At 45.8% G+C, this 144,179-nt stretch overlaps 1 protein-coding gene and 1 long non-coding RNA gene across 2 annotated transcripts; both read right to left on the minus strand.

Annotated features, from left to right (window-relative positions):
• Nucleotides 1–54,922: 54,922 nt before the first annotated feature.
• On the minus strand, nucleotides 54,923–102,942 carry LOC119062276 (ATP-sensitive inward rectifier potassium channel 12). The gene is made up of 2 exons (XM_037163219.2): nucleotides 102,842–102,942; nucleotides 54,923–56,622 (listed from the first exon to the last, which is right to left on the minus strand). The coding sequence occupies exon 2, from the start codon at nucleotides 56,561–56,563 to the stop codon at nucleotides 55,277–55,279; it is 1,287 nt and encodes a 428-aa protein (XP_037019114.2). The 5' UTR covers nucleotides 56,564–56,622; nucleotides 102,842–102,942; the 3' UTR covers nucleotides 54,923–55,276.
• A 21,205-nt stretch (nucleotides 102,943–124,147) lies between these two features.
• On the minus strand, nucleotides 124,148–132,624 carry LOC119062273 (uncharacterized). The gene is made up of 3 exons (XR_005084949.2): nucleotides 132,476–132,624; nucleotides 131,416–131,515; nucleotides 124,148–126,682 (listed from the first exon to the last, which is right to left on the minus strand). It is a non-coding gene; the product is annotated as an uncharacterized LOC119062273 (long non-coding RNA).
• Between the last annotated feature and the right edge of the window lie 11,555 nt (nucleotides 132,625–144,179).

The raw sequence follows: 144,179 nt of genomic DNA on the forward strand, positions 1-144,179 counted from the left end.
TCATTTACTGACAGGCACCTTGGTTGCTTCCAACTATTGGCTATTGTAAATTGTGCTGCTATGAACATTGTGGTGCATAGGTTCTTTGAAATTGATGTTTTAGGATTCTTAGGATATAATCTTAGCAGTGGAATTGCTGGGTCAAAAGGCAGGTCGATTTTTATTTTTCTGAGAAAATTTCATACTGTTTTCCACAATGGTTATACCAGTCTGCAATCCCACCAACAGTGAACTAAGGACCCCTTTTCCCCACAACCTCTCCAACATTTGTTGTTTGTTGCTTTGTTTATGATAGCCATCCTGACCAGTGTAAAGTGGTATCTCATTGTGGTTTTAATTTGCATCTCTCTGATGGCTAGCAATATTGAGCATCTCTTCATGTGTCTCTGGATATTCTGTATGTCCTCCTTGGAGAAGTGTCTGTTCAAGTCCTTTTCCCATTTTTTAATTGGGTTAGATGTCTTCTTAGAGTGGAGTCCTGTAAGTTCTTTGTATATTTTGGAGATTAAACCTTTGTCTGATGTATCGTTGGCAAATATGTTTTCCCATACAGTTGGTTGTCTTGCTAATTTAATACTGTTTTCTTTAGCTATGCAGAAGCTTTTTATTTTGATGAGATCCCATTTGTTTATTCTTTCCTTTATATTCCTTGCTCTAGGGGACATATCAGTAAAGATGTTGCTGCGTGAAATATCTGAGATTTTCTTGCCAATGTTCTCCTCTATGACTTTAATGGTATCACAGCTTATATTTAAGTCTCTTATCAACCTTGAATTTATTCTGGTGTATAGTGTAAGTCAGTGCTCAAGTTTCATTTTTTTGCATGTAGCTGTCCAGTTCTCCCAACACCATTTGTTGAAGAGGCTATCTTTGCTCCATTTTATGTTACTTCCCCCTTTGTCGAATATTAATTGACTGTAGAGAGCTGGGTTTATTTGTGGGCTCTCTGTTCTGTTCCATTGGTCTATGTGCCTGTTTTTATGCCAGTACCAGGCTGTTTTGATTACAGTGGCCTTGTAATACAGTTTGTTATCAGGTATTGTGATCCCTCCTACTTTGTTCTTCTTTCTCAAAATTGCAGCTGCTATTCGGGCTCGTTTATGGTTCCATATAAATTTTTGAAGTGTTTGTTCTATGTCTGGAAATATGCCATGGGTATTTTAATAGGTATTTCATTGAATCTGTATATTGCTTTAGGTAGTATGGACATTTTGATGATGTTAATTCTTCTAATCCATGAACACGGTATATGTTTCCATTTGTTTATGTCTTCCCTGATTTCTTTCTTCAGTGCTGTGTGGTTTTCTGCATACAGGTCTTTTACCTCCTTGGTTAGGTTTATTCCCAGATATTTTATTTTTTCTTTTTGCTATGTCGAATGGGATTTTTTTTTCTTGATTTCTGCTTCTGCTGATTCATTGTTAGTATACAAAAATGCCTTTGATTTCTGGATATTGACTTTGTATCCTGCTGTTTTGCCAAATTCATTAATTAGTTCGAGAAGTTTTTTGGTAGAGTCTATAGGATTTTCCATGTACACTATCATGTCATCTGCAAACAGTGACAGTTTTGTTTCCTCATTTCCTATTTGGATGTCTTTTATTTCCTTTTCCTGCCTAATAACTGTGGCCAAAACTTTCAAAACTATATTGAATAGAAGTGGTGAAAGTGGACATCCTTGTCTTGTTCTTGATCTTAGTGGAAAAGCTTTTAATTTTTGCCCATTAAGTATGATATTGGCTGTAGGTCTCTCATATATGGCCTTTATTATATTGAAGAATGCTCCCTGTATTCCCACTTTGCTTAGTGTTTTTATCATAAATGGGTGTTTTACCTTATCAAAAGCTTTTTCTGCGCCTACGACCATATGATCATGCGGTTTTCGTCTTTGTTTTCATTTATGTGATGTATTACATTTACTGATTTGCGAATATTGAACCATCCTTTCATCCCCAGAATGAATCTCACTTTGTCATGGTGTATGATTTTTTTAATGTATTGTTGGATGCAGTTTACCAATGTTTTGTTGAGGATTTTAGCATCTATGTTCATCAGCAATATTGGCCTGACGTTTTCTTTCTTTTTTGTGTCCTTATTTGGTATTGAGATTAGGATGATGCTGGCTTCATAAAAAGAGTTTGGGAGTCTTCCATCACTTTGTATTGTTTGGAATAGTCTGTGAAGAATTGGGGTTAGCTCTTTCTTAAATGGTTTGTAGAAATCTCCTGTGAAACCATCTGGTCTAGGGCTTTGGTGTGTTGGAAGATTTTTGATTGCTGCTTCCCTTTCTTTTGATGTTATTGGTCTGTTCAGGCTTTCTGCTTCTTCATTGAGTTTTGGAAAATTATATTTTTCTAGAAATTAGTCCTTTTCACCTAAGTTTTCAAATTTCTTGGCATATAGTTCTTCATAGTACTTTTTTACAGTGCTTTGCATTTCTGTGGTATCAATTGTAATTTCTTCTCTTTCATTTCTGATTGTGTTTATCTACAATCAGAGAGAGAGAGAGGATCCTCTCTCTTTTTTTCTTGATGAGCCTACACAAAGGTTTTTCAATATTGTTTATCTTTTTAAAAAACGAGCTTCTGGATTCATTGATCCTTAGAATTGTGCTTTTAGTTTCTATATCATTTAATTCTGCTCTGATCTTGGTTATATTTTTCTTCTACTTCCTCTGGGCTGTCTTTGTTGTTGTTCTTCGAGCTCTTGTAAACGTAGGGTTAGGTTGTTTGAAATGTTTCTATCTTCTTTAAGTATGCCTGTATTGCTATGAACTTACCTCTCAGGAGTGCCTTTGCTGTGTCCCATAAGTTTTGGGTTTTCATGAGTTCATTTTAATTTGTTTTCAGAAACTTTTTGACTTCTTTCCTAATTTCATTCTTGACCCATTCATTGTTTAATTGCATGCTATTGAATTTCCATAATTTTGAGTGTTTTGGGTCTTTTCCCTTGGGATTGGTTTCCAGTCTCAGTCCCTTGTTGTCAGAGAAAATGCTTGGTATGATTTCAATTTTCTTGAATTTCTTGAGGCTCGTTTTGTGTCCTATCATGTGATCTATCTTTGAAAATGTTCCATGTACATTTGAAAAGAATGTGTATTTAGCCTCTCTGTCATATATATATATATATATATATATATATATATATATATATATATATATATATATCAGTTAAGTTTCATCTAGGACATTGTTCAATGCCACAATATCTTATTTGATATTTTGTTTGGAACAGCTGTTCATTTTTGACAGTGGGGATTTAAAATCCCCAGCTACAATTATGTTGCTGTCAATATCTTTCTTGAAGTCCTCTAAGATTTTCTTTATATATTTGGGTGCTCCTATGTTGGGTGCATATATATTTACTATGTGTATGTCTTCTTGAGGGGTTTTCCTCTTGGGTATTATGAAGTGATCTTCTGGGTTCTCTCTTTATGGCCCTTTTTTTGAAGTCTATTTTGTCTGATATGAGTATTGCTCCTCTGGCTTTGTTTTTCCTGGCTGTTTGCTTAGAAAATTTGTTTCCAGCCCTTCCCTTTTAGTCTGTATTCATCTTTTGTACTAAGGTGAGTCTTTTATAGGAAGCATATGTGTGGGTCATGCTTTCTTATTCTCTCAGCTATTCTGTGTCTTTTGATTGGTGTATTTAATCCATTTGCATTTACGGTTATTATTGATAGGTACTTATTCATTGCCATTTTCATACCTGTGTTCCTTTCTCTGTCTCTCTCTCTCTCTCTCTCCTTTTTCTTAAAGCAGTCTCTTTACCACTTCTTACAGAGCTGGTTTTGTGAAGATGTATTCTTTTAGACTTCTTTCATCTGGGAAGCTCCTTATTTGGCCTTCTATCTTTATTGAGAGCCTTGCTGGGTGAAGCAGCCTTGGTTGCAGGCCTTTGGTTCTAATTACTTGGAATATTTCTTGCCATTCTCTTCTTGCTTGGAGTGTTTCCATTGAGAGTCAGCAGCTAACCTTATTGGGGCTCCCTTGTATGTTACTTCCTTTTTTTCCCTTGCTGCCTTTAAGATTCTCCCTTTGTGTTGGAATTTTTGCCATTTTAATGATGATGTGTCTTGAAGAGGGCCTCTTTGGGTTCCTCTTGATTGGGACTCCCTGTGTTTCCTGGATTTGTGCGACTTTTTCTTTCATCAAATTAGGGAAGTTTTCTATCATTACTTTTTCAAATAGGTTTTCTATCCCTTGCTCTTCTTCTTCTCCTTCTGGTATCCCTATTATTTGGATATTATTACCTTTCATATTGTCTTGCCTTTCTCTGAATCCCTCTTCACTCTTTCTGAGCTCCTTTTCCTTTTCTTGCTCTTTCTGGGAGTTTGGTTTTTTTTTTAATCTGTCCTCCAGATCACTGATCCAGTCTCCTGCTTCATTGATCCTGCTTTTGATTCCGCCCGCTGTGTTCTTCAGTTCAGAAATTGTATTCTTCATTTCCTCTTGGCCCTTGCTGATAGTTTCTATTTCCTTTTTCATGTTGACATAGTTTGCAGTGAGTTCAATGTAGCTCCCCTGTAGTTTCCAGTAGCTCATTGTGAGCTCATTAAACTTCCTGATAACTAGTGCTTTGAATTCAATATCTGATAGCTGACTTGTCTCTATTTCATTTAGCATTTTTTTTCCTGAGGCTTTCTCCTTTCCTTCCATTTGGGGATTGGTTCTTTGTCTCCCCATTGTTTGTGAGACTCTTCTTGTTAGCTTCAGCTTCTTAAATTGATTTGTTCTGGCTTTCTGGGTTTATGGTGTGAACTTCTGTGGTATAATACCTGTGAGATTCAGTGGTGTAGTCTCCTTGATCTCCCCAGCTCACTGGTCTTGGGCTGTCCTTTACATTGGCTCTGTGTTTGTTTTGGGGTTTTGATTGTTTTGGGGTGTTTCTTTTGTGGGTCCTTGCCACCAGATGGTTAACTGTTGGTCCCTCTGTCCACCACCCATTTTAATTTGTTGTGCTGGTGAGGGCAGGTTTTGTTGAAGCTAGTTTTTCGGTGTGTACAAGGTTTTGAGGACTGTCTTTTGTTCTTGTTTAGTTGTTTGTTGAGGGTAGGTTCTCCACTATTTAGTTGTATTTCTAGATAGTTCTTGGATTGAGGTTGTGTGGTTTCCACTTCCTCCTTCACCTTCTTCTGTTGTTATTTGTTAGTGGTTCCTTTGTTGTTGGGTTTCCTCTTCCAGTGGGTATCCTGGTGTTCACCGCTTCCACCTACTCTTTTTTGTGATCAGTTGGAGGGGAAGGCAAAATGGTTTATGACAGCAGGAGAGTATTCTATGGTATTTACAGTAGTATCTGGGAGAGAAGAGATAGGAGATCCTTTAGCTATATATGGTGTTAACCGCAATCTTCAACCCAACTAGCCACTTTAAAGAAAGGATGGACAGAAGATAAGACTCTTGTTGGGGAGGGATGGGTTGTGAGTTGGATCTAGAAAGCAGTGAGGTTGGTGGGAGGTCATATTCTGAGGTAAGGTGAGAATAAAGGATAGTAAATAGGTGTAGTGTGTGAGAGAATAGAGTTAACCACTACAGTAATAGGGTTCAGGAAACTGTGAAGTGGGCTAAGATCCAGGAGGGATGTTGTGAAGTATTTACAATTGTATGGAACAGCTGTTATTTACAATAATATTAGAGAAACAATGGTATTACAGAATCTTTGTGATCTGGGTAACATGAATAGTCGGTATAGAACTTTGAGTAGTGTGCTAAAGGAAGACAAGTGACGTGAAGGATAGTAAATTAGCAATACACTGTGGAAGAGAGAACAGGGGAAACCTGTCAAATGATACAATAAAACCAGCCAAGCAAAGAAGACTATACAGAAAGAAGAGGAGTACAAAAATACCATTAAAATAAAATATGTAAGAATAATGAAAGACATAACAATACAAATATGCAGTAGCTTGTTGTTTCTCTGCAACAGCAAAGTGAAATTTGTCTCACTGTCTCAACTCTTGGAATGCCCCCTCTTTGGGTCCAACTCTGGTCCTTTCACAGTTCCAAGTTTTTGTCTCACTTGTGGGGGGAAAAAAGGCAGGAGAAGGGAGGAAGAAGAGATAAATTTGGAAAGAAAGGAAGAAGGAATAAAACAAGAAAGAAGGAAAGAGAGGAAAAAAGTTATTGAAAGATAAAACAATAATACAATTAAAAAATAAAAGAGTACTTAAAAAAAGAAAAGAAACAAAACAAACAAACAAACAAACAAACAAACAAACAAACACCTCTTGTTGGTTTGAAACTGGCCATACCGGTTTTTCTTGTCTGGCTGGTTGCAGCAGGCTGAGGGGCGATTGGTGTGGCCTCTCTCCCTTCCCCATGTGTACTCAGCCATCTCGCAAGCACTTTCCCAAGAGCTAGTCTGGTGCCTCTCCCCAGCACTCTATGCAGGGGATCAAGGTCTTCTTCAGAGCACTCTTTCCCCAGGGGTCATTGTTCTGGGCTAGGGTGCGGGTGGGCACACGTCCGGCCAGGCTGCCTCAGTCTGTGGGTTTGGGCGCAAACCCTACCCAGTGCTATGGGGGAATGCAGGGCCTTTTGCCTGGCTGACTGGGGAGTAGGCCAAGTGGCTGTCGCAGGAGAATCCCCCAGTTTTACTTTTTGAGAAATTCCTCCTACTCAACTGTGCTGCTCAGTACAGCCCAATTCTCCAGCCAGACCGGTGGTGACTGTAGGGGTCAGAGCCCAACGCTGTGACTCTCAACTCTCCCAAGCCAGTGACCACAGACTCCGTGGGTGATCATGGCCCTTGTGTGTTTGCCTCTTTGTCCTTATTCTCCTCTCTGCAACTTCAAGCAGCCAGGTCTCTCCCAGTGCTGCTCAAACACTGCTTGGCCAGGGAGGGAGGGAGCCGTTGACCCGACTCTCTCCCAAGGACTCTGTGGCAGGCCCGCAGTTCCCAAGGAGCCTGTGGTAGACCCAGCCGCCGGGCGGTGGATGTGGGGCCAAGGCTGCCACTGCCCCCTGTCCCTCCCTGCACTGGTACTTGGCACCTTACTGTCCTGCAGCTGTCTCCTTGCTGTCTGGTTTTTCAGTGTCTGCTACAATTCCTGGTCTCTTATTTTCATATATGCTGGAATACTGTTGGCCATTTGCTCTGTTCCTCCATAGATCAGCCAGGTTTTTCTCCCACGTGTAGGGGGGAAGTGGAATCTGTTCCATTCTACTCCGTTGCCATCTTCCCTGTTATTGTCACTTTCTTTCCTTTTGAGAGAGAAGCTATGCTGTCCCTTTTCCTCCATAGGACTCAGTAGTCCATGTGAATTTCTCATGCCTCATTCACAATGTGGCAGACCCCATGAGCCAGGATCCACATCACTCCATTCTGGTATCACCTGCAAAAACGGACAGTGTTATGTTTCCGCTTTAGAATAAATGCATTGATTTTTTCTGTTTGTTTTTTGTATGTTGTAGCTACAAGTTCTAGCAGTAGGTTGAAATAGAGTGGAGAATGTGAACATATCTTTTTCTTTTTTCTGATCTTAAGAAGAAAGCTTCATGTTTTCAACAATTGAGTATGGTAATAGTTGTGGGCTTATACTATATAGCCTTTATCAACTTGAGAGATTTTCATTGTATATTCATTTTTCAGTGTTGTTTAATCATAAATTGATATTGGGTTTGCCAAATGCTTCTGCAACTTTTTGATGATCACATGACTATAATTCTTGATTTTGTTGATTTGTTTAGTCACCTTAATGTTTTAAAATGTTGAAGCAGATCTGTGTTTTTGGTGTAATTCCTACTTGATTATAATGTATAGTTCTTTGAACATACTGATAAATTGTTATTTTTTAAATTTTATTGATTTAATTTTTAGAGAGGAAAGGGAGGGAGAAACAGAGGGAGAGAAACATCAGTGTGTGGATGCCTCCTGTTCATCCCCTACTGGGGATCTATCCCCCAACCCAGGCATGTGCCCTGACTGGTAATCGAACCAGCAGCCCTTTGGTTTATAGACTGCTACTCGCTCCACTGAGCCAACCGGCCTTGGCATACTGAAAAGTACTGTTTGCTATTTTCTGTTAAGAATTGTGGCATCTCTGTTTGTTGGGAATATGGACCTGTAACCTTTTCCTTTGTTTTGTCTTTCTTTGGTTTTATTGTCAGATTAGTGCTGGCCTCATAATATCAATTTGAAAGTGTTATTCTATATGTTTTACAACAGTTCGAAAGGAAAATGCACTAATTATTATTTAAATATTTGTTAGACTTCACCTGTAAGTCTTGTAATGCTGGGATTTTGTGTTTTGTTTAGAGTTTTTATTACTGCTTCCGTTTCATTCCGATTCATAGGAATCGGTCTATAGAGATTCTCTGTTTTTTTCTAGTTGAACCTTGGGAGGCTGCATGTTTTTCTGCGAAATCTATTTTGTCTAGATTGTCAAATATGTTGGTATGTAATGGTTCATAATATTTTTAAGTGATTTTTAAACCTGTGGCATCAGATGAGATTTTCACTTTCATTTTTTAATTTATTCGATTTTATTCCCTCCTTGATGAGTCTTACTATTGGGTTGTCCATCCAATTTTTTTTTCAGTGAATCAGGCTCCATTTTATTAGTCATTATCTTATATTTTTGTTTTACTTATTTGTACTCAGATCTTTGTCATAAATTTGCTTCTACTTACATGTTATTGTGTTTTTATGTCTCCGGTTTCTTCAGGGATAAATTTATCAGAGTTTTAAGATTATTTTCCTTCTCTTTGATAGTCCTATATAGCTATACTCTTTTCTATTTTAACTTCTTTAATATACTAAATTTTGTTAGGTTGTTTTTTTATTCGTGTGAGTCTCAAGGTAGATTTAGTTTTCTCTTTGTTTTCTTCATTGATCTATTAATTCTTTAAGACCATGTTGTTTTAACAGCATAAAATTGTCCATGCTACCCAAAGCAAATTGTACATTCAACACAATCTCTGGTAAAATACCAATGACATAATTCACAGATATAGAACAAACATTTCAAAAATTTACTTGGAACCATAAATGACCCTGAAAGCCTGCAGCAATTTTGGGAAAGAAGAACAAAGTAGGAGGAATCATAATACCTGACATCAAACTATACTGTATGGCCATAGTTATCAAAACAATCTGGTACTGGTCATAAGAACAGACACATAGATCAATTGGAACAGAATAGAGAGCCGAGAAATAAGCCCAGGACTCTATGGTCAATTAATATTCACCAAAGGGGGGAAGAAACATAAAATGGAGTGAAAATAACCTCTTCAGCAAATGGTGTTGTGAGATCTGCACTGCTACAAGCAAAAAAAATGGAAACTCGACCAATTTATACCATACACAAAAATAAACTTAGAGGAGAACATAAGCAGAAAAATCTCATATATTCCACCAAGCAATTTTTTCACCAATATGTCCCCTAGAGCAAGGGCCACAAAGGGACTTCATCAGAACAAAATCTTCTGCATGGATTAACAAAGCACCAGCCTAGTGAAAAGTGAACCAGCTGTATGGAAAAACATATTTGCCATGATAACTCTGACAAGAGTTTGATCTCCAAAATATATATTTTTTACTTCATTTTTTAAATCATTTTACTGCTGCTCAAGCACAGATGTCTGCATTTATCTCCCACTGCTTTGCCCCCCTCCCCAGCTATCCTTACCTTCCTCCTCTGATTCCATTTCCTTTTGGTTCTGTACATGTGTCCTTTTTCATTTTTCCTGAATTCCTTTCCCTCTTCCCTCCCCCATTATGCCCTCCCACCCCCTCTCTGGTTAGTGTCAGATTGTTCTTAATTTCAATGTCTCTGATTATATACTGGCTGCTTTTTTATTAGGTTCCACATAAGTATTTTCATCTTTGTAAAAAACATTTCATCTATTTTAGAGAGACAGAAAGGTAGGGGCAAAATGGAGAAATAACTATTTGAGCCTCCTGACATTCTCGAAACAGGGCCCTGGCCTGCAACACAAGCATGAGCCCTGACTGGAATTGAACAGTGACATGGAGGTTCACAAGATGATTTCCAGCTCTCTGAACTACATCACTCATGGCTCTGCTTGTTTTCATCTTCCTCTTATCTGCATATGATCTCAATTAATCTGTGTCTTTACCTTATCTATCCCATGTGGGGTTGAGATTCTGGAGGCAAATATTCTGTAGAGACCAAGGTGCTGACAAAGATCTGATGATGTGGAAGGAAGCTAAAAATAAATTATTTTTCTTAAAGTGTCAATAATTTATGCACATAAGAGCCTCAGTGTGAGTGCATGTATTGTGCATGTTGAGGACTAGCTTTCTAAACATTTATATGTGGTGTGGTTTTTGAGATGCTGTAAGCTGAGGATGTGGCCTTTGCAATGTATCAAAGGTGTGCCCTTTGATAGGGCACCTTATGAGGTAGTTAATGAAAAGCATTTGACTTGCTACATCTTGTCCTGCTCTATATAATAAATATTGTGTGGGATATGTTAGGCACCAAAGTTTGGAAGCATTCAGAAGGAAGTATTGAGACTTGTAATAAGAGATACCTCCTAGGTACAGAGGTACAAAGAGCTGAATTTTTAAAATAGACCCAGTTTTGTGCCTTACTTGGGCATCTTCTTGGGATGTCTTAGCTGAGGAAGCTCAGTCTTCACACATAATAAAGGGGACCCAATATTCGTGTTTATGTACACTGGTGTTTTCAGATTCTGGGCTTTTGATGAAAAAAGAGCTGAGTGAAAAAGTGTATAGAAACGGGGCTGGTAAGTATCGAATGAACATGTTGGACTCTTATTAGTTGGAAATAAAGAATACACAGCAGGGACTCTCACAAGTAGGAAGGAAGGGAGACATGGTGAAACCCAGTTCAGTGGGAAGACAGGGAGAAGTATTCAGGGCTAGGGTAGTTGAACCCCTGAGAAAGGTGTGCGGAGTTGGTGTCAGTTTGAAGGAAAGGAGAAGTGGGCAGAAACAGTATCAGTTGGAAGGCAGGGAGAGGTATGGTGATGCTGTCAGTTTGAAGAAATGGAAGTTGGACAGGGCTGGAATGAATCACAAATAAATGTAAGGTACATGGAATTTATATCTGTTGAAATTCTGGGAGAGGAGGCAGGCCTGACATTAGTTTAATATTTTTCTTGTCAATGCTGTTATACAGTTGCCAGATTTATTTTTAGCATGTATTATTTTCTGATTTTTGAAGGCCATTTATTGAATAGACTATCTAAAATTGTTGCCACTTTGTTTTATTTCCTTTAACCGATGGTGTTTTGTTTACGCATGTTCACCATAAACTGTACTACGTTCATCCTGTGCCTACAGAGAACATGGAACTTGACTTTTTGAAGTTCAGACCCACAGAGTCCATTGTACAGACACTAGTGGGAGTCCCTTGCTGAGAGTCCCTTCTCTTTTCCAGCTTTCTCCTTGATCTTTTTTTTTTTTTTTTTTAGATTTTATTTATTTATCTTTAGAGGGGAAGGGAAGGAGAGAGGGAGAGAAATATCAATGTATGGTTGCCTCTCATGCGTCCCCTGCTGGGAACTGGCCTGCAAACCAGGCATGTGCCCTGATGGGGAATTGAATGGCGATCCTTTGGTTCGCAGGCCCGCGCTCAATCCACTGAGCTACACCAGCCAGGGCTTATTTTTCCTTAATCTTTTACAACATCTTTCTGTACCTTGCCAGGGATGGCTGCAGAAATAAATTGTTTCTGTGATCTGGGTCAGTCCCACTGACATTTAAGCCTCTTGTTGGGTGCTACATTTCAGTGCTTGTGTGTTTCTTTCCTCCAGAGCCACAAAGAATGTGATTTGGTGGTGGTGGTGGAGAAGGATGTCTTCTAGTGTTTTAGTGCCAGTGGGGTGATTGTGCAGGCAGTGCGGGGCATCGGCGCTCAGAATGTGTTTCAGAGATTGGACATGCAGGACTATTGAGAGAGTGGATCCCCGTATCTCCAAAGACACCTGGAAAGGTTGACCTGCACTCACTCATGCTGCCTCTTCTCCCACTGGGACCCAAAGTCCAATGGTGATGCTGCCTGGCAACAGCAGATGTTGATGTATGGAGTCTGCTCCAGGGGTGCCTATTGACTGCGGGTATATGGGGTGGAAGGACAGAGTGGCACGCACGTGGCCACCTTTGCTCCTGGGGTCCTTCCCTTGCTTGGCAGTGCCTCTGCAATTTTTCTAAGTCCTCATCTGAAGATGTGAAGGGAAAGGCCAATGCTTAATGAGCTTTACCTGTATTCCTGTGCAAAATTAACCTATAAAAGCCCATTGAGGAAAAGGCTCTTGGCCCTTCTCCTTTGAGAGATTGGCCACCTTTCCTCCCCAAGCAGTTCATGTCTTAGTAGACTTATTCTCACCAGTGGTGGCTGGGGTGGGTGGGGGACTGTGGGTGGAGCCCCCCCACATCTGACTGCCAGAATGACAGTTTACCTGGCTGCTGAAGTTGACCAATGGACCAGTCCTGGACTTAGATTGGCGGGCACAGCAACTGGGGTGAGAAACTGACTGGTCAGTCCCATGATTTCCATCTTGCTCACTTAAAAATACTGCACATCGGATAGTTAAGTTTTCTCCAGGTGGAGAGGGATGGAAGGTAGATGCATAAATGCTATGTAATACTTTTTATTTTTTCAAATATGGCTGATATACAACAGCCTGTTACTTGCAGATGTACAATACAGTGATTAGACATTTACCTTGCCTTGCAATCAGTGCACAATATCTGTTCACTTTTCTCCATGCAAACTTATGATGAGGGTATTAAAATTATACCTCTCTTTTTGCAAAAAGAGTAAACACATGACCATGTTTCATATCATCATTGCAATGATTACCATTACTATTAGTGCCTATCATTTATTGATACTTCACAGTGGCATCTGCTACTACAACAAAAAGTGACTCCGATCAAGTTTCTCTGTCCCCAAAGAGTACCTAATTGACCTTTCCCTTTGAGAAAATTTCTACATGGCACAGAACCAGTTGCCCCAGGTGGCATCCCTATGTGACTTTTCCAAGTTCACCAATGGCCTTGTGTTGCCACTGTAGAACCATACGGGAGGAGTCATTACTTGACATGGTGAACACCCCAGTCCCAGTGGGTTGGAACAGAAAAAGAAGGAAGAAAGGACAGAGAGGAGACAGAGCAAGGAGGAGAGAGAATAAAGTTTCCAAAGTCCCCTTCTGTTGTCATGATGCTAGAAAAGGCCTAACTACTTAGTAGCTGGCCATGTTTCCAAACTGGGGTGCTCTGTATGGAGCTCCGTGGTCAGTCCTCTCCTGACTGGTGGTCACTTTTATAGCTTCCAGAGGAAAAAGGTCAACCAAATGGCTGGGCTGAGAGTAACAGGAGATGTGCAGGGTTGATGGAGGCAAGCAGGGGAAGGGTATAGGGAATGAGGGGAGATGGATGTGTACATTGTGCAGTGGAGAGAAGAAGGCAGTTTAGAGGTTCATGGTACATATGATAATAGCCATTACCATTGTTTTCATTTATTCATATCATTTAGAAATAACACATAGAAGTCTCTCAAATATAAATTTCTTTCAATGTACATGTGAAATGAGGTCACATCACTTTCAGAATACTGATGCCTGGTACCTGCAGAAATGTAAATATGTGAATACTTCCCACTCCTCCCCCTGCCTTCAGTTTTATTTTCTGCAAAATTCCAGTGGCAGTGTAGTGGCTGATCCTTGTTTAACTCTATAGGTTATTTTTTCTTGGGTTCCGGGCAGAGAAAATATTGAAAAAAAAATAAAAGAACAGCAAAGCACTCAAAGTAATATGCATTCCTCATGTCTTTAAGTACCTGGCTTCTGTGTTGTTATCTCCCTCTACTCTTGTCTCCCCCTCCTACCAGATCCCAACCCATCCTACCGCACCTGACACCACACCAACATCACCAACACCACCACTCTCCCAGTCCCTACTCCAGACCACCTAACCTGCTGTCTCACTCTAGGGTTCCATGCTTCTGGAAATGGCTCAGGAAAGGAATGACACTCTGTCATCTTTGATGATGGGCTCATATCATGAAGCACAAGGTTTACTACACGTAGTCACCGCACTAATGCATATATCAGTGTTTAGTTCCTTTGTATGGCTTCAAAATTTCCCATCAGAAGCCTTTCATCTCAAATAAATAGGGGATGGATTTTTGCACATGCTACCAAATCTGAGTTCTTCGCACTTTGAGAAACTTCAAGTCAAACAACCCGATTAGGGAAAAAGGAAGAGAGAAGCATACAGATATCAGCTGGCTGCCCATGGTCCTACTGACCAGCACTGAGAACCCTCTAAAGACTGGGTGAACCACATTCCCTTTATGCTATGAGGCTTGATCTGCCCCTGACATAGATAGAAATAATATGGCGAATGTCATTTCTCCCCAGGTTGGAGACAATGTGCAGGAACAACATACACAATGAGAATGTGAATTTTAAATAAAGATCCTGCTTGTTCTTTGTTTCACTTTAAACTAATTGTGATTCTCTCTGTTTGGAGATTTCAGACTTAGAAGAGTGACAAATACTTGAAGATTTCAGGAAGATGGCCCATTTCAGGGAAGGAATCTAAGATGACTCAGGAAAAAGCACATCGGTTTTGATGTTAAATACCTGACAGATGACTCAAAGTAGCATTCCAAAAAGTGCACATAACAACCACAGTGATAGAATTGAACCTGAACTTAAAAGTGGTTTGAATTGAAAAGAATCATAAATTCAACATCAGGCTGCGTGTAAGAAATTAGCCACCGTCAAAGAGTGGTAATGACATTGTCACAAATAAGTATGTTTTCCTCAGGTAACATAATGTTTTGAAGCAAATAATTGAAGAATACACCCAACTAACTAATCTCAAATCATAGTTTTCTATGTTACATTATTTTTTTTAGCTCAGGCCTTCATGTCCCTCAAAAACTGGACCTTTCAGGGTGAGCACCTGTCATTGGTTCTTTCTATGCCTTCTGGTGGTGTTTCTTAAGTTCTACTGCTCCTAGTGTGGAGAACACATCAACTTGCTTTGACTGAGGATTGCATTTGGAAGGGCCTTCGGAAAACCTAAAACCAGAGTTTTCTGTATTGTCCACAATACCGTCTTCTCTGGAAGAACCGTTGTTTCCATGACTACCTACCTGTTCACTTCTATGACATTCAACACCATCCAAAACATCTTGTAGAGACTGGTTACCAAGTGAGCACTGTTTTCCTCCTCAGCACAAGGCGACACAGTCCACCTCCATCTTCTGTCTTTGAAATATCCCCTCATGTCTCTGAGACTCATTTAGATTCTCTGAACATGTTGATGGTAGAAAATAAACCTTATATAGTTTGTGTAAATTTAATTGGATGAGACATGGCAGGTGCTTCTTTGGGCCTCGGACTGTAAAATATACTGCTTGACCCTCTATGTCTGTTCATCTTGTGAATTTTCCTTCCCCTATGGCAAGGCTTCTTTGTCAATGGCCTATGGTCATTGTGATTTTGGAGAGGCTTATGGAAATAAGCCTATCCAAATTTCATGGTGCCATGTAGCTGGTCCCAGTTTGGGTTTCTGGTGTGACAGATGAGAGATCCCTGGCAGCATCAGAGGAACACCAGGCCCACTCAGAGTACTTGGAGTGATTTTGGATGGGGTTGATTCATGTACCAGGTGTTTAAAACACCTGCTACCTGTTTTACTTTCTCTAACACATAGCATACCTCAATAAAAAATGCAGGCACAAGCCTAAATCTAAGTTTTAGTCAGAGGGTCAGATAGTCACCTTAGAAATTATTTGAAGTCACTTTTCTATTTAGTTGCAGATGTTATTTTTATAATCTTCTGTACATCTGGAAACATTGTATAAATCACGGCCAGAATGACAAATCATAGGACATTGAAATGTGTGTAACCTTTGTGTCCAGCAGGAAGGCCTCGTATTTCAGAAAACTTGTTTGGGGGAAAAAGAATTTGAGTTGTTGGTGAGGAGGGCCTGGTAGAAATTTACATATAACCCAATCCTGTCTGAAAGTGTGGACCTTCTATTGTTTTCCAATAAAACTGCCTGCCCTGTCCTGGTGCCCTTCACCTTCAAATTCACTGTCACTGACCTATGCTATGCAATACAGAGGGCATGAGGCCAGACTCTGTTGAAGTTCTACTGCACAAAGTCAGTTCTGAAGACCTGGTGAGAACACATGATAAAAGGTCCCCATTTTTTTCAGCTTTCTCCCACCTCTCATTGAATTTTCTTTCTAAACTTTATGATGATGTGGATTGATAAGGAACAATTTCAGGCCAAATGTGGAATTATTGCAAATAGGTGATGTGGCTTAAAAGTAGCAAACTTGCCTTTTAAATTCTTTATGAGCAATATTTAGTGCTACAAAGCAATGATCCTACAGTGTTATTTTTCCAGTTAAATATGGAGAATGTATTTTTATTTTAAAATATTGTGTTTTAAAAATTAATGAGAAAATACTGGCTATAACTGCCATGTTAGATCAATTTGCCATGACATATATTTTTAGAACACTTCATAGAAAAACTGCACTTTGATATTTTTCCTAGTGCATGTGGAATATTTTCAAAATAGATAACTTACAAAGTGACAAAACAAGATTCAAAAAAATTCAGAACATTTGAAATAATATCAACATTGTTTTCTGAACACAGTGGTAACTGAAATTGAAGTATAGGTAAAAAAGACAGCAAAAATTATGAGAGTATTATACATCATGCTTCTAAGCAACCAATACATCAGAGAAGAGGAAAAAATTTTTTAATGAAAACATTCCATGATACAAATGAAAACAAAAACAATGTTATAAAACCAGACATATGTCATAATTAGTTGTAAAAAAAAAAAAACAACCAAAACTTTACATCTGTACAGAACTATCAGAAGAGTAAAAAAAAAAAAAAAAAAAAAAAAAATCCCTGCGAAGTAATTTAAATTTGCCAGTAAGAAAAGCAAACAAAATAAGAAGAAAGAAGAAGAAAAGATACTAAAAATCAGTGCATAAATTAATGAAACTTAAAAGACAGGGAAACCCAGTACCTATAGAGGATGGTTGTTTCAAAATATAAATACACTGACAAACCATAAGACTCATCATGGCAAAAGAGGAAGAACACAAATGAATAAAATCAGGAATTAAAAAGGAAAAGCTACAACTAACACCAAAAATAAGAAACAAATTACTAATGAATACTATGATCAGGGACAGGAAAAGAAAGCTCACTCTTACCACTATTATTCAACACCATAGTGTATTTTTCTGGCCATAACAATCAAACAAGAAAAATGATTTAAAGACAACAAAAATATGGACAAACCTGTCATTGTTGGCAGATGACATTACATAGAAATAGATGACATTAAACAGAAAATCTTTGATAATCCAAAAAATTTAAAATAATTATTGAAAGAATTCAATAGCCCTGGCTAGTGTGGCTCAGCAAATTGAGTGCCAGATGGTGACCCAAAGTGTTCCTGGTTCAATTACCAGTCAAGGCACATGCCTGAGTTGCAAAACAGGTCCCCAGTAGGGGTGTGCAAGAGGCAACCACATATTGGTATTTCTCTCCCTCTCTTTCTCTCTCTCTTCTCCTCTAAAAGTAAAGAAATAAAATCTTTAAAAATAGAATTCAGTAAAATAATAAAAGAAAAATTCATACCTACCTATCTGTCATGTTTGTATGCAATAATAATCAGAAGAAGAAATAGTTGAAATAATTCCATTTACAACTGCATGAGAAAGAACTACTTTGGAATTAATGTATGCAAAGAGGTAAGAAAACATGTACAAACAAAATTATAACATAATGGAAAATATTATAAGACATTGGAAAAGTTTACAGAGAAGAAAAAATTGTGTGAAGTGATCAGTAAGTTCAAATTGTTAAAATGACTGTGCTTGCCAAGTCAATTTACAGGTTCAGGGAAATCCCTCTCAACAGGCAAATGTTATTTTTCTCAGGACTGGATTGAATAATTTTCCAACTTATATGGAACCAAAAAGTACCCCCGAATGTTTCAAGCAAGTTTGAGAAAAAGAATAAAGCTGAAGGTATTGCTTTCCATGGTCTCAAACTACGCCACAAAGTTCTAGTAACCAAAACAGTAAAGTATTTGCACAAAAACAGACTCGTAAAATGGTGGATCAGAATCGAGAGCTCATGTTTATATCCACTCGTATACTAATGGGCACTTGGGCTGCTTCCAAATATTGGCTATTGTAAATAACATTGCAAGAAACATAGGGTGGCATTTATATTTTCTAGTTAGTGTTTCAGCTTTCTTCAGATAGATTTTCAGAAGTGGAACTGATGGACCATCAGGTGGCTTAATTTTTAGTTTTTTGAGTAAACTACATAGTGTTTTGTCTGGTCGCTGCATTAATCTGTATGCTGAATAAGAGTGCATGAGGGTATGTACACAATTGAATATTCCTCAGCCATAAATATGAAGAAAAGGTAACTTTTGGAACAATGGGGATGGCCTTAGCGTATATTGTGCTAAGTAAAATAAGCAAGTCAGAGAAAGAAAACTACCACATGAATCCACTTATATTTATAACCTAATAAACTAAACCAACTAACAAAATAGAAATAGAGTCATAGATACTGAAGACTGTCTAATATATGTCAGAGGAGATGGGTTTGGAAAGCAGATTATAAACAGAGTAAAATTAAGCAGAACAGAATTCATGAACAAAGATAAAAATGTGGTCAAAGCAGGGAAGAAGGGTGGAGCAAAGTAGAAGCGGGTAAGAATAATTAATTGTTGATAAAAAGACTTCACTTTGGATAGTGAACAGAATTTGTATATTCAGATAGCGTATAATAACATTTGACATTTGTAATCTATATAAAATTATTAGTGAATGTCAACCATACACATTCAATATTTAATTAATTAACTAATTTATTTATACTCCTCCCTATGTTCCTTGGTTCCTTGTCTGGAATTCAAAACCAAAATCCTGAGGTACAATAACTATCCCTGAAAATAGAACATCTGGCAGAGGTGACACCTGCTTGAATGTTGTTGGTACCATAATAATATGGGTGTACTAATTTATAGTTTTAATTTGAACATTTCACCTAAAATGTCATATGGTGTGCTCGACTGTGATATTGTTCTGTTGCAGAATGACATGCTCATGATTTTGTGATAAAAGCTTTTGTAATAAAGAAAGGTGTGCATTTTTTGCCAGACCCTGTACTTTGTGTTTTCAAAGAAAAACCCTAAAACTTTTCAGACCCAGTTCTGTCATCAGTGGATTGGAATGAGAAATCTCCAAGGTCAAGTTCCACAATTCTGCTGCCTTTGAGGAGGTATGTTTTTTTTTTTCCAATCTTAAAGAGGGATCCTCAGGCTAATCATCTCTGATCAGCCACAGATGCCTCTAAGTGAGAGCAGGAGCACCAATCCCCTCAGAAACCCCTCTCTGTGAGGACTCATGGAGGTCTTCCAATGCCCTGGGTCTTTATTTCCCTTTTGTAAATTAGTGTCAAGAATATATATTGTTCAAGTGTCTGATAAGAATGTCTGCCTATCTGTCATTTGGACATTTCATGTGGAGTATCTTTAACTTTATGTGATCTAGAATAGATAGAGTGGAAGCCTTTTAGAACTCAATCACAAGGGAATAACTGGGCAAGAGAGGGAATGGGGAGTGTGTGGCTGGCTGTCATCCTAATTAAAGGATGATAAATCCATCTGTAGCTAGGTGATCAAGGTTGGTCTAATTTGTACCTAATTAAAAAGGACTACATAAAAGCTACATAGAGAAGAATCTTGAGATAAACCTTTTGTGTCTGGCAGTAGGGGGCGTGGAGAATGCATAAAGCCAGAGGTTTTATTCTTTTGAGGTTAATGTCTTTCTGTTTTCTTTCTAGATGTGGTTTAGGATTTTTGCCCATGGAAGAATGATTTCAGTAGCTCTCTCACTAACAAACTTATCACTGAAATAACCATGGAGCAGTAAGAAGTGATCGAAACAGAAGTTATGATCTCATAGAACACTAAAATTCAAAACATACTGAAATGAGCACCTATGCCTCACCTGACAAACCCTGCAGATAGAAATTTCAAAAGTGCTGTAAAAACTGTGGTTATGTTCTCATACATCAGTAATATTGTCGTCATACTTAAATGACTATATCCATGTGTTATTATAAACATTGCCGACGGATTTCTAAAAAAAAATGTGCCATTCGAAACATTCTCATTCCCTAGTGATTTGGAGGGATTCAAAACAATTCACGACTGTTTTATCAGATGAAAAGCAATTGGAGTACAGAGAGTAGTCTGTTATGTTCACATTCATTTTGAAATTCACAAACCTGTAGAGTCCAATTCAGGTAATATACTGTGCATGCATTTGTTAGCTACGCAATGCTTTTTTTTGTAAAAAGAATACATTGCAGTACCAGGCTGTTTTGAATACAATGTCCTTGTAATACAGTTTGGTGTCAGGTATTGTGATCCCTCCTGCTTTTTTCTTCTTTGTCAAAATTGCAGCTGCTATGCAGGGTCATTTGTGGTTCCATATAAGTTTTTGAAGTGTTTGTTCTATATCTGTGACGTATGTCATTGGTACTTTAGTAGGTATTGCATTGAATCTGTAAATTGCTTTAGGTAGTATGGACATTTTGTTGATGTTAATTCTTCCAGTTCATGAACATGGTATATGTTTCCATTTGTTTGTGTCTTCCTTGATTTCTTTCTTCAGTGTTATGTAGTTTTCTGCATACGGGTCTTTTACATCTTGGTTAGATTTATTTCTAGATATTTTATTTTTCTTTTTTGCTATATTGAATGGAATTTTTTTCTTGATATCTGCTTCTGCTGTTTCATTGTTGGTATACAAAAATGCCTTTGATTTCTGGATATTGACTTTGTAACCTGCTGTTCTGCCAAATTCATTTATCAGGTTGAGCAGTTTTGGGGTAGAGTTCATAGCTATTTCTATGTACACTATCATGTCATCTGCAAACAGTGACAGTTTTGTTTCCTCCTTTCCAATTTGGATGCCTTTTACTTCCTTTTCTTGTCTGATTGCTGTGGCTAAAACTTCCAATACTATATTGAATAGAAGTGGTGAAAGTGGACAACCTGTCTTGTTCCTGATCTTAGTGCAAAAGATTTCACCTCAATGTTCATGGCAGCACAATTTACAATAGCCAAGACCTGGAAGCAACCTAGGTGCCCATCAGTGAATGAATGGATCAAAAAATTATGGTACACATACACAATGTAATTCTATGCAGCAGAAAGAAAGAAGGAGCTCCTACCCTTTGCAACAGCATGGATGGAACTGGAAAGTATTATGCTGAGTTAAATAAGCCAGGTATTGAAAGACAAATACCATATGATCTCACCTTTAACAGGAAGCTAAACAACAAAACAAGCAAGCAAAATAAAAAAAAAGACACTGAAATAGAGAACAGGGTGACAGTGACCAGAGCGGAGAAGGGAGGGAATTTCAGGGGAATAGTGGGAAGGATTTACAGGAACTAGTATAAAGGACACATGGATGATAACTAAAAGGGTTGGAAATGGGAGGGAGGTGGGAGCACTGAAGGGGGGTGGGCTGACATGGGAATAAAAGACAAAAAACTGTACTTGAACAATAATTAAATAAATTTAGGAAAACAGAATACATTGGAAAAAACTGTGCTATAGAAGCTAACTCTGTTTTATACATGAACTAGTTCTAAGCAACCATTCACTCATTTACCCACAGAAAAGTAAAATTCAGTAGTTTTTTGGTATATTTTCCACTGAAATGATGATATTTCTGAAAGATACTTCACCAGAATGCTGAAAACAGTATATGTTTTCTGACACAGCACTCATTTCATCTTGTACTGAAATTAGTACACTGACATAACATTATAAGCACTATGGACAGTTTTGCTAAAAACACACTTTCTATGAAAAATTCTCATTCCTGAGTGATTTGGAGGGGTTCAAACAATTCATTACTGTTTTATTACAGAGAAATATACTTGGTTACTGAAAGTGGACTATTAGCTTCATATTCATTTTAACATTCACAAAAGGTTTTTTTTCCAAGTCAGGTAGTTCACTGTACATGCTTGCCTTAGCTTCCCAATGCTTTTATACAGGAAAGAACACTTTGGAGGAAACTATAATACAGAAGCTTATTCTGCCTCAAAGATGACATAGTCCTATGCATCCATTGACTCATTTGAGGAAAGAAAACTGATTTCACCTCTTTCAGTATCCAGCTTACAAGAAAAGTGATAGTTCAGAAAGATATTTCAACAGAAGGGCTAAAAACAGTAAATTATAAACAGATATGCCATTCATTTCATTTTATCTGAAATCAGTACATTCAGGGGTTACAAACACTGCAGCAGGTGTTTGCTGAAAATCCTCTGAGTAAGAAACAGTCTCATTCCCCAGTGATTTTGAAGAGTTCAGAAAATTCATTACTATTTTTCCAAGAGAAATGTACTCGGTGACAGAAAATGGACCATTAGTTTTCTATTCATTTAGAAATTCACAAAACTGTTCTGTCCAAACCACACACTATGCTGTGCATGCATATCTTAGTTGAGCCATGCTTTTCTGATGAAAAAATACACAGGAGATTACTTTATTGCAGAAGCTTATTCTCCTTCAATGACCACATAGTTTTAAGATAGTGTTCACTCATTTGGTGATGGAAAATAATTTCAGTAGCTCTTTCACTATCACATTCCATGGAATTGATGTTTCAGTAAGATTCTTCAACAGAATGATGAAAAACTATGTAGTATCTGACACACAACACATTTCATCTTCTACAAAAGGTACATTGATTGATAAAGCCTCCGACAGTGTAGATGGTTTTTGTTGAAAACCCACTTCATTCAAAATACTTTTATTCCTGAGTGATTTAGAACAGTGGAAACAATTCCCTACTTTACTATCAGAGTGGAGAGAATATGGAGCCCCAACAGTATACTTAAGGTTCACATTCACTTACACGTACATAAACCTGTAGAGTCCAAATTATGTTGTACAGTATATATGCATTTCTTAGGCTACTATTTTCACCTAGAATGAATGCATGAGAGAAAACTGTGGTGTAGAAGTTTAGTCTCTTTTATAGATGACATAGTCCTATTCATGCATTCACACATTAGCTGACAGAAAAGTGATTTGGTATCTCTTTATCTATCAAACATACCAAGGAAGTGACATTTCAGAAGTTGAACACAAGTTCTAAGAACAGTACATATTATTAGACACATCATTCATGTCAGCTTCTGCTGAAAAGAGTTCATTGACAGCACTACAAACACTGCAGACAGAGTTTGCCTAAAACACACTTCATATGAAACATGCTCATTCAAGAGTAATTTGGAAGATTTTAAACAGTCCATTCCTGTTCTAAGAGAAAAATGAACTTGGCTACTGAAAGTGGACTGTTAAGCCTCATATTCATCTTGAAAATCACAAAACTGTTTTGCCAAATTCAACTATTGTACAGTACATGCATGTCTTAGCTTCCCTATGCTTTTATACAGGAAAGAATACTTTGGAGGAAACTATACTGCAGAAGCCCATTGTGTAGTACATGACTTGGACAAAACATTTTTATAATGGCAAAACAAATGTGAATCACTGTCCACTTTCTTTAACCAAGTGCATTTCTCAGTGATAGAACAGTAACAAATTATTTGAACCATTCCAAATCACTCTGGAAAGAGTATGTTTGGTATGCAGTGGGTTTTGAACAGACACCTGCTGTACAGTTTATAACCTCAGGACAATGTACTCATTTCAGAAAAGATGAAATGAATGGAGTCTCTGATAGTACATACTGTTTTTAGCTCTTGTGTTGGAGAATCTTTCTGAAGTATCAGTTTCATGGTAAGTTTGATTGTGAAGGAGCTACAGATAATACTTTTCTGTCCTTGGGTGAGTCAACAGATGCATGAGACTACGTCAGCCTTAAAATAGAATGAGCTTCCAAGTACAGTTTCCACCAAAGTATTCTTTTCTGTATAAAAGCATAGGGAAGCTAAGACATGCATGTACTGTGTGGTAAATGACTGGGACAATATAGGTTTGTGAATCTCTAAGTGAATATGAAGCTAAAAACAGACTACTTTGGGTAACCAAGTGCATTTTTATCTGAAGAACACAACTGAAAAGTTTGAACACCTCCACATCACTCAGGAATGAGCACCTTTGGTACAAACTGGGTTTTGGGCAAACTCAGTCTGCAGTGCTTGTAAGACTAAGTCCATGAAGTCATTTCAGTAGTGGTTAGAATGAGTTATGCCCACCGTAGTACATACTGTTTTTAGCACTTCTGTTGAAGTATTTTACTGAAATGTCACTTTCTTGGTAAGTTTGATAGCCAAACAACTTCTGATCACTTTTCTCTCTGCCAATGTGTGAATGTAAGGATAGGACTATGTCATCTATGAAACAGAGCAAGCCTCTATGCCACAATTTTCTCCAATGTACTGTTTCTCAGAGAAAAGTGTAGCTTAACTAAGAAATGCATGTATACTGTTCTACGTAACTTGGACTTTACAGGTTTGTGAATGTCAAAGTGAATATGAACTTAAAAGTACACTTCTGGGAATCCAAGTGTACTGCACTCTGATACTACAGTAGTGAAAAGGTTGGACTCCTCTAAATCACTTGGGAATGAAAATATATCCTACGAAGTGGGCTTTTGACAAATGTCATCTACACCATTGAGAGCCTTATCAATGTACTCATTTCAGAAGCAGATGAAATGAGGGGTGTCTCAGATGGTATGCACTATTTTCAGGATTCTGTTGAAGAATATTTCTGAAATATCAACTTCATGACATGTGTGATAGCGAAAGACCTACTGATATTATTTTTCTCTCAGCAAATGAGAGAATGCTAGCATAGAACTATGTGACCCTGGAAGGAGAATAAACTTCAAGAGTCAAGTTTGTTCCTGCATATTTTTCCCACAGAAAAATGTAGCCCAACTGAGGCAAGCACGTAGCACCTACTTCCTGCTTTGGACAAAACAGTTTTGTGAATGTCGAAAAGAATGTGAAACTAACAGCCCACTTTCTGTCAGCAAGTGTGATTCTTACTGATAAAATAGTAATGAATTGCTTGAACCCCTCCAAATCACTTGGGAATGAGACTGTTTTGTACAAAGTGAATTTTGAGCAGACACCTTCTGCAGTGTTGAGAACCCTAGCTTATTGTACTCATTTCAGAAAAGATGAAATAAAATGTTTCTCCACATTTGGTCTTCCCAAATACATACTGTTTCTCTCTCTTCTGTTCAAGTACTTTTCTGAACTATCACTTCATTAAGGTTGTTAGTGAAGGAGCTATAGAAATCACTTTTATGGTCAGGTGAGTCTACAGATGCATAAGACTATGTCAGCTTTAAAGTAGAATGAGCTTCCACAGGACAGTTTCTGTCAAAGTACTCTTTCTGGTTCAAAGTATTCGGAAGGTAAGACACACATGTTCTGTGTAGTACCTGACTTGGACTACACAGGTTTGTGAGTGTCAAAATGAATATGAAGCTAACAGTCCACTTTCTGTAGCCAAGTAGATTTCTCTCTGATAGAACAATACTGAAATGTTTGAACCCCTCCAAGTGCTGGGGAATGTGCATGTTTCATAAGAAATGGGTTTTAGGCAGACTCCTTATGCAGTGTTTATAATGTAAAGTCAATGAACTGGTCTCAGTAGGGGTTGAAATGTGTTTGGTCTCCAGTAATACAAACTGTTCATAGCACTTTTCTGAAATATCACTTTCATGGTAAGTTTGATAGCAAAAGACTTGCTGAAATCACTTTTCTGTCCTCAAGTGTATCAATGCATGTATGAGACTATGTCATCTTTCAAGTAGAATAAGCTTCCACAGTACAGTTTCCTCCAAAGTATTCTTTCTGGTAGACAGCCTAGCAAAGCTGAGACATGCAGGTACTCTGTAGTAGATGACTTGGTCAAAACAATTTGTGAATGTCAAAACGAATGTGAGTCACAGTCCACTAGCATAGGACTATGTGACCCTGGAAGGAGAATATGCTTTTACAATCAAGTTTGGTCCTGCATATTTTTTCCGCAAAAAGGCATTTCCCAACTGAGGCAAGCATGTAGAGCCTACTTCCTGGTTTGGAAAAAAACAGTTTTGTGGATGTCAAAAACAATGTGAAACTAACAGTCCACTTTCTTTCACAGAGTGCATTTCTTATTGAAAAAAAATGTAATGAATTGCTTAAAGCTTTCCAAATTACTCAGGAATGAGACTGTTTCTTACCATGGTCATTCTGAGGAAACACCTTTTGCAGTGTTTATAAGCCCAGGATAATGGACTCATGCCAGAGAAGATAATAGGAATGGTACATCTGAAAAACCGTACTGTTTTTCAAATTTCTGTTGAAGTATCTGTCTCAAATATCACATTCTTGGTAAGATGGATAGTGAAAAAGCTACGAAAATCACTTTTTCTTCCCCAATGACTCAATGGATGCTTAAGACCATGTCACCTTTAAAGTAGTATAAGCTTCTGCAGTACAGTTTCCCCCGATGTTTTCTTTCCTGTGCAAAAGCATTGGGAAGCTAAGGCTTGCATATACAGTGTAGTATTGAACCTGAAAAAAACCCTTTTGTGAATGTTAAAATGAATATGAAGCTAACAGTCTACTTTCAGTAACCAAGTATATTTCTCTGTAATAAAACAGTAATGAATTGTTTGAACCCCTCCAAATCACTCAGGAATGAGAATTTTTCATAGAAAGTTTGTTTTTAGCAAAACTGTCCATAGTGCTTATAATGTTATGTCAGTGTACTAATTTCAGTACGAGATGAAATGAGTGCTGTGTCAGAAAACATATACTGTTTTCAGCATTCTGGTGAAGTATCTTTCAGAAATATCACCATTTCAGTGGAAAGTACGATACCAAAAAACTACTGAATTTTACTTTTCTGTGGGTAAATGAGTGAATGGTTGCTTAGAACTAGTTCATGTATAAAACAGAGTTAGCTTCTATAGCACAGTTTTCTCCAATGTATTCTTTTTACAAAAAAAAGCATTGCGTAGCTAACAAATGCATGCACAGTATATTACCTGAATTGGACTCTACAGGTTTGTGAATTTCAAAATGAATGTGAACATAACAGACTACTCTCTGTACTCCAATTGCTTTTCATCTGATAAAACAGTCGTGAATTGTTTTGAATCCCTCCAAATCACTAGGGAATGAGAATGTTTCGAATGGCACATTTTTTTTTAGAAATCCGTCGGCAATGTTTATAATAACACATGGATATAGTCATTTAAGTATGACGACAATATTACTGATGTATGAGAACATAACCACAGTTTTTACAGCACTTTTGAAATTTCTATCTTCAGGGTTTGTCAGGTGAGGCATAGGTGCTCATTTCAGTATGTTTTGAATTTTAGTGTTCTATGAGATCATAACTTCTGTTTCGATCACTTCTTACTGCTCCATGGTTATTTCAGTGATAAGTTTGTTAGTGAGAGAGCTACTGAAATCATTCTTCCATGGGCAAAAATCCTAAACCACATCTAGAAAGAAAACAGAAAGACATTAACCTCAAAAGAATAAAACCTCTGGCTTTATGCATTCTCCACGCCCCCTACTGCCAGACACAAAAGGTTTATCTCAAGATTCTTCTCTATGTAGCTTTTATGTAGTCCTTTTTAATTAGGTACAAATTAGACCAACCTTGATCACCTAGCTACAGATGGATTTATCATCCTTTAATTAGGATGACAGCCAGCCACACACTCCCCATTCCCTCTCTTGCCCAGTTATTCCCTTGTGATTGAGTTCTAAAAGGCTTCCACTCTATCTATTCTAGATCACATAAAGTTAAAGATACTCCACATGAAATGTCCAAATGACAGATAGGCAGACATTCTTATCAGACACTTGAACAATATATATTCTTGACACTAATTTACAAAAGGGAAATAAAGACCCAGGGCATTGGAAGACCTCCATGAGTCCTCACAGAGAGGGGTTTCTGAGGGGATTGGTGCTCCTGCTCTCACTTAGAGGCATCTGTGGCTGATCAGAGATGATTAGCCTGAGGATCCCTCTTTAAGATTGGAAAAAAAAAAAAACATACCTCCTCAAAGGCAGCAGAATTGTGGAACTTGACCTTGGAGATTTCTCATTCCAATCCACTGATGACAGAACTGGGTCTGAAAAGTTTTAGGGTTTTTCTTTGAAAACACAAAGTACAGGGTCTGGCAAAAAATGCACACCTTTCTTTATTACAAAAGCTTTTATCACAAAATCATGAGCATGTCATTCTGCAACAGAACAATATCACAGTCGAGCACACCATATGACATTTTAGGTGAAATGTTCAAATTAAAACTATAAATTAGTACACCCATATTATTATGGTACCAACAACATTCAAGCAGGTGTCACCTCTGCCAGATGTTCTATTTTCAGGGATAGTTATTGTACCTCAGGATTTTGGTTTTGAATTCCAGACAAGGAACCAAGGAACATAGGGAGGAGTATAAATAAATTAGTTAATTAATTAAATATTGAATGTGTATGGTTGACATTCACTAATAATTTTATATAGATTACAAATGTCAAATGTTATTATACGCTATCTGAATATACAAATTCTGTTCACTATCCAAAGTGAAGTCTTTTTATCAACAATTAATTATTCTTACCCGCTTCTACTTTGCTCCACCCTTCTTCCCTGCTTTGACCACATTTTTATCTTTGTTCATGAATTCTGTTCTGCTTAATTTTACTCTGTTTATAATCTGCTTTCCAAACCCATCTCCTCTGACATATATTAGACAGTCTTCAGTATCTATGACTCTATTTCTATTTTGTTAGTTGGTTTAGTTTATTAGGTTATAAATATAAGTGGATTCATGTGGTAGTTTTCTTTCTCTGACTTGCTTATTTTACTTAGCACAATATACGCTAAGGCCATCCCCATTGTTCCAAAAGTTACCTTTTCTTCATATTTATGGCTGAGGAATATTCAATTGTGTACATACCCTCATGCACTCTTATTCAGCATACAGATTAATGCAGCGACCAGACAAAACACTATGTAGTTTACTCAAAAAACTAAAAATTAAGCCACCTGATGGTCCATCAGTTCCACTTCTGAAAATCTATCTGAAGAAAGCTGAAACACTAACTAGAAAATATAAATGCCACCCTATGTTTCTTGCAATGTTATTTACAATAGCCAATATTTGGAAGCAGCCCAAGTGCCCATTAGTATACGAGTGGATATAAACATGAGCTCTCGATTCTGATCCACCATTTTACGAGTCTGTTTTTGTGCAAATACTTTACTGTTTTGGTTACTAGAACTTTGTGGCGTAGTTTGAGACCATGGAAAGCAATACCTTCAGCTTTATTCTTTTTCTCAAACTTGCTTGAAACATTCGGGGGTACTTTTTGGTTCCATATAAGTTGGAAAATTATTCAATCCAGTCCTGAGAAAAATAACATTTGCCTGTTGAGAGGGATTTCCCTGAACCTGTAAATTGACTTGGCAAGCACAGTCATTTTAACAATTTGAACTTACTGATCACTTCACACAATTTTTTCTTCTCTGTAAACTTTTCCAATGTCTTATAATATTTTCCATTATGTTATAATTTTGTTTGTACATGTTTTCTTACCTCTTTGCATACATTAATTCCAAAGTAGTTCTTTCTCATGCAGTTGTAAATGGAATTATTTCAACTATTTCTTCTTCTGATTATTATTGCATACAAACATGACAGATAGGTAGGTATGAATTTTTCTTTTATTATTTTACTGAATTCTATTTTTAAAGATTTTATTTCTTTACTTTTAGAGGAGAAGAGAGAGAGAAAGAGAGGGAGAGAAATACCAATATGTGGTTGCCTCTTGCACACCCCTACTGGGGACCTGTTTTGCAACTCAGGCATGTGCCTTGACTGGTAATTGAACCAGGAACACTTTGGGTCACCATCTGGCACTCAATTTGCTGAGCCACACTAGCCAGGGCTATTGAATTCTTTCAATAATTATTTTAAATTTTTTGGATTATCAAAGATTTTCTGTTTAATGTCATCTATTTCTATGTAATGTCATCTGCCAACAATGACAGGTTTGTCCATATTTTTGTTGTCTTTAAATCATTTTTCTTGTTTGATTGTTATGGCCAGAAAAATACACTATGGTGTTGAATAATAGTGGTAAGAGTGAGCTTTCTTTTCCTGTCCCTGATCATAGTATTCATTAGTAATTTGTTTCTTATTTTTGGTGTTAGTTGTAGCTTTTCCTTTTTAATTCCTGATTTTATTCATTTGTGTTCTTCCTCTTTTGCCATGATGAGTCTTATGGTTTGTCAGTGTATTTATATTTTGAAACAACCATCCTCTATAGGTACTGGGTTTCCCTGTCTTTTAAGTTTCATTAATTTATGCACTGATTTTTAGTATCTTTTCTTCTTCTTTCTTCTTATTTTGTTTGCTTTTCTTACTGGCAAATTTAAATTACTTCGCAGGGATTTTTTTTTTTTTTTTTTTTTTACTCTTCTGATAGTTCTGTACAGATGTAAAGTTTTGGTTGTTTTTTTTTTTACAACTAATTATGACATATGTCTGGTTTTATAACATTGTTTTTGTTTTCATTTGTATCATGGAATGTTTTCATTAAAAAATTTTTTCCTCTTCTCTGATGTATTGGTTGCTTAGAAGCATGATGTATAATACTCTCATAATTTTTGCTGTCTTTTTTACCTATACTTCAATTTCAGTTACCACTGTGTTCAGAAAACAATGTTGATATTATTTCAAATGTTCTGAATTTTTTTGAATCTTGTTTTGTCACTTTGTAAGTTATCTATTTTGAAAATATTCCACATGCACTAGGAAAAATATCAAAGTGCAGTTTTTCTATGAAGTGTTCTAAAAATATATGTCATGGCAAATTGATCTAACATGGCAGTTATAGCCAGTATTTTCTCATTAATTTTTAAAACACAATATTTTAAAATAAAAATACATTCTCCATATTTAACTGGAAAAATAACACTGTAGGATCATTGCTTTGTAGCACTAAATATTGCTCATAAAGAATTTAAAAGGCAAGTTTGCTACTTTTAAGCCACATCACCTATTTGCAATAATTCCACATTTGGCCTGAAATTGTTCCTTATCAATCCACATCATCATAAAGTTTAGAAAGAAAATTCAATGAGAGGTGGGAGAAAGCTGAAAAAAATGGGGACCTTTTATCATGTGTTCTCACCAGGTCTTCAGAACTGACTTTGTGCAGTAGAACTTCAACAGAGTCTGGCCTCATGCCCTCTGTATTGCATAGCATAGGTCAGTGACAGTGAATTTGAAGGTGAAGGGCACCAGGACAGGGCAGGCAGTTTTATTGGAAAACAATAGAAGGTCCACACTTTCAGACAGGATTGGGTTATATGTAAATTTCTACCAGGCCCTCCTCACCAACAACTCAAATTCTTTTTCCCCCAAACAAGTTTTCTGAAATACGAGGCCTTCCTGCTGGACACAAAGGTTACACACATTTCAATGTCCTATGATTTGTCATTCTGGCCGTGATTTATACAATGTTTCCAGATGTACAGAAGATTATAAAAATAACATCTGCAACTAAATAGAAAAGTGACTTCAAATAATTTCTAAGGTGACTATCTGACCCTCTGACTAAAACTTAGATTTAGGCTTGTGCCTGCATTTTTTATTGAGGTATGCTATGTGTTAGAGAAAGTAAAACAGGTAGCAGGTGTTTTAAACACCTGGTACATGAATCAACCCCATCCAAAATCACTCCAAGTACTCTGAGTGGGCCTGGTGTTCCTCTGATGCTGCCAGGGATCTCTCATCTGTCACACCAGAAACCCAAACTGGGACCAGCTACATGGCACCATGAAATTTGGATAGGCTTATTTCCATAAGCCTCTCCAAAATCACAATGACCATAGGCCATTGACAAAGAAGCCTTGCCATAGGGGAAGGAAAATTCACAAGATGAACAGACATAGAGGGTCAAGCAGTATATTTTACAGTCCGAGGCCCAAAGAAGCACCTGCCATGTCTCATCCAATTAAATTTACACAAACTATATAAGGTTTATTTTCTACCATCAACATGTTCAGAGAATCTAAATGAGTCTCAGAGACATGAGGGGATATTTCAAAGACAGAAGATGGAGGTGGACTGTGTCGCCTTGTGCTGAGGAGGAAAACAGTGCTCACTTGGTAACCAGTCTCTACAAGATGTTTTGGATGGTGTTGAATGTCATAGAAGTGAACAGGTAGGTAGTCATGGAAACAACGGTTCTTCCAGAGAAGACGGTATTGTGGACAATACAGAAAACTCTGGTTTTAGGTTTTCCGAAGGCCCTTCCAAATGCAATCCTCAGTCAAAGCAAGTTGATGTGTTCTCCACACTAGGAGCAGTAGAACTTAAGAAACACCACCAGAAGGCATAGAAAGAACCAATGACAGGTGCTCACCCTGAAAGGTCCAGTTTTTGAGGGACATGAAGGCCTGAGCTAAAAAAAATAATGTAACATAGAAAACTATGATTTGAGATTAGTTAGTTGGGTGTATTCTTCAATTATTTGCTTCAAAACATTATGTTACCTGAGGAAAACATACTTATTTGTGACAATGTCATTACCACTCTTTGACGGTGGCTAATTTCTTACACGCAGCCTGATGTTGAATTTATGATTCTTTTCAATTCAAACCACTTTTAAGTTCAGGTTCAATTCTATCACTGTGGTTGTTATGTGCACTTTTTGGAATGCTACTTTGAGTCATCTGTCAGGTATTTAACATCAAAACCGATGTGCTTTTTCCTGAGTCATCTTAGATTCCTTCCCTGAAATGGGCCATCTTCCTGAAATCTTCAAGTATTTGTCACTCTTCTAAGTCTGAAATCTCCAAACAGAGAGAATCACAATTAGTTTAAAGTGAAACAAAGAACAAGCAGGATCTTTATTTAAAATTCACATTCTCATTGTGTATGTTGTTCCTGCACATTGTCTCCAACCTGGGGAGAAATGACATTCGCCATATTATTTCTATCTATGTCAGGGGCAGATCAAGCCTCATAGCATAAAGGGAATGTGGTTCACCCAGTCTTTAGAGGGTTCTCAGTGCTGGTCAGTAGGACCATGGGCAGCCAGCTGATATCTGTATGCTTCTCTCTTCCTTTTTCCCTAATCGGGTTGTTTGACTTGAAGTTTCTCAAAGTGCGAAGAACTCAGATTTGGTAGCATGTGCAAAAATCCATCCCCTATTTATTTGAGATGAAAGGCTTCTGATGGGAAATTTTGAAGCCATACAAAGGAACTAAACACTGATATATGCATTAGTGCGGTGACTACGTGTAGTAAACCTTGTGCTTCATGATATGAGCCCATCATCAAAGATGACAGAGTGTCATTCCTTTCCTGAGCCATTTCCAGAAGCATGGAACCCTAGAGTGAGACAGCAGGTTAGGTGGTCTGGAGTAGGGACTGGGAGAGTGGTGGTGTTGGTGATGTTGGTGTGGTGTCAGGTGCGGTAGGATGGGTTGGGATCTGGTAGGAGGGGAGACAAGAGTAGAGGGAGATAACAACACAGAAGCCAGGTACTTAAAGACATGAGGAATGCATATTACTTTGAGTGCTTTGCTGTTCTTTTATTTTTTTTTCAATATTTTCTCTGCCCGGAACCCAAGAAAAAATAACCTATAGAGTTAAACAAGGATCAGCCACTACACTGCCACTGGAATTTTGCAGAAAATAAAACTGAAGGCAGGGGGAGGAGTGGGAAGTATTCACATATTTACATTTCTGCAGGTACCAGGCATCAGTATTCTGAAAGTGATGTGACCTCATTTCACATGTACATTGAAAGAAATTTATATTTGAGAGACTTCTATGTGTTATTTCTAAATGATATGAATAAATGAAAACAATGGTAATGGCTATTATCATATGTACCATGAACCTCTAAACTGCCTTCTTCTCTCCACTGCACAATGTACACATCCATCTCCCCTCATTCCCTATACCCTTCCCCTGCTTGCCTCCATCAACCCTGCACATCTCCTGTTACTCTCAGCCCAGCCATTTGGTTGACCTTTTTCCTCTGGAAGCTATAAAAGTGACCACCAGTCAGGAGAGGACTGACCACGGAGCTCCATACAGAGCACCCCAGTTTGGAAACATGGCCAGCTACTAAGTAGTTAGGCCTTTTCTAGCATCATGACAACAGAAGGGGACTTTGGAAACTTTATTCTCTCTCCTCCTTGCTCTGTCTCCTCTCTGTCCTTTCTTCCTTCTTTTTCTGTTCCAACCCACTGGGACTGGGGTGTTCACCATGTCAAGTAATGACTCCTCCCGTATGGTTCTACAGTGGCAACACAAGGCCATTGGTGAACTTGGAAAAGTCACATAGGGATGCCACCTGGGGCAACTGGTTCTGTGCCATGTAGAAATTTTCTCAAAGGGAAAGGTCAATTAGGTACTCTTTGGGGACAGAGAAACTTGATCGGAGTCACTTTTTGTTGTAGTAGCAGATGCCACTGTGAAGTATCAATAAATGATAGGCACTAATAGTAATGGTAATCATTGCAATGATGATATGAAACATGGTCATGTGTTTACTCTTTTTGCAAAAAGAGAGGTATAATTTTAATACCCTCATCATAAGTTTGCATGGAGAAAAGTGAACAGATATTGTGCACTGATTGCAAGGCAAGGTAAATGTCTAATCACTGTATTGTACATCTGCAAGTAACAGGCTGTTGTATATCAGCCATATTTGAAAAAATAAAAAGTATTACATAGCATTTATGCATCTACCTTCCATCCCTCTCCACCTGGAGAAAACTTAACTATCCGATGTGCAGTATTTTTAAGTGAGCAAGATGGAAATCATGGGACTGACCAGTCAGTTTCTCACCCCAGTTGCTGTGCCCGCCAATCTAAGTCCAGGACTGGTCCATTGGTCAACTTCAGCAGCCAGGTAAACTGTCATTCTGGCAGTCAGATGTGGGGGGCTCCACCCACAGTCCCCCACCCACCCCAGCCACCACTGGTGAGAATAAGTCTACTAAGACATGAACTGCTTGGGGAGGAAAGGTGGCCAATCTCTCAAAGGAGAAGGGCCAAGAGCCTTTTCCTCAATGGGCTTTTATAGGTTAATTTTGCACAGGAATACAGGTAAAGCTCATTAAGCATTGGCCTTTCCCTTCACATCTTCAGATGAGGACTTAGAAAAATTGCAGAGGCACTGCCAAGCAAGGGAAGGACCCCAGGAGCAAAGGTGGCCACGTGCGTGCCACTCTGTCCTTCCACCCCATATACCCGCAGTCAATAGGCACCCCTGGAGCAGACTCCATACATCAACATCTGCTGTTGCCAGGCAGCATCACCATTGGACTTTGGGTCCCAGTGGGAGAAGAGGCAGCATGAGTGAGTGCAGGTCAACCTTTCCAGGTGTCTTTGGAGATACGGGGATCCACTCTCTCAATAGTCCTGCATGTCCAATCTCTGAAACACATTCTGAGCGCCGATGCCCCGCACTGCCTGCACAATCACCCCACTGGCACTAAAACACTAGAAGACATCCTTCTCCACCACCACCACCAAATCACATTCTTTGTGGCTCTGGAGGAAAGAAACACACAAGCACTGAAATGTAGCACCCAACAAGAGGCTTAAATGTCAGTGGGACTGACCCAGATCACAGAAACAATTTATTTCTGCAGCCATCCCTGGCAAGGTACAGAAAGATGTTGTAAAAGATTAAGGAAAAATAAGCCCTGGCTGGTGTAGCTCAGTGGATTGAGCGCGGGCCTGCGAACCAAAGGATCGCCATTCAATTCCCCATCAGGGCACATGCCTGGTTTGCAGGCCAGTTCCCAGCAGGGGACGCATGAGAGGCAACCATACATTGATATTTCTCTCCCTCTCTCCTTCCCTTCCCCTCTAAAGATAAATAAATAAAATCTAAAAAAAAAAAAAAAAAAAGATCAAGGAGAAAGCTGGAAAAGAGAAGGGACTCTCAGCAAGGGACTCCCACTAGTGTCTGTACAATGGACTCTGTGGGTCTGAACTTCAAAAAGTCAAGTTCCATGTTCTCTGTAGGCACAGGATGAACGTAGTACAGTTTATGGTGAACATGCGTAAACAAAACACCATCGGTTAAAGGAAATAAAACAAAGTGGCAACAATTTTAGATAGTCTATTCAATAAATGGCCTTCAAAAATCAGAAAATAATACATGCTAAAAATAAATCTGGCAACTGTATAACAGCATTGACAAGAAAAATATTAAACTAATGTCAGGCCTGCCTCCTCTCCCAGAATTTCAACAGATATAAATTCCATGTACCTTACATTTATTTGTGATTCATTCCAGCCCTGTCCAACTTCCATTTCTTCAAACTGACAGCATCACCATACCTCTCCCTGCCTTCCAACTGATACTGTTTCTGCCCACTTCTCCTTTCCTTCAAACTGACACCAACTCCGCACACCTTTCTCAGGGGTTCAACTACCCTAGCCCTGAATACTTCTCCCTGTCTTCCCACTGAACTGGGTTTCACCATGTCTCCCTTCCTTCCTACTTGTGAGAGTCCCTGCTGTGTATTCTTTATTTCCAACTAATAAGAGTCCAACATGTTCATTCGATACTTACCAGCCCCGTTTCTATACACTTTTTCACTCAGCTCTTTTTTCATCAAAAGCCCAGAATCTGAAAACACCAGTGTACATAAACACGAATATTGGGTCCCCTTTATTATGTGTGAAGACTGAGCTTCCTCAGCTAAGACATCCCAAGAAGATGCCCAAGTAAGGCACAAAACTGGGTCTATTTTAAAAATTCAGCTCTTTGTACCTCTGTACCTAGGAGGTATCTCTTATTACAAGTCTCAATACTTCCTTCTGAATGCTTCCAAACTTTGGTGCCTAACATATCCCACACAATATTTATTATATAGAGCAGGACAAGATGTAGCAAGTCAAATGCTTTTCATTAACTACCTCATAAGGTGCCCTATCAAAGGGCACACCTTTGATACATTGCAAAGGCCACATCCTCAGCTTACAGCATCTCAAAAACCACACCACATATAAATGTTTAGAAAGCTAGTCCTCAACATGCACAATACATGCACTCACACTGAGGCTCTTATGTGCATAAATTATTGACACTTTAAGAAAAATAATTTATTTTTAGCTTCCTTCCACATCATCAGATCTTTGTCAGCACCTTGGTCTCTACAGAATATTTGCCTCCAGAATCTCAACCCCACATGGGATAGATAAGGTAAAGACACAGATTAATTGAGATCATATGCAGATAAGAGGAAGATGAAAACAAGCAGAGCCATGAGTGATGTAGTTCAGAGAGCTGGAAATCATCTTGTGAACCTCCATGTCACTGTTCAATTCCAGTCAGGGCTCATGCTTGTGTTGCAGGCCAGGGCCCTGTTTCGAGAATGTCAGGAGGCTCAAATAGTTATTTCTCCATTTTGCCCCTACCTTTCTGTCTCTCTAAAATAGATGAAATGTTTTTTACAAAGATGAAAATACTTATGTGGAACCTAATAAAAAAGCAGCCAGTATATAATCAGAGACATTGAAATTAAGAACAATCTGACACTAACCAGAGAGGGGGTGGGAGGGCATAATGGGGGGAGGGAAGAGGGAAAGGAATTCAGGAAAAATGAAAAAGGACACATGTACAGAACCAAAAGGAAATGGAATCAGAGGAGGAAGGTAAGGATAGCTGGGGAGGGGGGCAAAGCAGTGGGAGATAAATGCAGACATCTGTGCTTGAGCAGCAGTAAAATGATTTAAAAAATGAAGTAAAAAATATATATTTTGGAGATCAAACTCTTGTCAGAGTTATCATGGCAAATATGTTTTTCCATACAGCTGGTTCACTTTTCACTAGGCTGGTGCTTTGTTAATCCATGCAGAAGATTTTGTTCTGATGAAGTCCCTTTGTGGCCCTTGCTCTAGGGGACATATTGGTGAAAAAATTGCTTGGTGGAATATATGAGATTTTTCTGCTTATGTTCTCCTCTAAGTTTATTTTTGTGTATGGTATAAATTGGTCGAGTTTCCATTTTTTTGCTTGTAGCAGTGCAGATCTCACAACACCATTTGCTGAAGAGGTTATTTTCACTCCATTTTATGTTTCTTCCCCCTTTGGTGAATATTAATTGACCATAGAGTCCTGGGCTTATTTCTCGGCTCTCTATTCTGTTCCAATTGATCTATGTGTCTGTTCTTATGACCAGTACCAGATTGTTTTGATAACTATGGCCATACAGTATAGTTTGATGTCAGGTATTATGATTCCTCCTACTTTGTTCTTCTTTCCCAAAATTGCTGCAGGCTTTCAGGGTCATTTATGGTTCCAAGTAAATTTTTGAAATGTTTGTTCTATATCTGTGAATTATGTCATTGGTATTTTACCAGAGATTGTGTTGAATGTACAATTTGCTTTGGGTAGCATGGACAATTTTATGCTGTTAAAACAACATGGTCTTAAAGAATTAATAGATCAATGAAGAAAACAAAGAGAAAACTAAATCTACCTTGAGACTCACACGAATAAAAAAACAACCTAACAAAATTTAGTATATTAAAGAAGTTAAAATAGAAAAGAGTATAGCTATATAGGACTATCAAAGAGAAGGAAAATAATCTTAAAACTCTGATAAATTTATCCCTGAAGAAACCGGAGACATAAAAACACAATAACATGTAAGTAGAAGCAAATTTATGACAAAGATCTGAGTACAAATAAGTAAAACAAAAATATAAGATAATGACTAATAAAATGGAGCCTGATTCACTGAAAAAAAAAATTGGATGGACAACCCAATAGTAAGACTCATCAAGGAGGGAATAAAATCGAATAAATTAAAAAATGAAAGTGAAAATCTCATCTGATGCCACAGGTTTAAAAATCACTTAAAAATATTATGAACCATTACATACCAACATATTTGACAATCTAGACAAAATAGATTTCGCAGAAAAACATGCAGCCTCCCAAGGTTCAACTAGAAAAAAACAGAGAATCTCTATAGACCGATTCCTATGAATCGGAATGAAACGGAAGCAGTAATAAAAACTCTAAACAAAACACAAAATCCCAGCATTACAAGACTTACAGGTGAAGTCTAACAAATATTTAAATAATAATTAGTGCATTTTCCTTTCGAACTGTTGTAAAACATATAGAATAACACTTTCAAATTGATATTATGAGGCCAGCACTAATCTGACAATAAAACCAAAGAAAGACAAAACAAAGGAAAAGGTTACAGGTCCATATTCCCAACAAACAGAGATGCCACAATTCTTAACAGAAAATAGCAAACAGTACTTTTCAGTATGCCAAGGCCGGTTGGCTCAGTGGAGCGAGTAGCAGTCTATAAACCAAAGGGCTGCTGGTTCGATTACCAGTCAGGGCACATGCCTGGGTTGGGGGATAGATCCCCAGTAGGGGATGAACAGGAGGCATCCACACACTGATGTTTCTCTCCCTCTGTTTCTCCCTCCCTTTCCTCTCTAAAAATTAAATCAATAAAATTTAAAAAATAACAATTTATCAGTATGTTCAAAGAACTATACATTATAATCAAGTAGGAATTACACCAAAAACACAGATCTGCTTCAACATTTTAAAACATTAAGGTGACTAAACAAATCAACAAAATCAAGAATTATAGTCATGTGATCATCAAAAAGTTGCAGAAGCATTTGGCAAACCCAATATCAATTTATGATTAAACAACACTGAAAAATGAATATACAATGAAAATCTCTCAAGTTGATAAAGGCTATATAGTATAAGCCCACAACTATTACCATACTCAATTGTTGAAAACATGAAGCTTTCTTCTTAAGATCAGAAAAAAGAAAAAGATATGTTCACATTCTCCACTCTATTTCAACCTACTGCTAGAACTTGTAGCTACAACATACAAAAAACAAACAGAAAAAATCAATGCATTTATTCTAAAGCGGAAACATAACACTGTCCGTTTTTGCAGGTGATACCAGAATGGAGTGATGTGGATCCTGGCTCATGGGGTCTGCCACATTGTGAATGAGGCATGAGAAATTCACATGGACTACTGAGTCCTATGGAGGAAAAGGGACAGCATAGCTTCTCTCTCAAAAGGAAAGAAAGTGACAATAACAGGGAAGATGGCAACGGAGTAGAATGGAACAGATTCCACTTCCCCCTACACGTGGGAGAAAAACCTGGCTGATCTATGGAGGAACAGAGCAAATGGCCAACAGTATTCCAGCATATATGAAAATAAGAGACCAGGAATTGTAGCAGACACTGAAAAACCAGACAGCAAGGAGACAGCTGCAGGACAGTAAGGTGCCAAGTACCAGTGCAGGGAGGGACAGGGGGGCAGTGGCAGCCTTGGCCCCACATCCACCGCCCGGCGGCTGGGTCTACCACAGGCTCCTTGGGAACTGCGGGCCTGCCACAGAGTCCTTGGGAGAGAGTCGGGTCAACGGCTCCCTCCCTCCCTGGCCAAGCAGTGTTTGAGCAGCACTGGGAGAGACCTGGCTGCTTGAAGTTGCAGAGAGGAGAATAAGGACAAAGAGGCAAACACACAAGGGCCATGATCACCCACGGAGTCTGTGGTCACTGGCTTGGGAGAGTTGAGAGTCACAGCGTTGGGCTCTGACCCCTACAGTCACCACCGGTCTGGCTGGAGAATTGGGCTGTACTGAGCAGCACAGTTGAGTAGGAGGAATTTCTCAAAAAGTAAAACTGGGGGATTCTCCTGCGACAGCCACTTGGCCTACTCCCCAGTCAGCCAGGCAAAAGGCCCTGCATTCCCCCATAGCACTGGGTAGGGTTTGCGCCCAAACCCACAGACTGAGGCAGCCTGGCCGGACGTGTGCCCACCCGCACCCTAGCCCAGAACAATGACCCCTGGGGAAAGAGTGCTCTGAAGAAGACCTTGATCCCCTGCATAGAGTGCTGGGGAGAGGCACCAGACTAGCTCTTGGGAAAGTGCTTGCGAGATGGCTGAGTACACATGGGGAAGGGAGAGAGGCCACACCAATCGCCCCTCAGCCTGCTGCAACCAGCCAGACAAGAAAAACCGGTATGGCCAGTTTCAAACCAACAAGAGGTGTTTGTTTGTTTGTTTGTTTGTTTGTTTGTTTGTTTTGTTTCTTTTCTTTTTTTAAGTACTCTTTTATTTTTTAATTGTATTATTGTTTTATCTTTCAATAACTTTTTTCCTCTCTTTCCTTCTTTCTTGTTTTATTCCTTCTTCCTTTCTTTCCAAATTTATCTCTTCTTCCTCCCTTCTCCTGCCTTTTTTCCCCCCACAAGTGAGACAAAAACTTGGAACTGTGAAAGGACCAGAGTTGGACCCAAAGAGGGGGGCATTCCAAGAGTTGAGACAGTGAGACAAATTTCACTTTGCTGTTGCAGAGAAACAACAAGCTACTGCATATTTGTATTGTTATGTCTTTCATTATTCTTACATATTTTATTTTAATGGTATTTTTGTACTCCTCTTCTTTCTGTATAGTCTTCTTTGCTTGGCTGGTTTTATTGTATCATTTGACAGGTTTCCCCTGTTCTCTCTTCCACAGTGTATTGCTAATTTACTATCCTTCACGTCACTTGTCTTCCTTTAGCACACTACTCAAAGTTCTATACCGACTATTCATGTTACCCAGATCACAAAGATTCTGTAATACCATTGTTTCTCTAATATTATTGTAAATAACAGCTGTTCCATACAATTGTAAATACTTCACAACATCCCTCCTGGATCTTAGCCCACTTCACAGTTTCCTGAACCCTATTACTGTAGTGGTTAACTCTATTCTCTCACACACTACACCTATTTACTATCCTTTATTCTCACCTTACCTCAGAATATGACCTCCCACCAACCTCACTGCTTTCTAGATCCAACTCACAACCCATCCCTCCCCAACAAGAGTCTTATCTTCTGTCCATCCTTTCTTTAAAGTGGCTAGTTGGGTTGAAGATTGCGGTTAACACCATATATAGCTAAAGGATCGCCTATCTCTTCTCTCCCAGATACTACTGTAAATACCATAGAATACTCTCCTGCTGTCATAAACCATTTTGCCTTCCCCTCCAACTGATCACAAAAAAGAGTAGGTGGAAGCGGTGAACACCAGGATACCCACTGGAAGAGGAAACCCAACAACAAAGGAACCACTAACAAATAACAACAGAAGAAGGTGAAGGAGGAAGTGGAAACCACACAACCTCAATCCAAGAACTATCTAGAAATACAACTAAATAGTGGAGAACCTACCCTCAACAAACAACTAAACAAGAACAAAAGACAGTCCTCAAAACCTTGTACACACCGAAAAACTAGCTTCAACAAAACCTGCCCTCACCAGCACAACAAATTAAAATGGGTGGTGGACAGAGGGACCAACAGTTAACCATCTGGTGGCAAGGACCCACAAAAGAAACACCCCAAAACAATCAAAACCCCAAAACAAACACAGAGCCAATGTAAAGGACAGCCCAAGACCAGTGAGCTGGGGAGATCAAGGAGACTACACCACTGAATCTCACAGGTATTATACCACAGAAGTTCACACCATAAACCCAGAAAGCCAGAACAAATCAATTTAAGAAGCTGAAGCTAACAAGAAGAGTCTCACAAACAATGGGGAGACAAAGAACCAATCCCCAAATGGAAGGAAAGGAGAAAGCCTCAGGAAAAAAAATGCTAAATGAAATAGAGACAAGTCAGCTATCAGATATTGAATTCAAAGCACTAGTTATCAGGAAGTTTAATGAGCTCACAATGAGCTACTGGAAACTACAGGGGAGCTACATTGAACTCACTGCAAACTATGTCAACATGAAAAAGGAAATAGAAACTATCAGCAAGGGCCAAGAGGAAATGAAGAATACAATTTCTGAACTGAAGAACACAGAGGGAGGAATCAAAAGAAGGATAGATGAAGCAGAAGATCGGGTCAGCCAGTTGGATGACAAAGTAGGAAAAAACACCCAGAAAGAGCAAGAAAAGGAAAAGAGTCTCAGAAAGAGTGAAGAGGGATTAAGAGAAATGCAAGACAATATAAATTGTAATAATATCCGAATAATAGGGATAACAGAAGGAGAAGAAGAAGAGCAAGGGATAGAAACCCTATTTGAAAAAGTAATGATGGAAAACTTCCTTAATTTGATGAGAGAGAAAGTCACACAAATCCAGGAAACACAGAGAGTCCCAATCAAGAGGAACCCAAAGAGGCCCACTTCAAGACACATCATAACTGAAATGGCAAAATTCCTAGACAAAGAGAGGAGAATCTTAAAGGCAGGCAGCAAGGGAAAAAAAGGAAGTAACATACAAGGGAGCCCCAATAAGGTTAGCTGCTGACTTCTCAATGGAAACACTCCAAGCAAGAAGAGAATGGCAAGAAATATTCCAAGTAATTAGAACCAAAGGCCTGCAAACAAGGCTACTTTACTCAACAAGACTCTCAATCAAGACAGAAGGCCAAATAAAAAGCTTCCAAGACAAAAGGAGTCTAAAAGAATACACCTCCACCAAACCAGCTCTGCAAGAGATGCTACAGGGACTACTCTAAGGAAGAAGAAAGGAAGAAAAAGAGAGAGACGAAGAGGAACACAGGTACGAAAATGGCAATGAATAAGTACCTATCAATAATAACCTTAAACATAAATGGATTAAATGCTCCAATCAAAAGACATAGAATAGCTGAAAGGATAAGAAAGCATGACCCACACATATGCTGCCTACAAGAGACCCACCTCAAAACAAAAGACTTACACAGACTAAAAGGGCTAGAAATAAATTTTCCAAGGAAACAGGAGAACGCAAAGCTGGGGTAGCAATTCTCATATCGGACAAAATAGATTTCAAGAAAAGGGCCATAAAGAGAGACCCAGAAAGTCACTTCATAATACTCAAGGGAAGAACCTACCAAGAAGACAAAAACATTGTAAATATATATGCACCCAACATAGGAGCACCCAAATATATAAATAAAATTGTAGAGGACTTCAAGAAAGATATTGACAGCAACACAATGATAGTTGAGGATTTTAATACCCCACTGTCAAAAATGGACGGATCTTCCAAACAAAATATCAAATAAGATATTGTGGCATTGAAGAACACCCTAGATGAAATGGACTTAACTGAAATATATAGAGCCCTTCATCCCAAAGGAGCTAAGTACACATTCTTTTCAAATGTACATGGAACACTTTCAAAGATAGACCACATGACAGGACACAAAAGAAGCCTCAACACATTCAAAAAAAATTGAAATCCTATCACACGTTTTCTCTGACCACAAGGGACTCAAACTGCAAAACAACCCCAAAGGAAAAAACCCAAAACACTCAAAATCATGGAGATTGAATAGCATTCAATTAAACAATGAATGGGTCAAGAATGAAATTAGGAAAGAAATCAAAAAGTTTCTGGAAACAAAGAAAATGAACTCACAAACACCCAAAACTCATGGGACACAGCGAAGGCACTCCTGAGAGGGAAGTTCATAGCAATACAGGCTTACCTAAAAGAGATAGAAACACTTCAAACAAACATCCTAACCCCACACCTACAGAACTCAAGGGACAAGAACAAAGACAGCCCAGAGCAAGCAGAAGAAAAAAAAAATAACCAAGATCAGAGCAGAATTAAATGACATAGAGACTAAAAGCACACTTCTAAGGATCAATGGACGGAGGAGCTGGCTTTTTGAAAAGATAAACAAAATTAACAAGCCTTTAAGCAGGCTCATCAAGAAAAAGAAGAGAGAGGACACAAATAAACACAATCAGAAATAAAAGAGGAGAGATTACAACTGACACCACAGAAATACAAAGCACTGTGAGAAAGTACTATGAAGAACTATATGCCAAGAAATTTGAAAACTTAGGTGAAATGGACAAATTTCTAGAAAAATATAATCTTCCAAAACTCAATGAAGAAGAAGCAGAAAGCCTGAATAGACCAATAACAGCAAATGAAATTGAAGCAGTAATCAAAAATCTCCCATCACACAAAACCCCTGGACCACATGGTTCCACAGGAGAATTCTACAAAGCATTTAAGGAACAGCTAACACCTATTCTTCACAGACTATTCCAAAAAAAAATCCAAAATGATGGAAGACTCCCAAACTCTTTTTATGAAGCCAGCATCATCCTAATCCCAAAACCAGATAAAGACACAACGAAGAAAGAAAACTTCAGGCCAATATCGCTGATGAACATAGATGCTAAAATCCTCAACAAAATACTGGCAAACTGCATCCAACAATACATTAAAAAGATCATACACCATAATCAAGTGGGATTCATCCCAGGGATGCAAGGATGGTTCAGTATTCCCAAAGCAGTAAATGTAGTACATCGCATAAACAAAAGCAAAGACAAAAATCACACTATCATATAACTTGATGCAGAAAAAGCTTTTGATAAGGTACAACACCCATTCATGGTAAATACACTCAGCAAAGTGGGAATAGAGGTAGCATTCCTCAATATAATGAAGGCCATATATGAGATACCTACAGCCAACATCATACTCAATGGGCAAAGTGTAAAATCTTTTCCACTAAGATCAGGAACAAGACGAGGTTGTTCACTTTTGCCACCTCTATTCAATATAGTATTGGAAGTTTTAGCCACAGCAATCAGACAAGAAAAGGAAGTAAAAAGCATCCAAATTGGAAAGGAGGAAACAAAACTGTTGCTGTTTGCAGATGACATGATAGTGTATATGAAAAATCCTATAGACTCTACCCCAAAACTGCTCAACCTAATAAATCTATTTGGCAAAACAGCAGGATACAAAGTCAATATCCAGAAATCAAAGGCACTTTTTGTATACCAACAATGAAACAGCAGAAGCAGATATCAAGAAAAAAATCCCATTCGATATAGCAAAAAGAAAAATAAAATACCTAGGAATAAACCTAACCAAGAAGGTAAAAGACCTGTACTCAGAAAACTACACAACACTGAAGACAGAAGTCAAGGAAGACACAAACAATGGAAACATATACCATGTTCATGGGTTGGAAGAATTAACATCATCAAAATGTCCATACTACCCAAAGCAATTTACAGATTCAATGCAATACCTACTAAAGTACCAATGGCATATTTCACAGACATAGAACAAACTCTTCAAAAATTTATATGGAACCATAAACGACCCTGAATAGCAGCTGCAGTTTTGAGAAAGAACAACAAAGTAGGAGAGATCACAATACCTGATACCAAACTGTATTACAAGGCCACCATAATCCAAACAGCCTGGTACTGGCATAAAAACAGGCACATAGACCAATGCAACAGAACAGAGAGCCCACAAATAAATCCAATCTCTATGGCCAATTAATATTTGACAAAGGGGACAGCAAAATAAAATGGAGTAAAAATAGCCTCCTCAACAAATGGTGTTGGGAGAACTGGTCAGCTACATGCAAAAAAATGAAACTCAAGCACCAACTTACACCATACACCAAAATAAATTCAAGGTGGATAAAAGACTTAAATATAAGCTGTGACACAATTAAAATCCTAGAGGAGAACACTGACAAGAAAATCTCAGACATTTCATGCAGCAACATTTTCACTGATATGTCCCCTACAGCAAGGGACATAAAGGAAAGAATAAACAAATGGGACCTCATCAAAATTAAAAGCTTTTGCACAGCTAAAGAAAACAGTATTAAAATAAAAAGAGAACCAACTGTATGGGAAAACATATTTGCCAATGACACCTCAGACTAGGTTTTAATCTCTAAAATATACAAAGAACACACATGACTCTACTCTAAGAAGACAAGCAACTCAGTTAAAAAGTGGGTGAAGGACTTGAACAGACATTTCTCCCAGGAGGACATACAGAAGATCCAGAGGCACATGAAAAGATGTTCAATATCACTAGCTATCAGAGAGATGCAAATTAAAACCACAATGAGATACCACTTTACACTGGTTAGAATAGCCATGATAAACAAAGCAACAAACAAAAAGTGTTGGAGAGGGTGTGGAGAAGAGGGGACCCTAATCAGTAGTTGGTGGGATTGCAGACTGGTGATGCCACTATGGAAAACAGTATGGAATTTTCTCAGAAAACTAAAAATGAATCTTCCTTTTGACCCAGCAATTCCACCAATTATATTCTAACACTAAAACACCAATCCAAAAGAACCTATGTACCTCAATGTTCATAGCAGCACAATTTACAATAGCCAAGAGTTGGAAGCAACCTAGGTGCCCATCAGTAAATGAATGGATCCAAAAACTATGGTACATATACACAGTGGAATTCTATGCAGCAGAAAGAAAGAAGGAGCTCCTACCCTTTGCACCAGCATGGATCAAACTGGAAAGCACTATTCTGAGTGAAATACGGCAGGTGGTAAAAGACAAATACCATATGATCTCACCCTTAACAGGAACCTAAACAACAAAACAAGCAAGAAAAATATAACCAAAGACACTGAAATAGAGAACAGAGTGACAGTGACCAGAGCGGAGAGGGAAGGGAATTTCAGGGGAAAAAGGGAAGGATTTACAGGAACTAGTATAAAGGTCACATGGACAACAACAAAGGGGTGAAAATGGGAGGGAAGTGGGGAGCACGGGGAGGGGTGGGCTTGGATGGGAGTAAAAGACAGAAAACTGTACTAGAACAACAATTAAATTTTTTAAAAGTCAAAAAAAGACATATAGCAATTTTATCACCCCTTAAAAATTGCCTTTCATCCTTTGTAGTCACCCCAACCTCTGCCCTGGGCTCTGGAGACCACTGATGTCCTCTCCATCTCCATAGTTTTTGCTTTTCCAGAAGCTTATTATGTAAAAGAGATCCTTCTCAGTCTGGCTTCTTTCACTTAGTGTCATGCCTTTGGGATGCATCATATTAGGCCAAGAATCAATACCCATTCCTCCTCATTTCTCAGGAGCATTTTGTTATGGGGACAGGTCACAGTCTAGTTGCCCGCTTACAAGTGATGGATATTTGGGTCACTTTCTGTTTTGGGCAATTACACATAAAGCTGTTGTAAATATCACTTGTAGGTTTTCATGTAAAAATGAGCTTTCCTTTTTCTTGAGCAGCATGTAGGAGTGGAATGGCCTTATTTTATGCTAAGTATACATTTAACATCATAAAAAAACTGCCAAACTGACTTCCAAAGTGGAGTGTCATTTGTTGGCATCTTAAAATGTCCAAAAGTACCATCTCCCTGGTGCTCCTCATCCATGCAGCAACTCACACTGAAATCAACAGGCTCAGTCAGAGTGCCCCTTCAACCCAGCTGTGAATTCAACTGGTTCACTTGCCTGTCTGAAGGAAGTCTCCTCCTCTCTTCCCAGTTACCACATGGGCTTCACTGTACTACTTCCTACATGGCAGCCAGAGTGATCTTAAAAAGATGCCAATGTGAAAATGTTGACCATTTTCACAGTTCCTTCTTGCTCCCACCACACCTGGAGGAGGGAGACCTCAGCCTCAGACTATCTCTCTCCCATTCAGACTCTGTCCCTGGCTCTAAGTGGTCCAGCCACCCTTCCCTGCCCCCAGCCAACAGAGCACCAGCTCAAGGCTGTCCCAACTTGGGGTACTTATCCCCAAATAACAGTGATGAGAGAAAAGAGCTCATCTTCATTATATACCCTCTGTCTGTTGTCCTGTTTCTTACTCGTTCATCCCTCACACACTGCTTTATGATCACTAGCCCCATTTTACAGGAAAGAAAACAGGCACAAAGAAGTTAGCTCCCTGGGCCAGAACACAGAATTGGTGAAAGGTGAAGCCAGGTTTACACCCAAAGAGTTGTTCTTCAGAGCCCATTCTCACTCCATGGGCTCTTTCAGGGATGACGTGAAGGTCACTTCCCTCTAACCGCCCTTGTTCTCTGTTACTCATTTGGTTTGTAGTGTCTGTAGTGCTTATTATTTCTGAGTCAGGAACAGAGGAAGAGCCCACCCACTAAATTAATAAAAGCCATGCCTCACTGTTCCTGCCTCTAAGTGGATGCTGGGTAGAAGTCACAGCCACCTGGACTTTACCAGCACTACACAGGGGCCACCTGGCTGGGTGGACATAACACTCCACCTCTGATATTCAGCAGAATGTTCAAAGAATGAGCCCAGCATAGCCCACCCTTTATGGTTGGAACTGTGTGGACTGGGGCCTCATGGTCACAGTCTCTGGGCTGGGACCCAGGGGCTCATCCCTTGGAGGAGCTGGGCTCATTGACACCCCTCAGTTACTCTCCCACACACACACAAGGCTGGTTAACAGAGCTCATTAGCCCACCTTTACCACCTGCCCATCTGGCCCCAGAGGCTGGCCCCTACTATTCTCCCCAGGGAGCGTTGCACACGGGGACTGATTCTGAGAGGATAAGATGGGGGTGTCAGTAACTGTTGTGCTAAGGGATTCTTGGGAGGGCCAGAACCTGTGACCAGCAGCCTCATCAGTATCTTTGAACAGCAAGGGTATCAATGTCTGTCACACTCCGTGTCTGTCAACCACCTCAGTCATATCCCACCATACTCCAGTTGCCCAACTCACTTCTCCTTTCCAAGCAGCCCAGCTTCCTTGCCTCTCTATACCTGCCCCTAGTTGGTTCTTTCTCAGTGATGAATCTCAGCGGTGGCCAACTAAAAGTGCAGGACATTGCAGTCTCCAGAAAGTCACTCACCTCCAAACTTCAGCTGTAAAACCCACTCTTGACTGGACAGGACACATGGACGAGGACCTCCTCCTGCCAGGCCCTACCTCCCAATCCAGGCACTGCCTGTTCTCTGAGCCCAAATTCAGCCACCTGCTCTAACAGGAGACTTCTATCACTTGACATCCAGTGACTGGTTCACCTGCTCCTACAGGCAACCACTGTCCTGATTTCTGTCACCATAGACTGTCTGTTCCAGGACTTCATATGAATAGACTTGAACACCATGCATCCCCTTGTTTCTGGATCCTTTCATTCAACATAATGTCTGTGAGATTCATCCACATTGTTGCATGCATCAGGGAAACATTCTTTTTCTGGCTGCATAATATTCCACAGAGTTATATGTGTCTGTGTGCATTTCTGGTGTGTGTACATTGCTTGTGTGCATGGCTGTATGTATGTTGGTATGAGGCTGAGTCACCCTTTCATTTTTCTAGCCAGTCAGTGGTTTCATGAAAAAGTGTCTGCAGAAGTGCCTCCTATCTGTGCCTCCTATCCCTGTAATCTCATACTGCATATTCCAGGCATGCTGTGGATCCCTTCTCAGAGAGCCCATGAGCAACTCCTCTCTGGAGCCCCAAGGAAGTGAGGGAAAAAGGCAAGAAGTCTCAGAGGTTACCATTGCTGTGCCTGATTGTATAGGTTGTATATGGCATCCCTGGGGTGTACAGTGTACAACCTGTACCAGTGAATTGTTCCAGAGCCTGACCTGGGGCCCTTCCCTGGCCTAAGGCTATGGTTTCTGAGCTCTAGCTCAGCCTCTGTACCAAGCCTTAACAAGGAGGAAGTGCAGTCCTGGGCTTCAGCAATGACCTTGGCATTGACCCAGGGAAGGAAGGGCTCTCTAAACACCTGGGCCGGGACAGCCTAGTATAGCATTCCGAGTCCTCAGAGAGCATTATCCTCATGTCAGATCACATGTGGAGAAACTGAGGCTCAGGGAAGGGCTGCAGCTGACAGAGTCAGGAAGGAGGAAACTAGGCACTAGTTCATTATTTGCTCTTTTTGTCCAAACTCTCTGCCTGCCAAAGCAGACTCAATGTAGTCCCATCTGGGTCCTGAGGTAGGGACCCCAGGTACAATGCAAGGGAACAATCCTCAGGTCCTTCACTGATACACATCTCTCCAGTAGTGAAAATAGTTTGGATAAAGGAAAGAATTCTCTCCCTGTGGGCCTCTGCCAGAAGGCCACTGGAATGCTAGAGACTGAGCCCTTGGTTCAGAAGAAATTTTCTTTCTCCCCAAAAATAGACCTTGCACAGATGTCTTCCTCCCTGCCTGGATTGGTCCTCCTGCCAGCAGTGCCTACTTGCCCTGCATCCTCTGCCAGGCTGATGTAGGGTCTCCTAGCCCCCTGCCTGGCTCAACTTCTCCTGTCACAGAAGTGAGCACCAGGGCTGCAGTCTTGAAGGGACCTTCCCCAGTCCTGTGGGTCCCAGAGTGAGCCTCTGGTCTCCAGTACATAGAAGTGCTCATCACGTCCTTGCAGAAGGAATGATAGGTGGGAGACACAGACCCAGAAAAGACAGGTCAGTGGGCAAGGTCACATAGCTGGGAGGTGTGAATGTGCAGTCTAAGCCCAAGGGGAAAAGGTGTTTGGTCACCGGGGAGTGAGGGTATGCGTGCTGAGTGGAAGAGCACGCCAGGGTCTGTGTGTAGGCTGTGTTCTGTCCTCTGTCTCCAAGCTGCTTCCATATTCCCCTGACCTCAAGCCTTGAAGGCCCCTGGGGAGCCCCATCGCTGCAGAACACAAGGGCTGAGGAAACACAAGAACCACCAGTGTGTATTGGAGCCAGGCAAGGACTTTGAAACACACATCTCCACATGGTGGCACTCAAGGAGATCAAAATGCATTTAATGTAGTCTAGTTTCATGGCCTATGTCTTCAGATACTACTCTGTACTGAAAATAACATGAAAATTCACCATTTAAAATATATTTGACATTCTGTGCAGGGGACTCCTTTCCACCAAGTCTCCCAACCTCCACGGGGACCCTCAAGCAGGCAGGGACTGGGAGGCACAGCAATGCAAGGGCACACACATGGACACATGACCCTGACATTCACACACACAGCTCCCAGAACCGGCATACACTCACATACATACACACTGTCCTGTTCACAGCCTGGCACAGATGCCACACAGATGTGCCACATGCACATACACATTCATATGGACAGACACACACATGCCTCCTATATACAACTGCTCACTGATAGGTGCCAAAGACTCACATACATGTGCCGATGTCACCTCATGCCCAGGCACACACACCCCACACACTCCCTGTGGACACGACCAGAGCAGAGGGCCAGTGGGACTGCCAAGGTCTGCCACACTGATACCCATGGCCAGCATCCATCCCAAGTTGTGTGTGCGTAGCCTGACTTCCTGGTGAACATTTAAACCAATGCCCACATATAAAACACACACACACACACACACACAGCAAGGAAATGGAGACCACTGTACTTGAACAACAATAAAAAAAGAGAAAGAAAACACATACACACACCTATGAGTAAATATGTGCAAACTATGTGTGTGCAGACAAACATACATATCACAAAGATATGTAATCATCCCAGATTCACACAGAGATTGTCGCTTGCACACATCTGTACAACAGTCCCATGTACAATGAATCCACACGTTCATGTACTTACAGACAAAGCAACAACTGTATGTTTCACTTGAACACACGCTTTATGCTCACACTCTCACAGTCACACACACACACACACTTCTGCCTTTTCCCACATAAGCAGCTCAGTGCCCCAGGACAGAGCGTATGGGAGGCCATATGTGTAGCCCACTCCAATCTCGAACCTCGTGGTTCAGACTATTGAGAAAATTCTTGGAAATCCTGCTGCCTGGGAGGGTAAGGGCCAGAGCACTTTGGAATACACACCTGCTCAGCACAGACTACACCCAACATACATACACATGCACACACACTTACCACACACCACATGCATGCACATGTGTATGAGCAGTCCCATTCTCCACACACCACACGTGGGCACATATACTCCCCAGGAGCCATGTGATCCTCACTCTGCACACACAACAGCCCCTCCTCCCACCTACCCTCCAGTTTCAAGTACATTAAAAAGGGAGACTATTTTGATCTTTAGTACAAGCAATAAATAAATACAGAGGAGGGGGAAAGGGCAGAAAAGTGAAAACAGAGCATCTGCCTTTAGCAAGAAATAAAAGGCAGCTTGGAGCTTCTCTCCTATAGGATCTGGGGACTGAACTGTCTGGCATGGGCCTGGTAGGGGACAGACCTGAGAAGAGGTACATCAGGCCACCTGAAATCACCAGAGCCTAGAAGTTCCAGTTGACTATACTCCTGATGAGTGGAAGTGAGTGATTTCTGGAGTGAGTATACTCTGGAGTGAGTGGAAGGCTGGTCCACCTGGCCCTGGAAGGATCTCTGACTGCTGAGAAGATCATAGCACCAGCCCTTAATGCTGCCCAACTAACTGGGGTCACCTTGTTTCACCCTGGCTCAGCCTGACAATCTGAGATGGGGTTGGTAGGTAAGTGCTCCAACATCAACTCCATCCTCACCCCCAGGGCTAAGGCTAAGTAAGTCAGCTGGGCTCAGAGCATAAGCTCCTCCAGCAGATCCTGAAAGAGCTGCCTCCACTGCCTCAGGGTGAATCATCTTGGCCAGAAGTCAGGGTGAGGGTGAGGTATGAGGCTAGTACAGGGTGTTGGGAGTCAGGCCTACCTCAGTGTTGGGGCTGTCGGAGTTTCTCTGGTGTGGAGCTGATAGTCCATGCCCAGGCCTTCCACAGCCCCTGACCTCAGGTCAGGTCTCCAGCTGTAGTAAGGGTCAGAGGAGGAGGGAAGAGTCAGGAGACCCCACCCAGGCCCTAGCCTCTCCCTGTCACTAGAGACCTACTCCTTGTTTGCATGATCTTGCACTCTGACTCAGTTTCCCCAACTTGGGCCAGTGTCTCTGGTGCCTCAGGTTGTGAGCTGTCCTGAGGGCTTGGTTAGAACAGCCTGGGCAGGCAAGCCAGTACTAACTTTCTCATGGGCCTAGTCATTTGGGAGGACAGCACTCTTAGCTGTCCTGGGAAGGGTCCCAATTCCATCCCAGAGTCCAGGCCCCACTTGCTGTCTTCTTTGCCAGAAACAAGCCCCCATTGGGCAGGTTCTCATCCAGGGGCCTGCTTCTGGGCAAGCAGAGTCATCAGCCCCAAACCTCTTTTTGACTAGAGTTCCTGGATATGCATACTACTCCTAGTCACCTCGACCAACAATTCCACATCTTTCCTAAGACTGTTCCTCTGCCATTCAGGCCAGGTACAGCCTGGCTGCCACTCACCTGGGCTCGCCCATGCTGCCCCAGGTTCAGAGGGAGCACTGGTCAGCCCGACCTCTATAGACAGAGAGGCTGGCAGGGACTTCGCAGTAGAGTCAGGGTAGTGGGGAGAGTCCTATAAAAACAAAAACTGGAGCCAGACTTCTCGGTGTCTCTAAGGCACAAGTCATGCTGTGGGCCCTTACAAAATGGGGCCGATCCAGTTCTTCTCAGTCTGGGAACCAGGCTTCCATCCCATGGAGGCATCCACTCCTGCATTTCCCAATGACCCCTCTCCATGGAAGGTGTGGAGGCCACTGGCCAGAAAAAGAGAGAGAAGTAAACCAGGAGAATACAGTGCACTGAGAGAGAGGAAACCCTCCATGGCAGACAGGTCTCCTATCCAACCCTGAGAAGCACCTCTAATGGGCAAAGTCAAACTCAAAAAGCTTGAACTACTTCTTTCTTGCCCCTTTCCTCCTCCTCTATGACACTGGAAAGCTTGTATTATGATAATGAGCATGGTCTTGGTTTTTCTATCACAAATGGAATCTAATCTACCCCTGTGCATAAAAAATCATGGTGTTGCTGTGCTTTCCATAGACCTGCCACCCGCCATGGCCTAGCCTTCACAGAGGAAACAGAGGTCCATCCAGCCTTGGGGAAGTGTTGGGAGCCTCCACCCAGCTGCTTGCATCCTGGCAAACAAATAAAATTCTAATTGTCCCTTTTTTGTACCCTCATGGATTAAAAAAAAATTTAATCACATGTTAATTTTTTTTGTAAACAGTCTTTCCCAAGCTAAGATTGAGAAAGCCAAAGTCCATCATTTCTTCCTACATTAAAAACCAGCAGGTTACCCTCCAGCCTTCCAGCCTCACGCAGAGGCTGGGTGGCAAGCTGTAGAGCCATTTCTGGGCAGACTGCAGCCCCTTCCTCAGGCAGAAGGTCAAGCCCCCAGGAGGTCACCTCCTTGCCCCTGAACCTGCTTGGGCATCTGAGGCTGGGGACTACCTGCTCTAGCCACCCACTCTCCCGCCAACCTTCCAAGGCCATTGTGGAGAAACATAAAACATCTAAAACACTACTGAGTCTGCAACCAGTGTGTCTGGCCCATTCTGCCCAAACCCTGGGCCCTCAGGGGATGCAGGCCTCTCCCTGGCTGGGCAGATGCTGCACCTTGGCCAACAGCAGTTCAGATTTCTGACTCCCTCCTGTAGGGCCGCTGCTCAAGGGCATTGCCACCAATTTGGGGTCTGTTAAAGTCGTGCCTAGCTTGGGGGATGCTGCTGCTGTCTTGATCTTCATCACCTTCATCCTCATCACGGCTCATGAAGGCCAGCTCATTCTCATAGCAAAAGGAATTGACGCTGGGCAGCAGGAACTTGTTCTCCACCAGGTCCTTGGCGCTGCAGCGGGGAGTGGAGGGTACCTCATAGGTCTTGTGGAAATGTGCATAGTCAATCTTGTACTGGTTCTTCTCCTCGAAGAGGACAGGCTCAAAGCGGTGACCCCACAAGATCTCATTGGCCAGGTAGGAGCTTCGGGCTTGTGTGGTCATGGCCGTGGCCTCTACCATCCCCTCTAGAATGACCACAATCTCGAAGTCATCTGTCTCCAGATCCTGCCGGCTGATGCCAAATAGTGGGCTGGCCTCGTCAATCTCATGCAGGATGGTGATGGGCGACACCAGGAAGATGCGATCAAGGCCCTTGTCGAAGCCCACATCAATGTCAATCTGGTCCAGCGGGATATACTCGCCCTCCTCTGTGACCCTCGGCTTGATGAGCTGAGCCCTCACATGGGCCTCCACAATGTGGCTCTTACGCAGGTTGCCCACACGCCACATGAGGCAAAGCTTGCCGTCACGCAGTGCCACAACAGCATTGTGGCTGAACAGCAGTGTTTGTGCCCGCTTCTTGGGCCGGGCCATCTTGGCCATGATGGCGCCAATCATGAAGGAATCGATGATGCAGCCCACGATGGACTGCGCCACCACCATGAAAACAGCCACTGGGCACTCCTCTGTCACACAGCGCAGCCCATAGCCAATAGTGGTCTGAGTTTCAATGGAGAAGAGGAAGGCTGCCATGAAGCCATGCACCTGCAACACGCAGGGCGTGCGACCACGGTCCTCAGCTGGCTCAAGGTCACCATGAGCCACAGCAATGACCCAGAAGATGATGCCAAACAACAGCCAGGAGGCAAGGAAGGCCAACGAGAAGATGAGCAGCATGTAGCGCCAGCGGATGTCCACACAAGTGGTGAACATGTCAGCCAAGTAGCGCTGTGACTTCTCATCCATGTTGGCGAACTCAATGTTGCACTGGCCATTCTTCTTAACAAAGCGGTTTCGGCCCCTGCGCCGTGTGTGAACCCTGCTGTTACCAAAGCCATTGGCACCCGACATGGTGACCAGGTGCAGCCCGTCCTCCTCTGATGACACAATGCTGTAGGGGTTGGCCCGGCTGGCTGCAGTCATCCCGGGGATAGGGCAGCCCTGGCTCCTCGCCCCCAGGCCGGCTCCAGGTGGGACGGCTCCTGCAACAGATAGGACAGCAGATGTCCTGCAATAGCCCACAAATTCCTCCACCCAGGGCCCTCAAATGTGACTGGCAGATGTCACATCTGCCCTCTTAATCTTCCCTCACACTGTAAACCAGCTCCTTATCCTCCTTCCCAGCTTAGAAACCTGCCACTTCATCTTCCTAGTACTTTCAGCCAAAAACCTTGAATTCATCCTCAGCTTCTCTTACTCCCACACTAAGGGCTCTGCTTTCAAAATACATTTAGGATATACTCCTTCTTCCACACTCACACGGCCCCATTGTCACCTACCTGGACCAGTCTGGCAACCACCTTGCCATGCTACTGCCCAATCCCAGTCCAGTGGCAGCCAGAGGGAGCCTGTCCATTATCTGCTCAAAGCCAGAGCCCCCACAGGTGTCTGTGGCACCTGTGTGGGCAGAGCTAAGGACCCCTCTGATCTCACCTCCCAGCCTCCCCCTCACTTACCATGCTGCTGCCCACGGCCTCCTTCCTGTTCTTTAAACCCACCCTGGATCCTCTCCTCTCAGGCATTTCCCTACCACCTCCCTCTGTCAGGCCTTGGCTTTAATGCCACTAGAATATCTCCAGAAGTTTTCTCTGTGTTCTCAGAGGATTTTACACCCTATGCAGGTCCCTAATGTAACCCCACAACCCTTACCTCTGGCCTAATAAGGGTAGTAATAACAACAACAATGATGCGCACAGGGTTGCAGTCCTTCCACAAGACCATCAGCCACCTGAGCACAGACACTTTGCTATTCCCCTCACTGCTGACTCACCCCCCCAGGGTCTATTGAGAGCCCTGTTCCCAAGAACACACCAAGCTGGGCCCCCCCACACCCCCCCACCCTTTTGAAATTCACATATTCCACCCAAGGTGCCCACTCTCAAAACCCATACACCACACCCTCTGCCTCCTTGTTGTGAGCAGTAGCTAGGAGGGGGTCCCTAAGTCAGTGCCCAGAGGAGTCACTGACTGGCTGACCTCATTCCAGGTGCCTCCCTGACACCCACTTTCCTCAGCTCTAAACTAAAGCACGTGGGAAACACTCAAAGTGTCACTTGGTCAGCCTGCCATGCACACACACACACACACACACACACACACACTGGGTGGTCTCAGGGCACATCCCACAGAACCGCACCCACACAGGACAAACACTGCTCCCATGGCTGGAGATACTCATCCAGTCCCTGAACACACAAGCCAGTGGCCACCCCTCCCCCAATGCCCTGCTGGCTCTGGGACAGCCTGTTGGTACCAGGCTGAGGCATCTGCAGTCTGGGTGCCATGGTACCACCTGGCCCTGTAGGCACTGGGGCCATCTGACCATTAGCACTGGGGCTATGGGTACTCAGGACCTCACCCTGCCTTAGCAGGGCTGAGGTGGAAGGAGAGGGAGACCCCTGGCCAGCTGGCCCGGACATGAGCATGAGGTTAGGCATGCTCCTCCCCACCAATGGGGACCCCATGCACCCCCAGACCCCACCTGGTTGCACTACGAGGTCAGAGCTATTCAAGGCTGGGAGACCTGAAGTACCCAGAAGACATGGAGGCCTCAGAGAAGATCTCAGGACAGCAGCAGGGAGGCAGGTGGCTGGACAACCACCAGAGGCTTAGACACTGGGAATGACATAGCCAGGAGGTAACAACACCGGGATTCGTCCCTGGTCTGTATGACCAGTTACAACCAGAGCCTCAGGGGGGCACAACCTTTGACCTCTGCTCCAAACATCTGGGAGACAGTGTTTGGTAGAGCCGCAAGGCTGCAGATCACTCCCTAGGTCTGTCTAGGTTCCTAGATGCTGCTGGATCCCCAGATGCTCATGCAGTGCTTACTACTTGAGAGAACCAGCTCCTCCAACCACAGGGAGAGCAGGCAAGACACATCAGCAAATGCTCTTGGCAGCAGATGCCAGCAGGATGTTGCCAGATGCCAGCAGGAGGTTGCCAGATTGCTGGGGGCGGGTTTGTGTGGCCTGGAGACCTTGAGGGCCATCTAATGGGTCATGGTTACTCCAGCTGGGACTCCAAAATAGCTCAAGGCATGCATGGGACAGAACTGCAAGAATCAAAGGCCATAGAACCCATTCTGATGCATAGCTCCTGGCAGTTGATCAGCCTCACATCTGGCCAGCTCCCAGGTAGGTGGGGCCACTGCAGTGGCTCTTGGTGTCTCTATAAGGCTGGGCACCTAGGACTCACCCAGACTATGTCACGCAGGCCCAGCAACCCTCTCACCTGTTGATGTTCCTCCTAGAACCACATAGAAAAAAATCAACTAGGTCATGTTCATACCTGCTCCCCTTTTTCTCAGAGCTGGAAACAGACTCAAAGCAAAGTCAGTTGTCCAAGTCACCCAGAAAGTCAAGAACAGAGACAGAGTGGGAGCCAAGTATAGTCCAGTCTCAGCTTTTGCCCTCATTGTGCTGTCTGTGTACATGCTTGTGCATGTGTGGATGAATGTGTGTATGATACCCTCAGGGTGTGGAGAGTCCCTCATAGGCTTGGTGAACAAAGCACCACAAAGAAAGCCCTAGAAGAAAACCCATGAGTAACAACCCCAGCACCACCAACTTACGAAACATCCCAAGAACACTCCTCACACACAAACACCAGCTTGGCCAGAAGGTTGCATGGCTCTTAAAGCCTTGCAACCTTCTCTAAAGACTTGATTTAAGAAATGTAAGATGAGCTCTGGCCAAGCAGCTCAACTGGCTGGAGTGTCGTCCCAGTGCAGGTTCAATCTCAGGTCAGTCAGGACACACACAGGAATCAACCAGTGAATGCATGGATGAGTGGAACAGCCAACTGATCTTTCTCTCTCTCTCTCTCTCTCTCTCTCTCTCTCTCACCAACACATACATTTTTTTAAAAAAGAAATAAATGTGGGACAATATTCTCAACCAGGGATATACAGGTGTTTAGCTCTTGCTCAGAGGCTGCAAGTGGTTAAATCAGATAAGAAATGAAATTAGATTTGTTTTGATGAAAGAAGCTTTAGCAAGCAAGCAGGCCAGCTCCCCATTTTATAGATGGGAGAACTGAGGCTGAGACTCTTCCCAAGTCACAAAGAAACTTGTGGGCTGGGATGAGATGGTAGAGATAATAGGACCATTGTCAGCAGGTGCCCAGGTTGGCCAGTGAGGGCCCTAGGCATTGCCAAGAAGGAATGGGAGAGAGACACTGGGGTGTAATACGTGAACCAAAAGAAACAGGGTGACTTCCACACTGGAGATAGCAGTGAAGCAAGCCTAGAAGGCAGAGAGTAGGCCAGTGGAGCACATGGACCCAGAGTCCCAGAGAAGTGCTGGAGCTGTCCCTGCCAGCCCAGCAGCTGTGCACACAGCTTCTGGCATCCAGCCTGCTCATAACTCTGGTCATGCCTGGGCTGGGATTTTAGAGAGGCAGCTACCACATGACCCATGGGAGGGCTCTGAAAGTCACTGGGAGGGGCCCCAAGGCTCTGGACACCTCAGGTTTCAATGACATTTGGAGGAGACCAGGACAAGGCCTGGGCTCACATCCTCAGATGCCAAGAAAACAGTGACTATACTGGCCAATGGAGGGGCCCTAAGGGACAGGACTTAAGATCCCCTACCTTCAGGGGCCTCTCCTCTGGCAGGGACAACTTCCAAGGTATAAGCATAGTAATCAATGTACATCCAGTGCTTATTATCCATCAGGCACTGTTCTAAGAGTTCTAATTAACTCACTTAATCCTCACAACAACATTATGACTATTATCCCGTTTTCCAGATGAGGAAACTAAAACTCAGAAAAGTTGAATTACTTGCCCTGGGTCACACAGCCTTCAAGGGATGAGCTCCCAGACTGAGGTAGGAAGAAAAATAAATGTCCCCCAGGCCCCAAGGCAGAATGTGGGTATGACACTATATTTCAGTCTCAGTCCTCAAGGCCTTTGCCATCCCATGTAGTGATTAGACATACAGACATCTTGAATCTCAGCACTCAACAACAGAGATAAAACCCATGCCAGCGCCCCAACCCAAGGCATTCGGCTCTTGCTTAGAATGTCCAGGGATGGGAAACTCCAACTTCATGATCAAGTCCTACCATTGGAAGAATCCTTAAAGATCACTTAGTTCCGGGAAAAACAGAATATGGCTTATACACACCTTTCTCTAGCTCATGCCTGTGGCAGATATCACTAATCCATCTTGGAACTTTCTCACTGTCCTGGGACAGCTTCAGAATCTCCTACTGCATTTGCTCTTCATCAGACTTAGGAGGAGACCTTTGAAAATCCAATCTTTCATTTTGCAGGCCTAAGGGTACACTGCAGCAAGACAGGGAGCTCAGTAGTGACAGGCACCAGGGGCTAGGAGTGCACAAGCCTGGGGGAGGGCAGTAGGGGGGGCGGCATTCCTGGTAGGGGTGCCATGGAGCAAGGAGCAGGGTGGGACATGCTGGCACATTGGGGGGGTGGAGGGCAGTGAGAAAGCTGAGGCTAGCTTGGGGATAGCCAAGAGTTGTCTGGAGGGGAGATGGAGGGTTGGAAGGAGAACCATTTGCATTCTCAGAGTCTGAGAGAAGAGGACAAACTCCTGTGCAGGGGCACCTTTGCAGGCCAACTTCCCTTCCTCTCCACCAATGCACAGACCAGCCTCTCCCCACAGTGTACACCCATAGCCTGAAAATACTCAGGGTTGACCTAGTGCAGACTTTCTGTGCTGAGGCCTTGCTAGGCCCAAGGAGCGGAACAGCAACAATATGTTTGTTATGTGATAGGGATGGGAGTGGTCAGTGTTCCACCTATTCCCTGGACCCTCACCATTCCAGGGCCCACTGCCCACTATTTAACCACCAACACAGTCTTTCTGCCCAATAGCTCTAGGGCAAGCTAGGGAATGAATGCCCCAGGAGCAACATGCAATTGATGATTGACAGGAATGCCTGCTCTATGCTGCCTCCCCAAGTTCCTCAGCCAGTTGCCCTCAGCAGTGGCTTTGTCAAAAATCCACCCCACAGTGGTTCCTTCCCTTACTGGCTCACTTCCCACTCACCTCAAGTACAAGACTCCTTGGGATCACCAACCACTAAACTACCTTCACAGAACTTGGTCTCCTGGGCTATCTCTCACAGGCCTCAGGTGGCCCCCCTGCAGCAAAGGCAACTGAACTCTAGCTTCCCCTCCTGGATGTTCTATAGCACCATGTGGTCAACATGGTTTCTCCTCTTCTTCCAAACCTCCTTCTCCCTCTTTTCCTCCCCCACCTCCTCCTCTCCCTCCTCTTCGCTTCCCTTCCCCCTCCTCACCTTCTCCTCACCCTCACCTTTCCCCTTCTCCTCCCACTCCTCGTGGGGTTAGTTGGGAGCCAATAGTCATTTCTTCAAGCACCCCAGCTACAAGCCTGGCCTCCTCCCTCTCCATCAGTACCCATACACTCTCCATTCCCTCGACAGGTCCTATGTATTTTACTTCCCAAATTCTCAAAGCCACCCTCCTGTCCAGGACACTCCTGTCTGGACACAACAACAGGCTCCCAATGAATTTCACTGTGGCATCCCTCTGCTCCATGTGGCCAACCTCCAAATCACAGCTAAAGGAAATGTTTAAAATCTTCTCACCTATCAGGGATCAGCTGAAGGCCACTACTTCCATAAAGCCCTTTGGATTCTCTGGCCCTGGATTCTCCTGTTAGGGTCAGAAACTACTCTCTACCTCATGTGAGAGTTGACTTTGCCCAGGTGCAGAGAGGCTGATGCAGGCCTGGCACAGAAAGGGTATCCAGGAAATGCTCACTGACCAGACAAAGGGATGAGGGAATAAGCACCTGAATGGAGAAATGGATGAGGAGATAGATGGACCAATGAATGAGGAGACAGCTATATGTACAAATGGGCAGTCAAGCATATGGATGGATAAATGGGATTGACGGATAAGTAGATGGATGGATGAGTAGTAACCAGAAAGGTGGATAGGTTAGATGAGTGAAAAATTATTGGATGGGTTGGGTGGATAGATTAGTGAGTGGAAGAATAGATGAATGAATCAATGGATAAAAGGATGCATGGATGGTTGGGCAAATTGATGAATGACTGGGAGTGGTGGTGGATGAATAGCTGGAAGATGGATAAATACACAAATGGAAAGATGGCCGAATGGGTTAGGTAGGTGGGTAGATGGCAAACAGATGGGAGGTTGTGTGGAACTAGTGGATGGATAATGAGCAAATAAGAGGCTGAGTAGGGGAATAGATAGATGAGTGGGTGAGTGCATAGATGTGTGTTTGGCTGAATGTATAACTAGATAGACAGGTGCATGTCAGTGACCTTAATCTTACCTTTTGAATCCTATTTTCTAAATAACAATGTTGAGTGGGCACATGGCTATCTTCAAGACTGCAATAGCAGCAGCTGCCATTTTTCCAGCATCAGCTGGAGATGAATCAGTCTCTAGAAGACCCTAAAGTTAAAGCAAAGCCAAATCACTGTAGATGGTCTGCTCTTCTCAGAGGGGCTCAAAACTCAGAAATTTCCACATGAACCCACATTTCTGCTTGCTACCCCAGGGCCCTGTTGGAAGGTGGAGGGTGCCACCCAAACTCTGATGCTCCATACCTTCACAGCATGTCAGCCTACCCATGACAAACTTTCAGAACCAGAGAAGGGCAAGACAAAATGGGTCCTCAGAGAAAATAACAGCTAATAATTAGCAAGTGTCCAGACACTGTGGTAAGCAGTTTATGGACATCAAACTCATGTAATCCTCACAACAAACCCACAAGGTTAGAACTATTGCCATTCCCATTCCAGAGAGGTAAGTAATGTGGTAATTCTCCTAAAGTCACAGAGAAACTCAGGTCCATAGCCTGTGCCCCTAGCCACCATCTGAAGAGCCTTCCCAATTCCAATCATAGGGCTCACCTGTGGATTGATGGCTAAATGGATGGATGATGGATGGGTGGCTATATGAAAGGATAAATGAAAGGGTGGATGGACAGATAGTCAGATGAATGGGTGGATAGTTGGATTATTGGTGGATAGATGGGTAAATTATAGATGGATGGATAATGGATACCATACATGGTTGGGTAAATTATGAATAGATAGGTGTGTGGATGGATAAATGAATGAATGAGTGGATGTACAGATGGATGGATGGATAGATTATGAATAGATGGATAGATTAATTATGGCTGAATGAATGGGTGGGTGTATTATAAATCCAACTTTTGCCATGGCTGGTGTGCCTCAGTGGATTGAGTGCCAGCCTGCAGAGCAAAAGGTTATCAGTTCAATTCCCAGTTAGGTCACATGCCTGGGCTGTGGGCCAGGTCCTTAGGTAGGGGCATGAGAGAGACAACCAATCCCTGTTTCTCTCTCCCTCTTTTCCCCTCTCTCTAAAATAAATAAATAAAATCTTTTTAAAAAATAAAAGTAAAAAAAAATAAATTCAACTGTTAATAAGTCACCACACATTATAAATGGGTAGATGGGTGTGTAAATAGATGGACAGGAGGATTATAGATGGATGAATTATGGGTAGATAGGTGGGTGTGTGGATAGATAGATGGATACATAGATGATATATGGATAATTATGGATGGATGAGTAGATCGTAGATGGATTATGGATGGGTAGATGGGTATGTGGATGGATAAATTAGTGGATGGGTAGATTAATGGATGGATGGATTATGCACAGGTATGTAGGCATGTGAATGGATAAGTGAATGGGTGGGTAGGTACGTAAATAGATGGATAAGTCAATAATAGATAGATGGGTAGGGAGACTATGAATGGATGGGTGGGTATTTGAATGGGTGGTTAGGTGGGTATATTCATAGGTGAATGAATGGATGGAAGAATGTGGTAGTTGGGGAGACAGATACGTAGATGAGTGGGTGAATGGGTATATGACTATACAGTAACTCGTCAGAGACTTGCCTTGAACATACACATGTCCTATGTGGTCCCTGCAATCCCCAAGTCTTGGTTTTCCCATCTGCCAAAGGGGCCCCCTGCTTTCATCTCCTGCATAAAGATCCTGATGTAAGGGTCACAAAAGAGTGTGTTGGGAAGACACTCTGTGAATTTCCAAAGCCAAGCTGACTTGGGATGCCCTTCTCACCTTTCCCCACCTGCCAGCCACTGAGCCCATGAAGCCCCGCCCTTTCACATCCAAAACTGGCTATAATCCACTGTCACACTGGTTTTTCTGGCTGGGACTAAGGCAACTGTTGATGAGTCACCACACATGATAAGCTTCCTGGGGTAGACAATGGCAATGGGCAAACAGAGATGGGTCCAAGTTCCAGCTCTGCCTCTCACAAGCTATATGACCTTGGATCAGTTACTTCCCCTCTCTGGGAAACTGCTTACTCTGTATGGAGATGGCCTGTATGGTCCCTCCAGGCTATCAACTCAAAACCCAGTCCTCACCCACTGCTTCCCCATCCCTCATCATTCCCTGAGCAGCTGCCCTGGGCCCTTCAGTGCCTCTCTTGGGCCTTTCACTCTCAAAACTGATGGGGAAATTGAGGCTCAGAGAGGCTGCATCAGAGACCACTGCCCAGAGCTGGGAATGCCCATGGCAAAGGCTTGTGCCTAGGTCTCTAATCTTATTCCTGAGCCCTTGCGTGGGCCCACATTGTGCCTGGCCCTGTGTGCTCAGCTCTTCGCTTCAGTTATTCCAGCCTTCCAGGCTCCACCCTAAAGGAAGATGATTCTTCCTACTCAACAAATGGAGAAATTGAGGCTGAGAGAGGTTAAGTCCCTTGCCCCAGGTCACCTAAGAGCTGGAACTCTGAGCTGAGAAGGTGTTTGTCACCGGGCAATGGGAGCCAAAAAAAGTTAGGGAGAAGGGATGAGGGTGGACAGCCTGCCCATCCCAGCTTCCTGCTGGTCATCTGGCCTGCCCCAGGTTCTCTCAGCCTCATTCCTGACTCTCTACCTCCTCAAAGGGGTTTTCTCTGGACACACAAATCCAGTCTGTCAGACTGGTTCTCACCCATAAGGGAGGCAAAATTAGCTCCATCCTGTAGAGAAACTGAAGCGCAGAGAAGTGATTTGCCCACAATTACAAAGCAACTGAATGAGTGGCACCTTGGAAACAAGAACACAGGTCCCTGGATGCCCTGTCCAGTGCTCCTGCTGACGCCCTGAAGCAGCCTGTGATGAGAGTTCAGCCATCTGGGGTTTACTAGACGTTCTCCTGGATCATGCATGGTCACAGTCCTGGATGTGGTAGTCTGGCTGGGAGGGGGACAGGATTTACCCACAAAAGAGGGGCAACCAGAGCCCAAACAGCCCAGACTGGCCCTCAGCCTCCCAGACAGCAAGGGCAGGGCCTGGACCAACACTGGAGCATCCCCACACCTCCCTGCCAGTGCCAACCTGTCAGCCAAAGCCAGGGCTGACACCTCCCGGGGAACAGGACAAGCCACTTCCCCTTCCTGAAACCCAGCTTCCTCCTCCACAAAATGGGCTAATGACTAGACTCCCAGGGGATGTGCAGTTCCATGTGGTGAGGGAGGTATGCTCTGGGCACAGGGCCTGGCACAGCAGGGCTCCAGAAGGAGGCAGTTGTCATCATTGCCAACATGACGTCAACCCTCCTAGGAGGGGTGGCACACAAGGGGCAAGAGAGTCCTTATTCCAAAATTCAAGGCCTAGCCACTCTCCCAGCTTACTGTGGACCTCTCCCTGGGCCTCAGCCTCCTCATCTGCAAAATGGGTAGACTTCACCTACCTCGGAAGCCTGCCAAGTAGGTAAACCGAGGCCCTGTCCCAGTGTGTGGCACGCAGTACACCCAGAGTCAGCACCAGGTCCTCCCACTGTTCTCTGACAGGGGTTTTCCAGCTCTGGCAGCTGGCACAGGCAGCTCAGAGCAGAAATAGGAGCCCCCAACAGGATTCAAGCTGGCACATCCTGACCCTCCTACTTGGCCCAAAGTGACCCTCTCCAAATGTGCTGCAGCAGTCAACTAAGTAAGTGAGTGATGAGCTCCCTTCTCCAGGGAGCAGCCTAGCTCCCTTGCTTCTCTGTGCTTGGGAGAGTACTGGTCAGCAGGCAGCACTTGGTATGTGTTGGCTGCAGCAACCACAAGTGCCCACGACCCTTCAGGCACCCCACTCTGTAGTCTGAAGAAAGCAGCTGGGCACACTGAACCCAGTGGAAGGTTGCACCAAGTCTCCAGAAGGAGCAAATATCTATCCTCTCATACCTGAGGGAAGCCAGGGCAGGAGGTTCTGGCCCCAGGGGTGGATGATGGGTCAGGCCAGGCACCAGGGAATGTTTCAGGGGGTATTTTTATCTCAAGAACATCCTTCTATAGGGTTTGGGGGCAGAAGAGAGACAGAGTGTCCTTGGTCCCAGGCCTCTGGGAACAGCAGAGGACAGAGGTCCCTGAGCACTCTGCTAGAGTGGCTATTTCAGGCAGCATCTCATCCCAGGGAAGGTATCTGACTCAGCTGGGGCATGGAGGGGCTTCCTGGAGGGAGCATCAGAAGCAGAGAGAGCACTGAAACCAACCACAATACAATGAATGGGGCTCCGAGGTCCATAGACCGATAAGCACACCTGGCCCTGTTCTTCATACACCGGGCATCAGCCAAGGCCTCCCTGCTTCTGAAACTTCCTGTTCCTATTTGCCAGTGAAGAGCTGGTTCTTCCAAGCTCAAGATTCCAGGGATTAGGGGATGCAGGTGGTATAGAGAAACAGGCAGGGGTACACCCTAATAATGGGGAAGGAGAAGATGTATCAAGATGCCTATGTGCACAGGCATTGCAGCCAAAGCACTATACCAGCACAGGAAAGAGACTGAGGCTCTTAGAGGCCATGAATGCATATTAATGAGCTTGGACTGGATCCCAAAGGAGAGTTTGAAAGTATGAGTTCTGGGGCAATATGGCTTAGGTTCCTATCTTGTCTCTGTCCCTTCCTATATGATGTTGGGCAAGTCATATAACCTTTCTGAACTCCATTTTTCTCACCTGTAAAATGGCATTAATTATGATATATATATCATGGGGTGATGATGGTGCTTCAGCAAGTTAATACATGGAAGTTGACCAGCTGGAAATCTTTACCCCATCCCCCACCAACACACACACACACACACACACACACACACACACACACTTCCACCATCACATGTCTGAGTCTGATTCATGCTGGAGAGAGGTAACAGGCCCCTGGGAGGGCCTCAGTTGGACCTCACTCCAGGCAGGAAGGAATGAGCAGATGAACAGAAAGAACTCCAGGGGGAGAAACCAGTGAGCAAAACTCGTATTTTTCTTACAGCAGTAAGTTTTCAAGTGTCAACCTAATTTGAGTCTCAGACATTTCTTAAGTGTCCAGGATGTATGTGAAAATATTTGATATTAAGTAACAAGAGATATCCTGGGACCTGGATAACATTATGCTAAATGAAATAAGCCAGTTAGAGAAAGACAAATACTATATAATCTCACTCATACATGGAATCTAATGAACAAACTGAAACAACAAGCAAAATGGAGACAGACTCATAGATAAAGGGCAGGCCGACAGCTCTGGGAGGAATGTGGTAAGGGGGTGGATGGATCAAGCAAAAAAAAAGAAAAAGGACTCATGGACATGGACAATAGTGCAATGATTGTGGAGAGTAGGGGGAGGCAGGTGGGTGGAGGTGCAAGAGGGCATAAGGAGTTTAAACAGTAATGGAAAAAAAGCAATTAAAAAAAAAAAAAGAACATCCTGAACCAAAAGAAAAAAATACCATGAATAAACAGGCTGGAAAATTTCCCAACATAAAAATATTTATGATGCTGTTTATTGAAACCCACCATAAACAAAATAAAAGGTATAAATGCTTTGTTTCTTTGATGTTTGTTATTAAAAAATAAAGATTGATGTACTTAATGTACAAAGTGCTCTTATAAATTCACAAGAGAAAAGGACACACACTAGGAATAAACTGAGGGCTGGGCTCCCCACTGAGGGTCACTCAATTCTCAGCAAGCAATGTCTCAGGAATGTCCACACCTTACAACCTCAGTGTAAGCTGGTTCCTCACTGCAAATGCCTTGCCCTGCTTTCTGGAACTCAATGCATCCTTTGAGCTCAGAGGATGCCCCCTCCTCTATGAGGCCTTACAAGATGCCCCTGTGTCCACTGGTGCTCCTTGCCAAGTCCGCATAACATGTTTCTTGGGCCCCTAGAACCAGTGCCTGGCTTCAGTGAGTACCTGGCATTGCATCAAAGATTATTCCAGGTAGGATGGCTTAAGCATCTTTGACAAAGGAGGGAATAAGCCAGAGATGTGCACAGCCTTGTCCAAGGTCACCAATCATGAGCCACAGAGCTGAGTCTGCCATTGAGGTATCTTACCTCTGGTCCCTCTGTGCTCCAGCCACCTCCTCCCTAAGGAGCCCTCCAGGCCTGCTTGTCCCTATGGGGGGGGTGGAGGGGGCTGAGGAGTCCCACCTTGGAGGTCATATTTCTTCAACATGGGCTGGGCCCAATGTGAGGCCTGTCTAGGCAAAGGCCAGGCAGGACCATGACCAGAGCCCCCAGCCTCTGTCCTGCAATGACCCTAAAGCACTGCTGGGGGAACACAGGGAAAGTTGCTTTCTCAGTTTCCCTTTTCTTATCCTCCTTATTTTGTAAATTTGGCTTTGTCTACGGATCAGAATATTTCCTGGGAGGGCCTGACAGGCCTCTGAGGGTCATAGGGTTCATGCAACTGGCATGGCAAAAGCCTGAGTTCTGAGATCAGGAGCCCAGGTAAATAGGGTGGGCCCATCACTCCACCCAGGGTTCCCCTTACAGCGCAGCTCTTAGAGAACTGCCAAGGCTTCCACCTGCTCACCAGAACCACACTCAGTGGTTACTCACTCATCTCCTGTGCCTCTATGTGCCTGTGGCTGACATCTGAATGGGGCAAGACAAACAGAAACCACGATGAGGAGAAAAGAACCCAGGTTATGCTGGAGGCAGGGTAGGCACTGTCCTAGAGGTCAGGAAAGACCTCTCTGAGAGAATGTGGGAACAGCAATTCTGGAACAGCAGGGACAAAGGCCCTAATATTAAAATGTTGCTCTGTGTGTGCAAGAAACTGGAGGGAGAACAATGGGGCTGGAGCTAAGTGCCAGGGATGGGGCAGAGTAGGTGAGAAGGAGCAGGTACAGCTTAGAGAGGGCCTGGGCCCTCTTCCTCATTTACCATGCCCCAGAAATGGCGCTTAGAGGAAATGCTTCCCACCTCCCTGCTCTGCGCACATGCCAGGCCCTCTGCACAATGCTCTTTCTTCCTCATTCTTCCTCCACCTCCTATGTATCCTTCAACACCCACCCCCAAGTCCCGACCACTTGTTCTTCTATCAGTCCTAGGCCAGACCATTCTGGGCACCAGTTACCTATCCCTCTGAGTGTCCCCCAGCAGCCAGGAGGCCCCTGAGGCCAGGGTCTAGGTATGACTGTGTGAAGCTTGGTACAAGTTCCTAGGAGGAGGTTAAGGAGGATAACAGGAACCAGGTCTCAAAGCCCCTCAGGAGTCTAATCCAACTGTGTCCTTGAGGCCTGCACTACTACATGGCAGGCAGGGCTATAGTCCATTCCAAGACCACTTCAGTCCCAACTTATCTCAGGACCTTGCCCTGTTTGGGCCTCAGTTTCCCTGACTGTCAAATCAGAAGCTCCTCTAGGTGCTGGTCACATTTCTGGTTTCCTCTGTGATCCTATGTGGGTTCTCCTATGTGTTGTGGAAGTCAAAAGTACCCACAGCCAAACAGGTGGAGACTGTGGCCTCCCCTGTGAAATGGTGGGGTTGCCTGGGCTGTGTCTTCCTCATTCATCCATTTATTCCACAGCCCATCTTCACTGAGCACCAGTCATTCGAGGCCTTGTGTGAGGCACAGTGTGAACAGGGTAGAAAGCTCCTTCTGCCTCGGTGCTCAGAACAGATGGGAGAGGACACAGACATTTCAGGATAAATGAATAAATGGAAAAGATTCAGGCTGCAGGAGGTGCTAGATGACCCACCCCCCCAAGGGAGCTGGTTGGGAGAGAGCCGAGGCTTGGAACAGGCAAGGAGGAGCTGAGGTCTGAGGCAAGAGGATCAGCAGGAGGGAAAGGGAAGATGAGTTCTGATAGGGAAAGGGTGGGGTGGGCAGGTAGGGGGTCTTGCATGTGACCCATCTACAATGTCCAAGGCCAAACTCAAAGTCCCTTGGGAGTCTTCCCAGGGCCTTGGCCAGGAACACGAGCCTGAGGAATTTTCTGGAACACAGGGAAAGGTATTGACAGCATCACCCTTCCATGTATTACCTCACCTTTCCTGAGTGAGGTGCAAGCTGTTCTAGGCACAGCCTCATGTATAATGAGGCTCAGGGTGGGAAGGCATTCACTGCTGGAGGGTGACTGGACTGACATTCTGACCCCACAGCTGTCTCACACCAACCTCACCAACCATGCAAGCCTTTCCAACCCTGAGGAACTGAAACTGTACACCATCATGCATGAGGCATGCCCAACACTTGATACACACTACTTGGGTTCATGCAATCACGTCTTTCAATAGACACAAGAGACTGGGCTCAGAGAGGGTGAGTACATTGCCCAAGGCCACACAGCCAGTCCACAGCAGAGATGACATGAGAATCTAGGACTTTGAGGGTGATGGGAACAGAGACCCTGCACTTGACCACATACACCTGATCCTAATGTCCCTAGGTAAAATGAGTCTCTCTGGGTGGCCCAGGACTGCCTCCTAGTTGAATGGCTCCCATGACTGCCTGCCCCTCATGGCTAACTGATGCTATGAGGACACAGGAGCTGTAGGCAGCCTCGGGCTGGTGGGCTGAGGGTCTGGCATTTGGACCTCGTTTGGCCCCTGCTGTGCTATGTGACCTTGAGCCACTGACCCTCTCTGAGCCTGTTCCCAGAAGAATGAGGTAAGATTAAGGGCATCTGTCCTAGAACAAAGGGTCTTACCAGCAGGTCTCTGCCCTGAGAGCAGGTGATGCAGCTACTGAGAGTCCCAGGAAAAGTTTTCTCTTTCCTGAAGCTTTTATTTAGTGCCCAACAACCTTAGGAGAGACTGCCTGGGTCTCTCTGTGCTCCAAGAGGAATAAACAGGATAGAGAATCCAGTGGCCCACAGCGACAGGCCAGCCAATGCCAGAGGGTTTGTCACCTCCTAAACAAGGCACACTGGAGAGGTCATGTGCACCTGGTGGCAGGGGCACAGGGCCAGAGCTGAGAGGATGAATGAGGGTGCTCCCCCTTTCCACCTGCACATCAGCATCTTCCAGCAAAGGGAGGGGCAGGGATATGTTATGGTGAGGTAGGTATGAATTTGTCCTATGCTTGGTCCTGACCTCTACATGCTCTAACTTGCCCTGTCTCCACTTCTAAGGTGCACACCTGCACTATTAATCCTTGCCTCAATTTCCACACTGGTTAAATAGGCCTAATGTTAGTGCCTCCCTGTTACAACTGTTGGGAATTAATGAAGTTAGTGGATGCAAGGTACCCAGGTTATGGTCCTGTATGCAACAGGTGCTCATGCGTGCACCATCCTTTCATGAACACACCACCTGGAATATAGTGCATGTTATTCTAGGATTGTCAGGGATATGTGTGTACCTGGTCCCACTTTTCATTTCCCCAGAAACGGACCTTGAGTTAAAGACGGGAGTGGGTAGTTTAGGAGGTGATCCCAGGGAAAGAAAGAGAGGGCATGATAACAGTCAGTACCAAGTGTGTTGATGAGCACCTCACCACGGCAGGCACCAGGGCTCTGGCCCACTGGCGCCTAAAACTTGCACCTTCATTATTCCCCCTGTGGCAAAGAAGCCCCATGGTGCTGGGGTGGGCAGTGCTGCCGTGGCCTGGTGTTGTCCACCAAGGGTGGGATGGCAGGGGGGATGACTGGTGGCCAGAGGAGGTGCTCATGCAGAGGTGAGGACGCAGGGAATGAAAGTGCAAGGTATGAAGTAGGCAATCCAACAGCTTTCGTCTCACACGCAGTGGTGTGTGAATGTCAGCTATGTACCTCTGCTCCTCTGTGGGAAAACTCAGTGCACATGTCCTCATGAGGACAAACCTGTGCCAACACCAGCACTGGAGCTGGACACTTGGGGCTAGGTCTCTGTGTGTCTGCTTTTGCATACAGGCATGTGTGTGTTTGAGCTTTGTGCACACATGTGTGTACCCAGTATGGCAACACACATGCTCACAAGCCCAGGTTATGTGCATGTTCGTGCACCATAGTCCCTCACCCAACCCTGGCAATGCAGATGGTCTGGTCACCTTGGCAACACAGCAGGAACTGGCCATGCTGGGACAGCTTGGGTTCAAACCACTGAGCCCAAAAAGGCTGAGAAGAAAAAAAAAGGTGGAGGGATAGAAGGGGGTCAGCTCTGCTCACAGCTGACCCACCTGCACCAGGACCTGCCCCATCCTGTCCCAGATGAAGGCTGCTGGGAGCCAGGAGGCAGGTGGAAGGCCCTCTATGAGACTTGACTGGCTGTGTGTCCCCAGTGTAGGAACTCTTCAGAGCACTGGGGAGCCCACCTCAGAGGACAGCAAGCAGTATGAGGTGCCCTCCCACATTACCCCTACCTCACCACCGTGCCTCTGTAGGATCTAGGGAGGGCCCACTCCCAGATTCACTGAACCTCAGAGAAGGGCACCCCAGACACCAGACACATTGTATGCTAGGGCACACTGGGCCACTCAGCACAGAGGTCACCTTCTCTGGACAATTAATGTACTAATTGTACAAGCTACCCCATGGCTAGTCCATTAGTCGTGTGATGATTTATTCACGAGCTCCTATCTCCTTCTCATCTCCATGGCCAGCTCATCAGCCTCACTGCCTCTACTGGCAGGGCCCAACCCACAGACACTCTCCCCTAATCTCACTTGAAAATGTTGCATGCTATTTATATTCCATCAGACAGAGTGCATGAGGATGAGAGCGCTGTGATCACTGCTCACAGGCGGCTAGAACTGAACCCCACAGGGGTGTCTGGGAAGTGGACTCCACTTTCTAGGCAGATGTCTGTGGTTTCTCCCACTCTTTGAGGGCAACTCTTGCTTGAGAGCCTGTGGCAGGCTTTCTGCTCATTGTGTCCTGAGGAAGTCCTGTAAGAAAGAGTCTGCTATTATCCCCATTTGCCAGATGAGGAAAGTGAGGTTCCGAGAGGCAAAGTGACTTACCCAAGGCCAACAATCTGTTATGCAAGGCAAAGGTAGTGACAAAAGCTAGGCGGAAGGCACCAGAGCCCCTCCCTTTACTGCGCAGCATTTGGCCTCCCTGAGTCCCAGAGTGGCCCTCCGAGATACGCCCCATCATGATCCCTGTTTTACAGATAATGAAACCATAGCTCAGAGAAGTGAAGTAAGTTTCCCAGGACAGCACAGCCAAGAATGGATGCCAGACAGATGACCCTGACTAACAATGTGTTCCAATCCTTGCCCTGGATGATTTTGTTGATGTGCCCAGGGAGCAGCCTCCAAAAAAACGTGAATGGCTCAGTGCAGTCAGTGAGCACTGCTGCCCGAAACCACAGCCATTGGGGGGGGGGTCCTCCTCACCTGACCTCTTCAATGCTTCAATGTCCAGACCTACCTCCCAAATGCCAAGTGGAAGCCCAGGTTGGCTGGCTCTGGTAGTTCCAAGGACCCAGCTGTCAGCACAGGGCAAGTATGAAGAGATCAGGAATCACAATGCTGACCTCTCCTCATCAACTGACAGAGAAGGGGCCCCTCGCCCAGCTTGACAGGCCCAGTCACGTCCACACTGGGCTGGGAATTCTGAGAACCCTCTGCCCAACCCCAGGGCATCCCATAATCCCTAGCCTCTCCTGAGACTTCTGAGAACAGAGCCAGCTAGAATCCCAAATCGCAAATCTGGAAGTTGGGTGCCAAAAGTCCCTCCAAGGGCAGGACTGGACATGCAAGGACTTGGTGGCCAGCACAGGGTCTGCAAACAGTAATTGTCCAACTAGTAGGTGCTGTGACTGGCGTTCATGTCATTTGCATAGCTTGAATACAGACTGCACAGGCTTTGCTGTGGCTGACTCTGAGTTCAAATCCCAGTTCTGTAACACCCTGATTGTATATCTCAGGCACCCAGTTGTATATTCCGAGCCTTAATTTCCTAACCTGGAGGATGTCACTCCTTCCCTACAGAGTTGTGGAGACAAAGCAAGTCCAGGTACATACAGCACTTATCTCCAGCCTCAACAAGCACTAAGAGCCGACCAGCCCCTCATACTTGATTCCAACACTAAGGCCAGGGCAATTGACACTTCTGAGTGACCACCCAGCCAGTGCCTACCAGCTGGGGACCCAGAGTAGCCACTGTGCCAGGCCTGACAGGGACTCAGAAACAGCAGGAATGTAGCCCAGCTTGGGGAGGGAGAGGGTCCCCAGCCAGCTTCAGAGGCCCAGGGGCCTAGGGACCCAGAAAACAAGCTGAGCCTAGGACACACAGCAGGATAGGGCAGGGCAGGGAAAGGTAGGCTCTGCCCAGGAGCAGCTCTGCCCACTCACCCTGAGTCAGAACACACTTGCCCTCTTCACAGGCCAGTCCACAATCCCTGCCTGAACACCAACCATGTTCAAATAGCAGCTCTGCCACTCCAATGTGGCAAGATCCTAGGCAGGTCACTTCACCACTCAGGGCCTTAGTTTCTCTGCCTGTAATATGGGGGTACTAAGATGTGATTCTTGTGAGGAATACTAAGTTCATAAACTGCTTAGAACTGTGCCCAGCATAGAGAAACATCATTATCACTATCATTAGCACTTCTGGGCAACATGCTATGTATTCACAGTCTGTATGCAGGCCTGCCAGCTCCAGAGATCCTCATGCATTTCTAGGCACCCCTTTTCTTTGGCTCCAGCAAGTCCTGAAAAGTGTTCCTAGAAAGAAAATGAACTGACATTTTCTAATGGTTTACCTCTGGCAACACTGAACTCCCAGCCATTCCCACTTCCATGCCTTTGCTCAGGCTGTTCCCCCTACCTACCCCACACCCACGGGGCCCAGATACCAGCTAGCCTCTGGCACAACCTCCAGTCCCCCAGGCTGGGTGTGGGAATGCATCCAACCCTCTGAAGCCTCTGGTTTTCTCCCTGTCACAGCTCTGACCACACTAGGCATTCCTTCTAACCCCAGCCTCCATATGAGCTTCTAGTCCTAACTCAGTCTGGAGGCCTCCAGCACAGGGCCAGGCATGCAGCAAGGTCTCCAAAACTGTATTCAGAACAAGAACAACCTGTAATGAGATCCCACGTTTACCAAGCAGGCACTGTACACCGAGCCTTGTCCACAAGTGCTCTGCCTGGAGTCTCTCATTTAAGCCTCACAAGAATCCTAGGAAATAGATATTATAATTTTACAGGCAAGGAAACTGAGACACAGAGAGGTGACCTAAGAACACGGCAGACTTCACATGGAACAGAGCCAGGGAAAACTCCCCTCTCTGCTATAGCTCATGGGGTAGGCAGGAGAGGCCAGCACTGGTGACCAGCAGTGTTCTGCAGTGGGGATGGTCCCCTTGCCCCTCAGTGGTACCCACTAAGCTTAACCTCCAAGGGTCCCTGCTCATCAAGCCACCAACCCACATGCAAGTGTGAAAGCAGGACAGAGAAGAAGTAGGGCCATGGAGCTGGCTTCAGACCTGTGGGACTGCATCATGCATCCAGGCCTCTTTGGCCTCACCTGTAAAGTGGAAGGACTGTGATGAGCAGGCACCTAATACAGAATGGGTGGTCAGCAATCAGTCCTGGAAGAAAGAGACCCCTCTGGGCCCACTAGCCTCCCTCCACTCATGTCTCTCTCTCCTGGTGGTAGGTCAGCCCAGATAGGCTGAGGCCCCCAGAGGGACGTTAAACGGCCTGGTGCCAGATCAATTGCCTGCACGACGTTGGCTCTATGAGCAACACAGGCAAAGCACCTGAAGCACTGGACAAAGGCATGGAGCTGCACGGGCTCTTGCATACCAGGAAGAGCAGCCTAGGGGCAGGGGTGAGCAGAGCCTGCTCTGAAGGCCAGCAGTCAACAACACTAGACAGACTATGTGGGACACCGATGCTGGGCTTCTGACAGCTGCTCATCAGCTAGAGCCTGACCCTGATTACCCTAAACCCTGAGAAAGAAGACACCTAGTTAAGAAGGAATCCTGGTGGCTAAATGAGCTCAGATTTTTAAAAACAGAGCCTAGTAGCCATTTCTACACAGGGCCTCTCAAGCAAACTGCACTTCATGGAAAAACCTGCACTGCCTGCCTGTCTGCCTGCACTGAGTCCCTTCCATCTGAGCAGCCCTTCTAAAGGAATTCCTGGAATTCTATTTCAACCAATAGCATGGAGGCTTTCCCCATACATAGGAGCTGTGCAGCTCTAACCAATGAGAGTGGATCTATTATGACCAATCAGGACAGTGTCCTTTGGACCAATCAAACTGTGAGAATTTGGAGCCCTCATTTAGGACAGACCAATCAGGGACCAGGGGTGGAGACTTCCACCTCCGTAAGCCAGCTCCCTTCTGGCTCTGGGAATGTACTTTCCCTTTCCATCAAAAACCAAAGATGGCATTTCCCTGGCTAATGCATCGCCAGAGCAGAGCAGACCAAAGAACAGAACAGATGAACACTGCACAAAGCAGACTAGTGCAGAGGAGAGCAGAGCTGTCTACCTGGAGAGGGGCCTGGCCCCAAGGCTATGTCACAGCCATGCTGTCATGCTGCATCACAACTAAGGTATTCCACAGTCTTGTTGCTTCCACAGCTCCGCTGTATTACAATCGAGCTGTTTTGCATTGAATAAAGTTTCCATTTTTCACTGCACCCCAAACTGGGGATTCCTGTTGGTATTGAATTGGTGCCAATGACCACCAGCTAACAACAGCTAGGCCAGGGCTCAGTAGAGCACCTGAGCCCCCCAAAACCCGTTAAACCTGAGCCTCGAGTCCTCATCTGTAAATGGAGATAAGAGGAGAAAGGCACATTCCAGGGTTATGTGTGAAAGCAATTGTCCTATCCTGAGACCCGGGAACCTGCACTCTCCCTCCAGTCGAGTGTGTGTGGGAAGGGGGAGTGTTGGGGGGCAGGAGGATAGGTGAGCTAGAGAACCTGGGAGTTGGGGAGATGCAGGCAGATAACAAAAGACTCAAAAGACATATGGTCTTAAAACTCCAGCCCTAGCCTAGAAGCAATCTGGGCCCCTCCACAGAGTGGTGGGCGGGGCAAGAGTGGCCGAAAGTTACTGAGGGTCAGAACATGGGGGACTGGGGTCCAAGCCATGTCACCCTCACTGCCCGCACTGCCCTCCCCTACCTGTGCCTTCAGGTCACACCCACTCCACTGGTCACAGCACACACAGCCAAGGAACCCTGGTCTCCACTGCCCATGCCTGCCATTAGGCCTTCCATATCTCTCCGCAGTCCACATCCCCTACACTGCCCCCAAGCTGGATCCCTCCCTGTGGGCCACAACCTATCTATGGGCCAATCCAGACAGCCTGACCTGGCCTACACAGCTGGCCCCAGGCCCCACCCTCTGAACCCACTTGCCTAGGTTCCACCAATTGTGAGAAAGGGAAAATAGAGGGGAGTCCATAAATCCCCACTCTCTCAATAGCACTAGCCTAGCACTCCCAGGCCAAGGGGAGCCAGCTGGCTTGAATCCCCTCCAAATCAAGCCACTGGGCACAGCCTTGGTGGGGGACTCCCACCAGCATTCAGTGCTGACAGGCTAATTAGGGGTAGAGGGATCAGCTGGGCCGGAATCTCTTGCCTCAAACAGCTGCAGCCTTGTGGGGAGCAGGGGGACAGTGCACAGAGAGAGAGAACCTGTGGAGGGAAAGCTGTCCCTTGCCTGGCTTTTTACTTATCCCACTGAACCAGGCAGACACAAGCTTTCCTGGGGAGCCCCACCCACTGAACTGAGCACTGCTGAGCACACACATGTCCATGTCCATAACCCTGTAAGAGCTCGCAGAGTGTCTACTGTGTGCCAGGCCCACAGGTACCCCTGGACATGTAGCCCCACTAGGAACTCTAGTGGGCAGATTATTCCCATTCCCAGGAAACTAAGGTTCAGAAGAGCTCTGTGGCATGCCTAAACCACTTGCTGAAGTCACTGCCACTCAGGAAGTGCAAGAGGAGGGTAAACTCCTTCAGAAAGCCCCCTGCACAGGCCACAAACCTGGCCATCTACAAAAGGCACCTGGGTTCACTGGAAAGACAGCACCAGCATGTGGAGACTGTTCTCACATTCACTGTGCAGATGGGAAGCCCAGATGGTGAATCAGTGGAGCCAGGAAGTAGCCTTGCCAAAAGGCGGAAGGAAGCCCAGCTTAGCCCTCCTCACCCATGGAGTTGTCCTGTGCATTTCTGGGTAGTCATCCTTGGTGCCTATGTAGCAGCTTCATCTTCTCTCAAGGAGTGAGACAGAGGTAGGGAGGGGACAGAAGCTCTGGAGAAGGTGGGAGCTCAGCTCTGGCCATGGAGAATCTAAGGTACCTGCAGACATGTCAGGGAAACCCACATGGGGCAGGCGGGTGGCTGAGCCTGAAGGTAGAAGAAAGGAATGGACTACGGATGAAAAGTGGGAGCTGGGTAAGAGATGGGCTCAGGTGTGCAAGGGAAGAAGGGGACACCCCAGTGAGCAGACCTCAGGGAGGAGGCGGAGTCACAGGGTTAAAAGACAGGGTAAGTGCCAAGCCACTGAGGTGTTCTTAGGGGATCTAGGGCAGGCAGGATGAAGACTGGAGGTGACCATGAACCTCAACAGTTTTGCTGGTATCAAAAAGGTAAATGCCAAGAGGAGCAATTGAAGAAAGCAAATGGGGACACCACCTGGGAGGTATGTAGTTCCTGACAGAGAGAAGTGAAGCAGGAGCTAGGGGGCTCCAGAGAGGTACTTTAATGTTGGAAGATGCCTTTCAGAGGTAATGTGAGGGGGCACCCCCCAAAACGGAATTCATTTATTTAAAAAATTGTGTTCTTAGCCATGGCTAGTGTAGCTCAGTGGATTGAGTGCTGCCCTGCGAACCAAAGGGTCACAGGCTCAATTTGCAGTCAGGGCACCTGCCTGGGTTGTGGGCCAGGCCCCCAGTAGGGGCCGTGTGAGAGGCAACCACACATGATGTTTCCCTCTCTCCCTTCCCCTCTCTAAAGATAAATAACTAAAATCTTTTTTAAAAGTGTGTATTTATTCTCTCATGTTTAAACTTCAGTCACCTTCAAAGTACTGTCCATTTGATGTAGCACACTTATCAAGCCTTTTGCCACTGCTCAAAACAGTTTTTGAACTCATCGATTTTGATGCCTTTTAGTGCTTCTGCTGGTTTTTGTTTCACTTCTTCCACATTGGCAAAACAGATGAAAAAAAATCCTTTGAGGATTTTGTTTTCCTTTGAGGAAACAAAAAGAAGTCACTGGGTGCAAGATCCAGTAAATAGGGAGGGTGGGACATGAGGATCATGCCGTTTGGGTCAAAAACTGCTGAACGTTCAGCAAGATGTGGGCAGGTGTGCTGATAATGCACCCATTATGAAATGGGCAAACCTGTTCAGAGAGTCTTCAAAAAAATTCACTGAGGCCAAATGCAGCCTCTCACAACAATGCCAACTAGTGCACTGACACAGATGGGCTCTGAGAACACTCACCTAGCAGGGGAAACCTGTGCTACAAGGGGCCTGCCAGAAGATAATTCCGGTTTGTTTAGGGTTCCCTCTCATATGTTTTCAGAAGCTTAGACAATGAACTACCACAGGACCAGCAGTTTCACCCTGAGATATACACCCAAGAGAATTGAAAAACAGGTGCTCAAACAAAACTATGTGCACAAATATTCACAGCAGCATCATGATTCACGCCAGCCAAAGGTCCATCAACTGCTTAAGGATAAACAAAATGTGGTACATCCATATAGTGAAGCCTCCCTCGGCCATAAAAAGGACTGAAGCAACAATCTACAACATGGATGTTGTAGAAACAATCCGCTGAATGAGAGAAGCCACACTAAAAAGGCATCCTTGGGTGACAATCTCTGGTTGGCCAGGCAGGATCTGTCTCCAGATGCTGGATTCAGGGCCCAAATTATACCTAACCGGGATCCAAGACATCCTTGGTTACAGTCTCTGGTCCGGTTGTCTGTACTGCAGGAGATGGATTTTGTCCTTTGCATGGACATTTGCATTTCCCTTGTCTTACATGTAAATATGCTAGCTGGGGGGTGGGGAGCGGGGTGGGGGAGAGTTTAAATTTGATTATCAAATACAGCCCCTAGGGTGCACTCATTCTTTGGAATTGGATAAAAAGAACTCTGTTTATTTGACTTAAAGGAATTAAGCTCTTGTCCTGGCTGGTGTAAGTCAGTGAACAGAATACCAATATACAGACCAAAGAGTCACCAGTTCAATTCCTGGTCAGGGCACATGCCCGGGTTGCAAGCCAGGACCCCAGCTCAGAGTGAGAGGCGGCTGGTTGATGTGTCTGTCTCTCCCCCTTTTTCTCCCTCCCTTCCCCTCTCTCTAAAAAATAAATAAATGAAATCTTTAAGAAGAAAGAAATTAAGCTCTTACGTAAATTGAGAAATATAACAAATGAGTCAATGATAGAAAACTGCTCCAGGCTGGGAGTCTGCTGTGCATTTGGGAGGCACTGTTTTCTCAGTGCACCTTCTTGACTTCCTCGGGTTTCAGCCTCCACAGCCCACACGTAAGCCTCTCCCCTGCACCCCCTCCCCACCATGCTTCCACCCAGGGAGGTCACTGTCTGGATCCACCATGCCAGGGGAGAACTCACGATGGGAAATGGGAATGGCACCCACTCAGTTCCCTGAATACAGCGAGACACCTTCACAGAGGAACCTCATGGTTTCCAGGGGAGGTAATCTGGGACCAGCAGTACAGAGCAGCCAAGGTTTGGCTGTGGGACTCCACGGCCAGTCTATGGCTACTGGTGTAAAGATATATGCTTGGGTTACATGGGAAGCATTGCTAGTTTTATCTATGAGCTGTTTGAATAAGACTCCCACTGCTTCTCTTCCTCTGAAGGATAAGGAAAATTGACATGCCCATCTCTTCAAAGAGTCTCATTGGTTTAAGGAGGTGGTCTATTAGTAGGTGTGATTCCGGAAGTTTTACCAAAGGTATGGTACAGAAGCCAGATATCCTGGGAGTATTGAAAACTAAATAAAACTAAGAACACTTGATTGGACTGGTGCGAGAAAAAGAGAGAAAAGTCTGCTAAGGATTAAAAATGTAGTTTGAGTCAGCTTTACTGTACTGGCAAAGTGAAGCAGGTAGAATCAGCCACATGTATGTGTTCTGAATAACAGAAGCCAAAAGTTTGGGCTTCCTAGACACATAGTGTGGGAGGAAGGTGGGAATGATACAGGAAAATGAACTGCTTTTATTCTGATGGGAAAATCTGTCAAACATTTTAGAGTGGTCAGAGTGTCCTATGTCTACATGTACATGTGAATGTATGTAGTCAAGGAACATGGTACCTGCAGTGACTAAAGAGTAGGGTTGAGCAAGGCTAAACATTCATTAATACTGGAACATCTATTTCTAGCTGCCCTGGTGGATCTTTAAAAAGTAATTTATTGGTTCCCTGTCCATTTATATGAAAAAGTATATATCCAGAAGGATGGTTTTGAGGTCGCTGACTCTGGGCAGGAGCATCCCTTGTGTCAGCAGAGTCCAATCAAAAAGATCCCTGAGACCAGTTTCCTATCTGAGCAGCTTCCTGCTAGCTCCTTCTCTCCCATCCAAAGCCGTGGGGATGCCGGAGTGGGACAGGTGGAGGTGAGAGAGCTTACTCTCTACCCCCACAGGCAGGACAAGGTGCTTCTAAGCTGTGTCCCTCTTTGGGAAGTGGCCCCCACTCAGCCTGGGCACAGGCCCCTGTGGCTGCAGGAGTCTGCTGACTGGCAGTATTGTGGGCTGACCAGGCACCAGCCCTGCCAGCAAGCTCAGGGTAGGGCAGCCCCGTTTGTCCCAGCAGGGGCAGCCATGGGGGCTAGGAACAGAACGCCACTCTGCCAAGTGTGGGCTGGGACAGAGACAGCTGCAGGGAGGCCACACTACCCAGAGCTGTCCTTTCAGCAGACTGGGTCTGCCCTGTGGTAGGTGAGCCAGGCAGCCTGGCCTGCCCTCTCCCTCCCACAGGCCCCAATGTCTGGGACCTGGGGCCAGCCTTGGGAGGCCTTCTCAGCCCAATGGCTCTAGGAGTCCAGATGCCAGAAGAGGAGAGGAGCCAGGACCTGGGGCTGCAGTAGAGGGTGAGTGCTGTGTGGGTGTCTGTGGCTGACCTGAAGTGAGGCGAGGTGGTACCTCATATGAGCAGCCCCCACCGCATGGCTGACTGTCTTTACTTTTCTGTCTCATGACAACCTGTTCCTGCACCTCTTTCCTGTCTTCACGATCAGTCCTGAGCTCCTATTGTTTCCAAACTTGGGACAAGGGGTGACGGAGCCACAGTTTGTGAGAGGTGGGAACTGTGGCCTGTACATACCTCAGGTGATCTGTTCTTCTCAAGGCTCATCCCAGTGCCTGCTACACAGTCGGTTTTGGGGACAAAGAGGTTGCCAGTGAGTGGTGCTTTCTCCCCAAATCCTGATTTTCAGAGGGGTGTTTGCCTCTGAGCTGCAGCTGCGTAGCCAGCTAACTGGGGACAGTGTCTAACAGGATGTCTGATCACAGAGGGCCCTGTGCTGTGTGGGCCAGGAGAGGGTGGCCTCATGTGTGTGGCCTTATTCTCCTCCCGTGTGTGTGATTGTATGTACACACATAGAGCTTATGTCCCCTGTGAGCCTGCTGCCTCACAGGGGGCTTTTCTGTGGTGCACTGTCCCAGGGGAGTGGATGCAGAAGGCCGTGTCCAGCCTCCCTCCCCAGGCCCAGATGCCTTACTGGGTGCAGCTCTTTACTTGGCAACAAGGGTCAGTGTGGCTGAAAAACCATGGGATGCTGACTGCATGTTGTGTAGACTTGTCACATCTGATATCCTTTCCTCCTCTGGGGTCACTGGGCTTCATCCACTGGGCTTGCCCTCTCCATAGGGTAACTTCCTGCCCAGCTCCTACCTGTCTTGCAGCTCAATAGGTGACCCCTGAATAAAAACCATGGCTGGGTGTCCTGAATTTTATGGGAAGAGATTCACCTATGATAACACCTCCCCTTTGCCCCCTTGCTGGCTCCTTTGTCCTCAGGGAGGCTGTCACCCCGGTCTATCTTGCTCACTGGAGCCCCACCAGAGTGTGAGTTCATGGGTGGCAGGGCCTCTGTCTCCATGGTTCTTCCTGCTGTTGCCTCACCCCTTGTGACACATGCCTCCTGTTAGAGTAGAGCTCTCTTCAAGCCCTTCTGTTCTCAGGACCCCCAGAACCTAGGGAGCCCCAAGGCTTTCATAAGATAGGCAGCCAGACTTTCACTGCTCCATGTCCAAACACACACTCCATCCATGTTCAGCAAGAACCAGTTATAGAGGGATGGCCCTCATCCCTATTCCCTCAAGAATATGGAGTGAAAAATCTCAGGGAGGAATTGTTAGACAGGGCAAGGATCTCAAGGTCTGGGCCATTCTTACTAAATACTATTCTTGCCTACTTTTAAAATGTATTTTACAGACCAGCTGTAATAGGATGTGCTTGACAGAAACCCAACCCAATAAGTAAGTGTAGGGAACTAAGATAAATGTGTAATTGACCTAATAGTGTACAGAAGCACTTTAGGGATGCAGAGCTTTGGATATAAATCCCCTGTTCTCCTTTACTTGAGCCAAGTAAATAAAACTACCTTGCAACAACCACCTCTTGTTTTTGAATAGAGCACCTAAGTGATGAGTCCCTTGAGTCTGGTAACAATTTCCCACATATCCGCCACACCACACAATGCACAGCACCCCCATTATCAACATCACTCATCAGAGAGTTTCCTACGTTTCAATCTATGAACCCACACTGACACATTATAAATGTCCAAAATCCATAGTTTACCTAGGGTTCACTCTTGGTGGTGTATTTTCTATGGGTTTGGACAAATGTAGAATGACTTGTAACCACCATGATAGTGTCATACAGAGTAGCTTCACAGCCCTAAAAAATCCTCTGTGCTCTGCCTATTCCTCTCCCCTTCTCCACCTTGGGTAACCACCATTCTTTACTGTCTTCATAGTTTTTTCCTTTTCCAGAGTGGCATGTGGTTGGAATCAGAGGGTATGCAGCCATTTCACCTTGGTTTCTTTTTTTTTTAATTTTTTTATTGATTATGCTGTTACAGTTGTTCTATTCCCCCTTTATTCCCCTCCACCCTACCCCCCATCCCCACCATCACCCCCCTTTAGTTTATGACCATGTGTCTCAAGTCCTTTAGATTCTATATTTCCCATGCTATTCTTGCCCCCCCATCTATTTTCTATCTACTGTCTATGCTACTTATTTTCTGTACCTTCTCCCCCCTTCTCCTCCTCCCACTCCCCTGTTGCTAACCCTCCTTGAGATCTTCATTTCTATGTTTCCACTCCTGATCTAGCTGTCCTTTTACTTTGCTTTCGTTTTAGGTGTGGTTGTTAATAACTGAGTTTGTTGTCCTTTCACTGTTCATGTTTAACTTCTTTTTCTTAGATAAGTCCCTTTAACATTTCATATAACAAGGGCTTGGTGATGATGAACTCCTTGAATTTGATCTTATCTGAGAAGCACCTTATCTGTCCTTCCATTTTAAATGAAAGTTTTGCTGGATAGAACAATCTTGGTTGTAGGTCTTTAGATTTCATGACTTGGAATACCTCTTTCCAGCCCCTTCTTGCCTGTAAGGTCTCTTTTGAGAAATCAGCTGACAGTCTGATGGGTACTCCTTTGTAGGTGACTGTCCCCTTAGCTCTTGCTGCTTCTAGGATTCTCTCCTTCATTTTAATCTTGGCTAATGTAATTACGATGTGCCTTGGTGTGTTCCTTCTTGGGTCCAACTTCTTTGGTACTCTCTGAGCTTCCTGGATTTCCTGGAAGTCTATTTCCTTTGCCAGATTGGGGAAATTCTCCTTTATTATTTGTTCAAATAAGTTTTCCACTGGTGGCTGTGCCTTTCCCCCTTCTGGTACCCCTATAATTCGGATGTTGGAGCGTTTAAAGATGTCCTGGAGGTTCCTAAGACTCTCCTCATTTCTTTGAATTCTTGCTTCTTGACTCTTTTCTGTTTGGCCATTATTTGCTTTCTTCTGGTCCACTCCATTGATTTGAGTCCCAGTTTCCTTTTCATTGCTATTGGTGTCCTGTGCAATTCCATTCATTTCAATTAGTTTCACCTTCATATATTTGTCTAATTTGTCGGTATAATCAACCAGTTCTGTGAGGATCCTGATCACCAATGTTTTAAATTGTGCGTCTGTGAGTTTTGCTATTTCTTCATCGCTTAGATTTATTGGCTCTGGGGCTCTGAGATCCTCCTGCGCCATTCTTGGTCTGTTCGGGCCCTTTAAGAAGCGGCGCCTTGGACTCCCAGGTCGCTGGGTTGTGACGCTGTATGTGGGGGCGTGGCCCGAGCGGGGAAATGGCAACCCCCTCTGCCGCTTCTCACAGCTGGGTGCGGAGGAGCAGTGCCTTAGGTGGTTCACCTCGGCCGGGCCGCTCAGAGTCGCTGGGTTATGACGCTGTATGTGGAGGTGGGGTCAGAGCAGGGAAATGGCGGCGCCCTCCACTGCCGCTTGCCTCGGGGACCCACCGGGCCCGGTCCAACCGCCTACTCCCTCGCCTGTCCACCCTCGCACAAATGCGCGACCTCAGGCCCGGCTGTCTCCCCCGTGGTCGCTCGCCTGGTTGCTCGCTGGGTCGCTCACTAGGTCTGACCCTGCGCCTGGATTCCGCCAGCCTGAGTGTGTCTGGCCGAGTCCTCCTGTGCAACCCTGCTCCGCCAGCCGCTGATTTCGCCCCTTACCGGTCAGGCTGAAGAATTTGTTGTTAACGGACTTCCGAAAAGTTCAATTTTCTGTGTTCTGGCTGTGTTTTCTGTTGCTAATATTTAGTTTTCTCTAATCTTGGTTGTGTGAGAAGGCACGGCACATCCACCTATGCCTCCATCCTGGCGGAAGTCCCTGGTTTCTTTCACTTAGTGACATGCATTAAAGGTTCTTTCATGTCTTTTCATGGCTTGATAGTTCATTTGTTTTTAGTGCTGAGTAATATTCCATTGTCTGGATGTACCACAGTTCCCTTAACCATTCACCTACTGAGGGACATCTTGGTTGCCTCCAAGTTTTGGGAACTATGAATAAAACTGCTATACATATCCATGTGCAGGTTTTTGTGTGAACATAAGTTTTCAACTTCCTTGGGTAAATACCAAGGAGTATGATTGCTGGATGGTAAAGTGTCCTCCAAAGTGGCTATACCAATTTGCATTCCCACCAACAATTTAGGTTGCTGTTGTTTCACATTCTTACCTGCATTTGGTGATGTCAGAGTCCTGGATTTTTGGCCATTCAAATAGATACTGGTATCTCAGTTTAATTTGCATTTATTTCCCTGACAACATTTTATGTGAAACATCTTTTCAGATGTTTACTTGCCATCCATGTATCCTCTTTGCTGAGATATCTGTTCAGGACTTTGACCCATTTTTTATAATCAGGTTGTTTGTTTCCTATTTTTAAGCTTTAAAATTCTTTGTATTTTTGGATAACAGCTCTTAATCAGATGTGTCTTTTTCTCAAATATTATCCTTGTGGCTTCTCATCCACTTGACATCTTTTGCAAAGCAGAAATTATTAATTTTAAAGAAGTCCAGCTTATTGGTTATTTATTTCATGGACTGCACGTTTGGTATTCTATCTAAAAAGTAATCACCATATCCAAGGTCATCTAGGTTTTCTTCATCATACTCTAGGAGTTTTACAGTTTTTAATTTTACATTTAAGTCAGCAATCCATTTGAGGTAATTTTTTGAAGGGTAAGAACTGTATCTAGATTAATTTTTTTTGCATGTGGATATACAGTTGTTTCAGCACCATTTGTTGGAAAGACTATCTTTGCTTCATTGTATTGCCTTTGATTCTTTGTCAAAGATCCATTGAATGCATGTGGTTCTGTTTCTGGACTCTCTATTCTGTCCATTGATTTATTTGTCTATTCTTTCACCAAAGTCACACTGTCCTGATTCCTGTAGCTTTACAGTAAGTCTTAAAGTTGTGTACTATCAGTGTTCCAACTTTATTCATCTCCTTCAATACTGTGGTGGATGTTCTAGGTCTTTGCCTTTCTATTGTCTTTAAAATCCATTTATAATCTGTCAATATCCATGATATAACTCACTGGGATTTTGGTTGGAATTGAATTGAATCTATAGATAAGTTGAGAAGAACTGACATCTTGACAATATTATCTTCCTATCCATGAACATAAAATACCTTTCCATCTATTTGGTCCTTTTTTATTTCCTTCATCAGATTTTTGTAGCTGTCCTCATGTAGACCTTATACATATTTTGTTAGACTTGTGCCTAAGTATTTCATTTTCAAGGGGCTAATGTAAATGATATTTTTAATCTCAAATTCCATTTGTGCATTGCTGATATATAGGAAAGCAATCAACATCTTTTTTATATTAACCTTGTATCCTGCAATGTTGCTATAATTGCTTTTTTGCTTCAGGGTTTTTTTTCTTTTTGTCAATTCTTTCAGATTTTTCACATAGACAATCATGTCCTCTGTAAACAAAGACAATTTTACATCCTCCTTCCTAATATGTATACTAGTTATTTCCTTTTGTTCTCTTATTGCATTAGCTAGAATTTCCAGTGTGGTGTTGATGAGTTGTGTGATGGGGCACCTTTGCCACCTCTGACCTTTCGCGGGAAGCTTTGAATTTCTCACCATTAGCTATGATGTTCAGTATTTTTTTGTAGATAATCTTTACCAAATTGGGAAAGTTCCCCTGTATTCCTTCTTTACTAAAGATTTTATCATGAAATGGTATTGGTAGGGTTTTTGTCCTTCTGGAGAAAAGGGGTGGGTCTGGGAGCAGCACTCCAAACTTAAAAGCAGGACCTGGATTGAGAGATGCTCATGAGGCCAACTGGCTGCCCTGAGCAGCAGAGGGCTGTAGCTGGACTTGGACTCATATCCTTTAACTCCTTCTCCCTACATGTCCAGGAAGGCTAGGATGGGTTCAGAAAACAACTGGCAAGGGACCTCTCTGCCCTAGCCTCTGCCTAGGGCCCCAGGGATGGCTCTGAAGGGCTCTCTAAGGTCTCAACTGGCTGGACACTCATGCTGGGAAGCATCAGTGCCACAGCAGTCTCCTGTGGGACCAGAAGCCAGAGCCTGCTTCCTTGGGAAACTTCTGTGCTTTGCCACTTACCACCCCACCTCATCCTCATCCCGCACCCCTGCTCTCTTCAAAGACTTCTATTCAGGCCACACAGTTCATTTACTTTGGATCCAAAGTTAAGTAAATAAATGCATGAATAAATAAGTGAGCAACAGCTTCATTCCCTCCCCAAGCAGCAAACCTGCCTTTATCACACCCTGGGGTATCTCACAATATTTATGGACATGCTCATGGACAGCCTGATGCACCTACCTCCAGATTTACAGAAGCACCACACTCAGACAACTATCGGCCAAGATGGAGGCATAGGTAGACACATTGTGCCTCCTCGAACAACCAAAAGAAGGACAACAACAATTCAGAAACAAAGTAACAACCAAAACTAAAAGAAAATTGAACTATATGGAAGTCTGACAACCAAGGAGTTAAAATAGACACATTCATCCAGACTGGTAGGCGGAGCAGAGTCCAGCAGAGGGGTTACAGCACAGGAAGTGGTGACACGGGGCGCAAAAGGCAGCAACGGGAAGACCCTCGGCACTCAGGCAGTGGCTGGCAGACCCCCAGCGTGGGGTGGCAAAGGGCAGACCCAGCAAGGCAGCAATTGAGAAGCAGGGCACCATGCACAAGTTGGCTGGCTGACCAAGCAGCGGTCCCACATTCGCGCACAGATAACTGGGGAGCCAGACAGATCACACAACCCAGGGTCCTAGCACTGGGAAATAAAACCTCAAAACATCAATTGAAAACACTTGTGGGGGTTGAGGCACAGGGAGAGACTCCAACCCTCACAGGAAAGTTCGTGGAAGAGACCCACAGGGTCCTAGCACGCACACAAGCCCACCCACATGGGAATCAGCACCAGAAAGGCCCAGTTTGCTTGGGGGAAGCAGCAGAAGGGATGAAGGTACAACAGAGAGTAGAGCAAAACGCCATTTTTTTTCCCTCTCGGACCTTGCCCTCACATACAGCGTCACAACCTACACATATAGCGTCACAACCCAGTGACTTGGGCTGCCCCACCCTGGTGAACACCTAAGGCTCCATCCCTGATACGTAATAGGTGCGAACAGATCAAAACATTATGTCTCAAGCAGAAGAACAGCTCAAAGCCCCAGAGCCAATACTTCTAAGCAACAAAGACATAGCCAACCTATCAGATGCACAGTTCAAAACACTGGTGATCAGGATGCTCAAAGAATTAGTTGAATTTGGTTTCAAATTAGATGAACAAATGAAGGCTAAACTAAGTGAAATGAAGGGAAATGCACAGGGAACCAATAGTGATGGAAAAAAAGCTGGGACTAAAAAATCAATGGAGTGGACCAGAAGGAAGAAAGAAACAACCAAACAGAAAAGAATGAAGAATCAAGAATTCAAAAAAATGAGGAGAGGCTTAGGAACTTTCAGGACATCTTCAAACGTTCTAACATCGGAATTATAGGGGTACCAGAAGGGGAAGAAGAACAGCAACAAGTGGAAAACTTATTTGAACAAATAATAAAGGAGAACTTCCCCAATCTAGCAAAGGAAATAGACTTCCAGGAAGTCCAGGAAGCTCAGAGAGTCCCAAACAAGGTGGACCCAAGTAGGAACACACCAAGGCACATCATAATTATATTAGCCAAGATTAAAATGAAGGAGAGAATCCTAGAAGCAGCAAGAGATAAGGAGACAGTAACCTACAAAGGAGTTCCCATCAGACTGTCAGCTGATTTCTCAAAAGAGACCTTACAAGGCAAGAAGGGGCTGGAAAGAAGTATTCCAAGTCATGAAAGACAAGGACCTACATCCAAGATTGCTCTATCCAGAAAAGCTTTTATTTAGAATGGAAGGGCAGATAAAGTGCTTCTCAGATAAGGTGAAGTTGAAGGAGTTCATCATCACCAAGCCCTTATTATATGTATATGAAGTGTTAAAGGGACTTATCTAAGAAAAAGATAAAAACATGTATAGTAAAATGACAGCAAACTCACAATTACTAACAACCACACCTAAAATAAAAACAAACTAAGAAAACAACTACAACAGGAACAGAACCACAGAAATGGAGATCACATGCAGGGTTAGCAACAAAGGAGTGGGGGGGTACAGAGAATAAATAGCATAGATGCCAGGCAGAAAATAGACAGGGGGAGGGCAAGAATAGTATGGAAATTGTAAAAGCTAAAGAACTTAAGACACATGGACATGAAGTAAAGGGGAGGATGTGGGAGGCAGAGGGTGTGCAGGGTGGAGGGGAATGAAGGGGGGAAATGGGACAACTGGAATAACATAATCAATAAAATATACTTTTTAAAAAAGCACCACACTCAGCCAAGAGAGGGTAGGGGCTCTCAGTACATAAAGCCTATGGAGAGATATAAGACCAGTCTCTGTCTAAGAAGTGGATAAAGGGGGCAGGATCCTCACCCTGAGAGTTTTAGCAAGACCTTGGTGAAACCTTTACCCTGAATGAACCTCACAGCACATAGTAGGCACTCAAGCAAAGACCTGCCTTTCTATCCTAGTCCTATGGAAATAAGAATGAGGAATATTAGACCAGATCCATGTTCCAGCACAGGGGATGAAGGGCTGCAGGTCACTTAGTGTGGGAATCATCTCTGCCAGTACCTCCCTCCCCATTGGGGACGTCAGTGTCTCCACATAGAAAATTACAGGACTCGGAGAGCCCTCTGTCATCTAGAATTCTGAAGTAGTTCTTACACCTGGCACACACAATCACAGTTTAAACTGTGATTAAAGCCCCCACAGTTTAAAGCTTCTCAGCTTCCTCAGAGTAGGAAGCTGAGGTTCAGAGAGGTGAAGCTGCCTGCCACTAGTCACACAGCAAGTAGAGAGGGGCATGCCCATTAAAATCCAGATTACCCTGGCTATGGTCATCTCTGCAACTCCAAGCCTGAGATGTTTCATAAATAAGACATCTCCAGGTCCTCAGCACAAGGCATCCCTGCCTCCCCTCAAAGGAAAGCCCAGCAGAGCCCATGGCATTCTTAAAGGACTTTGTGCCATTGGAGAAAAACTGAGGCCCATTTGCAAGGCTTCTGGTCTGGGTTCAAATGCAGTTTGGCCACCTACCTCCTTCAGTGGCCTCCTCTCTCAAGCCTTGCTTCCCACCCAGCCAGAATGTTTTCAGAATTAAATAAGATGTTTGAAAAAGCACTGAGCACAGCACCTGGCACCAGAAGGTACCGGGTAAGCAGTCATTATTCACTATTATTTCTGAGTGCCAATTCTCAGCACAACATCATGCCACTTCCTGAGAAATGAAGGCACTCAGTGACACCACAGGCTCCTGAATTCATCACCAGGGCATGCATTTTGCTAAACCCTCAAAATATCCTAACAGCGTCCAGAAGCCAAGGGGGGTACCGAGGATACCCAGGCTCTCCAGGCCACATGGGATCAGGCCAGGGCATGACAGCAATTCAGTACATCATCCATCAGTACATCAGCCATCTCCAGAGGGACACTGTCTGGCAGCTCAGGAAGGGGGCTGGGTCAGGGCCGGCTGGCAGAGGTGATATGCTGCCCTCCCCCTCCAGCAACAGTGAGCTCTCAGAGAAACCCAGATGCCTAAAGAGCCTCTCTTGAGCTCCAGGCTTGGACTAGGCTGCTGTTCGGCCTCTCTGAGCCTTGGTTTTGCCATCTATAAAATGGGACAGCTACTTCCTGTCCCTGGAGTCACCATGAAGAGCCACTAGGATGAGAAAGGGCCCCAGATTTGGCAGGAGCATTCCACCCAACTCCCAGACCTCGACCTGGGGAAGGGTGGTCAGGGAAATAACCTTCTCACAGGAGTTGGCAGCTGCCAGACAAGGGACTACAGGAAGGTGCTTTCAGATGAAAGGATGCTCTGCCTGGCCCTGAAACAAGAAAAATGCAGGGCAAGTGACTGATATGGAGGTGCCACTCTTCATGGCCAGGACTGGCAGGGTCTGGGTGACAAGAACTGCTGGTGGCCATGGGGGTAAGGGGTCCAGGGTGGGAGAAATCAGGCATGCTTCACTCAGCCAAGGGGCAGAAGAATTGGAATGACACCATGGAGGACACAGTAGTGACCACTCTCAAAAGTCACAAAAGGCACAGGCCATCCAACCCAGTAGGGCCATTTGCAGAACTTTCTGCTCAGATGGCCCAGGCATGAGGATGTAAGTCCCTGGATCTCTGTAGCAGAGTTATGCGCAGTAACAGCTAAGGGCTAGACAGAGACCTAGAAGTGCATCCAAATACGGCAAGTGAACTAAATGGAAATTCAGCCTCACACAGGAAATACCAGTTAGATTTTAAAACCATTTTGCCAATCTATGTACTAACAAAAGTTGTCATCTACCACACCCTCCCTGTCCTAGAGCTTCACCACGTTACCTCTGATTGCTCCCATCAGCCTCACAGGGGTAAGGACCATTAATACCTCCATTTTGCAGAACAGCAAAACGAGACACAGAACAGTTGCATAATTTGCCCAAGTACACACAGCTGGTAAATAGCAGCTACCAACCATATAACCCCAACACTATATGTCTCCAAGATATGTTGTTAAAATACAAGATTCTTTTAAAACAAGACAAAGTCAGGATACAGGACACTGTATTTATGTTGTTCACGTGTAATGGGTTGAATAATGGCCTCTCAAAAAAGATATGTTCACCCAGTACCTGTGAACAGTTTATTTAGGTAAAGAGTCTTTGCAGATATAATTAAGTTAAAGATTTAACTCCTGGAAATGAGATTTTTTTTTTTTATCCAATGACAGGCCTTAAATCCAATGACAAGTGTTCTTATAAAACAAGAGAATACACAGGGAGAAGAAGACTAAGTGAAGACAGAGGCAGCAATTAAAATTAAGCCAAAGAACACAGAGAATTGCCAGGAGCCACAGGGGCCAGGAGAAAGACATATGACCCTTCTCCTTCAGAGCCTTCTGAATGTGGGACCCCTGCCGACAGCTTGACTTTGACAGCTTGAGTTCTGGCCTCCAGAACTGGGAGATAAAACTGCATTGTTTTAAGCCACCCAGCTTGTGGTGATTTGTTATAGCAGCTACAGAAAACTAATACAGGGTCCGATTTTACTCCCCACTGTCCTCACCCCTATTTTCTTTTCTGGACTTGAGTGGCTGTCCCCCTGGAATACTGCCCCAGTGCTCCTTTCACACCCCAGACATAATGTCAAGGGAATAGATTCATTCAACCAATTTGCCCTGAGGTTCCCATTTCACAGATGAGGAGACAGACCACAGGCTCATCAGTTTCCCAGGGAGCTACTCCACACAGCACACTCCCTATGTACCTGCCCTTGATCTGGGACAGAGTGAGTAGAGAGCCCCGCCGGACCACGCAGCTGGGGCTGAGGCTGCCAAGAAAGTAGCTGAGTCAGGATGGGGCCCAGAGTCTGGACCTAGAGCTTCAGGGCCAGGATATTTGCTGTAGGATCAGGGCCAGGCCCTCTAGGCACCTCTGAGGCCAGCAAAAGGGAAAAGGAAGAGAGCAACCAGGGTCTGTTCCATTATGCAGCCCCCAAGGAGAGCTGGGCTGCCCTAGAGACTTCTAGGCCACCTCCCCAGTGGTCTGAAGGCCCTCAGGGCCTAAGGAAGGGGTATTTGGCTGCCCTATCCTGGCAGGTGCTGTCAACAGCTTGAGGCCCAGCAGGCCATGGTGATGGACAGCTGAGCCTCTGGCCCATGAACAAGAGAGAGGGAGACCAGGGAGAGAGGAAGCACAGGGCCTTCCCCTGCCTTGCTCGAAAAGCCAACTCTGAGAGGGGATGAGAACACGGGTGCCCAGATTTTACATATGGGGAAACTGAGGCTCAGGAAAGAAGAGCATCAGGGGCGATCGACACTTCTCATGGACTCAGTCTCTCAGGCCCTTTTCAACAGGGGCCCTTGGTGCAGCAAAGTGGGGACTGTCCTTCAGATTGAGTTCAAACCACCTTACAGCAATGACAGGGTGGTGGGCACCTGAGATGGAGAAGCTCAGAGATGAGTCAGGGGTGACCAATTCCCCCAAACAGAGGTCTTCTCCCCACCTGAGAATGGTAAAAGAGCACGTAATGGCAAGCACCTTTGCTGCTGTATTCAAGCAGAGCAGTGGCCTCTTACTTGTCTATAGGGCACCAAGTAGGGACTGGGTTGGCCCAGGGATCTCCGAGGCCCAGAGAGGGTAGGACCTGCCCCTGGGTCAGGGGACTTGACTGCAAGGGGGTGATTTCCCTACAGGGGTCTGGGCTGGGGACTGTGCTACTGGGGAAATGGAAAAGTGTGAATTCCCAGGCTCTATCCCAGACCTTCCAAACCTGAATTTCTGGGGATGGAGCCAAGAGGTCTGAATTTTCCAAATGCTTCCAGAGTGTCTGAAGAAGGTGGCAATGATTTAGCACCTCCCCTGGGGCTAAGATGAGCCAATTCTGCAATTTCCGGTTTTCTGGTCAAAGAGGCTACAACTTCATGCTTCAAAGAACCCATGACCAATGCATTTTAATGGCTCTGTGCATTCAAAGACTCCACAGCTAGCAGTCTATGATCTAGAGACTCTTGATGCAGCCCTCAACCCAATGCCCATGAAAAGAGAGGATGAAGTCCCTGAGTCCAGGGTGCTGGGCTCCAGCAGGAGCAGCAGGTATGGAATGATCCTATGGGGAAATAAGAAAGGAAGGAAGGGAGGAGAAGGAGCTGTAGATGGTGGCATGTTTATATAACTACATTGACATGTTTGCATAAGCACCCAGACAGTCCAGAAGGTTCTCTAATGATGAGCACCTCAAGAACATAAAGCTTTGGGTGGGGCAGGAGACAGTTTGAAAAGGAGAAATTCACTTTCTACCCTTATAACTGTTTACTACTTCACTGTGAGCCTGTAACGCTTGTAATTAAAATTTTTAATAATTAACAAAAGAATATGACAAAGTCTGTGTACTTCTTTATGTATCTGTTTACTTGTTTCTTTTCACCTCTCTACCTTCCCAGACATCAGCCCCAGCCCTAGCATGGGGCATAGCACACTTTAATACAGAGCTACTTGTTACAAGCAAAATGACAAATGAGGCCTTTCTGAGAAGGGAAGAGGGTGGGCAGCACGGTAACAGAGACTGAGGGCTGGTCCCTGAGATGGTGTTCAAGTGGGGGTACCAGTCTTCACCCTACTTCTACAAGGCCCACTTTTAGGCTCCCCACCTGCTGCAACATCCCAGTACCCTCAGGAACCCCAGGAGTTCACCTGTCTCTGCCCTCCCTGTGACGCAGGCCCCACACGCTTTGTGCTGTGCCAGGTTCTGGCCCTATGAAGAGACAGAACAGCCTTCCTCGGCCCTTCCCAGTCCTCCTTGGGTCCCCACAGGCCTTAACGGAAGTCTGGTCTGGACTTGGCCTGAAACCAAGAGCCCAGAGGCACAGAATCAGGGGCCAGGGGTAGCACGGCTGCTACCACCCAGAACACCAGCTGCCAAGTGGTGATTAATTTGTGCTTTAAGTGCTAGAGAATTGCAGGGCTGCAGCCACCAGCTCAGAGGACTCAGCCTGCAGCTGGAAGAAGAAGGAGGTGGGTAGGGGACAGGGGACACACAACCTCTCCCTGACCTCTCTTGTCCTTGGCCTTTTAGCCTCTCCATTACACATACACACAACGCACATGCCAGCATGCATGCACACATGGACACACACACACAGCTCAGCACCTTCCCATGTCCACACACTCCCTCCTCCCAGCCCCAGCTCCCTAAGCAAGTCTCCAAATAGCTGCCAGAAGGCTTCAAGGGGCAGAGGGTCTCATCCACTGTTCCACTCCTTGCTTCTAAAGAGTTGCGTCACCTCTGGCTGTAGTTATCCCCCTCTGGACCTTAGTCTGTCCATTCCCACAAATGGGGATGTCATATCTCACTCCACCCCAGGACACGCCCTCACAGGGTAACAATAGGTCAGAAGCTGATGACAGCCACAGGCAAGCTGGACACAACTCTGGTCCTCGTGAGGTCCCAATTCTTTGTCTGCCCCAGAGGTGAGCTTCAAGAGACAGTGCCCTGCCCGAGTCAGATCCACCAGAGAAGCGGCAGCCAGCATCTGGTGGAGCCCAGCAGCTCTGGCAGGGTCCCAGCCCCTTAAAACCTGTCTCTGGAACGAAGCTCAAGTATGCCTTGCCTTGTCCCAGGCAGTGGGAGACCGAGTGGGAAGCATGTGGGTGTTTTTAAAGTGGAAGCTGTTCAGGTTGAAAATAGCAAATCTTAAAAAATAAAATCAAGAATTTTAAACCTGGATGTCATACTCAAAAGAGATTGTGCAGGGGAAGTAAAACATACTGACACAAAATACAAATGGCCAATAAACACCTGAAAAAGCTTAATTGGGCAAGAAATGAAGACACCACGCTGTGGGCCAGCCCAGCCCTGCAGCTGTCCCCACATGCTTTCCTGGAGGAAGGGTTAGCCATTCATGGATGTGAAGGGGGGGCCAATGACAGTAGTAGATCTCCCTGTGCCTCAACTTTCTCATATCTGCAATGAGAACAGCTTCTACCTCTCATAAGGGTGCAGTGGGGACATCCTAAGCTGGAAGCAGGCCAACTGCCAGGGACATAGCAGGCTCAGAGCTCACAGATCTGCGATACAGATACAGCTCAATGCAGAGTAAGAGCCTGAAATAAATGCCAGCTCATGCCCTCTGACACTGACAGATGGCAGGCCAAAGGCTCAGAGCTCTTCCCCCAATAAGATCCACCATTCTGGGACAGTGATGTCACCTCTCTGATGTTCAGTTTTCTCATCTGCAGAATGGAACAAATAATTCTGGCTCCCATAGCTACTGAGCACTCACTCCATGTCAGGCACCGTGCATGAAAAAGCCAAACATTTGGCTTTTTCAAGTAAACCTAAACATTTACTGAGCCCCTACATACAGTGGGCACTGCTGTAGCACTGAGCATCAGCTGGAAGCGAATCAGACCCAAAACCCTGCACTTAAGGAGCTTGTATTTTAGGGGCACAGGCAGTAAACAAGATAGGCAATTATAACATCATGTGGCAGATGGCATTAAGTTCTACATAGCAAAAATGCAGGAGGGGGAGGTAGGAGAGGGTAAAGGGGGAATAAATGGTGTTGGAAGGGACTTGACTCAGAATGGTGAACACACAATACAATATACAGATGATGTATTGTGGAATTATATACCTGAAACTTATATAATTTTATTAACCAATGCCATCCCAATAAATTCAATTTTAAAAGATTTTCAAAGAAAAATGCAAGAGGAGTGCAGGGAAAGGGAGGCTATGACGTTATTCAGAAAAGCCAGGAGCAGCCTCATGGAGGACATGGGATCGGGCAAGATCTGAAAGTGGTGAAGCAGAGGATTTATGGAGATTTTGGGAAGAGTGTTCCAGGCAAAGGGAGCAGCAAGTGCAAAGGGTCTGGGGCAGCTTGTTGGCTCTGGAGCAGGCCTGGTGTTTTGGAGGTACAGCAAGGAGGGAGGCAGGTTGCCTGAGTGAAAGAAAAGAGTGGTGGAAATGAAGCCAGTAATGAAGACCAGACTGTGCCAGGCCTTGGGGACCATGGTGAGGAGTGTGGCTTCTGTTCTGCAGGAGAGGGGAACCATGAGAGGGTCCTGAGCCCAGGGCTCTGCAGAAACTAAAGCACCCAGAGTGTATCCAATGCACATTCAGAGCTCAAGCAGCTGCAGCTTGGGGTGGCCCTGACAAAAGCCTCTACTCTGAAGGCTTTAATTTTTGCTCTCTGGCCTTCTCCAAGACTGCATCCTCAAGCTCAGGCCAGTCCAGCCAGGTGGGCAGAGGTGGTCCCCCACAGGAGCCAGGAGGCTAATCCCACTACTGACTTTGCAGCACTGATAACAGGCAGCATAGACCTGCTCCCTGAGGCCACTGAGAAAGCAGTTTCCACTCCTACCTGGCCATGTAATAGAGCTGTGTCCCATGCTCCAGGACAGAAGACCAATTAGGAAACCAGATCTGGGGTCTTTGAGGTCCCCACTGCCCCCAAGGCTTCCATTTCAGCAACCAGGCAGAAAGATGTGAGGTCTGGAACACCTGTCAGGTGGTGTAGAGAGGGAGCAGGTAGCGGGGCACCAAGGATGCAGCAGGAGCAGGAGGCCTGCATCTCAGGCCCTCTTTTGCTACAGCAGATAACCTACCCTCTCTGGGCCTCAAGTGTGCAAGGGCAGGCTGGACTGGAATGACGAATTTCCAAGGCTCTGGTATCGCAAATGCTGACATCTCCTCCTTCACAGAGCTCCCTTTCCATATGCCTGCTTCTGCTGAGACCTCTTGCTCAGAGGCACACACAGAGGCTCACATTCCTTCTCTCCCATCCTGGGTGCTCTCAGCAGCCTCCCCAGGTGGGGCTTCAGTCCCACTTTGCAGACAACAAATTGAGACCCAAGAGGAGAAGTAACTCAGCCACAGTCACACCACAGGTCTCGCAAGCCCTCACAGACTGCCCTGAAGTCTCCTTCCAAACACTGAGATCCTCAAGGGCAAGGGCAGGGCCAGGCCTCCACTTATTTAACACTGGTTCATTAAGCACCTTCTGTATGTCAGACACTGCACTGGGGCCAGGGTCTCTACCATATGAGCTCCCCACCAGCCACACCCCATGCCACACAACAGGGTCCACTGAGGTCTCTGTGGCCAGAGAAAGCAGCCCAGACACTGACCCACCAAACACTTTGTGAGCACCAACTACAGGCCAGGCCTTCACTAGGTCCCAGGGATATGCAACCTGGGAGCTGAGTTGGCAAGCAGACCCCAGGCCTATGTGGAACCAGCCCCACAGGAAGGGGTGGGAGGAGAGGATGTCATGCCATCGTGATAGCCCATGGGTAGCCTGGCACACAGATGTACCTGGCATGGTGTCTATGCAATGAGAAAATACATGGCTCTGTCCCTGGGAGAGTGCCTGGACTCTGGGACTGAGGGGCATGGGTTCAAGTCCTTCCCAATGCCTCAAACCTCCTGTCTGTATAATGAAGCTGATGCTACCCTCTATACTAGTAGACCATTAGGAAATTACATCAGCTGGCAGAGGGTTGAGCCCTCAGCCAGTGACTAGCCAAGGTACCAGTCCTGACTGTATCACCAGCTCCTTTAGAAAACCTGCTGCCTTGGCCCAGCTACCCTACCCCACCCCAAGACTCCTCTGAAATCTCTAGGCTCCCTGCCTGGCCCATCACCCAGTATCTAGCCATCTTTTTTTCATCCTCAGTCTTAGCTGTCTGTCCATAATGCTGCCAATTCCCCAGTGCAGCAGTCTCATGGGACTAAGCCCACACCCACTATAGCCTCCCAGGGACTGACCCAATCCCACTCCTCCTGCTGCCCACAAACTTCCTCCCTCCCAGACCCTCCTCCATGCAAGCCCATGGCAGGGCTCCAGGAGTGGCCCCAGTAGAGAGGCAGGCGTACCCATGTGTCACAGCAAAGCCCTGTCAGGGACACAGCAGCGGATGTCAGCTGCACCAGAGGCTTGGCCCAGCCCAGCACTGGGCCTGGGAGCAGCAGGACTGAGGGCAGATATCAGGTGGCCTGAGAGGAGGTACCTTCAGTTTGGGACCAGGCAAGGACCACAGAGTTTGCCAGGAGTGACAACACAGTTGCTTTCACCTGAGATGTAAGCCAAGGCCTCCAGGTGCCAGTTAGTACTGCCAGCTATGGCCCAGGACACCGGAGGCCTGGCCAGGCCAGAGGAAACTGCCCACAGGCAGACCAGGTCCCAGTGCTGCAGGATGCTGCTTTCCCCGTTACTCTCATAACTATTGTCATTGCTGTCATTATTTCTCTGCCACAGAACCAGTTGTAGTACCTTGTCCTGCTTTGGGAGGATTTGAGGAAAGGGATACAATGACCCTGGGACAGGAGGCCTGGCAGCAGATAGCTATGAGGAAGCTTCTGCTCAAACAAACCCCTGGCTTGCTGTGTGGCTTTCAGCAAGGCCCTGCCCCTCTCTGGGCAGCTGTTCCTCCCAGCAGAGCACAGCTCCCCGAATATCCCTCCACCAGGCACTCATCTGGAAGGGTACCCTCTGAGCAGCCTGGAAGCCCTATGGGAATCCAACCTGGCAATTGGGCATGGGGTGGGGTCCAGGGAAAGGCTGACAAACTCAGGCTCTGTCCCCTTCCCAAGACAAGGGTCATTCCCTTCAGGCTGGGGAGGGGGTTCTGCTGTGCCCTCACCTGGAGAGGAGGATAAGGAGTTGGTTGGGGATTTAGGGCCTGTGTCTCTGCCAAGTCTGTGTTAACAGCCTGCATGAAGGGTGCCCACTGTGCATACTCAGGAGTGCACCAGTGGGAAAGTTTCCATTATCCAGCACAATGAAAACCCCCTTCTTGTCCCTAGGTATGCTTAAGTGAGGCCTTACCCTTCTGCACCCTGCTCTTTCCCAGGGGTCTTGGCTCTACCTGATGGGAGCCTTTACAAGGTACCTCTCTTGGAGCTGCCAACCTCTGATCCCTTGGTTGAAAGGAAGGGGTCACCAGAAAACTGTGGGTAGACTTTGCAGAGGAGTCTCTTAGGACCCAGGAAGGGGACTGTAGGCGGGGTTTATTCTATCATAAGCCTTCCATGGCAGTACCCGGGACTGGGATCTCCTACCTGACCCTCTGTGGCCACATGGTAGCAGTCTAGAGTCTGGAGAAACGTAGCACAAGGGGAAGCTGGGGTTGGGGCAGGGCAGTAGTGGGGTGGGGGTAAGCCAGAAGGCTAGTGCCTTCTGGCCTCACACCTCCAAGGCAGTGGCTGTTGATTTCAGCCACCCAAGAGGGCCTCTGTGCTTCAGAGAGACAGAGCCTGCAAACCAGGTTTTCAGGGTGTGGATCTGGATGGAAGGGGTTCCCCAGCACTTTATTCCAGGGCTCCAGCCTGAACACAGGAAGCAAATAAGAAAGTAGAAATAGTCACAGATAGCACTCCAGGATGGTCATGCCCCCTAGAAAATGGGGAGCGGGTAGCCCCAGGTCCCAGCAAGTCCAGGCTGTGGAAAGGCAGAAGAACCTCCTGGAACTGAAGCCCACCTCCAAAGAAACACTTTGCTATGACCTCCCATTCTGAGCACAGGTTTTAAAGTATTCCATGAGGTGTGCGCATTCCATCTGAACAAGCAGCAGACACCCCCTCGGGCCTCAGTTCCGTTCTGAAGTCTCCCCAGGAGCTCCCCACCCCAGTTGCCTTCCAATGAGCCCTCCTCCCCACCCTCTTCGCCCCTGCCTCCCCAGACATCCAGAGCCAAGAAGCAAACCTCACAGGGAACCCCTGCTCTGACGCCTCCGGGGATACTCAGCTGTGGGACCATGCCCTCCACTGTCAAGGCCCTTTACTAAAAGCAAAAAGCTTCGGTCGGAGTCATTTGCTTGCTCACCGGAGGAGAACACCATTTCCAAAATATTTTTACTCCATTAGAGCACAGAAAGTGAAAAAAAGAAGTGGACTCCAAGGACCCTCAGCTCTTGGTCTGAGGCATTTTCGGGACTACTCATGGACATCGCCCCCCCTCCGCCCCACCGTGATTGCCGGGGTCTCCGGGAAGGTCATACATAGGGCTGATGCTGAGCACGAAAGTTCCTCCCGAACCCCCTTGTACAAGTCGACCAAAGGAAACCGAGAGCGCCTCAAAGTTTCCCGAAGCGCCCCCAGAACGAAGGTTAGAAAGGATCAAAGTTCCTGGTGGCGTAATAGCAGGAGACATGGCAAGGAAAGACAAGCTTGCAGTCATCATTTCCTCCAAAGGCTCACCAATGGAGGGGGGAAGAGAGAAAAGAAAAAAAAAAAAAAAACAGAAAACAACAAGAGGAAAAACCCTCCCAAACCCACTTTCCCAGTTGTTGCACTACCTCGTGCTCACTCTGAGCCCAGAGGGGGCCTGCGGGGAGGGGAAACCGGGCCCTGGAGAGAACCAGGGGACCCCGCACATACCTCGGCCAGTGCCCGGGGCGCGGCGCACTCTGCGTCCTCCGAGCTCTGAGCGGCCCTTCCTAGCCCCAGCCGCCACCGCACTGGTTGCATTGCCGCCGCCACCTTAGGGCAGCACCCGGGGGCGCTCCATGCGGAGGGGCGCATCAGTTCCGACCGCCAATAGCTTCGGTCTAGCCATGGGTTGGGATCACGCCCATGGATGACGCCCCCGGGCACCCGGCGCTGGCTCCAGGCTGGACCGCTGTAGTCTTCTGCTTGGTGGGGCTATGAGCGCGAGCGACGCACCCCCTCCCCCGCGGACTGTTATCTGATCTCAGGCAGGCCCCGCGCGCTCCCCACGCTCCTGCGCCCCGCGCCTCCCCACAGGCTCCAGCCGCACCAGCCCCTCCACCCTGACTACAGTTCCCAGGGAGGCTGTGGCAGCGGTGAGGCCAGTGGAAGGCGACAAGAGAGGGATGGAGAGCAAGGAAGGAAGGAAGGAAGGAAGCAAGCGGGCGGGAGGCTGAGGCTCTGCGCACACCCAGCTCCGTGCCCTGCTGCTACCAAAATCCAGCTCTGCAACTCCTCTAACTCTCAAAGGAGAGCACGCCCACAGCTTGCGGAACCGCCGCTGCCCCCACCCACCTGGGTCCTGGCCTAGCTAAGCGCCTCTCCAGCCCCGGAATGTGCCCCCCCCCCCCCCCCCCCCCGCACACCACCAGCCACTTGCCCACTGGGATGCGCGCGGGCACTGGTGCGCGCACACACATAGTCATGTCCTCCAGGGACACAGGCACAAGCAGGTGCATAGAGAGTGTGCACACACAGGCAATGGGATCTTGCACATATCTGTGCAACACTGCCGGTAGAGAATTTCATCTACACATATAAAATGCATGCCCTGACATATGTGATGTTTGTAAGTGCACAGGGGCATACACACTCACATGTGCACATTCAGGGAAGTTCTGCACGTGTGCACATGTGCACCCAGATCCTGGTTTGTACATTCCCATAGAATCCTTTCCTCTTGCACACCAGGCATGCACATTCATACACACTTCATCTCCCCCCCCCCCCCCCCCCCCGCCCCCGGCTTTAGTAGCATCTCTCCCCACCCATCTTGAACTTTGTTTGGCTTCTCTCCAATCCTCTCCAGGCTCCTCCCTCTGGCCTCCCTTTCTGCAGACCTGACCCCCATGTTACCCCTTCTCTCCACAACCCTGCCTCTGGAGGCTCAGGCTTTTCCCCAGCCTGTCCCCAGGAGTCCTGCCCTCCCAGCTTCCTGGGGCCTGTTGTCTGGGTCTTAGATCTCTAAGCCTCTTGCCAGCCCAGGACTTTCATACTGGCAGACAGACTTAACCAGCTGGTCTTTGGCCTAGGAAGACCCCACTTTATCACTAGTCTGACCCCTAGCTCAGCCTTGGAGCCACAGAACTGGGTTAAGGATGCTGGTTGGTGCCCAGAGCACAAGTCAGAAATGACTCCCAGGCCCCCTCAGCCTCCAGCTTCCCCTTTAATGTGAAATATAATTATGTGTCTGCACAGCAGGGAGACTGGCTGCAGGATTCTAACTGAAGAGGATGGCTCTCTGGCCAACACCCAGATTGCTGGCCGCTCAGACAGTGCAGTCTGCAGGCCCTACCTGCCCCAGGCTCCAGTCTACAATCCTGCCCAGGCTCCTGGCCCTAGGAAGGTGGAAAGTGCCACCTGGTCTAGGCCACCCAGAGAGTTCACCAACCTCATGCTGTCTGGGATTTAAATCCCACCACCTCCACTGATCAGCTGTAGAAGCAGATCACTTCAGCTCTCCAGGCCACACTCCCATCATCAAGTGGGGTAGTGAGATTTCCTAGCGCCTGGAGCTGCAGTGAGGATTCATGATGCAGTCTACTTGAAGGACCTAGCACAGTTCTGAGTAACAGGGCACTCCCTACACACAAGGCTCTGTGCTCAGGGCCTTGCTAGGGTTATTGTATTAACTCTGTAACCCTCTGGAGTCACTGGCCTTATTTTACGGGTAAAGGAGCTGAGGCACACAGAGGGATGGTCACTTGCCTGTCACAGAACTGTTGAAGGTAGAGCTGGGCCTCAAAGCCAGGTCTGACCCCAGGACCAGAGCTCTGTCCTTTGCCAGGAATGACTGCCTATGGCTGAGAGAGGGACATCCCAGGAGATTCCAGCTAAACACCCCCACAATGCCTGGTGACTGGCACATAGTGTCCTGGTTTTTTTCTTCCTCTTCCTTGGAGACCAACCTCTCAGTGGACCAAAAGCTCTCAGGAAACTTTTCTTTCTTCTCCATCGAAGTGACAAAGGAGGAAAGTGACTCAGATGCCCACCTTTTCCCCAGAGGAGCCAGCAGATTCCCCTCGGCTGGGAGACTGTGTCTTGGCTGGGAAAAGGACAGAAACATCTGGGATACCTCTGTGCCTAGGATTCTAACAGCTCTTAGGACAAGGGGATTAGCCTAGGGTACTCTCAACCCTAATACTCACACACACACAGAGTGCTCACCCTGCTGCTTACTAAGGAGCCAATGGAAGGCAACCCACGTCTTGTTCCTGGGCCCAGAGACTTCCCCAAAGCCATTATCCAATGCCTTTCACAGAGACAGCAAGTGTCTCTCTCACCCAAGGTCACTGAGCCAAGAATGTCCCTGCTGAGGTGCAGGCCTGACTCCCCAAGCTACTGCCCTTTAGGCTCTGCTTCCCACACTCCTAACCCATCTCCTGTGTCAGAATTTAATCCTCAACCATAATTATATCATACAAGCAGCTGTTACAGGCCGAGGATGCATGGTCCTTCTCCAAGCCATGTGGGGTGCCCATGCTACAGATGCAAAGACCGAGGAGCAGAGGAGCAGGAGTGTACACAGATGTCTTGCTAACCAGCTCACATGCCTGCCCCATGGCTTCCCGCCTGTGACCAAAGGGGCTCAGAGCCCTCCCAAAGCAAGGCCCACTGCCAGGCAGAGCATTGCTAATTCCTGTTGTGTCGAGGGGGATGTCTGCAACCAGGGCCAGGGGGAGGGACCCCAAACGTGTCCCTTGCTGAGGTCCCACTCTGTAAAATGGGGTTGCAACAACAAGAATAATAATGTCCCTCTCATGACATCTGTGCAGCTGATGAGATGAAAGGGAATTTGGTGTCCCACACACAATAGGAGTTCTAGCAACAAGCACACCTTTCCAATCCTCTCTGATTCTGCCTAGTGCCTGGTTTCCCCTTAATCTGAAATTTTCTTTCTACCCCTCCAGGGTAGAGTCCAGTCTCCCTCCCAGCCCTGAGCCTGGCATATAGCAGCCATTTGAAACACATCTGCTGACCTGGCATCCCCAGAGCCACAGGCTGAAAGTCCAAAGAGTCCCTTATCCCATTTGGAGCCATTTCTTTTGAGGAAACCAAGGCCTAGGCAGGGAAGATTGCTTCCAAAGCCACAGAGCCATCAGTGCATGAGAGGGGTTGGCTGGGGGAGCAGCCTGCTGGCTGGGGTTTGCTGGTCTGAGTAGGCAGCAGGCTCAGTCTGCTGGCTTTTATAATATTCATGTCTTAATATGACAATGACAATGCATTTGTTTCAGTCATAAATTAATCATTGATTGAGATGTGAAAACCAGACAATCCCTCACTGGTGACTCTTTGTCTGACACCACAGCCATCTTCAACAGTGGCCCCAGAACCCTGCCAGCATCCAGTGCCTCAAGGGCTACCTCCTCCCAGGAGCCCACCAGGTTTCTCCTACCCCCAACCCCCTGCCCTAAAATTCGGCCCATCCCCAACTCCTGTGTCAGGAGACCCTTGAAATATAAAGTAGGCTAATGTCATTGCCCAGTTCAAACTCTTCTAGGACAGATGTGAGAGTCAAAGTCCCTGAGGCCCAGGACCTATCTGCCCTTGTTTCACTCAGCCCCCTTGGCCTTCCTGCTCCAAACATGCTGGCCAGTTATTCAGGCCCTCAGATGTCATTAGCTTAATTCTGTCACTGGACTATCTCCAAATTACTCTTCCTTCAGGGACAGCTCAAGCAGCACCTCATGAAAAAGCCCACCCAGGGTCTCCAATGGCCCATTTTATTCTTTCCCATACTGAGGCACCTCATTTCCTGTTGGTCTCTTCCAAGGCATGTCAGGTCTGTAAGGCAGGAATAAATCTGTCCAGCATGCTCACAGCCCAGGGCCCTGCACACAGCGGGCCTGCCATGAATATCTACAGAGCGAGAACAGAGAGACACAGGATGGGGAGACCCAGGAGAGACAGGAGATCACAGGCCTGCTCTCAGCAGAGCCTTGCCTCCTCCTCCAGGACTCACCCTGCCTCTTACCTCCACCCCCAACCGCAGTCAGAGAGAACTGTGCCTGGCTGGTCCAGAGTGAATTTCTGGTGGGGCGCACAAAGCCCATGGTCAGGAATCACAAGGTACAGGGTAGCACTCCACCAGCGCCAAAGGGAAAGGAGGTTCCCCTGATAACTTAGGCAGTGAATGGCAGAGCAGAAAAAAACCCAGGCTCAGGAGTCTGGCCCTTAGCCCAGTCCCTTCTCTCAATGCCATTTTCCCCAAGAATAAAAACAGGGATGGTAACAATGGATGCCAACTGTACATTTGGCAAGTTAATACCCACTGCACGAACACCTCATAGAGGATGATGTTGTGACTGCTCCAGCTGACAGGTATAAAAATGCCACCCCAGTTGGTAGCTGAAGAAATGACACCCAGATGGGCCTGAGCTGTTGTGATGAAAGGATTGCCTGGGAGTATGTGAGCTGCCCAACCTCAGTGAGTCTTTTCCAGGGGTGCTGTGGAAGGAGTAAAGGTGCAGAGGTCAAGAAAGTGACTGTCTTGCTCATTTGAGGCCACATGCCCCTTCCTGTCCCCAGGTACCCACAGACCTAGGGCTGACCCTGTGGCATTGATCTGAGGAGAGCAGAACTTCAGGAATGGCTGTCAGCCTTGGAAACAGGACATGGAGCCCCGCCCACCCCATAGGAAGTAGGCATTGATCCACTCAGCCTAGAGCTGGCCGACTGACTTATTTCCCTCACGAACAGGCTCTGACAGTCACCCCACTGACTTTGCCCCTCCTCCCTGCCACCCCTGGAGCTTCAGCTGTCAGGAGGATGGGCTACTGGAAGCCAGAGGGACAGCAATGGGGCTGACAGCCAGCCGAGGCTTTAGGCTCTGGATGATCTGGCCTCTCCTGGGTATCAGTAATTTTCTGTTCTGGCTCTACAACTTTGTAGGAATCAGTGGTCTATGTCCTCCCATTGCTTAGGCCCTTCTTTTGGGAACCTTGCTCTCTGGACACTCACCACCTATACTCAATATTCTCTACCACTGGGGGACTTGGACTATTCCCAGGGCTCCAGGGTAGGCAAGTGAGCCAGGTGTGGCTGTGAACTTTACTGTGATTGGTTGAGGGATGAGCATGTGACTGAAGCCAACCAATGAGGACTGGTTCCAGACTTCCACTGAATCAGCCAGAAAAGAAGGAGCTTTATTTCTCAGGGGCTGCTGGGGCCCCCTTTGCCTCTCCTATGGTGAGCCCCCCTAAAACAAGACCCACCCAGAAGAGAGCAGGGCTGAAATGTCTATTGAGAGACACAAGACTCCAGATATGCTCCTTTGGGGCCCTTAGATCTATCCCTGGACTTTAGAGTTTTGCAACCCAAGCAATCCCTTTTCTAATGTAAGAGATTTTTGAGATGGGTTCTAATACTTCTTTCCATGTCCTCAGGTGCTGATTGTGGAAGTGGTGGGTTTAAAAAGACCAGCAAGGGCCCTGGCTGGTGTGGCTCAGTGAATTGAGTGCCAGCCTGGGAACCAAAGGGTCACTGGTTCTATTCCCAATCTAAGGCACATACTTGAGTTGTGGGCCTGGTCCCCAGTTAGGGGTAGGTGGGGGGCAAACACACATTGATGTTTCTCTCCCTCTCTTTCTCCCTCCCTTCCCCTCTCTCTAAATAAATGAAATCTATATTTAAAACAAAAGACCAGCAAAGACTCCAAAATGCCCCTCATACCTTCTCACCCTCCTCTCCAGCAGGGGATGGCGGAGCTGTGCGGAAATAAATAAGGTGGTACAGGCCAAAGGCATCCTCTCATCTCCATTTCTTCCTTCCTCTACAGGGAGAGAGTTTCCAGGAAGGCAGGCAAGGCCTGCAGGTCCCAGGTCCCAGAATGACAGGAATAAAGGGCAGTAAAGGAAGGGATGGAAGTCACTTCCTCCTCTCTCAGTGTTAAAAATAGCTTCCCTCAAGAAGGCTACCCTGCCCACAAAAATAATCCAGCCAATTACCCTGCCCCTTCACCCTGGTGGGTACTGCCTGCCTCCATGCTATGACCCCCATGTGGGGGTCCCCATGTGGGCCCACAATACTAGGAATGGGGCCTGTGCCCCCCAAATCAGTGACTAACCCCTCACCCTTTCTTCCTCACAAGGAGGCAGAGCTGAAGTCCTGGACCTCAGTCTTCTCTGAGGTGGACCTGGCTCTAAAGTAGAAAGACATGGTCCTCTCAGGCCTGCCAATGGAGAGCTAATTGTCCAGGACCCACTATCTTCCCTTCCTGTCCACCAAAAAAGAAACAGAAAGCAGAATGGGGCTTAATGCTTGATCCTGTTTATGTTAAAACTACAGACATATTTGCATTAGCAAAGGGAAGTTTGGAGATGAAACTGTTAGTAGTGTGTTCTGAGAGGGCACCTTGTACTTCCTACAGTTTGGCATGCAGGCAAATACCCACACCTGCTCTTTCAGTGCTCTGGTTCTGGGCCCACCTGCCTGCATCCAGGCCTTGTACTCACCCAGCAAGCTGCAGCTCAGCCTCCCTCCTCTACTTGGGTGGGTTGTGAGGAATGAGTAGTTTGGACCTATCACACATGGGCATATCCTATGACTTCAGGGCTTTTGCAGTTTGTACAATAAGCAATGTTTTTACATCAAGTTGTTTTGTCAGTGCAATAAACCCTGACAGCCCGAAGATGAGGTAGGTAGGCTTTCTGGTGTGCTGAGGTCCATTCCTAGGAGTCATGGCAGAAGCTCCCATTTGCAGGAGCACCCAAAGCCTGGCCATTCTCAGGGACAGGGCAGTGGGAAGGTGACTGGATTCCCAGGGCCTCAGCTCTTGCTTTTGGCAACTAAGCTTCCATTTTATCAGCTGTGGAACAGGTGTGCTGCTCCCCTATGACAGGGTCCAGCATCTAGGAGGCTGTCCGGCTGTCAGGTCTCCCAAGGTAAATGTGGGAAGGGCCCAGGACAGCCACAGATGCACAGTGGGTGCTCAGTGAAGAGGTCTCCTCCTGGAAGCCTTCCTGAATGCTCCCACTCCCACACTGTGTCCCACCCTTCTCTGGGGGCTTACAGCCTCCTGGGCTGCCCCATCATATATCTCCAGGGCCGTTGTCCCTCTCTGATTCTGCCCTTCCTCATGCTGGAGGCTCCTTGAAGGCCAAAGCAGCACCTCTACCTCCCTCCCCAAGCACATCCCACCTCCATCCCATGTCTCCCTCTACATCTGTATCACCTCCCTGCCTAAGACCTAAACCCCAACCTTTTTTTTTTTTGCAGTTCAATTTCATTTATTTTTTATTTTTTAAATTTTTAAATTTCTAATAATTTATTTAATTGTTTTTCAAGTATAATTTTCTGTCTTTTACTCCCATCCTAGCCCACCCCTCCAGTGCTCCCCACCTCCCTCCCATTTCCACCCCTCTTAGTTGTTGTCCATGTGTCCTTTATACTAGTTCCTATAAATACTTCCCCTTTTCCCCCTGAAATTCCCTCCCCTCTCTCCTCTAGTCACTGTCAGCCTGTTCTCTATTTCAGTGTCTTTGGTTATATTTTGCTTGCTTGTTTGTTTTGTTGTTTAGCTTCCTGTTAAAGGTGAAATCGTATGGTATTTGTCTTTCACTGCCTGCCTTATTTCACTCAGCATAATGTTTTCTATTTCCATCCATGCTGTTGCAAAGGATAGGAGCTCCTTCTTTCTTTTTGCTGCATAGAATTCCATTGTGTAATTGTACCATATTTTTTTGATTCATCCATTTACTGATGGGCACCTAGGTTGCTTCCAACTCTTGGCTATTGCAGATTGTGCTGCTATGAACATTGGGGTGCATAGGTTCTTTTGGATTGATGTTTCAGGGTTCTTAGTATATAATCCTAGGAATGAAATTGTTGGGTCAAAAGGCAGATTCATTTTTAGTTTTCTGAGAAAATTCCATACTGTTTTCCACAGTGCTGTACCAGTCTGCAATCCCACCAACTACTGATTAGGGTCCCCTCTTCTCCACACCCTCTCCAACACTTTTTGTTTGTTGCTTTGTTTATCATGGCCATTCTGACCAGTGTAAAGTGGTATCTCATTGTGGTTTTTAATTTGCATCTCTCTGATAGCTAGAAATATTGAATATCTTTTCATGTGTCTCTGGATCCTCTGTATATCTTTGGAGAAGTGTCTGTTCAAGTCCTTCGCCCACTTTTTAATTGAGTTGCTTGTCTTCATAGGGTGGAGTCATGTAAGTTCTTTGTATATTTTGGAGATTAACCCCTTGACTGAGGTATCATTGGCAAATATGTTTTCCCATACAGTTGGTTCTCTTTCTATTTTAATACTGTTTTCTTTAGCCATGCAAAAGCTTTTAATTTTGATGAGATCCCATTTGTTTATTCTTTCCTTTATGTCCCTTGCTCTAGGGGACATATCAGTAAAATGTTGCTGCATGAGATATCTGAGATTTTCCTGCCAATGTTCTTCTCTAGGACTTTAATGGTGTCACAGTTTATATTTAAGTCTTTTATCCGATTTGAATTTATTTTGGTGTATGGTATTAGTTGGTGGTCAAGTTTCATTTTTTTGCATGTAGCTGTCCAGTTCTCCCAACACCATTTGTTGAAGAGGCTATTTTTACTCCATTCTATGTTGCTGCCCCCTTTGTCAAATATTAATTGACTATAGACACTTGTGTTTATTTCTGGGCTCTCTATTCTGTTCATTGGGCTATGTATCTGTTCTTATGCCAGTACCAGGCTGTTTTGAGTACAGTGACCTTGTAATACAGGTTGATACCAAGTATTGTGATCCCTCCTACTTTGTTGTTCTTTCTCAAAATTGCAGCTGCTATTCAGGGTCATTTATGGTTCCATATAAATTTTTGAAGAGTTTGTTCTATGTCTGTGAAATATGTCATTGGTACTTTAATAGGTATTGCATCGAATCTGTAAATTGCTTTAGGTAGTATGGACATTTCGATGATGTTAATTCTTCCAATCCATGAACAAGGTATATGTTTCCATTTGTTTGTGTCTTCCTTGATTTTTTTCTTCAGTTAAACCCCAACCTTTTGATGACAATCTAGAGACGCTGGGTCAACTTAAAAAGGCATGTCTCTTTATCCCAGGAGTTCCATCTCTAGGAATTTATTCCACAAGCTGCTTGCACACTGGCAGCAAGATGTGTGAGTGTGCCCAAGTTTCTCACTGCAGAGCAGCAACAGCCTGTGGGGCACTCTTGGGAGTGGGAGCCCAGCAACACTAATCAGTGTAGCTGCAAGAAGATAAGGATATCAGCTTGGTGAAAATAGGCATCTGGTCAGTCTGGCTACATGAGAACACTTAACAGGTGCTCAATAAATACTTGTTGAATGAGTCTAATGGGAAAAGTTCTCTAAGACATAGTGAAAAAAACACAAGGCTGAAGAGAGGGTACTGGATGCCATCAGGTTTTTTTTAAAGTGAGACATGCGTATGCACATACACATGTGTGTTTAGTAGAATATTCTGGAAAAAGGTAACAGAAACTGGCTACCTGGAGAGCTGGGCTCCGTAAGTCTTTTGTATCTTTATACCATGTCCAAGAATTCCATGTGTCCACAGCATTAATTAATTTTTTAAATAACCAAAAGCTAATGGAAGGGGAGACTGGGAGTCTGGTCCAAAAAGCCCCAGCCTCCATTGCCGTCCTGAATGCACCCCTTTGCTCTTTTCCAAGCCTGGTTCCTTCCTGCTCCCAACTCCCCTCAGAGCTGTCGGACCTCATCCTGTTTGTGGTGATTAATAAACACCCTGTTAGGACCTGAATATCACAGAAGCTCCTGTGGGACAACCTAGCTAAACCACAGCCCAGGAGGACTTGCTGGCAGGAGGGACCTGAGTGGCTCCCCCAGTGGGGCTCTAGAGTGCCCACTGCCATGCCTTTGCCCACCCATTCCATTGGTCGAGTGCCCTTTCTGCCTGCATCTCTGCCTAGTTAAACCATCACCACAGCTTGGGTGCTGGTCTAGATTAAGGAATTTGGTCCTAGAGCTGGAGTAAACTTCCCCCCAGGCTGGCCCAGCAACAGCACAGGGGCAATTAGTATCAACTCCACTGACCTGGTCCCGGCCAGTGTGGCTTAGTGGGTTAGAGCATTGTCCAGTAAACTGACAGGTCACAGGTTCATTTCTCAGTCAGGGCATATGTCTAGGTTGCAGGTTCCGTCCCCAGTAGGGGCGCATGTACAATCGATGTTTCTCTCTGACATCAGTGTTTCCCCGCCTCTCTCTCCCCTTCCCTTTTCCCTCCCTAAAAATCAATAACAGTGTCTGTGAATGAGGATTAAAAGAAACTTTTAGTAGATAAATAAAATTAAACTCACTTACCTGACTAGGGAAGGGAAAGATAAATATAGAATCAGTTGTAAATCCTGGGAGCCCAGGCCAGCCCAAGGGAATGTCCCTCTGTGAAAAAAGAGGATTCAGCAATGACCCTTTAAATGAGCCAAACATCTATTAAACTCCACTTGTGTGCCAGGCATTCTAGTACGGGTGAGTAACAGCACAGGATGTGGGATCAGAAAGACTTCTTGGGTTCAAATCTTGGCACCAGCACTCACAAGCTGTGCAGCCTTGGGCAAGTTACTTACTCTCACTATGCCTCAGTTTATTATCCTGCACAATAGGCACCACTCCAGTGCCTGCCTTGCAGAGCTGTGGTGAGGATCACAGGAGGGAAAAGCATTCACCCACTGTCTGGCACAATGCAAGCCCTCCCCAAGACCAGAGATCATCTTTTGTCAACGATAGTCACCAAATGTGGCATTGTAGCTGTCACTCCTGTTGCTGTCCTTGTCAGGGAGTGCAAGATTCCCTTGGCAGGGAATGGGATGCAGGGTCCACATATTTAAATGGAGAAAATCATCACTACTTTTACTAACTTCTATCTGGAATACTGGAATCTAGTGTTTCATTGGACTGTAAGTTGAGGCAGCAAACCCTACTATCATCAGCAGTGCCTGGGACATTATCACCCAGAAAACTGACAGCGCCCACGTCTTCCCAAATGTTATTTGCATTTATTTCTGACCTGGAATTGTTGTTGAGATTAAACCCACTCTTCAACCTTATTATCAATGCACCCATTAAAAAAGGACATATTTCACTTATCACAATGTGCTTTTTAACTATTGTGGTACCTTTGGGATCCTGTGTGCTATCTGATTCATGTAAGACAGGATTCTGAGGAGGGGTTCAAGACACAGAAAAGGGCCTGAGGAATGGCACCCTGATGGAGCTGGACCCACCAACCTATAGTCTCCTGCCAAAGCCCCACCATCAAGTCCTGGGCTTATATGTATGGGACCTTCCTCACTCTGGACCTTGCATGTCTGTCTGAAAGAGCTCCAGTATGTCTAAAACCCATCAGGTGGGGATGTCTGAGCCCTGGCTGGAGGGACAAGTAGGATATTGTACCTGGGAGGTACTTCTGGCTCCCTCATGCCCTGAGGAGGCCTCACACTATCACCCCTGGAGCCCCAATTTCCAAGTCTGCACGGAGAACCTTCTCATCACCAGCTGATGGTCTCAATCTTTCCCTAGCATCCTGGCCATTCCAGAAGCCCCTGCAAGCCCACCATCTCCAGCCCCTGAAATTAGCACTCAAAGGATGAGGAGTGGGAGGGTGAGAAGAAGAGCTGGGAGGGCTAGGAGAGCATGGAGAGCAGTCACAGGTGGGGGCTCTTGAATGGGGGAGATGAGTCACATGGAGAAAGTAGCCCCTCCTTGAATTCCCAAAGCTGGCAATTTGGCTGAACTCTGGGGCCTGGAACCCCTGCTTCTTAGGAAGCCCCACAGACCTCAGAGTGCGTCAGTCCATCCCTGAGACCAATGCACTGAACTCAGGTGGCCTTTTCACTCAGATCTTCACTCCCCCAGTTAGAGCATTTTGCCATTTTCACAGATGAGAGAAACTGAGTCACAGAGACATGAAGTCCAAGGTCTTGTAACCATGAAGTAACTTCTAGCCACTGCTCCCTTCCCAGAGGAAAGTGGTTTCGGGGTTCAGGTTCCCCCCAATTTGGTGGTGCCTAAAGTGGGAGTGGAGAGGGTCCAGTAAGGACACAGGGCTAGTGCTGGGAGCTGGGTATGTGTGGCTAGTAGAACCTAGGTCTCATGGAAGCCAAAGCTCAGCCTCTCTGTGTTAATTTAGAGGAAAAAACAATCTTTCTAAAGATCCAAGGAGCTCAAAGTCCAACGTGGTAGCAAGCACTGCATCATAAGAGGTATGCAAGTAAGCCAAGACCCAGCTGTCCCTGAACAGCAGGCCTAGGGTGGCTGGGTGAGGGCTGTGGTCAGCTTGTCCTATGTGTGTGGGTGGAAGGGGTGTGCAGAGATCAGGACAGCAGGGCACAGCCACAAGATCAGGGCCAAAGCCAGGGCACCATTGTCCTAGGTCTTTGGCTGAGCCACAGCTTAGGCACAAAATGGGTGCAGTGAGGGAAGCAAGATGGGGAATTCAGGGCTGTGTCAGCACATAGCTTATGCTGGGCAAGGCCAGCACTGGCCCTGCCACCAGGCCCCATCCTGGGGAAAGGCCCCTTTCAGCCATACTAGTCTCTGGGCCTCTGAAGTTTAGACACACCCCTACTCCCAGAATCATTTGGGGAGGGCAGTAGGAATTTCAGAAAGGATTTTTATCATTTTGCTTTTGAAACAATTTCAGTTTATGCCTGGCTATGCAGTGGGCATCCTTAAGGGTCTCTGCCACAGGAAAACTTGAACAAACTTTCCAAATGGAAAAGGTAAAAGTTTCCAGAGGCGACACTATCAGTGATGTAGGCTTCATGCCACTTCTGGGCACCTGCTTGCCTTCCCATCCACAGTCTTCTGTCTTGTGTTCAAAGCAGGCAGCCCAGGTTCGGGGTCTTGCATGCTAGGCTGTCTCCCAGCATGGGCCCCACATGCTCTTCGGCTCCTAAGGCCAGTCCTTGCCTAGGGCCTGGTCTACGGCAGCCACCAGCTCCCAGAAACCTCCACAGGGGCAACCAGGATAGAGCAGAGGGTGAGGGGAGCAGGGCTGAGTCCCTGAAGGGCCCAGCAGAAGGGAAAGGCTGTTCTACTGGAGAGAAATAGCCCCTTCCTCTCATATCACAGCCTTTGAGCTTGTGAAAACTGTCTACTTCACACCCACCCAGGACTCCCAACTGAGCCACAGTCTCCAGGCCCCCATTACCACTCCTATCTTATCTCCTGTCCCCTCTTTCTCACACTTCTTCCTGTTTCCCCAGCACAGCAGACCCTGCCCACTCCAGGGTCTTTGAACTTGCCTTCCCTCTGCCGCAATGATCTCCCCCGTTCTCTGCATGGCTCACTTCTTCTCCAACCTTGGGTCTCTGTCAAATGTCTCTTCTTGGGGAAGGTGTCCTTTCTGGATACCTTATTTAAAACTGTACCACTCCCCATCCCATCATTCCTTCCCCAGTTTATGGTTTTCTGTATCGGTTATCCCCACAAAATTGTACTTACATATGTAAATAAATTGCATATGTAAGTATATATAAAGGCTGGAATGTTTGTTTTATTCACTGCTGTGTCCCTAGCACCTAGAATGTGCCTAGGAAAAAATAAAGCTTTGTTTGAAGAATAGAATCTTAACAACACTGCAAGGTAAGCACCCAGTGTTAAAGAGAAAAGGACTGAGGTTCAGAGAGAAGTGACGTGTCCAGGGTCTCCCACAAGGACATGGCAGAGCTGGTTGGAACTGTCACTGGTAGAAGCTGAGTAGGCACTATGTGCCAGGCACTTTACATTCATCATTTCACTGAACATTTCTAACATCCCACTGAGCCAGCTGCTCCTGAGGCTGCCCATTGTCTCCTTAGGACACCAAGATCAGAGAGGTGAGGCTGGTGCCTAAGGGGCTAGATGGAGCACAGGCCCTGGAAATCTCAGGACTGGTTGGAACAGGGTCCCTCTGCATCAGTCATGTCAGATGCCCTCCCACCCACACCTTCTTCCCCACAGACAGGGCCTCCTGGTACCAGTGTAATGTGGAGGATTATGGGTGAGCTGCTCTCACTGCCTCACTTCTCTGGGGCCAAATGTAACCATAAACATCAGATTAGAGCCAACAGATCATCACAGAGACCTCTTCCTCCAGAGAGCAGCTGGTGAGAGCCTTGGAAGTGTCCAGACAGGATGCCTACCCCCAAAGGGTGACCACTCATGTTGGGGGGACCCTGTCCTGTAGAGCAGGGCAGCACTGAAAGCTAAGCCAACTCAGCTTCTCAGCTGTGAGCCTTAATAAGTCATTTGACATCTCTAAGACTTAATTTTCTATCTGTACAATGGGAACATAAATCCCTGTCTCATGACATTGTAATGAAAATTAAGTGAGGTCGAGTATGTGGAGTGCAGGCAAGGCACAGGGGATGCCTTAAATAAACAGTAGTTGTTCTTATTATAATTATCATCATCATCTTCTTAGCCATCTGTGTACCCAGTTGACCACCTATCAATTGATCCACCCATCTATTCATTTATTTTTTTAAATTTTATTGATTATGCCATTACAGTTGTTCTATTCCCCCCTCTTTCCCCTCCACCCTGCACCCCCTCCCCCCCACTCTCCCCCCCTTTAGTTTATGACCACATGTCTCGAGTTCTGTAGATTCTATATTCCCCTACTATTCTTGCCCTCCCCCCTATTTTCTACCTACCATCTATGCTACTTATTTTCTGTACCTTCTCCCCTCTTCTCCTTCTCCCCCTCCCCTGTTGCTAACCCTTCATGTGATCTTCATTTCTATGGTTCTGCTCCTGATCTAGCTGTACTCTTAGTTTGCTTTTGTTTTAGGTGTGGTTGTTAATAACTGTGAGTTTGCTGTCCTTTCACTGTTCAAATTTTTTATCTTCTCTTTCTTAGATAAGTCCCTTTAACATTTCATATAATAATGGCTTGATGATGATGAACTCCTTGAACTTGATCTTATCTGAGAAGCACTTTATCTGTCCTTCCATTCTAAATGAAAGCTTTGCTGGATAGAGCAATCTTGGTTGTAGGTCTTTGGATTTCATGACTTGGAATACTTCTTTCCAGCCCCTTCTTGCCTGTAAGGCCTCTTTTGAGAAATCTGCTGACAGTCTGATGGGAACTCCTTTGTAGGTGACTGTCTCTTTATCTCTTGCTGCTTCTAGGATTCTCTCCTTCATTTTAATCTTGGCTAATATAATTATGATGTGCCTTGGTGTGTTCCTTCTTGGGTCCAACTTCTTTGCAACTCTCTGAGCTTCCTGGATTTCCTGTAAGTCTATTTCCTTTGCCAGAATGGGGAAATTCTCCTTCATTATTTGTTCAAATAAGTTTTCCACTCGTGGCTGTTCCTCTTTCCCTTCTGGTACCCCTATAATTCGAATGCTGGAGCGTTTAAAGATGTCCTGGAGGTTCCTAAGCCTCTCCTCATTTTTTTTTTAATTCTTGCTTCTTCATTCTCTTCTGTTTGGTTGTTTCTTTCTTCCTTCTGGTCCACTCCATTGATTCGAGTCCCAGCTTTTTTTCCATCACTATTGGTTCCCTGTGCATTTTCCTTCATTTCACTTAGTGTAGCCTTCATTTGTTCATCTTATTTGCGACCAAACTCAACCAGTTCTGGGAGCATCCTGATCACCAGTGCTTTGAACTGTGCATCTGATAGGTTGGCTATCTCTTGTTCACTTTAAAGTATTGGCTCTGAGGCTTTGATTTGTTCTTGCATTTGAGCCATGTTTTTTGTTTTGTTTTGTTTTGTCTGGTGAAGCCTGTTATGTAGTGAGGGGCAGAGCCTTAAGTGTTCACCAGGGAGGGGCAACCCAGTTACTGGGTTGTGACTGTGTTGGGCCAGGGTCTGAGAAAGAACAATGGCACTTGCTCCATTCTCTGTCAGATCTCAGTCCCCTCTGCCACTTCCTCCAAGCAAGCTGGGCCCTTCTGGTCCTAATTCTTGGATGGATGGGCTTGTGTACATTCTAGGACCCTGTGGGTCTCTCCAACAAACTCTCCTGTGAGGCTGGGAGTCACTCCCTGTGCCTCAACCGGCACGGGTGTTTCCAATAGGTGTTTTGAGGCTTTATTTCCAAGCACTGGGACCCTGGGTTGCATGGTCTGTCCTGCTCCCCAGTTTCACCTGGTTTATCTGTGTGCAAATGTGGGACCACCTGATCAGCCAACACCCTTGCCTGCAGTGCCTCGCTTCACAATTGCCACTTTGCTGGGTCTGCCCATTGCCATTGCCATCTTGGGTGTTGGGGGCGCCTTGAGTGCCCAGTGCAACCACTCTTTGTGCAGCAACCCCGCTCTGCTCCACCACCTGACTCCACCCCACTTACTGGTCTCGATGAATGTGTCTATTTTAACTCCTTGGTTTTCTGACTTCCATACAGTTCAATTTTGTGTTAGTTCTGGTTGTTATTTTGTTTCTAAATTATTGTTGTTCTTATTTTAGTTGTGCAAGGAAGCACAGTGTATCTATCTATGCCTCCATCTTGGCCAGAAGTTGAATGAGTGAAAATTTAAGGTTTTTTTTTTAATATAAAATGATAACAGTAATGTCTGCTTTGATCACTAGTCCAGACTACCTGCTGAGGGCCAGGCTCTGTGGGGCAGAGCCCCTGGGGGCATCTCATCTCTGTCAGACCCTCTGTAGAAACCTTCTCCAGGCCTGTGACTTCTCTCTGTGCCTAGAGATCCCTGTTCCTCCCAGCTATGACATCTCAAAATCCTGAAATTTCTGTGTGGTTCTCATTGAGTTGATGAGCTAACCAAAGCCCCATGAGGGGCTGATTTAACCAAGGTAACCGAGGACATATCGTGACCAAACTGTGGCAAGTGAGGTACACAAGATGGTTTACTGAGGAAAGGACAGTTCAACTGAGCCCTGAACAGAACAAAGATGCTGTTCCAGGCAACAGGAACTGCATGGCAAAGGCCTGGAGGCAGTAACCTCCCGGGACTAGTTTAAAATGAGAGTGTCTCATTGTGGGGACATAGGGAGGGCCTTAGGGGGTCAGCATGGCAGGTCATGGAGTCTGGATCCTTACAGGAGGGCTGTGGGGAGCCACAAAGAGTGTCAACTGGATGGCCCTGCAATGGCCCAGCTCCCTACATCTCTGCCCCTTCCCCACCTATTGGGGAAAGGAGAGAGGGTCTGTCAGTTTCTGGATCCTTACCAAAGAGTCCTCCACATTCCTGAAGTACCTCCATCAGTGACTAATCAGGGGAGAGAATTGTGAGACAGAGTACCTTCCAGGCACAGATATCAGGCTGACTCCTCCCAATCAGAAAAAAGAAACTCCATGCCCCTGCAGCAGCACCACACACATATTTCAGCTTTGTGAATATTTGCGGCTCTCTCCTAGCACTGGCAAACTCCTTATAAAATAATTGAACCCTTGTAACAGTTTTGTCCTTGAGGTTTCCAATGAAGACATCACTGAGCATTCATTCTCCAATGAAGCTTCTCTTTGGTCCCCTCTCCTGGCAGGCCAGGCAGGCAGCTGGCTGACAAAATGTGCCAGATATTCTCTTCCTGCCCCTCTTCTCTGGCCCTGTCCACCCTAAGGCCAGGCCCTGAGACCAGGCAGGACACAGTCCCTCACTGAGCCTCAGTTTTTTCATCTATAAAATGGGAAGAATAATGGCATAAACCTCATCAGTTCTTCCTGAGATTTACATAAATCTCTCTCTTTTTGTAAATCGTATTATTTATGCTTTTATTTTGTATTTTTGTGTAATTACTGTTGTCCCCATTTTCCCCCCATGACTCTCCCCCGCCCTACCACCTCCACCTCCCACATTCAATCCTCCCCTCCCTATTGTATTGTCTTTGTTCATGGATCCTTTATACTTGTTCTTTGATGACCCTTCCCCTTCATGAGACAGGCTGGGTTGCATGGCTGCCATCCCTATGAGGGACGCTGAGGAGATGGTTTTTCAGCAGCTGGCCCTTTAAAGCAGCCAGTACAGAGGGGGTGTGAGGAGGGTGTGCTATTTCAGCAGAGGCTGAGGTGGTGCTGGGTTGCTAGCTGAGGCCAGAGGGGATGAATCAAGTCCCCCTGAGCTTCCTTCCAGCTTATAATGGCAGGATTCTATGAGGTTTCTTAGTCTTGTTCTAATTAAGGGAGTCTAATACTAAGATTTATGAGGATTCTAATTCCTGGTGACTCAGACTCAAGCAGATCTGAATCTACCTCCCCTCTACCTTCCTAGCCCAGTTAGAGCCACCATCTGGCTCACCAGGACTCATGTAGTAGCCTTTTTACAGCTGCAGCCCATTTCATGCCTCAAGAACAGCCAGAGGGATCCTATGAAATTTGAACCAGATCATGCCCTTTCTCTGCTTTGTATAACAAGAAGAATCCAAACTCCTATGGCCCCTTGTGTCCTCTCCCACCTCTCTCTCCCTCTCTGGTTGCTACCCCACCTCTGTCTTACATGACACCATATTTGGTCTCTTGCATGGTACTAATCTTTTGAGAATTGCCCTATTTATTCTTCCATATGTTTCATTTTTCATCTCCTCTGCTGGAATGCTTGTCTCTTTCACTGCTGTGTCCCTGGGCATGGCATACAGTGGGTGTTCAATGAATAGTTAGCTGTTGGCAAATCTTCTGTAATTAAGAGAGTCTAAATCTGTGCCCTGCTGCCCAAGGTTTGATGCTCAACGGACATTTGTTGATTGACTGACTGACCTGGCACAGCTCCAACTGAATGAAATGCACTTCACATATGTTGTGGAGAGAAAGCAGAAAATAGCACACAAGTTCTGTTCGCAAAGGCAGAAGGGACTTTGTGCTAAGCTGCTGTCTCGCAGGGCACACCTACCTACCTGCCCTCAGTACCCGCTCAGTGGGTCCAGCCACCAGCTTACACCTGCCATACTTCTTGCCTTTGTCCTTCACCACTTGGACCAGGCACGGGCTGACTGGGCCTTGACCATTGATGGGGAATCTGAGGCTTAATGGGATTGCTGTGGGGGCCTTGAAGCTCTGCCGGGAAGTGTAGGGCAGGACCTGAGGTAAAGCAGGGGTTTGGGGAGAAAGGCGATGGGGTTAATGGACTGCTAATGGCCTTACAGCTGCCATCAGGTGACCCCTGGTTCCCCAGGGGCTGTTAACAGTGCTAATGGGGGCTGAGATGCCTCCTCCCACAGCAAGCACTTCCCTCCTTAAGTCCAGGGTCATCAGGACCTTTAAGAGGATGCATAGCAGGGAGAAAAGGGAGGAGCAAACAACCCCTCCTCCACTCTAGAACTCAGGTAGTTCAAGGACCCACCTTAGAATGTGGTGCAAGGTCATCATTGTTTATCCCCACATTACAGATGGGGAAACTGAGGCCCAGTTCATCAATTTGTTCCTATTTATCCCCTCACTTCCAGCTCCTGTGATCATGGCTCACCTCTCCTCTGCAGGACCCCAGTCCAGACCCTCAGGAACAGCTTCCAATCCAGGCCAGAGGAGGAAAGCTGGGGACAACTCACCCACTGGGCACAACAGGCACAGTGCCTAGTGCACACTAACTTCTGGAATCAATAGTAGAAATGAGAGGAGAGATGAGAGCTTTCCAGGGCCTTGAAGCGTCGCTAAATTTAAAGTTTGAGTTGGCTCAATCAGCAGTGGAAGGTGAAGAGGAGATTTCTACTGAGCAGGTTGGAGTCAGATGTTAGAAAAATCTCTGTAAGTGAGAGATGAATGCAGAGACAGATGCAATCAATGATGAAGAAAGAAAATAGATGAACCTGTGGATAGATGGATGCATCAACGAACAGGTGAGTGTATGTATGGGAAGGATGGATAATTAGATGGGGTGAGAGCAGGCAGACTCAGCCCATCAGATGGACTGAGATGACTGAATGGATAGCAGATGGATGATTATGGATGGATAGGTGAGTGGATGAATGGTTGGGTGGATGGATGGATGAATGGATGAACTAAAATATTTTCATCACCTCAAAAGAAACCCAACTCCCACTAAACAGTCACTCCCACTCTCCTCTTCCTCAGCCCCTGGAAACCATTATGTACATTCTGTCTGTGAATTTGCCTATTCTGGACATTCCAAATCAATGGAATCTTACAGTGTGAGGTCTTTTGTGTCTGCTTTTTATTGCTTAGCATAATGTCTTCAAGATTCATCCATATGGTAACATGAATCAGTACTTTATTCATTTTTATAGTTGAACAATATTCCATTATATGGATTTGTCACATTTTATTTATTCATGCATCTGTTGATGGCCATTAGGGTTGTTTCCAACTTGTGACAACTGTGGATATTGATGCATGAACATGTCTGTATGTGTGTGGATGTCTTTTTTCATTTCTCTTAGGACATACCTACAAGTAGAATTTCTGGGTCCTATAGTAACTCTTGGTGTAATCACCAAACTCTTTTTCACAGTTACTATAAGGGTTATGTCTTCTGTGTTCTAAGCTACCCCCAGTTGCCATGCAAAGAAGAGGTGAAATGGGCAAGTGTGACCCAGGGAGGCTGTGATGCAACCACAACTCTAGTCCAGTGGCAGGATGACTGTGACAGCAGTAGTGGGGGAAGTGGTCCTGTTTGGAATTCAGCAGGTACAACTGCAGAATTCACTGAGGAGCTGGGTGTGTGGTGAGGGAAAGTGAGGAATTGTTACTTCCTGAGCTGAAAATGCCAGGAATGGTCTCGCCTCAGGGTCTTTGCATTTGCTGTTCCTTCTGCCAGGAATGCTCTTTCTCAAATGGATTCTTGTTTAATTCTTTAACCATTTCAAGTCTTTATTCATATGTTGCCTGCTCAGGAAGACCTTCCTGGACCATGAGATTTAGAAGTGCAGCCCCTCCCACCCTGGCAGTATGCCCCCCCTTGCCTTATTTTTCCAAGGTACCTAATTGCTACCTGATATTTATCAATCCCCCAACTTGAGTGTCAGCTCCACAAGGGTAGGGTTATTAATCTGTCACCAGAGGATCTCTAGCCCCTAGCACAGAACCTGGCACAAAGTGGGTGCCCAATAAGTGTCATAGAATAAGGAAGACCAACAATCATGCATTCATCAAATTCATTCATTCAACAATTTTTATTAAGCACCTGCTATGTGCAAGGCACTGCTCCAAGCACTGAGGAGGTAAGCAAGCCAGATGGCATTCTGTCCTCTGTGAGGCAACATTGCAGTAGGGAAGACAAGAGATGAATGTACCAGTGTGTCCATAGACAGCAAGACAGCTCAGGCAGTATTCAGGGCCAGGAAAGACAGAAGCGGGACACAGGGTTCTGGGGTGACCACCCAGGCCTGGCATGCTCGCCACCTACAGAAGGAAAGACTAAGGCTCAGAGGGGGATGTCTCTGCTCAGGGCTTGGCTTTGGCACTAACCTCCTGCCTCCTGGCCTGGCCCTGGTAATCTCCCCATCCCCCCCCCAGGAAATGACAGTGCAGACCATGACTTCATTCATCAGATGCTCCTGGCAGCAGGGTCAATATTCTCACACATGTGCAAGGCCTGTGGGCTCCTCTCTCGTAAGGATGCCTGGCTTTCTCAACTACCCTTGTAAGGCCTCCTCCAGTTCCTGATGCCTGGAGGGTGGCAGTGGCGAGTCCACCCACCATCACACAGCCAGAATAGTTCAGGCAGGAGGCACAACCCAGGCCCTTGGACTTCAGGGAAGGCACAGAAATCAGTTCCCAGCTTGGCTTCTTGCTTCCTTGAACTTCAGAGGTGTGCAAGAAGAGGCATGATGACAGCCTACCAAGGGCTCCACAGGAATCCACACATCCCACAGGCAAGGACTAGCTTTACACATTTAGATTCAGACACACATCTAGGGGATCAGAAGATGCCTAGAAATCTAAGAGGGTCTCCACAGAGGGTGGCTAGTGACCAACCTATCCTAGTGACCTGATGGGGACCAAGCCTGTTCCAGCCAACAGGTAGGAAGGAATCAGAGAAGGGGAGGGGAGTGTAGGTTGAGGCTTCTAGCCAGGCTAGGGCAGAGAATGCACCACCGGAGGACCAGGGACGTGAGCTTCCCTGAGAGAGGTGGGGCCCCAGAAGGTGAAACTACAGTGAGCACACGTGTGCCCACCTCATGCATCACACACACACACAGCTCTTCCTCCAGTCAACACTCCAGCTCCACTTTAAAGATGAGGAAACTGAAGCTTAGAAAGGTTGTACCTCTGCTAGTGGGTGACAAAACTATGAGTCAGACCTGACTCCAGCTTTTAACCCCTGGCTGGCTGACTCATTACCCTCTAAAGCAGGAGATGGGGTTGGGGACAGAACTGCCCCTTTCTGCTCCCCCAACTCCTGAAGGCCAAGTAGAGGCAGGGTATTACAAGGATGTGCCCTGGGCCAACATCACATGGAGTGATGAGGGTGCAAGAAGCAAAGAATGTTTTGGACTCTTTGGCAGGGAAGCAGAGGCATTCCTTGGGGATCCTCCCTCTAAGCCCTTTAGGGAGGACTTTCATGCCTGATGCAGAGAGGAAGTAGCATTCTCATTCTCCAACACACCCTGAGTCTCCCCCAAGATTCCTGGGACCGAAGGTAGGAGTCCACTGGGTCCTCAGCACACCCCTGCAGGGCCTAGCAGGGAGCTTTGTGATGTTCACCCAGATAACACAGTGGCACATCCTTGTAGACCAAGTTCAGAGGCATGGAGTCCTAAGGGGCAAGTCAAAATCCCCAGCCCACCACTTCTACCTCAGGGCTGGTATGACAAGGAGGCTAGAGCATGGAGTAGACCCTGCCTGCCCTCTGCTTGAAATCACACAGGAACTTGTGAGCAAGTGGGGACCTGGCAACAAGACCCTCATGATCTAGCCCAAGCCCCCTGACAATCATGCACCTGCTGTCTGTCGTCTACTTTGCTCCAACCACACTGGCTTCCTGGAGTGCCTAGGCAAGGCACAGTTCCAAGACCAGGAGGCATCCCAGGATCTGCCACCATCTCTGCGAGATCACAGCAGGGAGGGCTCATGCTGAAGCCCAAAGCCCAAGCCTCCAGCTCCATCGCAGAGAGGAAGGGAGGTGATGAGACCACACCTAGTATGTAGTAAGTGCTTCAGCCACCCTGGGAGCCCAGGGAACCCTGCTTTGAGAAGTATGCAGGCCCAGTTGGACAGTGGCTCTATGGGCTCTGCTGCAGCGTCAGCTCTGCATCTCCAAGCGGCTGGTGGGAATGCTCAACACCAAGGGTCACTGAATGTGTCTCCTTGCTTTCTCTGTCTCCTCTGAACCCCGGCCTGGGGGCTAAGTGCCATGACCTTGGGAAAGGAGCCTCAAGTGGGGGGTCACTGCACTGGGGGTGGATCAGCCTCATCACCAAGATCACCTGAAGTTTTTCTTGAGGATTGACTGAGGAGCAGCAAGTCGAGCAGCAGGAACACCACAGGCACAGAGTAAAAACAAATTAATATGTGCTCCTTCTTTTTGCCCTATCCCCACTCTGTCAGTGCCATACTGTCTTATCCTGGGTGGGTTTCCTCCCTCTCTGAGCCTGGTGCTTCTAGTGTGTCCTCTGAAGGAGCTCGGCCAGGACCCCTGAGGTTCTGGGATTTCCAGGCTGCTTGTCTGTCCTTTTGAAGGTTCATGCTGCAGAAAGGTAAGAAAAGAGAGTCAGGCTTAGATAGTATCCAGCTCAGGAAATGGTCAGGAACTACCCCTCTCCAAGGCACCAGTGGCTGGCAGGGGACAGTCCCTGAGGAGGTCTCCAAGGTGTCTGTGGAGGACATGAGGGGCCAGCGCACTGGAACTAAGCTCCCCTGGGAGCTGAGGATGCCTGTTTCCTAGAGGCAGCATGGCGAGCGACAAACCTGGGAAGAGTGACAACAGTGGGACCAGCTCTAGCTTTGGCTTGGTCTTGACTCACCATGGGATCAGGTCTGCCATCTGGCACCCATGGTTCTCCATATCCCTTCTGTCACATGGGAGTGCATCCCCCTACCTGCCTCAGGGCTACATGGGAGACGCGAAAGGCCCAGTCCTCCTCTGTGGCAGGATCCTGACCACACCACTGTACCTTTCTGAACCTCTGTTTACCCAAATGCTTAGCAGGAATTGACCCCTGGCTTCTGACCCATCATTCTGATCAGGACAAGCACCCCACCCCTATACCAGCAAGGAGAGAGATCTGGAGGATAGGGAGAGGAGGCCAAGTCCAAAATAGCCTGGGGTGGCATGTGGTACCAGCTGGGCAGCAAGAGCTGGTGATTGATGGTTCCGCATGGCCAAGAATAAAACATTGGCCTTGACTCCACTCTGGGTTCATTATTGGCTAAAGGTCCTTCATTAGGGTCACTCCTGTACATCTCCTCCCCAGGACCTCCCTCTTACCTCTCGTGACTTGGCTCACCAGTGTTCAGAGGACACACTGAGGCCCTTGGCAAGACCACCTGCCCCTGTCCCCTCCTGCAAAGCCAACAGCCTCGCCATTTCCTGAGCCTATCCTGGTTTCCACACCTCCCTGTGTTTGCCTGTGCTGTAGCAACTGCCTGGAGTGCCCTCTCTTCTCCTTCTAGACTGAGGAAACCCTTCTAAAGGCCCCACCCATTTAAAGGCCCCACCAAAGTTAATCTCTCAGGACATTTTGCCTACCTTTGACATGTACCTGGGACCCATGGGTCCCTTATCAACCCTGAGCATGGTCAGTGCTGTCCTACCCATGTGAGAGCTGACTGCCAGGCCAAGAGTGCTTCCCTCAACCCCTACCCGACCTTTGCCAGCTCTAAAAAGTGCAAACCAAATTCAATTTACCTGGATATGCCATTTACATCATCAGATTGTCAAAAATCTCAGCATAGCTCAGGGCACTGGGTACCATACTCATCACTGCCCAGATGGCCGCCACAGAGGGGGCCATTTAGGCAAGCTTGTCAGAAATTACTCCCCACACAGGCCCACTGAAGACTTTAGCTCATGGATATCTTTGCACATGTGTGAAGTGACACCTGAGCAAAGATGCTCACTGCATCCTGTTTGCAAGAACAAAAGGTCAGACACCAGGATGCCCACCATGAGGCACTGATGCACTAAATAGCACTGAATATCAGTGACATCTTATCAAAGAATATCACAAAGCAGAGAAAAAGAACAATGTGGCTCCTTCAATCCTGACATGAGACACTTCCAAGATATATCAAGTTTTTTTAAAAAACAAGGCATAGAACAGCATTCACACATGCTACATTTTTTGTTGTCTTTGTTGTTATTCAAAATAAGAACCACAAAAAAAGATTTTGTATCAATGCTATGTATGTATGCAGGTCTCTGGAAGGACACACAGGAAATCTGGTTGTTGCCTCTAGAGAGCTATGAGAAGCTGGAGGACAGAGAAAAGCAGGAGCCATCCATGTTGTGCCCTAACATTCTGTGCACAGTGTGTCCTTTAAAAATTCAATAGAAAAATGAAACCTGCTAACCCATTGGCCCAGGAGTTTGACAATGGCACTCAAATCCTTTGGAAATAGTTAGGACATGTGGTAGCTGTGACCTTGGGACTGCTGCAGCGGTGCTGTTTAAATAGCTAAGTGTTCAAAAGGGCTTGCCGTCCAACCAGAGGGACAGCCTTTCATGCAGAGGACCTGACGGTGCAGAAGGCACCCCACACTGCCAGTGGTCAGTAAGGTACACAGCAAATACTGTGGAAGAATAGTAAGTGTAATTGGGACAACTGTAATAACATAATTGATAAAATATAATTCTAAAAAAGAAGAGCAGGTGTGTTTAATGATTAAGGAAGTGTGTAGAGGCAACATCCCAGACATTAGCAAAGTGTATCCCTGGCTCCAGATAAAGCAGCCAGCTGTGTCCCAACTACAGCCCACTCTTCAGGGTGCCAACCCTGGAGCACCCTCATATTAGCTGGCCCCTCTCAAGGTTCAGAGACTGGGGCTCCCACCCATCCCTCACATAACCAAACTGACTCCCTGACCTATGAAAACAAGTGCCCATCATGCCTTTCTGTCTTACACCCCCATGGAGAGACCAATGAGGAAAAGGCTAGCACCCCCACACTGCATTACATCCCTTCCTTCCTCAGGGCCCCCACATGGTGCCCTATGAAGACTCAGCCCAGCAGAGGTAGTGGACTTGTTGGCCTGGGTGGAGTTCCACCTGCCGCTGAGTGCTGTGTGACCTTGGGCAGAATGGAAGATTAGGTTTGGGCCCTCAGACCCCATTTGGCCTCAAGTTCCAAGCTTCAGGGAAAAGAGGGGGAGAGAGAAGGAGTAATGGCTTAGGAGGGGGCTAAAGACAATGCACAGCAAGGGCAGGTGCTGTGTGACAGCGGGCAAGTAGCTCAGCCTCTCTAAGCAGCCTTTCTCTGAGTGTGTAATAGGACTCCATAAACTAACAGCCTGGGGCCTTTCAAGATTCCTGGAGTTGGCACTGTGAGAAGGCTTTACCAGGCTCAAGCACAGGCCCAAGATGCAGAATCGAAGCAACAAAACAGACCCTCTGAACCACACAACCCCCACCACCTCATCCACCAGCAAAACACCTGGTCCTAAGAAGAGTCTGGTATAAATAATAGGTCAGGCCTGGGTATATGAAGGCTCTGAGTGTCTGGGAAAAAGAATGAAGAGGAGTCCTATTTCTGGGGCCCAGAGCCCATCGCATCTGCTACCAAGGGGGCAGGAGAGAGAGGTCAAAGCAAGCCTTGGTGACCAGGCCAATGCTCACTGCCCCAGAGACTGGAGGCCACGTTCTGCCTCCTGGTTTCCCTTGCTGCTAGGTGGGCATGTGCTTCTGTTCTGAACACCAGGACCAGAGGAGATGTCTACTGGAGCCTCAGAACAGGTAACCCCACCTTCTGGGGCAGAATGTGTCCTGTGCACATGAGGTGCCCCTGAGGGACCTACAAGGGCCAGGGCCAGGCTCAGGGGCATGCTCAGGGCAGGGGGTGGGGAGCTGGCTCTCTGAGACAACCTTGAGCCACCAGACTGGCCCTGGCTCTACCCACTCCAGAAGTGACATGAAGTGACAGCATCAGAGGTGACTGCATCAGAGGCTACCTGCATCAAAGCCCAAGCCATCACAGCTGGTGACCTCAGCCCTGACCCCTTGACTGGTCAGCCTTGGGAGAGCCAGATGTCCTTCAGAATCTGAATTCTCTCCTGTCTAAGGTGGAGCCACCCCTCAGATGGCAGGATGGTTGAAGGCCCCTCTTTACTCCATCAGGCAGGGCTCTGGGGCAGAGGTGAGAGCAGCAGATGGGAGAGGCCTACAAGACAGAAGGAAAAAACACCCAGGCCCCCAGGCCTGGAAGTTGTGCCCCACACCACCACAGACTTCTCCTTCTTACCCTCCCTATTCAATGGCCCATGGTGTTGTCTTGACAATGACACAACTCTCACCCTTCACCTCTGCCACTGCCTAGCTGTGCATCCTTAAGCAGGTCTGTGAGTCTCGCTGAACTCTGGCCACCTCATCTGCAAGATGGGATGAATTAGAACATGCAAAAGCTGTTTGTGCCAGTGCCAGGTGCCCAGTAGGCTTTACTCATTCCTCCAACTGATTGAGTAGTTGCTACACACCAGGGCTCCTGGGTCAGGCACTGTGGCTAGCAAGGAGGCCTGGCCTCTGCCCTTTGGCACCAGACAGGGTGCTGGTGTTTGATCACATTCAGTGATGAGAAAGCTGAGGGGCAAGCCCCCAGATGTGAGCGCCATAGCACACTGAGGGTGAGGGAGGACCTCCTCATGGAGTGACAGGGCTAGGGAAAAGGGTATCCCAGGCCAAGAGAAGAGCAAGGGCAGAAGCCTGTTGCTGGAAGAAGCTTGTGGTATTTAAGGAGGACAGAAGGCCATAGGGGAGCAAGAGGAGAGGGAGTCTGGGCTAGGGTTGGGGTTGCAGCAAAAGCCGGCAGTCTGAGGACAGACTACCTTTGGGACAGACACAGCCTTTTTCAGTATAGTAGGTGGAACGCAGGCAGAGACCCAGGCTCTTGTCCCAGCCCTGTCACTATCTCTCTATGGGACCCATTCATGCCCACCTCTGGGGCCTAGCTACTCAGGGTAGCCGCTGGGAAGACAAGCCCATTAGCCCGGCTCAGTTCCCTGGATGCTCTGGGTCTCTGTGCCAAACCAAAGGCTCCAGCTTAACACTGGTCTGCCTGGGATCAGGGACCAGACAATGATGGGCAAATCCCCTGCAAGCCTGGGACTCAGGCCTAGTTCCCACCCCAAAACATGCACAGAGCCCTGCTTCTCCCATTTGTCCATTCATCCATTCATGTGAGAAGGCCTGGGCCAGTGCCTCCCCACTGCTCAGCTGCACAGGCCCCCCTGTGAGCTTGGAGTTAAGAACACATGCCTTAGTTTACCTACCTATTAGAGTGTAGTGAGGGCTTATAGAGTGTCCAGCTCATGGGAAACTGGTGAGATGGGAATGGTTCCTGCACGTGTCTCTCCATGTCACTCTTGAACTCTGCAAACCGAAGAAGGAAACAGCTGGTGCCTCATCCTCAGGACACTCACAGGTCTGGTGAGGAAAGAGACTGAGCCAGACTGCTCTAGTGTGTCCAGCCAGGAAGCAACATGTCTCCAGGTCTCTCAGAGAGAGCCACTTCTAGGGAACTGGTTACATGGATGATGCCACCACAGAGTAGACACCAGTAAACAGCACCAGCAGGAATCTATTCCTCCTGAAGCCATGGGAAATGTGTAGCTGCTGCCAAAAATGGAGGGAGGCAGTCGAAAACCCTCTCCCTTCCCACTGCCAAGCTCCAGTTGGGTAAGGGGTAGGGACAAGAGGGAGACTTTCATCAGAGGCCCTGCCTCCAGGGCCTGACACACAATGGATGCTCAAAGGCAGGGGTCAAACAATGAATGAGAGACAAACGCCAGATAGGAAAGGAAGAAGAAAAGATAACAGACAGGGTGATTTGATCCCAGATCTTGACATGCATGCCAGGTTGTGTTTGGCTTCAACCTAAAGGCTGGCATGTCCTCAAATCTCTCTTTGACCCTAAATTGAACATATGTAAGGTTTTTAGCCCTAAACCTTAAAGACCCTGACTTCTCCCATTTTAGTCCTGAGCTATACAAGTCAATGCTTATTTCCTCTCATTTTTCAGACAACAAAACAGAGGTATCAGAAAAGGGCAGTAACTTAACCCAGGGACAAGGCAACCTACCTATGGGTTTTTTAAAAGATTTTATTTGTTTATTTTTAGAGAGAGGAGAAGGAAGGGAGAAGGAGAGAAACGTAAATGTGTGGTTGCCTCTGACATGCCCCTACTGGGTACCTGGCCTGCAACCCAGGCATGTGTCCTGACTGGGAATCAAACCAGTGACCCTTTGGTTCACAAGCCTGCACTCAATCCACTGAGCCACATCAGCCACAGCAACATACCTGAGATTTTACAGTTAGGGGCAGTATAGATACCATAAGGGGCGAGTGTATCCCTGATTTTCCAGTGGTAGAAAAATTGCTGTGAAGTCCAGGAACTGGAGAGAACTAGGAAAACGATGTTATGCAGCCTTTTAGTCCTGCCTCATTTGGTGGCAACAGTACTTCAAAGCTTCAGTTACCAGTTTTTGATCTAGAAGGAATACAGAGAAGCAAAGTCTGCAGAGGCACCTATATGACCTTTGTCCCACCCTCTGGGGGACACATAAATGACCCTGGCCGAGGCCACCAGTGCAAATCCTACTGCACTCAGGCAAGAGAGCATAGTGAGAGGAAATTTGAGGCATAGGGGTGGATGCTGTTTGATTCTAAATTTCCAAAATTAGGCCCTGGTGCTGTCAGACCTTTGGTTCCTTAAGAGAGGCTGGAAATCTGTATTTTTCATAATAAAAAAAAATCTTAGATATTAAAGTGTTTGTCACTAGTTCCAAATTTTAAAATCTTCAGGAGAGTCAATTCTCTGTAGGCCAAACTGAATGTGTCTGCAGGCTGGACCACAGCTGTGACCCCTGCTGTTTCTTAGCAACTTCCTCCAATGGCCAACCACAGACAGACCTCAGGGCCTTTGCACCAGCTGCTCCACCACCTGCAGGCATCTCATGGCTCATTCACTCTGTTCAGGATTTTGCTCCAGGAGGCCTTCCCTGACCTTTGTCTTACCATGCCCTGCGTTCTTTGTCTTCCCAGTGCCCGCTTCCCTCTGGCTCTTTGCTAGTGTTTATTTTCCAACAAGAACATCAGCTCCATGAGGCCAGGGTCCCTGTTCCAGGTCTCCCTGGATGCACTAGGGCTACTTAGCTTAGGGTAGACACTTAGTCAACATTTGTTAAAAGGGTAGTTCATCTCATTCCCAGTACCCCAGTGCCCTCATCAGGGACCGATGCAGGGGCAGGTGCTCTTGCCCAAGGGACACTAAGGCTCCAGGACCTGAGAATATATTGGCATTAAACCCAGGGCTTACTGAAGGGAGGCAAATTTATGCCTCAGGCAAAAGTCACAGGAGCTAGTTCCTGACCCATCCCCACCCCAACAGCCTCCATGGGTAACTCTGGAAAAAGCCTGACCTCACTGGAGGCCCTGTTTCCCCACGTATACAGGGAAGAGAGTGGCAAACACCATGGTTTTAGGGGCACACATGGGATCCCAAGGGGGCAGATCCAAGGATCAGTTCACTATTTATAAAGTGTCCACTGCTACTCAGAAGGGTAGGGGGTGGGGGTGCTGCAAACCAAGTAGAGCTGAAGTCCCTGGAGGAAGGAAAATAAATTCCAAAGTCCCAATCAGTGCCAGGGTCCTTGGAAGGAAAACCATGCTCCTGCATAGGAGGGCCTCCTTCCCTACAACTTAGGGCTTCAGAGAGGCAGAGAGCTGCTGCTTCTTTTGGGGCAAGCAGAGGCACAGCAAAGACCCATCCCAAAAGCATGCCCCAAAGAGGTCATCTGGAGTTTCAGTCACATCCCCACATTGAACAGCTGGGAGCTGTGGCAAGGGCAGATCCCTGGCATGTCTCTGGGTACCCAGGCCAGGATATTTCTTGAACACTTGTGATTGAGGACGAAAAATTCATGTGTGGTTACCATTCCAATGCAGAATCCAACCATCATTGTTTTTACATAAAAGTGTGACATCCTGCCCCAGATCTTGGAGGAAAGCCGATGCCCCCTAAAAATGGGTCGTGAGTGTCCTGTTGCTTGGCTATCTCCAGGGGCAACACCCCTTATGAGACAGACAGAGACAGTGTAAGGAGTCAGGACTTGTCTCCTAGGCCTGAGATCAAATACCAGCCCAGGTCCTTTGCACTGAGCCAGACCCTTTCCCCTTATAAACCTTGATTTCCCTGCTGGTGGCCTGGTCTCTTGGAGCCCTAGGACCCTGGCCAGAGCCCCCAGTAACAAAGGAGGGAAGAAGCAAAGTACAGCCTTTTGGAGACAGAGGGCTTATGCCCAGAAAGAAAGACATACTCAGGTAAGAGGGGAGCAGAGGGGAAAGGCACGCGTTCAGCCGAGTGAAGCAGGGGTGCTTATTACGAGGACAATTATCAGGGCCTCAACCAGCAAGAGCAGGAACCTCAAAACACCAGGGACCATATCTGATCCCTCAGGGTCTCTGCCAAGAGAACTGAAACCAGTGTCCACATAAGACTGGTGCATGAATGAACAATTAAAATAAACAATTTTTTTAAAAAAATATGGTGCATGAATGTTGATAACTGCACTATTCACAATGTCCAAAGGCAGAACAATGCAATGTCCACATACAGATGATGGATAAACAAATGGGATATTATTCAGCCATAAAAAAGAATGAAGTTATGACACACATTATGAGATGGATGAACCTTGAGGACATTATGCAAAGTAAAATAAGCCAGATACAAAAGCCAGATACTGTATTATTTCAATTGTATGAAATGTCCAGAATGGGCAAATTCACAGAGACAGAAAGCAGGTTAGAGTTTGCCAGGAGCTGATGGAGGGGAATGGAGAGTGACTGCTAATGGGTGCAAGGTATCTTTTTAGGGTGATGAAAATGTCCTGGAATGGAAATGCTTATACAACACTGTAAATGTATTCGATGCCACTGAATTTACACTTTAAAATGAGTACTTTAATGTTATGTAAATGTCACCTCAATTAAAATGGAAAAACCCACCAGGGACAGAGCAGATCCACTGCAGAACCACAGCAGAAGCAACAGCTGACATAATGAGCCAGACTACCTGGGTGCCATGCCTCTTCTGCCACCTGCCAGCTGTTCAACTTTGGGCCCTCCTCTTCACCTCATCTGTGGAGTGGGGTAAACAGAGGGCCTGCTGCAGGGCCACTGCAGGACTGACGGAGGGAGTGGGTGAGTATGCCAGGAGCAGAGTACCTCCTGAAGTACCATGCCATGCCACGTGGTGTCAGTCTCCTCTTGAAGAGCCTGGAGCCCCTACCAACAGGGGCCACAGCATCTGCATGATGTCTAGGTGGTCAGGCTGGCAGCCTAGGGTAGGTGAGGCTCCCAAGCTGTCCCAGACCACATCTAGGGTGAAGGGTTCCCCCACCAGCGGCTGCAAGCTGAGCCAGAGCAGCCATCTCTTTGTGTCCTTGGTCAGTTAATATCTTTTCCCCGGGCCCTGCCCACCCATCTGGGACATAGATGAACATCAGTCTTTTACAAAGCTTCCATCCCAGAAATTTCCTGCTTGTGGGTTCTTCAAGGAAAGGCAATCAGATGGTGAGGGAGACAGGGTCACACACTGTGTCAGCAGTGGTGAGTAAGTGACAGGTGAGGTTTCAGATCCCAGATTCACGACTTTCCAGTCCTCCCTCCTTCGGGCCCTGGTTGCTTTATCTGGGCTCTCTGTGCCTCACTCTACCCACACATAACAGGCATATAACTGCAGCTTCTTCATAGGGTTTTATAAGGACTGAATGAGTCCATAGTGCCTGGGTTCAGTGTGGGCTCTCAGAGTGTCTCATTCCTATGGCGACAACGAGCCCTTCTTCAGGTGAAGAAATAGGCATGAGTGCAGCTGAAACATGAAAAAGGGAGAGAGTTCATGCTGCAAGCCATGTCCCCTCCATCCTAAACGGACTGACTTTGCTAAGTCTGGGTCCCCTAGGAGTGGAAACTCAGGCATTCAGGCCCGGGGGAGAGGACACTGAGGGAGAGGGTAGAGGAGGGATCAAGCTCTCCCCCCCATGCGTGCTAGTGTGCAAGCCCACAGGCACGGGCACAAGACAGGAAGAGCTGCCCGGAGGGGGGTGCAGTCTGTGCCAGGGTGGATTCAGCCCTACCAGCCACACTTTATAAATTTTGCATCAACGTGGCTATGAATAGCTTCCTCCATAGCAAGACAGATGTTTCAAAGGGAAGAGAATGCCTGATGTGGGGAGCAGATTCTGGAGTCAAGGATGTTGGAAGATGGAAGGGACCCCCCACTACATCCCATGCAGGCCAAGTGAGTTTCTGAGTCCATGGGGTGAGGCTGTGCAGCAGTCCCCACAGAGCCCTAGCAACCCATGAAGACTTCCAAAATTGAGCCTAGGGGGTAGGGAGGGGTCCAGGAGCCTGGAGTGTCATGTGAGCCCCTGGGTGATGCCCGTTCTCCCCAAGCCCTGGTTGGCCCTCTAAACGGGCTGTGAGGCTATTTCTCAGAAGGGCACACCAAGGCACAGAGGCCACCCTCCACCAGAGTTCACACATGCGGTCCTGGGCCTGAGGTAAAGGTGTGAAATGGCTAGAAAAGCAGATAAAAGGGGGGCAATAGACTAATTAATGAGGAGCTGGCTGGAGTGGAGGCCATGGTAGGACCAATGGTGGCCTGGAGACTTCTACAGCCTCTGCAACTGGAGAGCCTGCATTCAGATCTGAGCTCATTCCTTCCTGGCTGGATGGACTTGAGGGAAACACACACACACACACCTCTCAGTGCCTCAAATTCCCCAATAAGAAATACATAATAAAATAATGAAAGTACCCACCCCAAAAGGTGGGGGTTAAGGTGAGGCCTCTAGGCTTGCTGCCCAGGTTTAAAGCCCCAACCCTGCTGCTCACCAACTGTGAAACAGCCTGCCAGCTCAGTGTTCCCATCTGCAGAATGAGCTGACACAATTTCCTGCCCCAGGTGATTGTAAGGAGATTAACATGAGTGTGCACAGTATTCAGAATGAGCCTGGCACAACGAGAGGGCCGCCTATCACTGTTATTAATTTTTGGTCAGCAAAACATGAAGGGGCCTCTCATTTATCGAGAAAGTCACTTCTGGGCAGCATCCCTGGCCACCAGAAGCACACCCTGAGGTGTGTGAGGCAAACATCAAGTCCCCACCAGGCCAGCTGGCCCCAGCTGAAGCCAGGGAGCTTGGTGAGGGTGGATACCCTCACCAAGTAGGGGAGCACCAGATGCTCAGTCCCAGCTGTCCCCACTGGCAGGGCTGGGGGTGAGCGGGCCATGTCCTTGTGGAGCTCTGCAGGGCACTGCCACCTGCACCCATGGCCTACATTCCCTGCTCAGGCCTTCAGGCCATCTCCTTATCCCTGTGCCTCTGTGAGCTGGTCTGTACATGGGAGGACACACCAGCCACCTTGTCAGGCGACAGAGAGAACTCACAGGCCTGGCACCTTACCTACACCAGCCACTCATGTGACTGTGACAGCCAATGTCCATGGGGGCTGCTCTATGGGTATTAGCTCACTTTACTCTCAAATGGTTCCTCTGAGGCAGGTGCTGCTAACATCTCACTTTATAGATGGGGACACTGAGGCCAGGGGAGGTGAAGGAATCTGCTCAGGATGTGGGGCCTCCTCCCCTTCATCCCTTCATTATCATTGGCATGTGGAGTTTTGGATCCTATCTCTTCTATTTGAGTACTAGAGACAAAGATGAGACTTCTCCTCTCCCCAAGCCTCAGTTTACCGATCAATGATAGGTCTAAGGTAAAGAGAACAAGATCTTACAACAACCCTAAGCCACTTCCTCAGCTACCCAGGGAGGTAAGTTCTTCTCCCTCTCTGCAATTCTGTCTGCTTCTCTTGTTGGAAGGTGTTGGGGAGGGTGGTGGGGTGGTCATAGCTATACTCCAGGAGGAAGTGAGGTGAAGTGCACAAAGCTCTGGGACAGCATCTGGTGTGCAAGAAGTGCTCAAGAATCGAGAGCTATAGTATTATTGTTGCTGTTGTTGCTATAAATTGAGGGGTCTCTGAGACCCTCCTTGCCTGGAGAACCTGCCTGGGTGACAGGGGTCAGGCAGGCAGGCCCTCAGAGCAAATGGATCTGGAGCCAGGCCAGGCTCCTTGTTCTTGTCTACAGCCACCCGTTAGCCAAAGCTCCCTGTCATAGGGTCTTTCTCTTCCCTCTGCCCAGGTCAGAAGGAACTCTAGAAAGCAAAGGTTTAAGGAATGGACAACTCTGAGAGGGAAAGTCAGCCTCACTGATCCCTTGGAGTCTGAAACCTTCCTGGCAGGGCAGCCAAGAGTCCCATTCTTTAGAGTCCCAATTGCTTAGGACTGATTCTCTGCCCTGCCCTGTGCCATCTACATGACCTGGGGTGGGTTTGTACATCCTCTGTGAGCCACAGTTTCCCCATCTCCATGGTGGCAGGTGACAGCAGTCCCATATCAGAAGTGGCTGGAGTACCACCAGTTTCTGGATATTAATTTTGTGTCCTGCTACACTGCTGAATTCATTTGTTAAAACTAGTAGGTTTTTGGTGTGCAATATCATGTCATCTGTGAATAATAGCAACTTTACTTCCTCCTTTCCAATTTGGGTGCCTTTTATTTCTTCTTCTTGTCTGATTGCTGTGGCTAGGCCTTCCGATACTATGTTGAATAAGAGTGGTGAAAGCAGACATTCTTGTCTTGTTCCTGATCTTAGTGGGAAAGCTCTAAGTTTTTGCCCATTGAGTATGAGGTTGGCTGTAGGTCTCTCATATATGGACTTTTATTATGTTGAGGAATGCTCCCTCTGTCCCCACTTTGCTGAGTGTTTTTATCATAAATGGGTGCTGTACCTTATCAAATGCTTTTTCTGCGTCTACTGATATGATCATGTGATTTTTGTCTTTCATTTTGTTTATGTGATGTGTCATGTTTATTGATTTGTGAATATTGCACCATCCTTGCAGCCCTGAGATGAATCCCACTTGATTATGGTGTATGATCTTTTTAACATATTGCTGGATGCAGTTTGCCAGCATTTTGGTGAGGATTTTAGTTTCTATGTTCGTCAGCAATATTGGCCTGAAGTTTCCTTCCTTTGTTATGTCTTTATCTGTTTTGGGGATTAGGATGATGCTGGCTTCATTAAAAAGTTTGGGAGTCTTCTGCGTTCTTGAATTTTTTGGAATAGTCTGTGAAGGATGGGGTTAGCTCATCCTTAAGTGCTTTGTAGAATTCTCACATGCAACCATCCTGTCCAGGACTTTTGTGTGTCAGGAGTTTTTTGATTACTGCTTCAATTTTGTCAGCTGTTATCAGTCTGTTCAGGCTTTCTACTCTTCTTCATTGAGTTTTTGGAGATTGCATTTTTCTAGCAATTTGTCCATTTCCCCTAGGTTTTCAAATTTCTTGGCATATAGTTCTTGGCACAGAAATACAATCCTTTGTATTTCTGTTGTATCAGTTGTAATCTCTCCTCTTTCATTTATCATTGTGTTTATTTGGGTCCTCTCTCTTTTTCTCTTGATGAGCCTGCTTAAAGGCTTGTCAATTTTGTTTATCTTTTCAAAGAATCAGCTCCTGGATTCACTGATCCTTAGAATTGTGCTTTTGGTCTCTATGCCATTTAATTCTGCTCTGATCTTGGTTATTTCCTTCCTTCTACTTGCTCTGGGCTGTCTTTGTTGTTGTTCCTCAAGTTCTTGTAGGTGTAGGGTTAGGTTGTTCATTTGAAATGTTTCTATAATTTTTTAGGTAGGCCTGTATCACTATGACCTTCCCTCTCAGGACTGGCTTCACTGTGTCTCATAAGTTTTGGATTGTTGTGAATTCATTTTTGTTTGTTTCCAGAAACTTTTTGATTTCTTCCTTGATCTCAGCCTTGACCCATTCATTGTTTAATATCATGCTATTCAATCTCCATGAGTTTGAGTGTCTGAATTTTTTCCTTGAGGTTAGTTCAGTCCCTGGTGGTCGGAGAAAATGCTTGATATGACTTCAATTTTCTTGAATTTGTTGAGGCTTCTTTTGTGTCCTATCATGTGGTCTATCTTTGAAAATGTTCCATGTGCATGTGAAAAGAAAGTGTATTTTGTTTCTTTGGGATGAAGGTCTCTCTACATATCAGTTATGTCCATTTCATCTATGGCATTGTTCAATGCCACAACATCTTTGTTGATAATTTGATTGGAAGATCTGTCCATTTTTGACAGTGGGGCATTAAAATCTCCTACTATAATTGTGTTTCTGTCAATACGTTTCTTGAAGTCCTCCAAGATTTTCTTGATATATTTGGGTGTTCCTATGTTGGGTGCATATGTATTTACTATGTTTATATCTTCTTGATGGATTCTTCCCTTGAGTATTATGAAGCAATCTTTTGGGTCTCTTTTTATGGCCTTTGTTTTGAAGTCTATTTTGTCTGATATGGGTATTGCTGCCTTGACTTTTTTTCCCTGTCCATTTGCTTGGAATATTTGTTTCCAGCCCTTCACTTTCAGTTTGTGTAGGTCTTTTGTTCTGAGGTGGGGCCCTTGTAGGCAGTATATGTGTGGGTCATGATTTCTTATCCATTCAGTTTTTCTATCTATGTCTTTTGATTGGAGCATTTAATCCATTTACATTTAAGGTTATTATTGATAGGTACTTATTCTTCACCATTTTTTTCATGACTGTGTTCCTCTCTCTCTCTCTCTCTCTTTTCTTTTCTTAAAGTCATCCCTTTACCATCACTTACAGAGCTGGTTTGGAGGAGGTGTATTCTTTGAGGCTTCTTTTGTCTGGGAAACTCCTTATTTGGCCTTCCATTTTAATTGAGAGCCCTGCTGGATAGAGTAGTTTCAGTTGCAGGCCCTTGGTTTTCATTGCTTGGAATATTCCTTGCCATTCATTCTCTTCTGGCTTGGAGCATTTCCATTGAGAAGTCAGTTGCTAACCTTATCAGGGCTGTCTTGTATGTTACTTCCTGTTTTCCCTTTGCTGTCTTTAAGATTCTCTCTTTGACTTGGAATTTTGCCATTTTAATTATGATGTGTCTTGAAGTGGACCTCTTTGGGTTCCTCTTGATTGGGATTCTGCATTTCCTGGACTTGTGTGACTTTTTCACTCATCAAATTAAGGAAGTCTTTCATCATTACTTTTTCAAACAGGTTTTCTATCCCTCGCTCTTCTTCTTCTCCTCCTGGTAACACTATTATACAGATAGTATTACATTTCATGTTGTCCTGCAGTTCCCTCAACACCTCTTCATTCTTTCCGAGTCTCTTTTCCTTTTCTTTCTCTTTCTGGATTTTTTTCTACTTTGTCCTCCATCTCACTGATTTGATCTTCTGCTTCATCTAGCCTGATTTCAATTCCTTCTAGTGTGTCCTTCAATTCAGAAATTATATTCTTCATTTCCTTCTGGCTCTTGTCGATTGTTTCTATTTTCTTTTTCATGTTGATATAGTTTGAAGTGAGTTCATCATAGTTTCCCTGTAGTGTTTGGTAATTCTCTGTGAGCTCACTGAGCTTCCTTAAAAGCACTGCTTTGAACTCAATATCTGAGAGTAGACTCCCCTCTATTTTATTTACCATTCCTTCTGAAGCTTTCTTATTTCTTTTCATTTGGGATTTGTTTTTTTGTTTTCCTGTATTTGGGGAGACTCCTCTTGTTTGCCTCTGCTTTTTAAATTGATCTCTTCTGAGTCCCTGGGTTTCTTTGTGAATTTCTTTGGTAGGAGACCTGTGAGATTCAGTAGTGCAATCACCTTGATCTCCTGAACTTGCTGCTCTTGTGCTGTCATTTATGTTGGCTCTCTGGATGTCTTTTGGCTTTGATTGTTTTGGGGTCTTTCTTTGGTGGGTCCTTCCCTCCAGCTGGTTAACTGAGGGTTACTCCACCTACCACATCTTATGTGCTGTTGTTTGGGTGTGGACAGGTTGTTCTGAAGCTGGTTCTTCTGTTTCTTCAAGGTTTTGAGGCTTCTCTCTCATTATTGTTCAGTTGTTTGTTCTGGATAATTTCTCCACCATTTAGTTCTAATTCCAGATTTGTCTTGAGTGGAGGTTAGTGTGGCTTATGCTCACTCCTTCACCTTCTTCTATTATTATCTATTTGTGGTTCCTTTGTAGGTGGGTTCCCTCTTCCAGCCAGTATATTTGTGTTCATAGCTCCCACCTATTCTTTTATGTGATCAGTTGTAGTAGGAAGGCAAAATGGATTAAGACAGCAGGAGTGTATTCTATGGTATTTAAAGTACCAACCCACAGAGAAGAGATAGGAGATCCTTTGGATATGTATCATGTTAACCATGATATTTCACCCAACTAGCCACTTTTTAGAAAAGGTGGAAAAAAGATAAGACTCTTGTTAGAGTGGGGAAGAATTATGAGTTAGATCCAGAAAACTGTGAGCTTGTGGAAGGTCAGATTATGAGATATAGTGAGAGTATTGTATAGAAAATAGGTGTAGTGTGCAAGAGAATAGAGTTAACCACAACAGTAATAAAGTTCCGGAGACAGTGAAATGGGCTAAGATCTGGGTGCTGTGTAGTATTTACTATTGTATGGAACAATAATTACTTACAATAATAAGGGAACAACAATAGTATGACAGAATCTATGTGATCTGAATAACAAGAATAGGAAGTACATGACCTGGAATACTGTGCTATTGGAACACAAGTGAAGTGAAAGAAGGAAAATTAAAAATACACTATGAAAGACAGAACAATGCAATTAAACAAATATGATTAAAAAACTAAACAGAAAGAAGAGAAATTTAAAAAACATACTAATAAAATAAAAGAAGTAAAAATAATAATAAACAATAACTTGAAAGTTCTCTGGAATAGCAAAGTGAAATTTGTCTCAATTTCTCAGTTGTTGTGAGGATCCCTCTTTGGGTCGAACTCTCATCCTTTCACAGATTCAGGTCTTTTTGTCTCACTTGTGGGGAAAGAAAGAAAAGGAAAGAAAGGGAAAAGCCTCCCACTGGCTTTAAACTAGCCAAGTGTGTTCTGCTGGTCTTCCTGGATGCAGCAGGCTGAGGGAGGTTGGGTTTTGCTTTTCTCCTTTCCTATGGTTTTGCATGAATGGGAGCCAGGCCTGGTTCACAATCTTCACAGTTGGCCAGCCTGCCAGGTCCCCAGTGCCCTTCTGTGCCCAGTCAGCGCCTTCAACACACCAGTTTTGCTGTCCTTGAGGAGCACCAATTATGGGCAACCCACACACGACCTTCTCACTCTTTGCTGTCCTAGGTGCTAGGCATTCTCAAAGTCTCTTCAGGGTAGTTCGGCTCCCCCACTGAATTAAGTCTCTCTAGGGACTGCTGACTCCTTGAGCCCTGCTGCTTTCCTCTGCATTGGGATGGGGGCTGGGAGGTTCCCTCCTTCCTCCAAGCTAGCCAATCCAGCTGTGCAAGGCAAGGGAGCCTCATTGCTATGGCAGGGGCAGAGCATAGCCCTGGCAGCTGTGGCATTGGGTGGACACAGCTGTGGAAGCAGGGGCACAGCCACTGGCGGCAGTGAGTCCAGTCAGGTTGCTGAGGGGATGGAGACACTGCCATGGGCAGGTGTGGACACACACCACTGAGGCGTTGGGCACAGGCACACAAAGCCTCCACTGCTGTGGGGCTGCAGAACTGCAGCTCCAGTCATGGCATCAGGGGCAGGAATGTGGCCAAGGCTGCACAGGTTGGGGGTGTGGACAATGCAGCTGCTGGGTGGGCACACCAAGGAGGCTGAGCCAGTGGTGGAGGTATGTCCCTGCAGCTGCTTTTGGGGGGAGTGGCCATGGCATGGCAGCGGCAGCTGAGGGAGAGTTCCCTAAACAGCCACCAAGAACAAAATCCTCCTGTACAAGTCTGCCATTCTTAACAAGCTCCTGGCCTCTCACACAGCCCAAGTTTCCAACTATACCAGAGACTGTCTGGGTCAGGGTCCATTGGCCCAACTCATCCCCCTCCTTCAGGCGTCACCGAACCCCCCAGTTTTTCTGGTGATGACCCAGCCAGCTTTCACAGTCTAAGCAGGTGAATACAGCCCCTATGCATC

Source organism: Artibeus jamaicensis, unplaced genomic scaffold (assembly GCF_021234435.1).
Source record: "Artibeus jamaicensis isolate MK-2021 breed Jamaican fruit bat unplaced genomic scaffold, CSHL_Jam_final contig_419, whole genome shotgun sequence".
Classification (NCBI taxonomy): Eukaryota; Metazoa; Chordata; class Mammalia; order Chiroptera; family Phyllostomidae; genus Artibeus; species Artibeus jamaicensis.

Bases quoted from the DNA above. Each gene is read 5' to 3' on its own strand.
- LOC119062276 (XM_037163219.2), bottom strand. From the start codon at position 56,563: ATGACTGCAGCCAGCCGGGCCAACCCCTACAGCATTGTGTCATCAGAG.